A 141,688-nucleotide genomic window follows, 5' to 3' on the forward strand; every position below is an offset into this window, starting at 1 on the left:
TCTGTAGGGGAGCTTGTGTGTGAAAGAACATTGCTGAAATTGTGCACACACTAAACACTCCTTCAAATATTGGTCGAGGTCATGACCCACGTGTGGCCAGTATGCAACCTCTTGCAAGAATTCCAAAGTAGTATGACACCCCTGATGACCGGCTGTGGTCGCGTCATGGGCATGACTTAACATCAGGCTTCGGAATGAGGTAGGCACCAACCAGTGGTCACATCCAGAGATGAATCTCCGTACCAACAAACCGTCTTGGACTCTGAACATTTTGGTAAACTTCATCAGCTCCCGGAGATCCTCTTTGCCGATGTAATCAGTTTCGGTCAGAGGAAAGTTCATGGGGTCTTGGATCCCCTTTTTGTGCCATGATCAAATCAGCATCTGGGGTCTCCTTACTCCACTGGGCAGTTGAGAGTTAATTTTGGGCAAGCTCTTGGGACCTGGTGACAGCAGCGACCTTGATTTCCCCCAACCGGGACTCAATCTCAAGGAGAAGTCCATGGATGTCTCCGGTTTTGGCCAACTGCTCAGCCAGGTCGTTTACAGTTTTGTCTGGTCCCTCTATTCTGGAATGACCCTTGATCTTATTCCAGTAGATGGTCATCTCATTAGAGGTGACCAGATCACCGATGGATTGTATTAGTTTGCCATGCTTGAGAAATGTATCATTTGCACACAGCATGCCTCTGGTTTTCCAATGTATCAGGTGCTCCACAAACCCATTCCTGACATAATTCGAATCAGTGATTATGACCAGTTTGTGGAGTCGGTGTTGCACGGCAGTGATGATGGCCTGATGAACCTCTATCAACTCTGCCACCTGATTACTTGGGGGACTGATCTTGTACCCAGTGGAGGGCTCTGTGGCCTCATTCACCCAGGCATTCCCAACGCCGTCCACCAGTTCCTTTCCCCCATTGTTATCAACATGGTAGGAGCACCCGACCACATAAACTGTGGGCATCCACTGGCACATGTCTTCTTCATAGACTTTGTGTGGGGAAGTCAGGTATGCCTCCATGTTGTTTTGCATTTTTAGACTTTCATCCTTGACACTGTTTTCTCAAGCACATTCATGCAAGGCAGCCAAACCTTGTGCGAGGGGACACTTCTTGTTTTGCCCATATCTGACCTCCACAGGAAAGCCTTGCATGGACAGAATCCAGGAGGTAATTCTGGAAATACTCACATTCCCCGCCCAGATTCTGTCACTTTGGAGGTATTGCAAAGGCTGGTGAGGAGTCTCGATGATGATGTGCTCCCCCTGGATGAATGGCAGTAATTTTTCAATGTCCAAAAAGAAGGAACGGATAGCTTCCTCCCCTGGATGAGCTCACTCGTAAGACCCTATGACACTGACGAGTCAGGAATAAATAAGGATATTTGAGAAAAACCTCACAAGAAATTACAAAATTTGGATTTAGAACCATATCAACTGCATGAAAGCGACTCATTGATTCGAACATTGTTTGAAACCCTGGATAGGGTTTTACTAGTGAGCTCATCCAGGGACGGAAGCTATCCGTTCCTTCTTTTGGATATTGCTATAATCTTGTGCCGAGGCTACAGGGTGAGCTCCCATAACAATTGTGAAATACAAGCGAAATTGTGAATAATTTAAAGATAAAGTGGTGCCACCCTACCCCTTGCTTTAGTAATATTTCAATGCCCACACCGTTGCCAGCAGTGCCTTCTCACAATCGTTGAATTTTTCCTCCACAGACGATAACGTTTTACTCACATGTCATGCTTCTGGTATAATACTGCTGTTAAGCACATATTTTAGAACCCCGTCTCCAAGAAGAACTCCTTGTTTTTGACGGGGTAGGCTAAACAAGGCACTTGTGAGAGGCTTCTCTTCAGTTGTTTCACTGCCTCGGCTTGCTCTGGACCCCACTCCCACTTGACTCAGGCCTTTAGTAAATGGACCAGCAGTCTTCTGACCTCTGCGTAGTCCTCTATGATCTTTCTACTATAATTACTCAGTCCAAGAAGACTTCTTAGTTCACAAAGAGTTGTGGGGTATTTCATTTTTAATAAGGCTTCCACCTTTTTCACCTGGGGACAGAGACCCTCACGGGTGATTTCATGCCCTAAGAAGTTCACGCGGTTCTTACACCACTGCACCTTCTGGAAGGACAGTTTCACTCTGGCTTCCTTCAACTGGGTCAGAATATAGCAGATTTCTCCGATATGTTCCTCCACAGCTGAGCTTTTAATTAGAACATCATCCACTTAGACCAGGTTTCCCATTTTACCCAAGTCGGACATGGCCTTGTGCAGAAAAATGTTAAATTATTTTCCAAAGTTTATATATCCAAAGGGGATTTGTGTCCATGTGTACTGCTGCCCCCCGAAAGTAAAGGCCAGCTTGTACTGGTCTTCCCTACTCACGGGTACTGTCCAGTATCCATTGGTCAGGTCATTGGCGGTAAATACTTTTGACCCTTCGATCTGGACCAGTCCCTGATCAATGCAGGGAAGAGGCCATTGAGATATGTGGACCTGTTTGTTCAACTCCCTAAGGTCTGCGCATGGTCTCCATTGGCCATTGGGTTTTAGTATCCCCAGTACCGGATTATTAAAGGTACTGTGGACTGGAAGAATTATCCTACATGACTCTAAGTTCTTTATGATCTCTGTGAGTGACTCCATAGACACGATAGGCAACTGATATTGCTTCACTAATACGGGAGCCATCCCAGGGTCTGTGGGAATTGATGTAGAATGTATCTCAGTGCGACCACAGTTGTACGAGTCCACAGCAAAGATTTCTTGAAAATCCAGAAACACCTGCTTCAACTTCTGCTTTTGCTCCTCGGTCTCTCAGGCATCAGCGAGGTTGATCCATTCCACAACCATCTGCCTGAAGCCTGGAAAGACCTCGGGTTTTGCAATCTCTGCGGTATCCTCCAGCTGCGTGGAGAGATCTCTGGTTATGGTGTTGGCCTGGACAGGAGGTTTCAGGTAGGAGAGGCAGTAACTGTTGACCTGAAATACCACCTCATCCTTCCTGATGTTGCAGGTCACCTCTTCCCCCCGTACGGCAGGAAGAGTACACCAAGAAATTCCCCCTTTGCCGGGTGAAAATCTTTTCTGGTGGTAAGTCATCGTCACAGTCGTAGCAGTCATTGGGGATCTGTCCCATGATTTCATTCCCTAAATCAATGGGTCAATGGAGAAATGTTGGGCATCAACTGCCATTCCAATAAAAGTGTCTGCGCCCAGAGTGATACACCTAGGGTTGCTGTTATCCACCAATATTGGAATGATGTTGTGCTCTAAGTCAACTAATGGTGTCCATTTCAAATACAACCCCTGCTGTTGGAGATGATGATTTAAATGTACATGACTTCGGGTTTTGGAGTTTCTGTCCTCGCTTAATTTTTAGGGGGATAATGAATTGTCGGCCCACTCCTGGGATGGTGACCTCTTCTCCAGTTTGAACTTCCACTGGATATGGTAGCAATTGACCTGATCGAAATACCTTTTCAGGATTGTCAAAGCCCATGAGGTTACCCCCCAGTCGGGACCAGACCTTGTAATTAATGAGGTTCAAATTAATTGCGACTTGATTGAGAATGTCACTGCCTAAGCAGAAGGCAGAGGGACATCTCGCACAACCCAACAATTATGTTCTATGCTTTTATAACCAATTGACATCTTTAGCATGCACCTGCTAGGCAGGAGATGTTTGGAATTGGGAGTTTCCAGGCCCATTTCCCACTTATCATTCAATTTAAATGTGGGAATGGTCTGATCTTTTGGTGTTTCCTGAATAATACTTTGCTGATGAAGCTTTTTCTATTATTCAGGCATACTCTGGCGAGAACAGGCTCCCCCCTCATTTACCTGAATGGGGAGTAACAACTGTTCACCCTTTTTCTGAATATCACCCAAGCTTTGAGCTGGCTTTTCATCACCTTTTATGATGGAGTTCGGGTTTTCTTCAAATTGTGGATTAGTATAACATTTCAGGGTATTTTCTTCCAGTGTGGAATGCCACTTAAAATGGGGAGGAAGGATGATTTGTTCTCCTACAGCAATTAGAGTTATGTTGGGGACTTGATTCTTCCTAAAGTGGAACTCAACGTTGTCAGACTGCTGCTCAACCATATGCCATGTGCCATTTAAGCTTGCATAATTCGTGCTCTCTTTTAATTTTATTGCCCGGTTAGTCTGTGTCCAGACAACCTTGTTTACACAGTCTAGTAGGGGTGACAACCTCTGAAGGAGGTCATTCCCTAAGAGACAGTATTTTCACTCTGGAGTAACGACTATAACCGGTCTTTTACCTTGTGTTGCCCAATTTTGATCTCCACATCCGCAGTGCCATCGACAGGAATGTCATTTCTGTTGAAGTTCTGGAGTTGTCCAGGAAGAGGTATGAGAGGAATTTGGTGACTCTCCCCCTTCCTGCATTGAGTTGATAAAATGCCCTTGTGGATAGAAGGGTGGCTTGGGATCCTGTATCCACCGGTGCTGAAAATGCACACTGCCCTTGCCCCTCGACAGGGGCATAAAACCTGCCTTATTTGTCCTCCAAGGGACAAAGGAAATGCGCATTTTGGCCCAGATGGGCAGTTCATTTCTTTATTTTGGACTCCGACACTGTGGGATTGTAGGCAGTTTTCTATGTCGGAGTTAGGAATCTGTAAATAAAATGTGGCATTCTGAGATTTGGGGAGTTTGTGAATCCCCCTTTTCCCTTGATTCTGTGCTGTCCCCCTTTTCCTGGAGTCACTTGAACCGGTTTGGGGGGAGGATCCCTCATTTATTCTGACTTCTCGGGATGACATTTCAGGGGGTCAGGTATAGGCGGTTCCAGGTCAGTCCCCATACTTATCAAGTCTAAATTAGGGTCTTTTGGGAAACATTTTTCTTTGGGAGGAATCCCCCTGTCTCTGAAAGAGAAGACTTTCTTCCCCATGTCCTCCAAGGTTTCTTCCCCTTCAAACTGGAGGATGTGCACTTCCTCCACAAAATGGGTCTTCTTGATCACTTGGTTTCTCCTACTTACCCTCTGTTCCCTAGGTTGCAGTTTTTCGAGGGTAGGAGATTTGCGTTCAGGTTCAGAGGTTTCTAGGGGCTTTTTATTGGTGAGGAAGGAAGCTTCCTCTAGGGCTTTGCATCTCCCTTCCTCCCGAGTATACTCTTCTGGAAACTGTTGGTTGTCAGGGTTTTCTCCCTGTCATTATTCCGGGGTGCCAGACCCTTGGATCGAGCTGTTCTGGGCAGCCATGTTGATTTGAGGGCTCTGTTAAGCCCTCAACATGTGACTCAGGTCTTGGGTCTGGCGCTCTAGTTGTGACACCCTCTCTGGCTGATATGGGGGTCTTGAGTCAAATCTTTGGTGCTCTCGGGAAGGATAACTGTCCCTTCTACCAGAGTAGCTTGGGTATTGATGGTTTCCCAGGTAGCCCTCCATTCCTTGTCTCCTTTCCCCCTGATTTGGTGGTCTAGAATCCTGAAAGCAGAGAGAGAGAGAGGGGGATTATTCTGGAACTTGGGATTTGGAGGGTACCTAGGGAAGAAACATAAACTGGAGGGTGGAAGATTACTCCTGAGGGAAGTTCTGTGGGATATTGGGAGGGAGGAACATTTCCTGGAGCCGCGCTTACCTGGTTGGATCCGCCTATTGAGCCGGGGGAGTCCATACGTACCCCAAGATGGGTCTGTTCCCCTTGTCCCTTGGGCTAATGTAGGTGGCAGAGTCAGGAGACACATTTATGGGGTACCCTGCTTGCTACCACCCACTTGGGACTGGTCAGAGGGTCTTCTCTGCCTCTCAGTTGGTTTGTTAGCGGGAGGTATATTTTTAGGCCCCCCCCACCCCCATTTCTAAGTCCAAAAGCATGGTATTTTTTGGGGGGAATTCTTATTTTCCACAGGCTTTTGGACCTCATAGATTTAGGTTGCTTGCTCTATTACCCAGTCCAGGGTCCTTTCTTTGTGGAAGTCCCTAACCAGTTGTGTTATTATGTACTTAGGGAGGGCATGGAAATTGGTGTTAATGAACTCCCTACTCTTTGTGTGCTCCTGTCTAGCGGTTTGGGCAAATGCCCCCTTCAACTCTTGAACAAACTCTCGTGGTGCCTGATCTTCTCCGCACTTAAGGTTGTAGGCCACCTTGTGAGCCCCCTGGGGGTTCCGGTACACAGAGAAGTGCTTCAAGATGGCCGCTTTGTAGGTAGACCATTTTGAATAATTCTGATCCTCCAGCCCAGCAAAGAAGCTGGAGTATTCTTGGCAGAATGTCCACTTGCAAACTCAATAGAATTCTGGTTGTTTTTGATGCCAAATTACATCATTGTCTGCTCATACAGCTACAGATGCTGCCAGACTGAGTTTTTGGCATTTTTATGGTAAAGGGTTATGATGTTTATAATGGCTTTTATTTGTCTAATGGGCTGTTTTACCAAAGTTCTCTTTTTTTTGGCAACCTTCATTTTCTGCTGCACGTGAGTCTATTCTCCCTCAGACTCAGAGCTACTGCTATTTGAGGTCCAGTCCCTATCGTCTAGGCGCTCCCTGATTCTTTGAGACTGGGAGTCTCTCCCAGAATGACAGGGCCAAGTCCCTTCTCCCCGGTTGTATTGTGGGCTCTCTCGTTCACTTTCCTTGGACTCCCTCTTTCACACAGGGGAGTAATCATCTGACCCCTCCCTTCTTCCGGTGTTAGTGGAGAACTCTGCCCACCTCCCTGAACGGGTGGAGGTTTTCAGGATGTTCTTTTGGGGCCTAAACTCAGACTCTTTTTTTTATCTGCAAAGTGGACCTGGTGGTTCCTTTGTAGCTGATGTCTCTGCCATTAAAACTCCCTGATCTTCTCTTCATAGGAGTCCACCTGGTCAGATATATTTGCCAAAATATTTTTAAACCTAAGCAATGAGGCACGTCCATCAATCTCTGATGGGGGCTGGCCTTCCCATCAGTCATGCAAGGCCTGCTTCGGTCCAGCTGCCTCATATTTCCTGGTTCTTGGTGCCTCATAGGTAAGAAGTTATCTGCGCCTGGCGCATGCAAGGTGCAGAGCTGGCTTGAGGTCCCTGGTAAAAGGATTTACACAGACACATTTGTTTTTTTTTTAAAATGGGGATTTGCTAACATACACAGGCAAACAACAGATTCTTCTATGGGGAGATGACCGAACTACACAGGCAACTGGGGTTTTCAATGGGGAAATATTTAATGCATTGCTACAAAAATGAAGGGTTTATGCAATTTAGGACTGGGGTTATTGCTACGAGGTTACCCAAAAAATTGATCAATCATTCCAGAAAAGAGCCAGATTCAAATCTAGAGATGTTCTTCTAAACAGCTGTGGATATATTCCCATTCAACAAGACACCCTAACTTGTCTATCTACTTATTGTCCCAAAACACTGGACATTAAACGAATAGTGAACAAATATTGTCCGTTAGTAAAATTGAAACTTCATGGTGCGCACACCCAGAGGTTTGTGCTAAAAAGGTCCCGAAACATCAAGGATCAGTTAGTTCACCCAAGTAAATGATGTTCTGTATGTACATTTAACAAAAAATGAATAGCTTTTAAAGTTGGCAATAAAGATTGGATGATACAAACTATGGCTATTTGTAAAACTAGCAGTGAAGTATTTTGTATTGCATGTCCTTTGGCCTCATGAATATTGGACACACTTTGAGTGTGGCATAGCCATATATTCTTTGTGTGTCATGGCATTTTTGTACTTTGCACCGAGGGTAAAAGCAAACATAAGTGTGATTAGGTGGTACACTAGCCTATCTTGGCGTATGGATATACTATATTTCTGTGGCTTGACATTTTTGACTGGCTGGCAATCCTTATATGGCAATACTGTTCTACATCGGTGCAGCATGCATGGACATGGATAGGCTCAACGAGCATGCAGATGTTTTATACACTTGCATATTACAGGCCTAGACATCTTGAAAATGTGTTTTAAAGGGTCCTGTGCCATGTTGGTGACTTACATCTATAAGGTTTTTTCATGTCCTACCATACAAAACTGATTGGAAACTGTGTGGCTTTTTATCCAATTTTTCACAGAAAGTGCTTTAAAATCCATCATATTAACCCATTATTTTAAACATTTTCTTTGGCGGAGATCCTCTCCCCTGAATCACCCTTGTTTGGCTCAGGCTCTCTCACTGCACTCGGTCGCTCCCACATAATAGGCGCTTACGTTTACGGCCCTCCAGTTCAAACATTCACCGCAAGCTACTGCATACTGCCCTGTTTTTGTGTATGTATCTTTACCAGAGCATGAGGCCAGCAGCCATGTGTCTGTCTTCTCTGAGCTCACGCCAGGGATTGGAGTAGTCCAGGCGATGGAATCGGAAGCATGCAATGACACCCTGGACATTGTAATCAAACAGAGCTTCCCTTAGAAACAACATAATGGCAGGAATTAGAGGAATAGCATGATGCTTACTCAGAAGTCAACATGATTGAGTAGACAGTGATTTTAATTATAATTTTCCATGCCGATCAGACCTCTATGCCATTCAGAAGTGCAGCAAAAAAGTTTTGGTAATTCCATTACTGCCACATTTTTCGGTGGTACTGGAATTATCACCATTTGTACCACAACAACGAATTCTGAGTTTGGAGGAAAAGTGGAGAATTCACCTTCAGCAAGAATGGAGGTGAATCTTCCTTTTTTCCACCAAAAATCGGTTAGTGGAGTTACCACGGCAGAAATACGGTTTGCAGTAAATCTGCTAAAATCCCCATGGAGTCCTATAGATTCTAGATATGGTAAATTACACTGGCCCCCCACCACTCGTAATCCTGTGGTAGGTCCAGGGGACCAAGTGGCGGTAATAGTAAATTATTTTAGTGGTAATTCTGCAGATTTACCACCAAATTACTGCCATATTCATAATGGGGCAGAATGTCTTTCGTGGCACAAGTAGGGATTATACTTTACCTTTTACTGAGATGTGTAAATATAAACAGTACAAGACAATGGGCTTCATTCTGACTCGGGCGGTAGCCGTGCCGGTAAATACCGGCACGGCTGCCGCCGGAGTCCTGAATTTTGCAGCACCCGGCAATGGGCAATTACCAGGGCATTACAGCCCCGGCGGACCCGGTAATTGCCCATTGCCAGGTGCCGCAAAATTTTACTACACATTCCCATTTGAGTCCCATTGGACTCAATGGGCATGGGAAGGATGGATGCACCGGCACATTCATTAATGAATGGTGCCGGTGCATCCATCTAGATATGCGAGCAGGTGCCTTTCAGTCTGCCAGGTCAGACCTGGTGGGCTGGAAGGCACCCACTCGCATAACTCATAGTTTGCCGGTCCGGTAACAATGTTACCGGCAAGCTTACCGGTACCGTTTTTACCGGACTGGCAAACTTGGAATGAGGCCCAATGATGATATGACTGCATACACACTGTGAAATATAATGAGCACGGAGGCGGTACTGTTTTTAAAAGTAATATTTCCATGTGCCACGGACAGACTAAGGGCCTGACAGACGAGTTTGGCGGTAGTGGTAAAATACCCTGTCATTATGATTACCGGGTGTTTTACCATTCTGCCATACTCTGAGTTTTTTTTACTGAAACTCTTCTGAATGACTTTTGTGTGTGGCGGATTTTACCACCAGACTAAAGCAGGACTGTTTGCAGTAATTACCGGATGTAGAAAATATGTCATGCTGCAATAACGGACCTCATGGGGTCCTATGTGACTCCAAAATGCTTAATAAAGAAAAGGATGCATGTCTTGTAATCATGCAGACCTACAGGACCCCTCTGTAATTACTGCATGCAGTAACAGTAAACAAGATTACTCTGTATCAGGCCCCAAGAATTCAAAGGTGCACAGGCAGATAACCTTCAATTGCAAAGAGCACACTAATATGTCGAGCACAAATATATTTAGAGCACATGCAAGCTATAAATATAATAAGCACAAGGGTGCAATTGATTGTAAGCACAGGTATAATGTGCACTACGTCCAGTTGCAATGCTCATTACCCATGGACAATTTAGATTTCACATTTTCCACAAATGTTGCTGGTAATCTCATACATATATTGCTTTTGCTGTAACTAAGGGCATTGTTACAGGAATTACATACCAGAGAAATGTACACAGAACACTGAATCATTCGGCAGCAGAGAACCATTACTCTCAAGCATAAATAATGTGAATTGATTTTGGGGGCCATGGGCACACTGACCTTTAATGTAAGTGGTCATGTATAGTGCCCTTCTGCCACTATTGGAGGCATTGTTGTGTGTGGTTTTGTAAGAATAAGGGGAGACGCTGTCTCTGTGACACTTACCTATGTTGTACTATCCATTTCTGAATCTGCACAAATAAACAGCCTTACATGGAAGACGAGTTATCTGCACGTGCTGCTTTTCTTTACAACAGTTACCTTCTGCCTTAGTCTTTGAAATCAAGCAACAACTTCCCCAGAGGGTCGGCTCCCAAGGCTGTGGCCAATGAGGACTCCACAAGATTGGATACTCTTCTCTCATTCCCGCAGCGAGCAAAACATTGGAATAATGGGCAAAACCCATGAAGGAGAAAGGAGGACTGCCTGATTGCTCTGGATTTGGGGTTCATGTGTTCAGATATATCTGCAGGTAACTCTGGACTACCACCCTTCTGACTTTCAACAAAGTCCAGACAACTCCATGCCACTAAAATTAGCCACCAAGGTTGTGCCTCCCTAAGGCAGGCTCTGTGCCTTCTGCTGGTAATCTGGGTGGTTCGTTTGCAATGTTTTTTTTTGCCCCACAGTTTCTGGGTGACCCCAGGCACCTAGAGTTTGGTGCAGTGCCCCAATTATGTCTTCTGCACCTGCTGTGCACTTCCAAGCACTGACCAACACGTTGACTCTTCCACGAGCCTTGTGACAGGCTCTGTATCCGTCTGTATACTGCAACTTTAGATCCTGAAGAAAGATATCAAGATAGGATTCACAACCATCCTACGTTTTGCAGGGATAAATTGGGGGGCTGACTTCTCCATCTCTGGTAACAGTTCCAGTGACAAAGCTGCGATGGAATCCTTTTCAGGATAATCGAGTTCCCAGGAAATCCCCTTCCAGTGCAGGTAGGTAGTCCTTCAGGGCCAGCTGATCAAGGCAAACTCTTTCTCATGGGCTAACGCTGATCCTGGCACTGTGAAGGAGATAACCGCATTTCATTTCAAAGATAAGAAAACGCCAAATTAGGTGAGAGGGATGAAAGTGTAATGTGTATGAAATGAATACAGACCAATTTTGTTTTTGGAAGAATAAGACATTGTATGGAAAATAATACAATTAATTTGAACACAACAAGAATAAATCTAAACTGAATTTAGAAACCAAGTTTGAAAGAGTTTTTTTCTGACTTTACTGTGAGCGCACAAGAGGCACCAAACTGACATTAAAACTACATTCCAAAAATGTTACATTCCCCATCAGGCTTAATATATATATATATGATTACGTTAGGGGTAAAGGCACTTAACTATTTACTCTGCCCCCTTTGCTAGTGTCCACCCACCTTTTGACATATTATGGCCTCACTTCTACTTTGAGGTGACAGTGCAGTCCTCACCCATTCCAAGATGTCAGGGGTCTTTAGTTACTGTAAATGCTCCCTTTTGAAGGAGATATCCACCCCTGAGCTTCAAAGGGAAAGTCAAGTGGCTCTTCTGTGCATGAAGACATAACCTTGATTAGGTCTGGCAATCCTAATAGCAAAAGATATCCGCCAGCACCCTGATATTTATTTTTCTGGTCTCATCTACCCCTCCATTGGCTATCTCTGGAGATTAACTTATCTGGCCTAGCATAACAAAGGAGTTAATGACCCAGTAGGCTGCTGCTCTGACCTAATTACAGTTAAGTCAAATGGTGGCTTTATCTGCTGGGCAGCAATTTAAGGCTTTAAAAAAATGGTATGAATCACAGATATGTGACCCTTCTCCCTATGGGGGAGCCCCCCCTCTGGGGCTAGGGAGTTGAGCCCGCTTTGCAAAACTCTCCATAGGGGTCAAGGCAAGAGGGACCTCACTGCGAGAGACTCCCCCTTTTTGAACAAGAACTCCCATTACTGTGAGGAACTTCCTAGACCATACATGGGATTACCTGGTAAGCTGAAGATGTGGCATCCTTATCTTTGGCTGACGGCAATGCAAGACTAAACCCAGTTGCACAGGAAAAGGAAGATGTCTCTTTAAAACAGGATGCATATTTGACTGTGACAAGAAGAAACGAGAGGAGCCTGATGCGCAGGGGAAGCCCCCTGACATCATAACACCAGATGATCATGGAGCCCATGACTTAATGAGAATGAGGGAACGCGAGTTTGAGACGCTGGTGAGCAGGTGTATGCAGACATGAGAAGAAGCTCGGGTCAACCGAGTGAGGTACAAGCAACTCGTGGCATGACCACAAGCTGGATGTGATGAGCAGGATGTCCTAAGAACAACGCTGATATGGCCCATGCGGGAAGTGTGGGTCGCTTCCAATCAGCAGCAACAGTACGAAGCAGGAGTCGGACGCAAACCCGAGAAAATAACGACGAGAAGCAGAGAGAGAGAGACAACCACAACCCGAGCAATAGCCGAGCCCAACCACTGGTCCATACCAAGAAAGAGGTATCTGCAGGTCTGGGAGAAGCGGGAGGCCCACAGGATATTTTTATCAATCAGGGAAAACTCGTTCCAGTCACAAGAACGAGAAACCTGGGCTAAAATGATGTGATGGTAGTTTGAAGCAAATGACAAGTAATCCAGAGAGGGAAGATAGTTATTTTAAGAAGCTGAAAACCCATCCAAGTACGCAGGATGAGTTATCAAATAGGCAAAAAAGTAAGCCAAGAAGTGAAAAGCCTAGAAAAGAGGGGCTGAACCCACACAGCTGTTGTTTAATTAGTAAAAAGAAGAGACAATTTAAGTTTGAGAATTGATGATAATGAGAGTTTAGAAAACGGTGAAGGACAACTCTGCTCAAGCATTCCTGGAGGGGAGACCTGGTAGGAAACTAAAAGTAACAATCTGAGTATCAATAAATATTACCATGCAAGACATTGTAAAAAGGGGGTGTGACGAATCTTAGGATGTTGACCCTTCTCCCCTAGGGGGAGACTTTTCCCCTGGGGCCAGGGTGGTTTGTCCACAGTACAATAGTCCCTCTGGGGGTGGTGCACAGAGGGAGGATCACATGGGGGAGGAAGCCCCTTATGGGTTTGGGGCGAGCACACCCAGAGAATGCAGTATTCCCCAGCGTCAATACACCTACACCCTTCTCCAATGCTAAATCCTCCTTCCCCTTCTTTTGATAGGGCCAATATGTGCTATTGTCAAGTTAGCCAACCTAATATACTTGACCAGTGGGCTGAATATGTCTCTGTTTGGAGCACTGAGAAGAAATAAATGACCAAGAATACAAGGAATACAGGGATACAAGGCTCTATCTTCTCATGGTACAGGATTGGATCAAAGCATTTTCACTATCCAGAGCAGGAGTTTAAACAGAGCTCTGCTGAGACAGAAAGAGAGAGCTGTCCTCCAAGGAGGAATCCAGTGGGCTGTGTATTGGCTGAGCAGACTAGAGCTAGCAAGGCAGAAGCTGTGAGCAGAGGAGGAGAGCGTGAACATAGTCCAGGAAAGAAGGACTGCTTGGGCTTCTGCCGATTAACACCTCCAGGCATGCCAGGCACCGGCAAAGCATCCGAAAGGGAGCACACAGTGCCGGGGAGAAGCAGATATTCGCAGAGCCGCTGCAGACCGCTCTGGAAACCTGAACATGACCAGAGCCTCGAGAGAAGAAACAGCTGCTCAGGAAATTCTGGTACCGGCAAGGAAGAAGCAAACAGGTACACGGGTTACCCTAGAAGTGCTGAAGGTCTGGGGAAGCAAGGGGGTGAAGGCAGAATTGAAAAAAGGGCCAGGGACCCTAGGAATGAAGTGCAAGTTTAGGACCTGCACCCAAAGAAAGACAGTCCAAGAGAGGACATTTCTTGGAAGAAGAGTAAAACAAGCAGTGCTGAAAATGGCGAGTCTGGGCCCGTACCTAAACAGAAACAAGGACATTCAGAATATTGTGAGTCTTGGACCTGCACCCAAAGACAGACAGTCCATGAGAGGGCAAGTGCATGGCAGGAGAGTAAACCAAGTCATTTTGGATGCTGTGAGTCTGGGACCTGCACCCAAATGAGAAGTTAATGAAAGGAGAACTGCTTGGCAGCATATTAAACCAAGCAGTTCTGAATATCGTGAGTCAGAGTCTCACAACCGAAAATGAACAATCCATGAGAGGACAGAGGTTTGGTAGGGGAGTTAACCAAGTCATTTTGGATATTGCGGGTCTGGGACCTGCACTGAAAATGAAAGAATAAGAAGAATGAGTGAAAAGGAATCCCTTGCTTGGTAGAAGGAGTGTGCCAAGTTGTTAAAATGTTAGAAGTCTATGAAGCATATTTTTTTGAACTACCCATTGACATTTACTTAAAAATACAGGCCTGAGAGGCACAGTAGAGAATGTAGTGCAAGAAGGAATCAAGGGGAAAGGATTACGCCCTTAGCCTTGGAGTCCTACATCTTTGAAAATTACTTTATTTTCACCAGTCTTGATTACCAGATAGACTGTGAACTGGTAAGCTTACAGGCACTCTTGTTTCTGGACCGCCACACTTGTAATGAGGCCCACTGTAATGGTAGACTTTATAGTTTGGGACATTCTGACAATTTCCTTAGTTTTCTTTGAGATAAGGCAACCTCTCTTAGTGGTGGAGATAGAGATGCATTGTTCAAACCCATTCTTGAATAATAAAACGTCCTGTCCAAAAACATGCAACCATTGTGTCCAAGCCTTACTTCTGCACCTTCGCAGGGGCCATAGAAAGTATGAGAGAGAAAAGTGTTCTTGAGGAGCTACACAAATTGATCGCACAGACTATTGAATGAAGTGGAGAGGCCAGGCAAAGACAGACTCATTTCTTTGGTCTATTTTTAGTTAGTTAGAATTAGTGGCAGGGCCATATAGTGTAGTTTGGGCAGAGAACATATTTTCTTTTGGACTTCATGACAATGGATGAGCACCTTTTTGTTTCTTTAGATAGTTAACAAATAACTAGTATCTAGTGGTAGGGAAAGTTAGACCTTCTGCTTATAATTTACGGGTTCATCCAAAAAGACCGAATAACAATCACAGAATGCGTGATTTGGCCGAATTTCAGCAGTTCGAAAATTCAGAACGGCCGAAATGTTTGACCAAATCACGCATTCGGTACTGGGAGCTGCGGGGGTGTCCCCCGCACCCTTGCTCACTATATTGTGTCACAGTTTATTACCTGCCACACGCCAGCCAGGGAACTTCCCCTTCAGTGAATGTGGCGCACAATCAAGCGCTTTTTATTTTTAGTATACTATGGATTCGTTTTGAGTAGGCCTCTAACCTGTCTCACACCCAACCGCCACAAACACCACTTGTCACAATGGACCATGAACCAGGCCGGTGTGTATCAATAAGATATTTATTAATGTATTATTTAATGAAAAAGGAAAATCAACCAATCACACAGCCACCAATGCTGTGGCAACACAAAATGCAATAATCCCCCAATTCAGTTAATTCAATTTTTTTATGGTAGAACAGAAAAAGGACAATTTACCACAATGATAGCACAAGGGTTAATCACTCCGCCCTGCAACACTCACCTCCAACCATCAATTTGGACTTGATTCCTTTGAATGGAAGGCAGTGGCAAGGGGTAGCAATATGGAGGGAAAATCATTTTGGGATGAAGCCACCACACAAGATGGGAAGCCAGCAAAGAAAAGGAAAACCCTTTTTTGGAGCAAAATGGAAGAATTCATTTTTTTAAATTATTTTTCACAAATGCTAGGGGACAGAATCAAAGAAAATGTGTACTGCTTCCACTTAGGAGATAGGCAAAGTTTTTAAAGACTACTAATCAGCACACCAGGGAAAATAGGAATGAAGTACAAAAATCGGTTTTTGGGAGAAAGCAAATGCAAAGACAAAATAAAGTGGCAAATGGAAATTCAATTCCACTGAGGCTTACAATGATAGGTAGGCTCTGGGAAAGAGGTAACTTATAATAGGAAAATCGGTTTTCAGTTACAATGACAGAGGTACATAACAGGTAGACTTCTGGGCAAAGGGATTGCTCACACTAATGAAACCAGTTGGGGTTTAAACTGACAGATGCAAATAGGAATTTGTTTGGTAAAGTACACAATACATGGACATATTCAGTTTTCAGCTCACAAGGGGATTAATTATTTTGGGTCAACACTTTAATGACTATGACAATTACAAAAACACTGAGATAAAGACTATTGGTTTCGAATTTCAACAATCCCGATCTGTGAAATTCAATGGGGGAATTGATTGATTTACTTAAAAAAAACACTAATGATTTACAGATATAAATGATTTTTTTTAATTGGGATATGCTAACATAAACAGGCAAACACGAGATTCTTCTATGGGGAGATGACTGAAGTACACCGGCAATTGGGGTTTTCAATGGGGAAATATTGGATGCACTGCTACAAAAATGAAGGGCTTATGCAATTTAGGGCTGGGATTATTGCTACTTACATAGCAAGCCTTTGTTCATGATTCAGGAAAGCCAGCTGGATCTCAGGGCACTTTGGACAGATAGGGCAAGGGGTCTGGTCACTGCACTCACAAAGATGGTAAGTTTCAGCAGCCTTCTCTCTGTCCTCCTTTTTCTGTCTTCCCTGTTTGTTGTGTGTCTCTGTCCCAATACAGTGCGCCTTATATAGCAGAAATGACATCACTAATTTTTCAATCTAGTGGAAGTACCCTGTAATTATCCCTGCCGCTAGGATTGGACAGTTACCATCCCTTTCTCTCTGCCCCCAGTCAGGATTGGTTCAGGGAAGGAGAGCACCATCTGTCTTTTTCCATTTGTCATCATCCTTTGTTGTCCTTACAACATTTTGACAAAAACTAGTTATCATAACTTCATAATTGTACTAGCCACTGCCATATAAAACATATATTCCTTTTGAGCTGATCATGGGGAATTAGATAAGCTGACCACCAAATCGATATGATGTAGCATGGCCAGGTGTCACATTTTTGTCATTTTCATAAAATGTTCAACAGTTATGAATATGTAAGTTAGGAAGCGTGTTCCTAATTTCATTTTCCATCTTTTCATCAACTCTCATAATTGTCACATGTTCATATCAGCCAGAAACCTAATCTAACTGGCCTTTACAGCCAGATGTCTCCCTTGGCTCAGCCAGTAACCAGAGATTTTTATGAGTCCCTTTAAAATTAGTGTGGACTCTCTGAAGTCGGTGCAGCAAGGATTCACACCTTTTAGTCATGCTTCAACCCAGGATGGCTTTCTTTGAAATCCCTGATTTCCTGCTTTGCTGCCAGCCAGTCTGCATAATAGTGAATTTTGATGCCTCCAGCAGCATCACATTTTATAACGGGATTCTTAGCTGGGAAGTGCGACATCCATGGCTGGAAGTGGGTCTTTTCATTGTGAAGGTCTGACCTCTGCCAGAACAGGATTTTCCTGAAGTAAGTATCTCTTCACATGTTAGTGGAGTTTTGTGGGTGAAACATAATATACATTTGCTTTGGTCACCCCACACATCATGTTTAGCTTTCCTGACATTTTACTGTGAGCAGTGATATCTTTTTCCATTGTGGCTTTTTAAAGCTGTTTTTATTTGCAAACACAGGCGCAGGTTGTTTTTGCTTTTAATGTTTCAAAATCCTGTTTTACATGTCACGGGATTCTTTGATTCCTCCTTCTTGGGTGAATTCACTGCTGCTTGTCTATTGATAATGATAGGTAGGCCCCTTTCCACATGGCTCTCAACTTTACATGAAACAAAAGAAAAAGCCAGGCCGTTTTTGGTGCAATTTCTAAATTCCTGTCCTTCATGTGACAGGGAAAGCAAAAGCAGGCCGTTTTTGCTTGCAGTGTTTAAATGGCTGTTATTGATGTAAAAGGGACTTCTGTTTGAGGACTTTAAATGCACCCCACATGCCCCCCTGTTTTTCCATGATGCTTTGTTGGGGAAGAGCAGGGCAGAGTGGAGTTTCCTTAGTCATAATTTACCTTCATCATGGAGTGTGCATTCCAGTATCCCCTTCTGTCTCTGAATCGGGGGTATAGCATGGCACCCCCTTTTATTCCTTCTTTTGGGAGTGGGAACTCCAGCCTCCCCTTCCATCTTTGTGGTGGAGGGTGTAGCACAGGACCCACTTTCTTCCTTCCCTTCCAGGTCTGCAGGGTTCTCATCAGGCTGCGCTCTCCACTCCAGGCTGGAATGTAATGAGGTTAGTTCTCTAATAGAAGATAATAGAATATATATATATATATATATATACATATATATATATATATATATATATATATTACTTGGCCACGGTAGTGGCCATGTAGTTATGGTTAAGTTGGTGTTTCCATAGGAAGAGCACTTTTTGGGCGGCATATAACTTCGCTCCCCCGGACGAATCCACACCAAACTTTGCCAAAAAAAATATGGCCCACTCTGAATTTTTTTGCAAAGTTTGGTGAGGATTCGTCCAGGGGGGAAAAGTTATAGGGGGGGGTCCCAAAATTTCTTTTTTTCCCATAGACTGAATGGGAAAACATTTTTTCTCGCAACTACAGCCCAAACCGCTAGATGGATTTTCAGCAAATTTGGACCAGGAGCAGCGGCTTGGTCCCAAAAGCGTGCTTTTGCAAATTTGGTGAAAATCCGTCTAGTAGTCTTTTTTAAAATGACCAAAAAGTAGGTAAAAAAAATTAGTGATATCTGTGTCCGGTCCGCGGACATACTTCCCTGTTCGCTCCACGGACAGTGTCCTGATTGGCCAATCGGCTTGCCTGATGTCCGTGGACATGGGACGTGTTCGCTGATTGGACGGTGTTAGGCGTGAAGCACGTCAGATTTTCTGTGGCGCCCGCCATCTTGGATTTGCGGGCGACCGCGGACAGCCCGGTGAAAGTTTGTTCAAAATGTGTATTTTGTTTTGGTGTGTAGAAGTGTTTGGGGAGGATGGGAGGGTATGAGATAGGTTAAATGTTGTGCTTTTTTATGTGGTAGACGTTCTTTTTGTGTTCGATTTGTCTGCGGACATCACAGGTGTTCTGAAATATTCTAAATAAACTGAATGGGGGGTGTTCTGAGGACTCACTATGTGTCCGTTTTGTTCGCAAGCAAGCTGAAACTGTTCTAAGAACACTCGCAGTGTCCTGAAATGTTCGCAAATAAACAAATGGGGGTGTTCTGGGGACGCTGTCCGTATTGTTCTGTGGCAAGTTGAATGTGTTCTAAAAACACTCGGGGTGCACTGAAATGTTCGCAAATAAACAAAATGGGGGTGTTTTGGGGACGCTGTCCGTATTGTTCGTTGTCAAGTTGAAAGTGTTCTAAGAACACTCGCGTTGTCCTGAAATGTTCATAGGGGGTGTCCTGAAGACACTGTCCGTATTGTTCGATGGCAAGTTGAAAGTGTTCTAAGAACTGTCTCGTCTCGATGTCCTGAAATGTTTGCAGGGGGTGTCCTGAAGACGCTGTCTGTATTGTTCGATGGCAAGTTGAAAGTGTTCTAAGAACACTCAGGGTGTCCTGAAATGTTCACAAATAAACAAAATGGGGGTGTTTTGAGGACGCTGTCCGTATTGTTCATTGTCAAGTTGAAAGTGTTCTAAGAACTCTCGTTTTGTCCTGAAATGTTCGCACATAAACAAGATCGGGGTGTGTTCTAAGAACACACGCATTGTCCTGAAGTGTTCGCACATAAACAAAACGGGGGTGTGTTCTAAGAACACACGCGTTGTCCTGAAGTGTTCTAAGAACTCTCGTGTTGTCCTGAAACGTTCGTAGGGGGTGTCCTGAAGACGATGTCCGTATTGTTCGATGGCAAGTTGAAAGTGTTCTAAGAACTGTTTCGGTGTCCTGAAATGTTCGTAAATAAACAAAATGGGGGTGTGTTCTAAGAACTCACGCGTTGTCCTGAAATGTTCATGGGGGTTGTCCTGAAGTCGCTGTCCGTATTTTTCGATGGAAAGTTGAAAGTGTTCTAAGAACTCTCGTGGTGTCCTGAAATCTTCACAGGAGGTGTCCTGAAGACGCTGTCCGTATTGTTCGATGGCAAGTTGAAAGTGTTCTTAGAACACTCGGGGTGTCCTGAAATGTTCGCACATAAACAAAATTGGGGTGTTCTGAGGACGCTGTCCGTATTGTTCATTGTCAAGTTGAAAGTGTTCTAAGAACTCTCGCGTTGTTCTGAAATGTTCGCACATAAACAAAATGGGGGTATGTTCTAAGAACACACGCGTTGTCTTGAAATGTTCGTAGGGGGTATCTTGAGGACACTGTCCGTATTGTTCGTTGTCGAGTTGAAAGTGTTCTAAGAACTCTCGCGGTGTCCTGAAATGTTCGTAGGGGGTGTCCTGAAGACGCTGTCCGTATTGTTCGATGGCAAGTTGAAAGTGTTCTACGAACTCTCACGTTGTCCTGAAATGTTCGTAGGGGGTGTTCTGAAGACGCTGTCCATATTCTTCGTTGTCAAATTGAAAGTGTTCTAAGAACTCTTGCGTTGTCCTGAAATGTTCGCACATAAACAAAATGGAGGTGTGTTCTAAGAACACACGCGTTGTCCTGAAGTGTTCTAAGAACTCTCGCGGTGTCCTGAAATGTTCGTAGGGGGTGTCCTGAAGACGCTCTCCGTTTTGTTCGATGGCAAGTTGAAAGTGTTCTAAGAACTGTCTCGGTGTCCATAAATTTTGTAAATAAAGAAAATGGGGTGTGTTCGAAGAACTCACGCGTTGTCCTGAAATGTTCGTAGGGGGTGTCCTGAAGACGCTGTCCGTATTGTTCGATGGCAAGTTTAAAGTATTCTAAGAAATGTCTCGGTGTCCTGAAATGTTCACAAATAAACAAAATGGGGGTATGTTCTAAGAACACACGCGTTGTCCTGAAATGTTCATAGGGGGTGTCCTGAGGACGCTGTCTGTATTGTTCGTTGTCGAGTTGAAAGTGTTCTAAGAACTCTAATGGGGTCCTGAAATGTTCGCAGGGGGTGCCCTGAAGACGCTGTCCGTATTGTTCGATGGCAAGTTGAAAGTGTTCTAAGAACTGTCTCGGTGTCCATAAATTTTGTAAATAAAGAAAATGGGGGTGTGTTCTAAGAACTCACGCGTTGTCCTGAAAAGTTCGTAGGGGGTGTCCTGAAGACGCTGTCCGTATTGTTCGATGGCAAGTTTAAAGTATTCTAAGAAATGTCTCGGTGTCCTGAAATGTTCACAAATAAACAAAATGGGGGTGTGTTCTAAGAACACACGCGTTGTCCTGAAATGTTCGTAGGGGGTGTCCTGAGGACGCTATCCGTATTGTTCGTTGTCGAGTTGAAAGTGTTCTAAGAACTCTAGTGGTGTCCTGAAATGTTCGCAGGGGTGCCCTGAAGACGCTGTCCGTATTGTTCGATGGCAAGTTGAAAGTATTCTAAGAACACTCTGGGTGTCCTGAAATGTTCGCAAATAAACAAAATGGGGGTGTTCTGAGGACGCTGTCCGTATTGTTCGACAGCAAGTTGAAAGTGTTCTAAGAACTCTCGCGTTGTCCTGAAATGTTCGTAGGGGGTATTCTGAAGACGCTGTCCGTATTGGTCGCTGGCAAATTGAAAGTGTTCTAAGAACACTGGTAATGTCCGCGGACATTAAAAGTTTCCATAGGCCATAGTTGAAATGTTTTACTCTATGGGTGTGATATGCTGCGGTGGTTGTGGCCATGGCATAAAGTGCCATTTGACCATGCACCCAACACTCTATGCCTTGGCCACAACCACCGCAGCATATCACATTTATAGCTGCTTATAACTTTGGGTCAAAAATAAATTTATAAGGAACAAAGTTATAAGATACTGTGGGTATGATATTCTGCGATGGTTGTGGCCAAGACATAGAGTGTATAATATACTTACTGTTTGGTTTAGTAACTGGAGTACATGTATTTCTTGTTAATTTCTGTGATAAAAGAAATTAGCATGTTAGTATTAGTATTTTGTAATGACTTTTTACATTGTATAATCAACATTCTTTTTTTGGACTCTCATATTTTGTAGATTACAAACCAGAGTACTGTGCAATTTGCTCAGTTTCTGTGTTTGTTGCTAAAATCGTTGGGTTTGTGGGAGAAAAAAAATCCATGTTGGATTTAATAAAAAACCTTTTTATTTTATGCTACAGTTTATTTGTTTGTTTGTTTTCAGTGTTCATTTGTTGTTTCTGGCTAATGCTTTATACATTGGGTTGTTGCATTTTTTTTGGAGCAGTAGCATATTATTTATTTGTTTGGATATTATCAAATTTTGGATCAGTTAGATACCAGTAGGCGTATTCTAACTGTCTATTTTTTGATATATTTTAGTGGTATTGATTTATCTGTTTGGATATTGTTAAATTTTGGGAAAGTTAGATACCAATTGGCGTATTCTAATTGTCTATTTTTTGCTCTAATTTGTGGTATTCATTTATGTGATTAATTGTTGTAAAATCTTTGGGCAGTTAGATAGCTTTTGGAATATTCTAACAGTTTATATTTTTTACTACAAGTTTACTTGAGGTCTAAGTACAGTTTAGTTATCAAATTTTGGTTTTAAGAACATTAAATAAGCGTTTGTAAGATTTGCTGGTAATCTCTGCTTTAGAGTAATGGTACTATCATTACATTGAAACCATCCACATTTCTTTTTTATATATGCAGTGTAGTGACCTGAATTGGTTGTAGCTCGTGCATGATATATTATACCGATTGTTGTGAAGGTTTTCTTACCAAGTGCGATTTGACCATGTGTGAATACAGTCAGCTTGCAGTTGTTTTTGGTACCATCTGCATTGTAACTTAGAAGCATTAGTAATACATATTTTCTATGTGTTTGTATTACTAACATGGAGCGATTATCTGAATTGCAGGTAGAACATAATCTACCATGGTTTGCATTTTGTACAAGTTGCTGAAATGGAATGGATTCACAATTAGGTATTGATATATATACACGAAGCGTTCATTGGGGATTTCTTCTTGTGTCACATTGTTGCAGAGAGTGCATGTATGTTTCCACATGTATGAAATCTGGAAGATTTCATTTATAGGTATGTTTTTGTTTTCCACCACTCGTAGTAAGTACATTAGAAATTCTTGTGGATCTTCCTGTGAGTTTATAGTGAATTTCACCATTCCAGCCCAGTAGTCCAATTGTTGTCTTATTCCATAAACACTAAACGTGTTGTCAGGATTGTTTGCTGCATTTCTGTGAAGTACTAACATTTGCATACACAATGGGTCTGTACTGTGTAAGTAAATGTTGTCAACAATTGCTGGTAATTGAAATAGAATAGTCATTGCTACATTTGCGTAGCAACTTACACCAACTATATTTGAGAGTTTAAATGGACCAGGTAGTTCTGGATCTGACTACTTTTTTTGGAGTTTGTCTTCCTTCTTTGAAGAAGCACCGGGTTTACTTTCCCTAATTGATTCTTTTCTGCTTGTGGTACTTGATGAAGTATTACTTTCTTTTGCTCTCTTTGGAGGATTTGCAGTGATATCCTGTTGCATTTCTGTTTGATTTATTTTTCTTTTATAATGTTTTACTTTTTGTGGAACAGAATATGTGTTTAGATGGGGAGTGTATAGTGAGCGAAGTCTATTGTATTCTAAAATGCAAGGAATATCAGCGTTTATTTTACTTGCATCAAAGTTGGTTAGAAATAGACCGTCAAGTGTATGTAAGCGTGGTAGTGCTACGTAGCTCATGCCTTCTTTAAAGACTGTGCTACCAATATCTATCATTGCTTTGTCTAGGGTAAGACCTTGTGATTTATGAATCGTGACTGCGTATGCAAGAGTTAGAGAAAATTGTTCTCTGCGTACATACATGTCTTTGAAGAGAAGGAATCGAGCTGTTGAGCATCCTATCCTTTTAACTTCTGAAAGTTTGTCAAAGAGTATATTGACAAACTGAATTGTGTTGTCACGTGGGTATGTTTGAAAGCCAACAACTCTACCCAGTGCTCCATTAACTAGTCCTTGGTCCACGTCAAGGTTACGTTTAAGCATTACTCTGCAATTTAAGGATAATTTTAATATCTTTTCTAAGCCTGCTGTGTTTGAGATTGATTTTTCTAAACTATTTAGTCTTGTTGTGGCTTGGTCACACATAGGTAGTGTCATACCATGTACATCTATGTTGTCTGTGGCGCTAATTTCCATTATTGGTTGCAGTTCTTTACTTAACATTATTTCATTGAATTTGAAACAGCTTGCAAGAGTTGGCATTAAGGCCATACAATTGACATGTTTGTGGGCTAATTGTTCCATAACATCTGTAGCACATGCATTATCGCCATAAAGTGCATTAATTTGCAGGGTTTTCAATATTGTTTCTGCTTCTTTAGAGAGTATACCAACTCTGATACTTTTTAAGATGTTGGCATAAGTGAGATCTGCAGATTGCCGCATGTTTTCTGTTAATTCTCTGTATTGGAAATGTTGCCAAAGGTTGACATTTCCAATGCTGCCAACAGTTTTACGGCAGAGTTTGTGTCCTAATGTTTTAAAAATAGGCTCACCTTTTACTGGTGTCAATTGAAGAAGATCTCCGAAAACAATAATGTGTTTTCCTGCAAAGAGCTCTTCATAGTTTGTTTTCAGTACTCCTTGTAATCTGAGGTGAATCAAAGCCAACATTAGGTTGGAGACCATGCTCACTTCATCTATTAGTAGCATTTTCATTTGTTTCAATACTCTGCGTAGTTCCATTGCAGCTTCTGCAGAAAGTTTGTAATAGTCTAATTTGTTCTGGTGTTCTACTGGCAATAGTAGTAATCGGGGTAAAGTGACACCACCTATGTTGTAGGCAGCTAAACCTGTGGCGGCAGTGACAACAGCTGACAGTTTGTTGTTTGTCAATTGTTGAAGGAATTTTCTGATGTTTTTTGATTAGGAATGTTTTGCCAGAACCAGCTTCACCACTGACGTACAGTAGTATAGGTTTATAATTATGGCAGGAACATTCTTTATTTTCATGTTGTACACCATGTACAATTTGTTTTGTTACTTCTTCAAAAATGCTACGTTGTTTGTTGTTTAGTTTTGATTGTAGTATAGTTAAGTCTTCTTCATCTTCATACTGACACATGGTGTTTTCTACTTCTATCATAGCTAATTCTGCCTCATTTATTATTAGTGGTTCTCCACGTGGTTCTTGGCTTCCTGTTACAAAAGGTTGGCTTCTGTCAGGAGTGTCCTTATCTAGTTGGGCATGCAGTTCTTCTTCATGTTGCTGTTCATTGTGCAACATTGTTTTGTATTGTGTAAAGTTTACATCACTTATAGTGCTTTCATTTGCTTTGAAAGCATCTTCATACGAGTTGTAGTTATCTAGTATTTCTTCTTCTTTTCTCCATGGTTTAAAGAGTTGTAGCAGGGACATGTAATATACTTCTTTATGTTGAGGAGTCTTCAATGACAATTTGATATGATTAATTAAATTGGGTTCAGTGAGTTTAACTAAGCAGCCTTCACAGTTTGTCACTCTGTATTTACCTTTCTTTTCATCAGGTTTTATATTATTTTTGTATGTGTAGTTTTGGGCTATGTGGTATAGACACATGGTTTCCAAAGTATTACTTCTGTTTGGGCAGTATGTGTCCAATAAATTGTTTTTTAAAATGTCTTGGCTGTTGGGATCATGTTTGGCTATTGTTTCTATATCTTTGTATGATTTTAGAACTCTTTTTCTAGATTTAGCTCGACCAAGACTTAGCCATACTATATTTTCAGATTTACCATACAATGCAGTATCAGTTAAACGATCAGCTGCTTCATATGATCCACATTCTCTATGGGAGAGCATTTTTATGCCCAAGCTGTATAATTTCTGAGACACTGTTTTATCTGATGACAGGTCATTCCAGAGGTCTTGGAGCTCTGTCTTTTCTGCTTTGGTTAAGTATGCTGTGACATATCGTGCAACTGCAGTAGAATTGTCTGCAATGTACTGCACATCTATGTTTGCATTCCATAAGTGGGCAATGATTGCATTATAATCATTGATATATTTTTCTTCTTCTTTTCTTTTTATGTAGTATGTATTTTTAGGTGACTTACCTTTAACACTATGTCTAACTGAAGACATGAGGTTGTTCACTCGACCTGTATTTGTAACTGGTCTAGGGAAACCAAATCGGCATTTGGTGTAGTATTTCCCTTTGTTTTTGTTATTTGCGACAACAATATTTGCCACATTTGTGTCTTTGAAATTGTAAAATTTGTGCATGAAGATCACTATTTGTGGATTCTGATGGAATTTCACAAGTGACATATTTTTCAATAAACTGTAAAACAGTGGCATCACTGTCTTGACCAAATTTAGGAGCATCTTTAATCCATAAAAGCATGTGGATATGTGGTGCTCCTCTGGCTTGGTATTCTTTTCTCCAAAAGAAGTGTTGCACTTCTCCAAGGGGAGGAACAGTTTTATTACAAATAAAATGTATCATAGCAATGAAGCGATGGTGAAAATATCTTGAAACATTAACAGGATCTAAAGAACAAAGTTCTCCTGGTGTTAGTATATCTATGTTTAATTTGTTTTTGTTTGATATGCGTAGGAAATCATGTAAATCTTCCCATGCATATTCTGCACAACTTAATGTAACAAACCAAGTGGGTGGGCCAAGGTTTCTGATCATACAACGTACATCTCCATGACGTCGAAACCAGTACTCTTTAGTACCATGCATATTTGCTAATAGATTTGTAATATTTGATTGTTAAACCTCATCCTTTTGTTGCACTTTTTGTAATAATTGTGTAGCTGTCATATTTTGGAAGTGTGATCCTGATTTTAATATGTGTGCAACTCCGTAACATAAAGTTGCTAGTTCACTTTCAAAGAGTAGTTGGAATATGTATTCCACATTTTGTCTAAATCTGGGATCTTCAGAATACATCCGTAATGAGCGGTATTCTGATGCTGATATTTGAATAGGTCTATCATCGTACCTTCCTCCTTTGCCAGTAGGAAAGAGTAGAGGAAAAGCACGTGCTTCTATACTTTTTTCCCATATGCTGATTGGTGATCCTTTTGTTTGACGCATTTGGTACGTTTCCAGTGCATCTTCTATGGTGTCATTAGAGTGCAAAGGATGAATTGTATAATGGTCTAAAGTATTTGATATTGTAGCAGGATCTAGGAGCTCAAATTGACCAGTTTCTTGTGTTTTTTGAATTATTTCAGTTGTATCCTTCAAGTTTTCTTCAATATTAATTTCTTTGTAATATTCATTATTCTCTTTAAGATATTGCAAGGCTTGTCTAACTTTATGTAAATCTACCAGCTGTTGCCATATTTTTTTGTCTTTTGTAGGTACTCCATTTACTAAGATAATTAAAGATTGCTGCATTGGACGTTGCACTCCTAGAGTTGAAGGCGTTTTATTGCTTGAAATGGGTGTACTGTTTGAATTATGATGCTCTCATATAAATTAAGTTGTTGTAGGGGTTTTGGTAGTGGGTATAATTCCAAATTATTTGTGATAGCACGTGAAGGAGTTTGGTTGTTGTCAAATTTTGTAGTGCAGTAACTGCAAAGTATTAAGGGGTCACGTTTTTCGTATTTGTTTTCTGCTACAAGGTAGAGAGCTAATTCAAACCATTTAGAATCTTCATTGTCTTCTATTTTGTATGCTAGCTCTACAGTTTTTGTGTTACTTTTATAAAATGTTTTGCGGCAACATACACATACATGGTTTGGTAATTCAGCTGATGTACTTTTAAATTTGAGTATTTCTTTTTTGTATGTGTTTAGCAAAAAGTTGCCATGTGTAGAATTGTTGCTAATTTGGTTTAAAGCTATTTCATTCTGTAAATGGCTTTCACTTCCAAAATTCTTTTTCTGGATATAGTCAATTTCTTGAAGTAGGTCTTTCGCTGTACCATGTAGAAGAATGTTATTTAAATTTGCAAGTGCTAAAGCAGGACTTTTAGCATAGTACAGTTTATAGACTAGATTTCTTATAGTTGAATGATGTGTTGATATTCTTTTGATATCATGGAAGGTGGTTTTACAAGTAGGTCCTGTAATGCAGGCCAATGAATGTCCTTGTAGTCCTGTGTATTTGCGCACTGGACAGGTATCCATATTTTGCAGTAGTTTAATTTTGATTTTGTCTTTGCTTTTTACATATTGATTGAGGAATTGGCGTAAAGACTTGAAAAATTGTTTGGGAATGTTACATATTGACGTGCATGGCCATTTGTACACTAGACGTTCTGATTCAGTTGAATGGAGGGGTAATTCTAAGTTTTCAGGTCATATTTTTGTAAGGAGTACTTCTTGTTCCATTATGGTATTATTAATTTTTTCATAACCTCGACCACTGCTATGTATGGCAATTGTATTTGTTTGCTTTTGCTTTTGTTTGTATGCTTCTTCATTAAAGTATGGTTCGGTGCTCGTAGTTTGACTCCATTCACCTCCGCAGATAATTAAGAACTTCTTTCTGTTGAGATTTCGTTTATTGAGAAGTCTTTTTTGTAATTTAGTTATTAGTTTTGTTAGTGGTTTCATTTTGTTTAACACTAAAATAAATAACTTTCTTTTGAGAAGAATTCTAAAATTAATTTCCTACGATAGGTTTTAAGCATTGAACCTAATTTCTCTCCTGTTTTTATAAGATTTTGAAGGACTTTGTGACAGAACATTTTGGCTAAAATACTTTTCTTGGTATGCTTACTTTGCACTATATTAAAATTTAAAGAAGTAGTTTTATCTGTAGTGATAGCTGATTTTCTGTTAATTGTTTTTTGGTTTGTTTTACATTTTGATAGAGGAGGCAAAGTTTTTGTACTTGAAACTTCTTGTGTTTCACTAAATGACTGTATTAGCTGTTTTGTTTCAACATTTTTTTTACAAATTCTGCTATAGATGGATTCTTATGTTGGACACTTTTATTTTCATTTGCGCTACTTCTGCGTTGCTTTCTACGGACTTGACTTTTGGTAGGCATTCTTTAGGGTCTGTTGAAAAAAATAAAGAAGGTATGGGTTGGGGTGTTCTGCAATGTATGTGTGCTGTGTGCATGAGTGTTTGAGTAAGATGATGTATGTAATGGTGTCTGATTGTGCATTGGGAAATACAACTAGTAGGGATGTGTATTCTTCAATTAATATGTTACTAAACTCAGGTTCATATGACAGAAAAAAATAAGCTAGTGGTGTGGAGAAGTACAAATAGTAAATCTAATGTATACAATAAAAACAGTTGTTTGTTCTATAATATGACAATTCTAGCGGTTCAGTTGGGTAATTTGTGTGTCCAAAAGTAGGAATTTGTGCGCCATTCTGGCTGTAAATCGCTGTTTAAGACATGGGGATTTTTGGACAGAATGGTGCACAATCTCTATTTTTAGGCACAGACATAGCATGAACTAACTTTATAGTATGTTTGAGTAATAATACAAATATTATGGTGATATTCTACTTACTTTTTTTCTAAAATGAACAGTTTAATTCTTAGTTCTTCTTTGTTCTTGAAATTCAGCTGCTTCTTTTCAGGAGAATGGTCTACACTGCAATTGTAAAAGAAACAAATTAGTAATTTTGTTTATATATAGAATTGTTTTTAATTTAGATATTGTTTTTTTAGTTGAAATCCTCAGCGCCTTCCTTAAAACCATTAAAACTATCTTATTCACATAAGATATGTCGTATCTGTTCAATACATACGATATGTTCTTAATGGACAAATTGTATTGTAATGAGTAACTGTAACAAACAAAATATCTTTAGTATGTCTTGTGAAATTCATAATGTACCACTGAATACCACCATTTCTGTAACTAAGCTGTTCTAGGTAATAGTGCCTTAATGTCATGCTTAAATTAAAGTAATCTAACAAATAAATAAATAAATAAATAAATGTAATTGTATAAGTATTATTTTTTGAGATTTGAACATAGAGTGTGCATGCATGCAATTTTGTTTGAATATATGTAGTCTATAAATTTCATTTCAAAAATGTTAGTTTAACATGATTTGATAGTGTGTGTATAAAGAAAGTAAATAGTATAAAGGTTTATAAGTGATAGTTGATTTTAGGAAATTGGAAAAAAGACAGTAGATTCATTTTACAGATTACACAAGCTAAATGTCAGTTTGAAAATGTGTTCATGTACTGTACAGAAAATATGCATACCTGTAGTTTGTGTTCATGCATATGGATATGCATGGAGCTGCAAGTAGAACTCTTAGAGACTTGTACAGTATTTCTTGTAGATGGTGCTTGCCAATGATATGACACTTGTACTCAGACAGATTCACAGTACATTTGCAGTGCTAATCTATGATGATGCAGTTAGATGTAGAGGTCTTGAATGTGATTGGTGCATGGTCATGTGATTTCTTAGCTACATCCAATGAGGGAATGGCACAGAGAGTGAAGTGGAAATGGTAGAAAGGCTGTTCATGTTACAATATGTACGCGGACATGGCGGAAGTTCGCGGACATCGGGAGTTACATCCAGGGATTTTTGGGTTCAGAAGTCATGCAAATGAGAATGAGCAGTGAAAGGGATTGGTCAGGAAAGTTTAGTGGGTGTGTTGTGCCAGGAGAGAGTTTCTCAGATACTCTTTTTGCTGAGAGAACAACAGATAGCTATGGCTGTTTGTTTCAGAAAACAAATTGTTTGGATTTTGGGAGATTTGTGGTACATTGGTTGAAGGTGCATGCAGAAAGCTGTGGAGTAGCTGTAGATCTTGGTTTTCCACATGTGGAATTACACTGGCATGAAGTACGTGGAATGAAGTGGTTGGACTTGCTACCTCTCTGTGTTACTTTCGAAACAATGCAAAATCCAGACATAATTGTAATTCATTGTGGAGGGAACAGTTTAGGACATGTGTCTGGAATTTCTTTGCAATTTGCTATGAAAGAAGGACTTGGGAAAGTCATGGACATGTTTCCTAATTCTCAAGTAATATTGTCACGGATTGCGCAGAGACAAATGTGGCTTTGTTCTTCTTAATTTGGTCCATAAATGGAAAAAGCAAGGCGCAATGTTAATAAGGCTGTTTGTGCATTTCTAAGAGATTTTGGCATGTCCTCTTTTCACAATGAAAATATTATGTTTCGTAGTACATACATTTTTCGCAGAGATGGAGTCCATTTTACTTATGCTGGCAATCAGATTTTTCTGAGAAATGTACAAAATGCATTGCGACCTTTTTTAGAAATACAGCATCCATTTAGAAGGAGGTGTTAAGTATTTATAATTTTTGACATACAAACACCTCCCAAAGGCTCTTTTCAGAGCCACCATTTCCTCCCAGAGAAAAATGCAATGGTAACAATAGGGTAGCACCCCCATTTTTTTAATGTTTGCAAGCTGTCCACAGACTTTTAAGAAATACAAAGGGCCCTGCTTTATTTATCTTCACTTCTATTTTTTAACTGTAAAAAGGCGGCTCTGAAAGAGACTTATTTTTTTTGATTTTTGTAATTTTGTATTTTTTGTTTTTTTTTAGACACGACACACTAGGAGAGGAGGGGAAAGGAGGGTAAAGGGGGGGACACCAATCACAGGGATAAGCAAGGGCGAGCTGAGAGAGGAAGATGTACAGTGGGTTTTATTTGGGTAGTGAGCAGGTCTTTTCGTGCTCTGAGACGATAGTCTCAAAAACACTCCGAAGTCGCTCCCCCCTGCAGAGTACTGTGTCACAGTATATACATACAACTGTGACCCTCGAAAGGTAAGGGTCATCAGAATTCTGTATGGCCTGTGAGGCAGCTTGAGGAAGACGCTGTCCCACAGAGGTGGTCCTTGTGGTGACAGGATCAGAAACAACCTTGCGAATAGCCCCAGAGTGAAATGACCTCAGGTGTCGCTTCATGGTTGCGGTCCCAAAGCTGTACGAACCGTGCTTCCCGTGACTGAGTATCATTTTGCACTCATTGCAGATAACACGGTTCGCACGAGCCTTAGGACCATTCCCATAAATGTAAAATCACCGCCACACCGAAGACTCATGTCTAGTGCGGGTAGTAGGGATTTCCTCTACCTCATTCTCATCATCCTCTTCTTCCTCCTCTGCATCCTCACTCCTGTTCCCCTCTTCAGGCCCTTGGGAAGGTGGTGGTGGTGGAGGGGGTGGGGGTGGTGCTGAAGCAGGTGCAGCACCAGGTGGCAGTTCTGCAGCCAGGGATGCCATCTCGATTTTGTAATCAGCAAGTTGCTGGAGAAATAGCTGTGCTCTGAAGAATAGGCAGAAACACAATGAGAATAAGCTCTAGGGTGTGGTCTTTTATAGGGGTGCTTGTATGCGGTTCGCGGACATGCGCGCTGTCCGCGGACAGATCGAACACAAAAAAGGGTTCAAAAAGTTTCAAAAGATATGTAGAAACTCAGGATTACTATGTGGGACTTGTGAGTTTTTATGAAAAATATTGTGGATTACTCAAAAATGTACTTTTTTTTTTTTTTGATGTCTTAGTTTAGTGGTAAACTTTTGCATCATTGTGAATCTTGTACAAGAGCGAAGAGGATGTAAGAAGGGCTTTACAATTTTCTTTGCTTGAGGTCAAGAATGTTAGTCAGAAAAAGGACAACTGTGAATATGTATTTATTGTTAGTTCCGCTGAGGATAGTATTCCATCTTTCATCTGTGTTCATTTCTTGTGAAGCCAGATCGAAATGGGAACCAAATTGCATGCGTTGAGCTGTCAACGCCGGACACTCCATGACTAGGTGGAAAATGGTCTCTGGTATGTTTTCAATTTCGCAGAAACGGCAATAGTTCTTTGCTTTAGGGATCCGGTTTGTTATGGCTGAGTAGCAGTTTGTCGGCAGGATATTCAATCTAATTCTCAGAAATATTGATCTAATCACTGGATCGGGAAATAATCGCAGGTATGGTTGTGGTTCATTTAGTTTTCTGTTATCCTTGGTGCAGTGTAGAGTCCGCTTGTAGGAGTTTTTCTGTTCAATGGTTTTGATCCAGTCATTTTGTAAAAGTTTGACTTTGGCATATTGTGGGCGCTTCGTTAAAAGTTCTTGAGATATTTCTTCTTGTTCCATTTCCTTAGTGATAGATTTTTTCCATTTTGATAGAACTGTGATATTTAAGGACGCCGTTTTAGTTTTGAAAATTTGGATTGCCGACGTCTTATCGTCGGACAGAAGTTTGCGATAGATATCCAGACGTTTCCATCGTACCAGGGAGCCGATAGATTGGGTTGCAAGTTCGTACCTTATTCGTGGCATGGGGTACGATTTCGGTAGAGATAGAATCTTACGCCAGAATATGGACTCAAATTTCATCCAGTTTACTTCTTGTGCATTCAACATTGTTTCAGAGCCATAAGTTATTATTGGAATGTATTTTTGTCTGTAATATGCAATTATCGGTTTAAATGAAAACTTTCCAAATTTTCTGTGTAGGATGCAGCCTTGGCGTGCCAATGCTTGCGCCTTCTGTTCAATTTTGTCAAGCCATTCTGCTTCTGTAATTGATTGGTTAATCGTGATACCAAGATACTTGAATGTTGTCACGTGTTCCAACTTCTTTCCATTGATATTGAAGTTGGGTTGATGCTTTGCTTTAGGTTGAGATTTCGTCAATTGCATAGATTTTGTTTTAATGATATTGATTGTTAGATCATTTTGGGTCATGTAGTTGCTCAGGGCTGTGAGTGAAAGTTGTAGGCCAGATGGAGTTTTGTCCATTAAGACAATGTCGTCTGCATATGCCATTATGGAGACAGGGGTTGAATTGATTTTTGGGGGGTTTACTTTATTGTTTTCCAGATGTTGTTCAATATCTGATGTATAGAGGTTGTAAAGAGTCGCTGCTAGAGGACATCCTTGCTTTAGTCCGTTAGATGTTGGTATTGCTTCAGTAGTCATTCCTTGTTTTGTGAGCCTGACTTTTATTGAGGTGTCTGAATAAAGTAATTTGATGGGCTCAAGAATGTTCGGAGGGCAGTTCCATGCCTTCAGCTTCGCCCATAGTTTTTGCCGAGATATCGTGTCGAAGGCCATCTTTAAGTCGATGAACGCGGCGTATATCCTGGTCTTGCTATTGATCGCTTCATGTTTAATGAGATGGAGTAGAAGGAGATTGATGTTCGTTCCAAGAGTAGGAGTGAATCCGGTTTGCCGTGTTGAGAATCTGCCGGTCGAGTTGGCCCAGGCAGTGAGTTGTTTTAGGAGGACTGATGCAAAAAGTTTCCCTAAAGGGTCCAGTAAGGCAATGGGGCGGAAGTATTGTGGATTGTCACGCGAGCCTTGCTTGTGTATAGGGACTATTGTTGCCGTTTTCCAGGTAGTAGGAATTTGATTATGTGAGTTAATAATGTCAATTATCTTGTGCAGAAAGCTTGCCCATGCCGAGGGGTCTTGTTTAAGCATTGCGTTCGAAAGTCCGTCAGGGCCCGGAGCTCTTGAGGTGTTTAGTCGGTTGATCATGGATAGAAGATCCTCATATGAAATGAGTACTGACCATTTTGTGTTATTTTTACTTTCCTCTTGTTCAGCTAGATCAGGTAGAGCTGCATACATATTTGAAAAATGACTGACCCATGTCTCCTTTGGTACATTGGCTGTTAGCTTTTGTTGTTTTTGATGGTTTTCATTCAAGAGATTCCAGAGTTCTTTGGTATTATTCGTCCGGTATGTTCTCATTATTGTTTCTGCATCTGTTTGTAGTAATATTGCCTTTTGAGATTTTTTCCAGTTGTTGTAGGCTTGTTTTAGTTTGGCAATCTGAATGATGTTTTCGGGTTGTCTATTTTTCTTGAGCTGTCTTATCCGTTTTGCTAGCTCCTTTTTTTTGCTGCTATTTCCTCGTTGTAGCTGTGCAGATGAATTTTTTGTGAGCGATTTTTGACTGTTTGGTGGAACGGGAGCAGAATCCATTCATAGTTCAATTTTTCCAGGTCTGATTTTTTAGAGGTTAATAGTTTCTTTGGAAGCAATGGCAGTGCTGTTTGTGGAATGCGAAGTCTTGATGATGTACCGTCCAGTTCAAGTAAGGGTTGTACTAGAGATGCCTCTTGTTGTCTGGTAGAGTATGACTGAACTGTTATCTTGTTGTGATCGCTGTTGTCGCAAACTATGGTTTGAGCAATGTCGACCGAATCTTGCAGGGTTTGAGAGAGAAAAATGTGATCGATAATTGCTGCAGAGGAAGCTCTACTCCATGTTGGCATAAAGGGCGAAGAATTGTTTTTCGCATGGTTTAGCAGGCTGAGATCTCGGATATGAATTTCTTTCATCCATCTTGACGCTTTAGCCGATAGGTGTTCAGATGGTCGTGGGGCACCGGTTTGTGTGACGAGATTGATGTTTAGATCTCCGCAAAGTATTAGTTCCAAGTTTCTGTGGGTGTCAACTAGGTTGTCGACTGTGATGAATACAGCGTCGATTAATTCATTAGTTGTGATGGCTGCAGGATTCCAGTAAAGATTCAATATAGCGATTTTTGTTTCAACATTTTCTTTTTGGTCTTGATTGGTTTTTGTTGTTATTATGGTCATCTGAATCCAAGGGTTTATATTTTCGGTAGTCAGTACCCTCCAATAGGGATTTATTTTGATTAGGGTAAGGAGACCTGATGCTGGCCTTCCTTGTTTTTTTTTTATGGCAGGATTTAGGAAAACAAGGAAGCCGTCGCATGCTGGTGTATCAGTGATCCAGGTCTCTTGTAGACATATAATTTGAAAATTCTCAAGATCAGTTGATGGCTGAGTATATAAGTGAAGATTCCCTCTTGTGTTCCATGAACAAAGTGACCATGTAAAATTTGTGTTGTTTAATTGTTATGAATATGAGTAAACTGAATTTCTCGAGGAGATGGTTTCTGTAGTTGAAAGCTCTAGATCGTATATCCTTTTAAAGGGTCGATCATGACTGTTCCATTGTTCTGCTCTTTTATCTCTGATCGTTATTTCGTTGTTGGCGTGATAATCATCTGTGCGAGCGGGCCTATGATTTCTCGCCGGGTGTTTCCTTGTTGTTGTAGTGGCCCAGCACTTGAACCCAAGGTTGAGCAGTTGAGCGCCTTTTGATGCAATCAGTTCTCGATCATCCTGATTCGAGATTTCAGTGACAATTTTGTCTAGGTACTTATGATCTTTAAACCTAATTAAGTCAATCTCGGTTGTTGTTATGTGTTGTAGTTGAGGTATTGCTCCAAGCAGGCGGAGAGTATTTGTTCTGTTCAGTATAAGGGGTTCTTTTCTATTGATTCGATTTTCAATATGGATTTCATAGATTTGACTTTGTTGCAGTGGGTTTATAAACGTAGGCAAAATGCAGTCAGATGTGGATGTTGTGTGTAAGATGAAAGAATTATCCGTGACTTGATCATAGTGTTCTGCTGATAAAGAGCCATCACTGACAGGTGATATGATTGGATTTTCCTGTAGTGAACTTTCTGAGATATCTTCATATGGCAGTCTTGACTGCAAGTCTCGGGTACTGTTATATTCGTCCATTATTATGTAACTTGGGGATGTTGCAGATTGTATGTCTGGTGGCGTATCGTTTGGTTCTTGGTCTTCGTAAATTGTGCAGTTTAGTAGGTCATCCTCTTGCGAAGCGGAATCTGATATGAATTGAGGATGTAAAGGTGGTGTTCCGTTCTGTAACTGCTTAGCAGTGATGTTGCTCGTGCCCGCTGATTTCTTCTCAGCAGTTCTTGAATGGGTTTTTTCCAACAAGTCCACTGTTCTTGGTTGTGGGATTAGTTCAGTGGGTCTTATTGCTCTGAGGAACGCTCTAGAGCCTGTTTGTCGTTTTTTGATAGCTTTAGGCTGAGTTGATTTTGCGGTATTGGTTGCTTTTTCTTTCGAGAAGATCTTGTATTGTTCTGTTTTATTCTCTTTTAAAAGGCCGTCGCCTTGTACCTCTAGGTGTAGAGTTGAAACAGCCGCGGTTCTCTGTTGAATGGTGTTTACGCCAGGTGTTTGTAGTTGCGCCATTGTACTTTGTATAGGGTTTTCATTTGTTTGTGGAACTAGTGTTTGGTTGTTTCTTATATCCACCGGTTGGTTTTGTTGTTGTTCACGCTGTGCTTTAAGAAGGGTTAGTAGTTCAAAGTTTAAGTTTGTTTTTTCCTGTCGATCGCTTCTAGTCATTTCTGCTAGGCGTTGTTGCCAGCGATTTGATTGCTCCGCTTCTGAGTTCAGTCGTGCTTCTATTGTATTGATGAAATTCTCGATGTAGATCTGTTTAGAATGTATCATGGCTAACAGAGTCGCTTGATCCTTGATGTTATCCTTCATTGATTCTTGGATCTTAATGAAAGGTATCATTGTTTGCGAGAGCACTGCAATCAACGTGTTTTGCAGGTCGAGCATCGTAGTTGGAATCCTGGGGTTGGTGTTTTCATCCTGTTCGTTATGCTCAGGTGGTGGGATTGGAGGTTTGGTTTCTGAAGCATATGCTGCCTGATTTGACTGCTCAGTTTTGTTAAAGATGTCAGGCGTGTAAAATGATTCATCTGTGTCATAGTTAAAGTGGTTGGGAATCTTGTGGTTTCCTGGTTGGATCTTCTTGTGTTCTTTTTTGATTGTTCTGTTTCCAAGTTCTTGTAAAAGACAAGGCGTTGAGGTCAACTGCGAGTTAGGGATTCCTAGTGTTGTACCAAATATTTCTTTTCGTTTGTCGAGATTTAGCATGATAGATTCGATTTCTGTTATGTCCATTGATAATCTTTTTGCCTTGGTTATATTTTGTTTGTTGATGTTTTCAGACGCTTGTGGATATTTGCTTGAGTTGTGAGTTTGCAGCCATGCCAGCTTTGCAAGTCTTGCTTTCTCCTTTTTCGCTTGTTGAATTACATTTATTTGTGAGTTGCGTGATGTTGTGGAAATCCGTTGTTCTTCTAGTTGTAATTTGAGCGGTTCGTGGGGCCCACTTCCGTTGAGAGGTTCATGCGGTCCGATTCCAATGGGGGTTAGGTCTGTATGATCTGTGTTAATAGCCTGTGCATCAGCTGTTATTGGATTGGGCTCTCCTGTAAATTCATTTCCTTGAAGCGTTTGTTGAGTGGCTTTCTTTGCTTGTTGTCCTTTTGTTATGGAACTTGGAGCCTCATGGCTTTTCTTTTCCTTGTCGGGAGCTTGCGTGAATTCTATGATGGGCTGATGGTTTGAAGCAGCATTCGTGCTATGTGTTTGTGGTTCTTTATTGTGCGTTTGCCGTTGAGGAAACGTAGACAGTTCTTGGTGTCGGTCCGCAGTTGATGCTTGAGGTGGTTTGTTTAGTTCCTCAGATTGGCCTCTCCTTGAGCTCATGTTTAAAGGATCTTGTGTTTCGTTTAGCTGCTCGTCGCAGTTTTTTTTTAGTTCTTTTCCATCGAAATAATCTTCATCGGTTTGTTTAATTGTTTCTATGGGCCGGATGGTGTTCATTATTAGCGCTTTTTTGCCAAGTTTTGCACTGTCAGGCGTATTTTTTCCAGGCACTATGTTTTCAATTACTGGAGTTTCAGGCGTAGTTGGTGAGCCTGGATAGTGTGATGTATTAGGGATGGGCTCTGACAGGGCTGGTTCATCATAAATTTTAGGTTCAATTAAGTAGTTTTCCTTTGGGAGTTTGAGTGGGACGATTTCTGCTTGAGCCACGCTTGACATTTCCTCATAATTATTGTCAGAGTCATGAGTAAGCAAATGTTCAGCTGTCAGCGCACTGTGATGAAGATGTGCTTTTGTGTTGGTTTGAGCTTGAGGGCTTGGGTAAATGTTTGTTTGAGTTGTTGTGGCAGGTTCTGCTTCGAACAGGTCATCTTCAATAAGGTGAACTTCAGTGTCGTGAGTGGCGTTCTGTATGTGATGGTTCCGTGTGAGTTTTGCTGACAGGGAAATTAAATTGTTCGGGGACACGAACAGTGTCCGCATTCAGAACACGCAATCAGCATGGGCGCGGTCACATGATCCCTTCGCGAACAGGTCCACGAAGGAAGCTGCTGTCCGCAGGACACCAAATGCACGGACATTGGTTTGCGCATGCGCGTTGAAGTTCTACGGACAGTGTTCGGGTCCTGAATTAATTAAAAGTGCGTCACACATCAAACAAACATTTCTGGACATCGCGTGTGTTCTAGAACAGTTTAAACTTGCTAGCCAACACTACAGACAGATATAGTGTTCTTTAGGACACTTCCATTTTCGTTTGATTACAAACTTTTCAGGACCTCAATCGTGTTCTTAGAACAGTTTAACTTCCTAGCGAACATTATGGACAGGTATAGTGTTCTTTAGGACACCTCCATTTTCATTTAATTACGAACATTTCAGGACACCAATTGGGTTCTTAGAACAGTTTGAACTTGCTAGCAAACAGTACGGACAAGTTGTCAAGTTGAAAGTGTTCTAAGAACTCTCGCGGTGTTCTGAAATGTTCGTACGGGGTGTCCTGAAGACGCTGTCCGTATTGTTCGATGGCAAGTTGAATGTGTTCTAAGAACTCTCGCGGTGTCCTGAAATGTTTGCAAATAAACAAAATGGGGGTGTTCTGAGAACGCTGTCCGTATTGTTTGTTGTCAAGTTGAAAGTGTTGTAAGAACTCTTGCGGTGTCCTGAAATGTTCGTAGGGGGTGTGTTCGAAGAACTCACTTGGTGTCCTCAAATGTTCGTAGGGGGTGTCCTGAAGACGCTGTCCGTATTGTTCTGTGGCAAGATGAATGTGTTCTAACAACCCTTGTGGTGTCCTGAAATGTTCACAAAAACAAAATGGGCGTGTTCTGAGAACGCTGTCTGTATTGTTCGTTGTCAAGTTGAAAGTGTTGTAAGAACTCTCGTGGTGTCCTGAAATGTTCGTAGAGGGTGTCCTGAAGACGCTGTCTGTATTGTTCGTTGTCAAGTTGAAAGTGTTGTAAGAACTCTCGTGGTGTTCTGAAATGTTCGTAGGGGGTGTCCTAAAGACGCTGTCTGTATTGTTCGATGGCAAGTTGAATGTGTTCTAAGAACTCTCGCGGTGTCCTGAAATGTTCGCAAATAAACAAAATGGGGGTGTTCTGAGAACGCTGTCCGTATTGTTTGTTGTCAAGTTGAAAGTGTTGTAAGAACTCTCGCGGTGTCCTGAAATGTTCGTAGAGGGTGTCCTGAAGACGCTGTCTGTATTGTTCTGTGGCAAGCTGAAAGTCTTCTAAGAACTCACGCGGTGTCCTGAAATGTTCGTAGGGGGTGTCCTGAAGACACTGTCCGTATTCTTCTGTGGCAAGCTGAATGTGTTCTAAGAAGTCTTGCGGTGTCCTGAAATGTTTGCAAATAAACAAAATGAGGGTGTGTTCTAAGAACTCTCGTGGTGTCCTGAAATGTTCGCAAAAACAAAATGGGGGTGTTCTGAGTACGCTGTCCGTATTGTTCGTTGTCAAGTTGAAAGTGTTCTAAGAATTCTCACGGTGTTCTGAAATGTTCGTAGGGGGTGTTCTGAAGACGCTGTCTGTATTGTTCTGTGGCAAGCTGAAAGTGTTCTAATAACTCACGCGGTGTCCTGAAATGTTCGTAGGGGGTGTCCTGAAGACGTTGTCCGTATTGTTCTGTGGCAAGCTGAATGTGTTCTAAGAAGTCTCGCAGTGTCCTGAAATGTTGACAAATAAACAAAATGGGGGTGTTCTCAGGACGCTGTCCGTATTGTTCGTTGTCAAGTTGAAAGTGTTCTAAGAACTCTTGCGGTGTCCTGAAATGTTCGTAGGGGGTGTCCTGAAGACGCTGTCCGTATTGTTCTCTCTCAAGTTGAAAGTGTTCTAAGAACTCACGCGGTGTCCTGAAATGTTCGTAGGGGGTGTCCTGAAGACGCTGTCCGTATTGTTCTGTGGCAAGCTGAATGTGTTCTAAGAACTCTTGCGGTGTCCTGAAATGTTCGTAGGGGGTGTCCTGAAGACGCTGTCCGTATTCTTCTGTGGCAAGCTGAATGTGTTCTAAGAAGTCTCGCGGTGTCCTGAAATGTTTGCAAATAAACAAAATGAGGGTTTGTTCTAAGAACTCTCGCGGTGTCCTGAAATGTTCGTAGGGGGTGTTCTGAAGACGCTGTCTGTATTGTTCTGTGGCAAGCTGAAAGTGTTCTAAGAACTCACGCGGTGTCCTGAAATGTTCGTAGGGGGTGTCCTGAAGACGCTGTCCGTATTGTTCGTTGTCAAGTTGAAAGTTTTCTAAGAACTCTCGCGGTGTCCTGAAATGTTCGTAGGGTTGTCCTGAAGACGCTGTCCCTATTGTTCTCTCTCAAGTTGAAAGTGTTCTAAGAACTCACGCGGTGTCCTGAAATGTTTGTAGGGGGTGTCCTGAAGACGCTGTCCGTATTGTTCTGTGGCAAGCTGAATGTGTTCTAAGAACTCTTGCGGTGTCCTGAAATGTTTGCAAATAAACAAAATGGGGGTGTGTTCTAAGAACTCACGCGGTGTCTCAAATGTTCGTAAGGGGTGTCCTGAAGACGCTGTCCGTATTGTTCTGTGGCAAGCTGAATGTGTTCTAAGAACACTGGCGGTGTCCTGAAATGTTCGTAAAAACAAAATGGGGGTGTTCTGAGGACTCTGTCTGTATTGTTCATTGTCAAGTTGAAAGTGTTGTAAGAACTCTCGTGGTGTCCTGAAATGTTCACAAATAAACAAAATGGGGGTGTTCTCAGGACGCTGTCCGTATTGTTCGTTGTCAAGTTGAAAGTGTTCTAAGAACTCTCGCGGTGTCCTGAAATGTTCATAGGGGGTGTCCTGAAGACACTGTCTGTATTGTTCTCTGGCAAGTTGAAAGTGTCCTAAGAACTCACGCGTGTCCTGAAATGTTCGTAGGGGGTGTCCTGAAGACGCTGTACGTATTGTTCTGTGGCAAGCTGAATGTGTTCTAAGAACTCTTGTGGTGTCCTGAAATGTTTGCAAATAAACAAAATGGGGGTGTGTTCGAAGAACTCACTTGGTGTCCTCAAATGTTCGTAGGGGGTGTCCTGAAGACGCTGTCCGTATTGTTCTGTGGCAAGATGAATGTGTTCTAACAACCCTTGTGGTGTCCTGAAATGTTCACAAAAACAAAATGGGCGTGTTCTGAGAACGCTGTCTGTATTGTTCGTTGTCAAGTTGAAAGTGTTGTAAGAACTCTCGTGGTGTCCTGAAATGTTCGTAGAGGGTGTCCTGAAGACGCTGTCTGTATTGTTCGTTGTCAAGTTGAAAGTGTTGTAAGAACTCTCGTGGTGTCCTGAAATGTTCGTAGAGGGTGTCCTGAAGACGCTGTCTGTATTGTTCTGTGGCAAGCTGAAAGTGTCCTAAGAACTCACGCGTGTCCTGAAATGTTCGTAGGGGGTGTCCTGAAGACGCTGTCCGTATTGTTCTGTGGCAAGCTGAATGTGTTCTAAGAACTCTTGCGGTGTTCTGAAATGTTCGTAGCGGGTGTTCTGAAGACGCTGTACGTATTGTTCGTTGTCAAGTTGAAAGTGTTGTAAGAACTCTCGTGGTGTCCTGAAATGTTCGTAGAGGGTGTCCTGAAGACGCTGTCTGTATTGTTCTGTGGCAAGCTGAAAGTCTTCTAAGAACTCACGCGGTGTACTGAAATGTTCGTAGGGGGTATCCTGAAGAAGCTGTCCGTATTGTTCTGTGGCAAGCTGAATGTGTTCTAAGAAGTCTCGCAGTGTCCTGAAATGTTGACAAATAAACAAAATGGGGGTGTTCTCAGGACGCTGTCCGTATTGTTCGTTGTCAAGTTGAAAGTGTTCTAAGAACTCTCGCGGTGTCCTGAAATGTTCGTAGGGGGTGTCCTGAAGACGCTGTCCGTATTGTTCTGTGGCAAGTTGAATGTGTTCTAAGAACTCTCGTGGTGTCCTGAAATGTTCGCAAAAACAAAATGGGGGTGTTCTGAGGACGCCGTCCGTATTGTTCGTTGTCAAGTTGAAAGTTTTCTAAGAACTCTCACGGTGTTCTGAAATGTTCGTAGGGGGTGTTCTGAAGACGCTGTCCGTATTGTTCTGTGGCAAGCTGAAAGTGTTCTAAGAACTCACGCGGTGTCCTGAAATGTTCGTAGGGGGTGTCCTGAAGACGCTGTCCGTATTGTTCTGTGGCAAGTTGAATGTGTTCTAAGAACTCTCGCGGTGTCCTGAAATGTTCGTAGGGGGTGTCCTGAAGACGCTGTCCATATTGTTCTCTCTCAAGTTGAAAGTGTTCTAGGAACTCACGTGGTGTCCTGAAATGTTCGTAGGGGGTGTCCTGACGACACTGTCCGTATTGTTCTGTGGCAAGCTGAATGTGTTCTAAGAACTCTTGCGGTGTCCTGAAATGTTTGCAAATAAACAAAATGGGGGTGTGTTCTAAGAACTCACGCGGTGTCTCAAATGTTCGTAGGGGGTGTCCTGAAGACGCTGTCCGTATTGTTCTGTGGCAAGCTGAATGTGTTCTAAGAACACTTGCGGTGTCCTGAAATGTTCGTAGGGGGTGTCCTGAAGACGCTGTCCGTATTGTTCTGTGGCAAGCTGAATGTGTTCTAAGAACTCTTGCGGTGTCCTGAAATGTTTGCAAGTAAACAAAATGGGGGTGTGTTCTAAGAACTCACGCGGTGTCTCAAATGTTCGTAGGGGGTGTCCTGAAGACGCTGTCCGTATTGTTCTGTGGCAAGCTGAATGTGTTCTAAGAACACTCGCGGTGTCCTGAAATGTTCGTAAAAACAAAATGGGGGTGTTCTGAGGACTCTGTCTGTATTGTTCATTGTCAAGTTGAAAGTGTACTAAGAACTCTTGTGGTGTCCTGAAATGTTCACAAATAAACAAAATGGGGGTGTTTTCAGGACGCTGTCCGTATTGTTCGTTGTCAAGTTGAAGGTTTTCTAAGAACTCTCGCGGTGTCCTGAAATGTTCATAGGGGGTGTCCTGAAGACACTGTCCGTATTGTTCTCTGGAAAGTTGAAAGTGTCCTAAGAACTCACGCGTGTCCTGAAATGTTCGTAGGGGGTGTCCTGAAGACGCTGTCCGTATTGTTCTGTGGCAAGCTGAATGTGTTCTAAGAACTCTTGCGGTTTCCTGAAATGTTTGCAAATAAACAAAATGGGGGTGTGTTCGAAGAACTCACTTGGTGTCCTCAAATGTTCGTAGGGGGTGTTCTGAAGACGCTGTCCGTATTGTTCTGTGGCAAGCTGAATGTGTTCTAACAACCCTTGTGGTGTCCTGAAATGTTTGCAAATGAACAAAATGGGGGTGTGTTCGAAGAACTCACTTGGTGTCCTCAAATGTTCGTAGGGGGTGTCCTGAAGACACTGTCCGTATTGTTCTCTGGAAAGTTAAAAGTGTCCTAAGAACTCACGCGTGTCCTGAAATGTTCGTAGGGGGTGTCCTGAAGACGCTGTCCGTATTGTTCTGTGGCAAGCTGAATGTGTTCTAAGAACTCTTGTGGTGTCCTGAAATGTTTGCAAATAAACAAAATGGGGGTGTGTTCGAAGAACTCACTTGGTGTCCTCAAATGTTCGTAGGGGGTGTCCTGAAGACGCTGTCCGTATTGTTCTGTGGCAAGCTGAATGTGTTCTAACAACCCTTGTGGTGTCCTGAAATGTTCACAAAAACAAAATGGGGGTGTTCTGAGGACGCTGTCTGTATTGTTCGTTGTCAAGTTGAAAGTGTTGTAAGAACTCTCGTGGTGTCCTGAAATGTTCGTAGAGGGTGTCCTGAAGACGCTGTCTGTATTGTTCGTTGTCAAGTTGAAAGTGTTGTAAGAACTCTCGTGGTGTCCTGAAATGTTCGTAGAGGGTGTCCTGAAGACGCTGTCTGTATTGGTCTGTGGAAAGCTGAAAGTGTCCTAAGAACTCACGCGTGTCCTGAAATGTTCGTAGGGGGTGTCCTGAAGACGCTGTCCGTATTGTTCTGTGGCAAGCTGAATGTGTTCTAAGAACTCTTGCAGTGTTCTGAAATGTTCGTAGCGGGTGTTCTGAAGACGCTGTACGTATTGTTCGTTCTCAAGTTGAAAGTATTGTAAGAACTCTCGTGGTGTCCTGAAATGTTCGTAGAGGGTGTCCTGAAGACGCTGTCTGTATTGTTCTGTGGCAAGCTGAAAGTCTTCTAAGAACTCACGCAGTGTCCTGAAATGTTCGTAGGGGGTGTCCTGAAGACGCTGTCCGTATTGTTCTGTGGCAAGCTGAAAGTGTTCTAAGAACTCAAGCGGTGTCCTGAAATGTTCGTAGGGGGTGTCCTGAAGACGCTGTCCGTATTGTTCTGTGGCAAGCTGAATGTGTTCTAAGAAGTCTCGCAGTGTCCTGAAATGTTGACAAATAAACAAAATGGGGTTGTTCTCAGGACGCTGTCCGTATTGTTCGTTGTCAAGTTGAAAGTGTTCTAAGAACTCTCGCGGTGTCCTGAAATGTTCGTAGGGGGTGTCCCGAAGACGCTGTCCGTATTGTTCTGTGGCAAGTTGAATGTGTTCTAAGAACTCTCGCGGTGTCCTGAAATGTTCGTAGGGGGTGTCCTGAAGACGCTGTCCGTATTGTTCTCTCTCAAGTTGAAAGTGTTCTAAGAACTCACGCGGTGTCCTGAAATGTTCGTAGGGGGTGTCCTGACGACACTGTCCGTATTGTTCTGTGGCAAGCTGAATGTGTTCTAAGAACTCTTGCGGTGTCCTGAAATGTTTGCAAATAAACAAAATGGGGGTGTGTTCTAAGAACTCACGCGGTGTCTCAAATGTTCGTAGGGGGTGTCCTGAAGATGCTGTCCGTATTGTTCTGTGGCAAGCTGAATGTGTTCTAATAACACTCGCGGTGTCTCAAATGTTCGTAGGGGGTGTCCTGAAGACGCTGTCCGTATTGTTCATTGTCAAGTTGAAAGTGACTAAGAACTCTTGCGGTGTCCTGAAATGTTCACAAAAACAAAATGGGGTTGTTCTGAGGACGCTGTCCGTATTGTTCGTTGTCAAGTTGAAAGTGTTCTAAGAACTCTTGCGGTGTTCTGAAATGTTCATAGGGGGTGTTCTGAAGACGCTGTCCGTATTGTTCATTGTCAAGTTGAAAGTGTTCTAAGAACTCTCACGGTGTTCTGAAATGTTCGTAGGGGGTGTCCTGAAGACACTGTCCGTATTGTTCGATGGCAAGTTGAATGTGTTCTAAGAACTCTTGCGGTGTCCTGAAATGTTCACAAATAAACAAAATGGGGGTGTTCTCAGGACGCTGCCCGTATTATTCGTTGTCAAGTTGAAAGTGTTCTAAGAACTCTCGCGGTGTCCTGAAATGTTCATAGGGGGTGTCCTGAAGACACTGTCCGTATTGTTCTGTGGCAAGCTGAATGTGTTCTAAGAACTCTTGCGGTGTCCTGAAATGTTTGCAAATAAACAAAATGGGGGTGTGTTCGAAGAACTCACTTGGTGTCCTCAAATGTTCGTAGGGGGTGTCCTGAAGACGCTGTCCGTATTGTTCTGTGGCAAGCTGAATGTGTTCTAACAACCCTTGTGGTGTCCTGAAATGTTTGCAAATAAACAAAATGGGGGTGTGTTCGAAGAACTCACTTGGTGTCCTCAAATGTTCGTAGGGGGTGTCCTGACGACACTGTCCGTATTGTTCTGTGGCAAGCTGAATGTGTTCTAAGAACTCTTGCGGTGTCCTGAAATGTTTGCAAATAAACAAAATGGGGGTGTGTTCTAAGAACTCACGCGGTGTCTCAAATGTTCGTAGGGGGTGTCCTGAAGACGCTGTCCGTATTGTTCTGTGGCAAGCTGAATGTGTTCTAATAACACTCGCGGTGTCCTGAAATGTTCGTAGGGGGTGTCCTGAAGACGCTGTCCGTATTGTTCTGTGGCAAGCTGAATGTGTTCTAAGAACTCTTGCGGTGTCCTGAAATGTTTGTAAGTAAACAAAATGGGGGTGTGTTCTAAGAACTCACGCGGTGTCTCAAATGTTCGTAGGGGGTGTCCTGAAGACGCTGTCCGTATTGTTCTGTGGCAAGCTGAATGTGTTCTAAGAACACTCGCGGTGTCCTGAAATGTTCGTAAAAACAAAATGGGGGTGTTCTGAGGACTCTGTATTGTTCATTGTCAAGTTGAAAGTGTACTAAGAACTCTTGCGGTGTCCTGAAATGTTCACAAATAAACAAAATGGGGGTGTTCTCAGGACGCTGTCCGTATTGTTCGTTGTCAAGTTGAAAGTGTTCTAAGAACTCTCGCGGTGTCCTGAAATGTTCATAGGGGGTGTCCTGAAGACACTGTCCGTATTGTTCTCTGGAAAGTTGAAAGTGTCCTAAGAACTCACGCGTGTCCTGAAATGTTCGTAGGTGGTGTCCTGAAGACGCTGTCCGTATTGTTCTGTGGCAAGCTGAATGTGTTCTAAGAACTCTTGTGGTGTCCTGAAATGTTTGCAAATAAACAAAATGGGGGTGTGTTCGAAGAACTCACTTGGTGTCCTCAAATGTTCGTAGGGGGTGTCCTGAAGACGCTGTCCGTATTGTTCTGTGGCAAGCTGAATGTGTTCTAACAACCCTTGTGGTGTCCTGAAATGTTCACAAAAACAAAATGGGGGTGTTCTGAGGACGCTGTCTGTATTGTTCGTTGTCAAGTTGAAAGTGTTGTAAGAACTCTCGTGGTGTCCTGAAATGTTCGTAGAGGGTGTCCTGAAGACGCTGTCTGTATTGTTCGTTGTCAAGTTGAAAGTGTTGTAAGAACTCTCATGGTGTCCTGAAATGTTCGTGGAGGGTGTCCTGAAGACGCTGTCTGTATTGTTCTGTGGCAAGCTGAAAGTGTCCTAAGAACTCACGCGTGTCCTGAAATGTTCATAGGGGGTGTCCTGAAGACGCTGTCCGTATTGTTCTGTGGCAAGCTGAATGTGTTCTAAGAACTATTGCGGTGTTCTGAAATGTTCGTAGCGGGTGTTCTGAAGACGCTGTACGTATTGTTCGTTGTCAAGTTGAAAGTGTTGTAAGAACTCTCGTGGTGTCCTGAAATGTTCGTAGAGGGTGTCCTGAAGACGCTGTCTGTATTGTTCTGTGGCAAGCTGAAAGTCTTCTAAGAACTCACGCAGTGTCCTGAAATGTTCGTAGGGGGTGTCCTGAAGAAGCTGTCCGTATTGTTCTGTGGCAAGCTGAATGTGTTCTAAGAAGTCTCGCAGTGTCCTGAAATGTTGACAAATAAACAAAATGGGGGTGTTCTCAGGACGCTGTCCGTATTGTTCGTTGTCAAGTTGAAAGTGTTCTAAGAACTCTCGCGGTGTCCTGAAATGTTCGTAGGGGGTGTCCTAAAGACGCTGTCTGTATTGTTCTGTGGCAAGTTGAATGTGTTCTAAGAACTCTCGTGGTGTCCTGAAATGTTCGCAAAAACAAAATGGGGGTGTTCTGACGACGCTGTCCGTATTGTTCGTTGTCAAGTTGAAAGTGTTCTAAGAACTCTCACGGTGTTCTGAAATGTTCGTAGGGGGTGTTCTGAAGACGCTGTCCGTATTGTTCTGTGGCAAGCTGAAAGTGTTCTAAGAACTCACGCGGTGTCCTGAAATGTTCGTAGGGGGTGTCCTGAAGACGCTGTCCGTATTGTTCTGTGGCAAGCTGAATGTGTTCTAAGAAGTCTCGCAGTGTCCTGAAATGTTGACAAATAAACAAAATGGGGGTGTTCTCAGGACGCTGTCCGTATTGTTCGTTGTCAAGTTGAAAGTGTTCTAAGAACTCTCGCGGTGTCCTGAAATGTTCGTAGGGGGTGTCCTGAAGACGCTGTCCGTATTGTTCTCTCTCAAGTTGAAAGTGTTGTAAGAACTCTCGTGGTGTCCTGAAATGTTCTTAGAGGGTGTCCTGAAGACGCTGTCTGTATTGTTCTGTGGCAAGCTGAAAGTGTCCTAAGAACTCACGCGTGTCCTGAAATGTTCGTAGGGGGTGTCCTGAAGACGCTGTCCGTATTGTTCTGTGGCAAGCTGAATGTGTTCTAAGAACTCTTGCGGTGTTCTGAAATGTTCGTAGCGGGTGTTCTGAAGACGCTGTACGTATTGTTCGTTGTCAAGTTGAAAGTGTTGTAAGAACTCTCGTGGTGTCCTGAAATGTTCGTAGAGGGTGTCCTGAAGACGCTGTCTGTATTGTTCTGTGGCAAGCTGAAAGTCTTCTAAGAACTCACGCGGTGTACTGAAATGTTCGTAGGGGGTGTCCTGAAGAAGCTGTCCGTATTGTTCTGTGGCAAGCTGAATGTGTTCTAAGAAGTCTCGCAGTGTCCTGAAATGTTGACAAATAAACAAAATGGGGGTGTTCTCAGGACGCTGTCCGTATTGTTCGTTGTCAAGTTGAAAGTGTTCTAAGAACTCTCGCGGTGTCCTGAAATGTTCGTAGGGGGTGTCCTGAAGACGCTGTCCGTATTGTTCTCTCTCAAGTTGAAAGTGTTGTAAGAACTCTCGTGGTGTCCTGAAATGTTCGTAGAGGGTGTCCTGAAGACGATGTCTGTATTGTTCTGTGGCAAGCTGAAAGTGTCCAAAGAACTCACGCGTGTCCTGAAATGTTCGTAGGGGGTGTCCTGAAGACGCTGTCCGTATTGTTCTGTGGCAAGCTGAATGTGTTCTAAGAACTCTTGCGGTGTTCTGAAATGTTCGTAGCGGGTGTTCTGAAGACGCTGTACGTATTGTTCGTTGTCAAGTTGAAAGTGTTGTAAGAACTCTCGTGGTGTCCTGAAATGTTCGTAGAGGGTGTCCTGAAGACGCTGTCTGTATTGTTCTGTGGCAAGCTGAAAGTCTTCTAAGAACTCACGCGGTGTACTGAAATGTTCGTAGGGGGTGTCCTGAAGAAGCTGTCTGTATTGTTCTGTGGCAAGCTGAATGTGTTCTAAGAAGTCTCGCAGTGTCCTGAAATGTTGACAAATAAACAAAATGGGGGTGTTCTCAGGACGCTGTCCGTATTTATCGTTGTCAAGTTGAAAGTGTTCTAAGAACTCTCGCGGTGTCCTGAAATGTTCGTAGGGGGTGTCCTGAAGACGCTGTCCGTATTGTTCTGTGGCCAGATGAATGTGTTCTAAGAACTCTCGTGGTGTCCTGAAATGTTCGCAAAAACAAAATGGGGGTGTTCTGAGGACGCCGTCCGTATTGTTCGTTGTCAAGTTGAAAGTGTTCTAAGAACTCTCACGGTGTTCTGAAATGTTCGTAGGGGGTGTTCTGAAGACGCTGTCCGGATTGTTCTGTGGCAAGCTGAAAGTGTTCTAAGAAATCTCCCGGTGTCCTGAAATGTTCGTAGGGGGTGTCCTGAAGACGCTGTCCGTATTGTTCTCTCTCAAGTTGAAAGTGTTCTAAGAACTCACGCGGTGTCCTGAAATGTTCGTAGGGGGTGTCCTGACGACACTGTCCGTATTGTTCTGTGGCAAGCTGAATGTGTTCTAAGAACTCTTCCGGTGTCCTGAAATGTTTGCAAATAAACAAAATGGGGGTGTGTTCTAAGAACTCACGCGGTGTCTCAAATGTTCGTAGGGGGTGTCCTGAAGACGCTGTCGGTATTGTTCTGTGGCAAGCTGAATGTGTTCTAATAACACTCGCGGTGTCTCAAATGTTCGTAGGGGGTGTCCTGAAGACGCTGTCCGTATTGTTCTGTGGCAAGCTGAATGTGTTCTAAGAACACTCGCGGTGTCCTGAAATGTTCATAAAAACAAAATGGGGGTGTTCTGAGGACTCTGTCTGTATTTTTCATTGTCAAGTTGAAAGTGACTAAGAACTCTTGCGGTGTCCTGAAATGTTCACAAAAACAAAATGGGGTTGTTCTGAGGACGCTGTCCGTATTGTTCGTTGTCAAGTTGAAAGTGTTCTAAGAACTCTTGCGGTGTTCTGAAATGTTCATAGGGGGTGTTCTGAAGACGCTGTCCGTATTGTTCATTGTCAAGTTGAAAGTGTTCTAAGAACTCTCACGGTGTTCTGAAATGTTCGTAGGGGGTGTCCTGAAGACACTGTCCGTATTGTTCGATGGCAAGTTGAATGTGTTCTAAGAACTCTTGCGGTGTCCTGAAATGTTCACAAATAAACAAAATGGGGGTGTTCTCAGGACGCTGCCCGTATTATTCGTTGTCAAGTTGAAAGTGTTCTAAGAACTCTCGCGGTGTCCTGAAATGTTCATAGGGGGTGTCCTGAAGACACTGTCCGTATTGTTCTCTGGAAAGTTGAAAGTGTCCTAAGAACTCACGCGTGTCCTGAAATGTTCGTAGGGGGTGTCCTGAAGACGCTGTCGGTATTGTTCTGTGGCAAGCTGAATGTGTTCTAAGAACTCTTGCGGTGTCCTGAAATGTTTGCAAATAAACAAAATGGGGGTGTGTTCGAAGAACTCACTTGGTGTCCTCAAATGTTCTTAGGGGGTGTCCTGAAGACGCTGTCCGTATTGTTCTGTGGCAAGCTGAATGTGTTCTAACAACCCTTGTGGTGTCCTGAAATGTTTGCAAATAAACAAAATGGGGGTGTGTTCGAAGAACTCACTTGGTGTCCTCAAATGTTCGTAGGGGGTGTCCTGACGATACTGTCCGTATTGTTCTGTGGCAAGCTGAATGTGTTCTAAGAACTCTTGCGGTGTCCTGAAATGTTTGCAAATAAACAAAATGGGGGTGTGTTCTAAGAACTCACGCGGTGTCTCAAATGTTCGTAGGGGGTGTCCTGAAGACGCTGTCCGTATTGTTCTGTGGCAAGCTGAATGTGTTCTAAGAACACTCGCGGTGTCCTGAAATGTTCGTAGGGGGTGTCCTGAAGACGCTGTCCGTATTGTTCTGTGGCAAGCTGAATGTGTTCTAAGAACTCTTGCGGTGTCCTGAAACGCTTGCAAGTAAACAAAATGGGGGTGTGTTCTAAGAACTCACGCGGTGTCTCAAATGTTCGTAGGGGGTGTCCTGAAGACGCTGTCCGTATTGTTCTGTGGCAAGCTGAATGTGTTCTAAGAACACTCGCGGTGTCCTGAAATGTTCGTAAAAACAAAATGGGGGTGTTCTGAGGACTCTGTCTGTATTGTTCATTGTCAAGTTGAAAGTGTACTAAGAACTCTTGCGGTGTCCTGAAATGTTCACAAATAAACAAAATGGGGGTGTTCTCAGGACGCTGTCCGTATTGTTCGTTGTCAAGTTGAAAGTGTTCTAAGAACTCTCGCGGTGTCCTGAAATGTTCATAGGGGGTGTCCTGAAGACACTGTCCGTATTGTTCTCTGGAAAGTTGAAAGTGTCCTAAGAACTCACGCGTGTCCTGAAATGTTCGTAGGTGGTGTCCTGAAGACGCTGTCCGTATTGTTCTGTGGCAAGCTGAATGTGTTCTAAGAACTCTTGTGGTGTCCTGAAATGTTTGCAAATAAACAAAATGGGGGTGTGTTCGAAGAACTCACTTGGTGTCCTCAAATGTTCGTAGGGGGTGTCCTGAAGACGCTGTCCGTATTGTTCTGTGGCAAGCTGAATGTGTTCTAACAACGCTTGTGGTGTCCTGAAATGTTCACAAAAACAAAATGGGGGTGTTCTGAGGACGCTGTCTGTATTGTTCGTTGTCAAGTTGAAAGTGTTGTAAGAACTCTCGTGGTGTCCTGAAATGTTCGTAGAGGGTGTCCTGAAGACGCTGTCTGTATTGTTCGTTGTCAAGTTGAAAGTGTTGTAAGAACTCTCATGGTGTCCTGAAATGTTCGTAGAGGGTGTCCTGAAGACGCTGTCTGTATTGTTCTGTGGCAAGCTGAAAGTGTCCTAAGAACTCACGCGTGTCCTGAAATGTTCGTAGGGGGTGTCCTGAAGACGCTGTCCGTATTGTTCTGTGGCAAGCTGAATGTGTTCTAAGAACTATTGCGGTGTTCTGAAATGTTCGTAGCGGGTGTTCTGAAGACGCTGTACGTATTGTTCGTTGTCAAGTTGAAAGTGTTGTAAGAACTCTCGTGGTGTCCTGAAATGTTCGTAGAGGGTGTCCTGAAGACGCTGTCTGTATTGTTCTGTGGCAAGCTGAAAGTCTTCTAAGAACTCACGCAGTGTCCTGAAATGTTCGTAGGGGGTGTCCTGAAGAAACTGTCCGTATTGTTCTGTGGCAAGCTGAATGTGTTCTAAGAAGTCTCGCAGTGTCCTGAAATGTTGACAAATAAACAAAATGGGGGTGTTCTCAGGACGCTGTCCGTATTGTTCGTTGTCAAGTTGAAAGTGTTCTAAGAACTCTCGCGGTGTCCTGAAATGTTCGTAGGGGGTGTCCTGAAGACGCTGTCCGTATTGTTCTGTGGCAAGTTGAATGTGTTCTAAGAACTCTCGTGGTGTCCTGAAATGTTCGCAAAAACAAAATGGGGGTGTTCTGAGGACGCTGTCCGTATTGTTCGTTGTCAAGTTGAAAGTGTTCTAAGAACTCTCACGGTGTTCTGAAATGTTCGTAGGGGGTGTTCTGAAGACGCTGTCCGTATTGTTCTCTGGCAAGCTGAAAGTGTTCTAAGAACTCACGCGGTGTCCTGAAATGTTCGTAGGGGGTGTCCTGAAGACGCTGTCCGTATTGTTCTGTGGCAAGCTGAATGTGTTCTAAGAAGTCTCGCAGTGTCCTGAAATGTTGACAAATAAACAAAATGGGGGTGTTCTCAGGACGCTGTCCGTATTGTTCGTTGTCAAGTTGAAAGTGTTCTAAGAACTCTCGCGGTGTCCTGAAATGTTCGTGGGGGGTGTCCTGAAGACGCTGTCCATATTGTTCTCTCTCAAGTTGAAAGTGTTCTAAGAACTCACGCGGTGTCCTGAAATGTTCGTAGGGGGTGTCCTGACGATACTGTCCGTATTGTTCTGTGGCAAGCTGAATGTGTTCTAAGAACTCTTGCGGTGTCCTGAAATGTTTGCAAATAAACAAAATGGGGGTGTGTTCTAAGAACTCACGCGGTGTCTCAAATGTTCGTAGGGGGTGTCCTGAAGACGCTGTCCGTATTGTTCTGTGGCAAGCTGAATGTGTTCTAAGAACACTCGCGGTGTCCTGAAATGTTCGTAGGGGGTGTCCTGAAGACGCTGTCCGTATTGTTCTGTGGCAAGCTGAATGTGTTCTAAGAACTCTTGCGGTGTCCTGAAACGCTTGCAAGTAAACAAAATGGGGGTGTGTTCTAAGAACTCACGCGGTGTCTCAAATGTTCGTAGGGGGTGTCCTGAAGACGCTGTCCGTATTGTTCTGTGGCAAGCTGAATGTGTTCTAAGAACACTCGCGGTGTCCTGAAATGTTCGTAAAAACAAAATGGGGGTGTTCTGAGGACTCTGTCTGTATTGTTCATTGTCAAGTTGAAAGTGTACTAAGAACTCTTGCGGTGTCCTGAAATGTTCACAAATAAACAAAATGGGGGTGTTCTCAGGACGCTGTCCGTATTGTTCGTTGTCAAGTTGAAAGTGTTCTAAGAACTCTTGCGGTGTCCTGAAATGTTCATAGGGGGTGTCCTGAAGACACTGTCCGTATTGTTCTCTGGAAAGTTGAAAGTGTCCTAAGAACTCACGCGTGTCCTGAAATGTTCGTAGGGGGTGTCCTGAAGACGCTGTCCGTATTGTTCTGTGGCAAGCTGAATGTGTTCTAAGAACACTCGCGGTGTCCTGAAATGTTCGTAAAAACAAAATGGGGGTGTTCTGAGGACACTGTCCGTATTGTTCATTGTCAAGTTGAAAGTGTCCTAAGAACTCACGCGTGTCCTGAAATGTTCGTAGGGCGTGTCCTGAAGACGCTGTCCGTATTGTTCTGTGGCAAGCTGAATGTGTTCTAAGAACTCTTGCGGTGTCCTGAAATGTTTGCAAATAAACAAAATGGGGGTGTGTTCGAAGAACTCACTTGGTGTCCTCAAATGTTCGTAGGGGGTGTCCTGAAAACACTGTCCGTATTGTTCTGTGGCAAGCTGAATGTGTTCTAACAACCCTTGTGGTGTCATGAAATGTTCACAAAAACAAAATGGGGGTGTTCTGAGGACGCTGTCTGTATTGTTCGTTGTCAAGTTGAAAGTGTTGTAAGAACTCTCGTGGTGTCCTGAAATGTTCGTAGAGGGTGTCCTGAAGACGCTGTCTGTATTGTTCGTTGTCAAGTTGAAAGTGTTGTAAGAACTCTCGTGGTGTCCTGAAATGTTCGTAGAGGGTGTCCTGAAGACGCTGTCTGTATTGTTCTGTGGCAAGCTCAAAGTGTCCTAAGAGCTCACGCGTGTCCTGAAATGTTCGTAGGGGGTGTCCTGAAGACGCTGTCCGTATTGTTCTGTGGTAAGGTGAATGTGTTCTAAGAACTCTTGCGGTGTTCTGAAATGTTCGTAGCGGGTGTTCTGAAGACGCTGTACGTATTGTTCGTTGTCAAGTTGAAAGTATTGTAAGAACTCTCGTGGTGTCCTGAAATGTTCGTAGAGGGTGTCCTGAAGACGCTGTCTGTATTGTTCTGTGGCAAGCTGAAAGTCTTCTAAGAACTCACGCAGTGTCCTGAAATGTTCGTAGGGGGTGTCCTGAAGAAGCTGTCCGTATTGTTCTGTGGCAAGCTGAATGTGTTCTAAGAAGTCTCGCAGTGTCCTGAAATGTTGACAAATAAACAAAATGGGGGTGTTCTCAAGACGCTGTCCGTATTGTTTGTTGTCAAGTTGAAAGTGTTCTAAGAACTCTCGCGGTGTCCTGAAATGTTCGTAGGGGGTGTCCTGAAGACGCTGTCCGTATTGTTCTGTGGCAAGTTGAATGTGTTCTAAGAACTCTCGTGGTGTCCTGAAATGTTCGCAAAAACAAAATGGGGGTGTTCTGAGGACGCTGTCCGTATTGTTCGTTGTCAAGTTGAAAGTGTTCTAAGAACTCTCACGGTGTTCTGAAATGTTCGTAGGGGGTGTTCTGAAGACGCTGTCCGTATTGTTCTGTGGCAAGCTGAAAGTGTTCTAAGAACTCACGCGGTGTCCTGAAATGTTCGTAGGGGGTGTCCTGAAGACGCTGTCCGTATTGTTCTGTGGCAAGCTGAATGTGTTCTAAGAAGTCTCGCAGTGTCCTGAAATGTTGACAAATAAACAAAATGGGGGTGTTCTCAGGACGCTGTCCGTATTGTTCGTTGTCAAGTTGAAAGTGTTCTAAGAACTCTCGCGGTGTCCTGAAATGTTCGTAGGGGGTGTCCTGAAGACGCTGTCCGTATTGTTCTCTCTCAAGTTGAAAGTGTTCTAAGAACTCACGCGGTGTCCTGAAATGTTCGTAGGGGGTGTCCTGACGACACTGTCCGTATTGTTCTGTGGCAAGCTGAATGTGTTCTAAGAACTCTTGCGGTGTCCTGAAATGTTTGCAAATAAACAAAATGGGGGTGTGTTCAAGAACTCACGCGGTGTCTCAAATGTTCGTAGGGGGTGTCCTGAAGACGCTGTCCGTATTGTTCTGTGGCAAGCTGAATGTGTTCTAAGAACACTCGCGGTGTCCTGAAATGTTCGTAGGGGGTGTCCTGAAGACGCTGTCCGTATTGTTCTGTGGCAACCTGAACGTGTTCTAAGAACTCTTGCGGTGTCCTGAAATGTTTGCAAGTAAACAAAATGGGGGTGTGTTCTAAGAACTCACGCGGTGTCTCAAATGTTCGTAGGGGGTGTCCTGAAGACGCTGTCCGTATTGTTCTGTGGCAAGCTGAATGTGTTCTAAGAACACTCGCGGTGTCCTGAAATGTTCGTGAAAACAAAATGGGGGTGTTCTGAGGACTCTGTCTGTATTGTTCATTGTCAAGTTGAAAGTGTACTAAGAACTCTTGCGGTGTCCTGAAATGTTCACAAATAAACAAAATGGGGGTGTTCTCAGGACGCTGTCCGTATTGTTCGTTGTCAAGTTGAAAGTGTTCTAAGAACTCACGCGTGTCCTGAAATGTTCGTAGGGGGTGTCCTGAAGACGCTGTCCGTATTGTTCTGTGGCAAGCTGAATGTGTTCTAAGAACTCTTGCGGTGTCCTGAAATGTTTGCAAATAAACAAAATGGGGGTGTGTTCGAAGAACTCACTTGGTGTCCTCAAATGTTCGTAGGGGGTGTCCTGAAGACGCTGTCCGTATTGTTCTGTGGCAAGCTGAATGTGTTCTAACAACCCTTGTGGTGTCCTGAAATGTTCACAAAAACAAAATGGGGGTGTTCTGAGGACTCTGTCTGTATTGTTCGTTGTCAAGTTGAAAGTGTTCTAAGAACTCTCGCAGTGTTCTGAAATGTTCGTAGGGGGTGTTCTGAAGACGCTGTTCGTATTGTTCGTTGTCAAGTTGAAAGTGTTGTAAGAACTCTCGTGGTGTCCTGAAATGTTCGTAGAGGGTGTCCTGAAGACGCTGTCTGTATTGTTCTGTGGCAAGCTGAAAGTCTTCTAAGAACTCACGCGGTGTCCTGAAATGTTCGTAGGGGGTGTCCTGAAGACACTGTCCGTATTCTTCTGTGGCAAGCTGAATGTGTTCTAAGAAGTCTCGCGGTGTCCTGAAATGTTTGCAAATAAACAAAATGAGGGTGTGTTCTAAGAACTCTCGTGGTGTCCTGAAATGTTCGCAAAAACAAAATGGGTGTGTTCTGAGGACGCTGTCCGTATTGTTCGTTGTCAAGTTGAAAGTGTTCTAAGAACTCTCACAGTGTTCAGAAATGTTCGTAGGGGGTGTTCTGAAGACGCTGTCCGTATTGTTCTGTGGCAAGCTGAAAGTGTTCTAAGAACTCAAGCGGTGTCCTGAAATGTTCGTAGGGGGTGTCCTGAAGACGCTGTCCGTATTGTTCTGTGGCAAGCTGAATGTGTTCTAAGAAGTCTCGCAGTGTCCTGAAATGTTGACAAATAAACAAAATGAGGGTGTTCTCAGGACGCTGTCCGTATTGTTTGTTGTCAAGTTGAAAGTGTTCTAAGAACTCTCGCGGTGTCCTCAAATGTTCGTAGGGGGTGTCCTGAAGACGCTGTCCGTATTGTTCTGTGGCAAGCTGAATGTGTTCTAAGAACACTCGCGGTGTCCTGAAATGTTCGCAAAAACAAAATGGGGGTGTTCTCAGGACGCTGTCCGTATTGTTCATTGTCAAGTTGAAAGTGTTCTAAGAACTCTTGCGGTGTCCTGAAATGTTCACAAATAATCAAAATGGGGGTGTTCTCAGGACGCTGTCCGTATTGTTCGTTGTCAAGTTGAAAGTGTTCTAAGAACTCTTGCGGTGTCCTGAAATGTTCATAGGGGGTGTCCTGAAGACACTGTCCGTATTGTTCTCTGGCAAGTTGAAAGTGTCCTAAGAACTCAGGCGTGTCCTGAAATGTTCGTAGTGGGTGTCCTGAAGACGCTGTCCGTATTGTTCTGTGGCAAGCTGAATGTGTTCTAAGAACTCTCGTGGTGTCCTGAAATGTTCACAAAAACAAAATGGGGGTGTTCTGAGGACGCTGTCTGTATTGTTCATTGTCAAGTTGAAAGTGTTCTAAGAACTCTCGCGGTGTTCTGAAATGTTCATAGAGGGTGTCCTGAAGACGCTGTCTGTATTGTTCGTTGTCAAGTTGAAAGTGTTGTAAGAACTCTCATGGTGTCCTGAAATGTTCGTAGAGGGTGTCCTGAAGACGCTGTCTGTATTGTTCTGTGGCAAGCTGAAAGTGTCCTAAGAACTCACGCGTGTCCTGAAATGTTCGTAGGGGGTGTCCTGAAGACGCTGTCCGTATTGTTCTGTGGCAAGCTGAATGTGTTCTAAGAACTATTGCGGTGTTCTGAAATGTTCGTAGCGGGTGTTCTGAAGACGCTGTACGTATTGTTCGTTGTCAAGTTGAAAGTGTTGTAAGAACTCTCGTGGTGTCCTGAAATGTTCGTAGAGGGTGTCCTGAAGACGCTGTCTGTATTGTTCTGTGGCAAGCTGAAAGTCTTCTAAGAACTCACGCAGTGTCCTGAAATGTTCGTAGGGGGTGTCCTGAAGAAGCTGTCCGTATTGTTCTGTGGCAAGCTGAATGTGTTCTAAGAAGTCTCGCAGTGTCCTGAAATGTTGACAAATAAACAAAATGGGGGTGTTCTCAGGACGCTGTCCGTATTGTTCGTTGTCAAGTTGAAAGTGTTCTAAGAACTCTCGCGGTGTCCTGAAATGTTCGTAGGGGGTGTCCTGAAGACGCTGTCCGTATTGTTCTGTGGCAAGTTGAATGTGTTCTAAGAACTCTCGTGGTGTCCTGAAATGTTCGCAAAAACAAAATGGGGGTGTTCTGAGGACGCTCTCCGTATTGTTCATTGTCAAGTTGAAAGTGTTCTAAGAACTCTCACGGTGTTCTGAAATGTTCGTAGGGGGTGTTCTGAAGACGCTGTCCGTATTGTTCTCTGGCAAGCTGAAAGTGTTCTAAGAACTCACGCGGTGTCCTGAAATGTTCGTAGGGGGTGTCCTGAAGACGCTGTCCGTATTGTTCTGTGGCAAGCTGAATGTGTTCTAAGAAGTCTCGCAGTGTCCTGAAATGTTGACAAATAAACAAAATGGGGGTGTTCTCAGGACGCTGTCCGTATTGTTCGTTGTCAAGTTGAAAGTGTTCTAAGAACTCTCGCGGTGTCCTGAAATGTTCGTGGGGGGTGTCCTGAAGACGCTGTCCGTATTGTTCTCTCTCAAGTTGAAAGTGTTCTAAGAACTCACGCGGTGTCCTGAAATGTTCGTAGGGGGTGTCCTGACGATACTGTCCGTATTGTTCTGTGGCAAGCTGAATGTGTTCTAAGAACTCTTGCGGTGTCCTGAAATGTTTGCAAATAAACAAAATGGGGGTGTGTTCTAAGAACTCACGCGGTGTCTCAAATGTTCGTAGGGGGTGTCCTGAAGACGCTGTCCGTATTGTTCTGTGGCAAGCTGAATGTGTTCTAAGAACACTCGCGGTGTCCTGAAATGTTCGTAGGGGGTGTCCTGAAGACGCTGTCCGTATTGTTCTGTGGCAAGCTGAATGTGTTCTAAGAACTCTTGCGGTGTCCTGAAACGCTTGCAAGTAAACAAAATGGGGGTGTGTTCTAAGAACTCATGCGGTGTCTCAAATGTTCGTAGGGGGTGTCCTGAAGACGCTGTCCGTATTGTTCTGTGGCAAGCTGAATGTGTTCTAAGAACACTCGCGGTGTCCTGAAATGTTCGTAAAAACAAAATGGGGGTGTTCTGAGGACTCTGTCTGTATTGTTCATTGTCAAGTTGAAAGTGTACTAAGAACTCTTGCGGTGTCCTGAAATGTTCACAAATAAACAAAATGGGGGTGTTCTCAGGACGCTGTCCGTATTGTTCGTTGTCAAGTTGAAAGTGTTCTAAGAACTCTCGCGGTGTCCTGAAATGTTCATAGGGGGTGTCCTGAAGACACTGTCCGTATTGTTCTCTGGAAAGTTGAAAGTGTCCTAAGAACTCACGCGTGTCCTGAAATGTTCGTAGGTGGTGTCCTGAAGACGCTGTCCGTATTGTTCTGTGGCAAGCTGAATGTGTTCTAAGAACTCTTGTGGTGTCCTGAAATGTTTGCAAATAAACAAAATGGGGGTGTGTTCGAAGAACTCACTTGGTGTCCTCAAATGTTCGTAGGGGGTGTCCTGAAGACGCTGTCCGTATTGTTCTGTGGCAAGCTGAATGTGTTCTAACAACGCTTGTGGTGTCCTGAAATGTTCACAAAAACAAAATGGGGGTGTTCTGAGGACGCTGTCTGTATTGTTCGTTGTCAAGTTGAAAGTGTTGTAAGAACTCTCGTGGTGTCCTGAAATGTTCGTAGAGGGTGTCCTGAAGACGCTGTCTGTATTGTTCGTTGTCAAGTTGAAAGTGTTGTAAGAACTCTCATGGTGTCCTGAAATGTTCGTAGAGGGTGTCCTGAAGACGCTGTCTGTATTGTTCTGTGGCAAGCTGAAAGTGTCCTAAGAACTCACGCGTGTCCTGAAATGTTCGTAGGGGGTGTCCTGAAGACGCTGTCCGTATTGTTCTGTGGCAAGCTGAATGTGTTCTAAGAACTATTGCGGTGTTCTGAAATGTTCGTAGCGGGTGTTCTGAAGACGCTGTACGTATTGTTCGTTGTCAAGTTGAAAGTGTTGTAAGAACTCTCGTGGTGTCCTGAAATGTTCGTAGAGGGTGTCCTGAAGACGCTGTCTGTATTGTTCTGTGGCAAGCTGAAAGTCTTCTAAGAACTCACGCAGTGTCCTGAAATGTTCGTAGGGGGTGTCCTGAAGAAGCTGTCCGTATTGTTCTGTGGCAAGCTGAATGTGTTCTAAGAAGTCTCGCAGTGTCCTGAAATGTTGACAAATAAACAAAATGGGGGTGTTCTCAGGACGCTGTCCGTATTGTTCGTTGTCAAGTTGAAAGTGTTCTAAGAACTCTCGCGGTGTCCTGAAATGTTCGTAGGGGGTGTCCTGAAGACGCTGTCCGTATTGTTCTGTGGCAAGTTGAATGTGTTCTAAGAACTCTCGTGGTGTCCTGAAATGTTCGCAAAAACAAAATGGGGGTGTTCTGAGGACGCTGTCCGTATTGTTCGTTGTCAAGTTGAAAGTGTTCTAAGAACTCTCACGGTGTTCTGAAATGTTCGTAGGGGGTGTTCTGAAGACGCTGTCCGTATTGTTCTCTGGCAAGCTGAAAGTGTTCTAAGAACTCACGCGGTGTCCTGAAATGTTCGTAGGGGGTGTCCTGAAGACGCTGTCCGTATTGTTCTGTGGCAAGCTGAATGTGTTCTAAGAAGTCTCGCAGTGTCCTGAAATGTTGACAAATAAACAAAATGGGGGTGTTCTCAGGACGCTGTCCGTATTGTTCGTTGTCAAGTTGAAAGTGTTCTAAGAACTCTCGCGGTGTCCTGAAATGTTCGTGGGGGGTGTCCTGAAGACGCTGTCCATATTGTTCTCTCTCAAGTTGAAAGTGTTCTAAGAACTCACGCGGTGTCCTGAAATGTTCGTAGGGGGTGTCCTGACGATACTGTCCGTATTGTTCTGTGGCAAGCTGAATGTGTTCTAAGAACTCTTGCGGTGTCCTGAAATGTTTGCAAATAAACAAAATGGGGGTGTGTTCTAAGAACTCACGCGGTGTCTCAAATGTTCGTAGGGGGTGTCCTGAAGACGCTGTCCGTATTGTTCTGTGGCAAGCTGAATGTGTTCTAAGAACACTCGCGGTGTCCTGAAATGTTCGTAGGGGGTGTCCTGAAGACGCTGTCCGTATTGTTCTGTGGCAAGCTGAATGTGTTCTAAGAACTCTTGCGGTGTCCTGAAACGCTTGCAAGTAAACAAAATGGGGGTGTGTTCTAAGAACTCACGCGGTGTCTCAAATGTTCGTAGGGGGTGTCCTGAAGACGCTGTCCGTATTGTTCTGTGGCAAGCTGAATGTGTTCTAAGAACACTCGCGGTGTCCTGAAATGTTCGTAAAAACAAAATGGGGGTGTTCTGAGGACTCTGTCTGTATTGTTCATTGTCAAGTTGAAAGTGTACTAAGAACTCTTGCGGTGTCCTGAAATGTTCACAAATAAACAAAATGGGGGTGTTCTCAGGACGCTGTCCGTATTGTTCGTTGTCAAGTTGAAAGTGTTCTAAGAACTCTTGCGGTGTCCTGAAATGTTCATAGGGGGTGTCCTGAAGACACTGTCCGTATTGTTCTCTGGAAAGTTGAAAGTGTCCTAAGAACTCACGCGTGTCCTGAAATGTTCGTAGGGGGTGTCCTGAAGACGCTGTCCGTATTGTTCTGTGGCAAGCTGAATGTGTTCTAAGAACACTCGCGGTGTCCTGAAATGTTCGTAAAAACAAAATGGGGGTGTTCTGAGGACACTGTCCGTATTGTTCATTGTCAAGTTGAAAGTGTCCTAAGAACTCACGCGTGTCCTGAAATGTTCGTAGGGCGTGTCCTGAAGACGCTGTCCGTATTGTTCTGTGGCAAGCTGAATGTGTTCTAAGAACTCTTGCGGTGTCCTGAAATGTTTGCAAATAAACAAAATGGGGGTGTGTTCGAAGAACTCACTTGGTGTCCTCAAATGTTCGTAGGGGGTGTCCTGAAAACACTGTCCGTATTGTTCTGTGGCAAGCTGAATGTGTTCTAACAACCCTTGTGGTGTCATGAAATGTTCACAAAAACAAAATGGGGGTGTTCTGAGGACGCTGTCTGTATTGTTCGTTGTCAAGTTGAAAGTGTTGTAAGAACTCTCGTGGTGTCCTGAAATGTTCGTAGAGGGTGTCCTGAAGACGCTGTCTGTATTGTTCGTTGTCAAGTTGAAAGTGTTGTAAGAACTCTCGTGGTGTCCTGAAATGTTCGTAGAGGGTGTCCTGAAGACGCTGTCTGTATTGTTCTGTGGCAAGCTCAAAGTGTCCTAAGAGCTCACGCGTGTCCTGAAATGTTCGTAGGGGGTGTCCTGAAGACGCTGTCCGTATTGTTCTGTGGTAAGGTGAATGTGTTCTAAGAACTCTTGCGGTGTTCTGAAATGTTCGTAGCGGGTGTTCTGAAGACGCTGTACGTATTGTTCGTTGTCAAGTTGAAAGTATTGTAAGAACTCTCGTGGTGTCCTGAAATGTTCGTAGAGGGTGTCCTGAAGACGCTGTCTGTATTGTTCTGTGGCAAGCTGAAAGTCTTCTAAGAACTCACGCAGTGTCCTGAAATGTTCGTAGGGGGTGTCCTGAAGAAGCTGTCCGTATTGTTCTGTGGCAAGCTGAATGTGTTCTAAGAAGTCTCGCAGTGTCCTGAAATGTTGACAAATAAACAAAATGGGGGTGTTCTCAAGACGCTGTCCGTATTGTTTGTTGTCAAGTTGAAAGTGTTCTAAGAACTCTCGCGGTGTCCTGAAATGTTCGTAGGGGGTGTCCTGAAGACGCTGTCCGTATTGTTCTGTGGCAAGTTGAATGTGTTCTAAGAACTCTCGTGGTGTCCTGAAATGTTCGCAAAAACAAAATGGGGGTGTTCTGAGGACGCTGTCCGTATTGTTCGTTGTCAAGTTGAAAGTGTTCTAAGAACTCTCACGGTGTTCTGAAATGTTCGTAGGGGGTGTTCTGAAGACGCTGTCCGTATTGTTCTGTGGCAAGCTGAAAGTGTTCTAAGAACTCACGCGGTGTCCTGAAATGTTCGTAGGGGGTGTCCTGAAGACGCTGTCCGTATTGTTCTGTGGCAAGCTGAATGTGTTCTAAGAAGTCTCGCAGTGTCCTGAAATGTTGACAAATAAACAAAATGGGGGTGTTCTCAGGACGCTGTCCGTATTGTTCGTTGTCAAGTTGAAAGTGTTCTAAGAACTCTCGCGGTGTCCTGAAATGTTCGTAGGGGGTGTCCTGAAGACGCTGTCCGTATTGTTCTCTCTCAAGTTGAAAGTGTTCTAAGAACTCACGCGGTGTCCTGAAATGTTCGTAGGGGGTGTCCTGACGACACTGTCCGTATTGTTCTGTGGCAAGCTGAATGTGTTCTAAGAACTCTTGCGGTGTCCTGAAATGTTTGCAAATAAACAAAATGGGGGTGTGTTCAAGAACTCACGCGGTGTCTCAAATGTTCGTAGGGGGTGTCCTGAAGACGCTGTCCGTATTGTTCTGTGGCAAGCTGAATGTGTTCTAAGAACACTCGCGGTGTCCTGAAATGTTCGTAGGGGGTGTCCTGAAGACGCTGTCCGTATTGTTCTGTGGCAACCTGAACGTGTTCTAAGAACTCTTGCGGTGTCCTGAAATGTTTGCAAGTAAACAAAATGGGGGTGTGTTCTAAGAACTCACGCGGTGTCTCAAATGTTCGTAGGGGGTGTCCTGAAGACGCTGTCCGTATTGTTCTGTGGCAAGCTGAATGTGTTCTAAGAACACTCGCGGTGTCCTGAAATGTTCGTGAAAACAAAATGGGGGTGTTCTGAGGACTCTGTCTGTATTGTTCATTGTCAAGTTGAAAGTGTACTAAGAACTCTTGCGGTGTCCTGAAATGTTCACAAATAAACAAAATGGGGGTGTTCTCAGGACGCTGTCCGTATTGTTCGTTGTCAAGTTGAAAGTGTTCTAAGAACTCACGCGTGTCCTGAAATGTTCGTAGGGGGTGTCCTGAAGACGCTGTCCGTATTGTTCTGTGGCAAGCTGAATGTGTTCTAAGAACTCTTGCGGTGTCCTGAAATGTTTGCAAATAAACAAAATGGGGGTGTGTTCGAAGAACTCACTTGGTGTCCTCAAATGTTCGTAGGGGGTGTCCTGAAGACGCTGTCCGTATTGTTCTGTGGCAAGCTGAATGTGTTCTAACAACCCTTGTGGTGTCCTGAAATGTTCACAAAAACAAAATGGGGGTGTTCTGAGGACTCTGTCTGTATTGTTCGTTGTCAAGTTGAAAGTGTTCTAAGAACTCTCGCAGTGTTCTGAAATGTTCGTAGGGGGTGTTCTGAAGACGCTGTTCGTATTGTTCGTTGTCAAGTTGAAAGTGTTGTAAGAACTCTCGTGGTGTCCTGAAATGTTCGTAGAGGGTGTCCTGAAGACGCTGTCTGTATTGTTCTGTGGCAAGCTGAAAGTCTTCTAAGAACTCACGCGGTGTCCTGAAATGTTCGTAGGGGGTGTCCTGAAGACACTGTCCGTATTCTTCTGTGGCAAGCTGAATGTGTTCTAAGAAGTCTCGCGGTGTCCTGAAATGTTTGCAAATAAACAAAATGAGGGTGTGTTCTAAGAACTCTCGTGGTGTCCTGAAATGTTCGCAAAAACAAAATGGGTGTGTTCTGAGGACGCTGTCCGTATTGTTCGTTGTCAAGTTGAAAGTGTTCTAAGAACTCTCACAGTGTTCAGAAATGTTCGTAGGGGGTGTTCTGAAGACGCTGTCCGTATTGTTCTGTGGCAAGCTGAAAGTGTTCTAAGAACTCAAGCGGTGTCCTGAAATGTTCGTAGGGGGTGTCCTGAAGACGCTGTCCGTATTGTTCTGTGGCAAGCTGAATGTGTTCTAAGAAGTCTCGCAGTGTCCTGAAATGTTGACAAATAAACAAAATGAGGGTGTTCTCAGGACGCTGTCCGTATTGTTTGTTGTCAAGTTGAAAGTGTTCTAAGAACTCTCGCGGTGTCCTCAAATGTTCGTAGGGGGTGTCCTGAAGACGCTGTCCGTATTGTTCTGTGGCAAGCTGAATGTGTTCTAAGAACACTCGCGGTGTCCTGAAATGTTCGCAAAAACAAAATGGGGGTGTTCTCAGGACGCTGTCCGTATTGTTCATTGTCAAGTTGAAAGTGTTCTAAGAACTCTTGCGGTGTCCTGAAATGTTCACAAATAATCAAAATGGGGGTGTTCTCAGGACGCTGTCCGTATTGTTCGTTGTCAAGTTGAAAGTGTTCTAAGAACTCTTGCGGTGTCCTGAAATGTTCATAGGGGGTGTCCTGAAGACACTGTCCGTATTGTTCTCTGGCAAGTTGAAAGTGTCCTAAGAACTCAGGCGTGTCCTGAAATGTTCGTAGTGGGTGTCCTGAAGACGCTGTCCGTATTGTTCTGTGGCAAGCTGAATGTGTTCTAAGAACTCTCGTGGTGTCCTGAAATGTTCACAAAAACAAAATGGGGGTGTTCTGAGGACGCTGTCTGTATTGTTCATTGTCAAGTTGAAAGTGTTCTAAGAACTCTCGCGGTGTTCTGAAATGTTCGTAGGGGGTGTTCTGAAGACGCTGTCCGTATTGTTCGTTGTCAAGTTGAAAGTGTTCTAAGAACTCTCGCGGTGTTCTGAAATGTTCGTAGGGGGTGTCCTGAAGACGCTGTCCGTATTGTTCGATGGCAAGTTGAATGTGTTCTAAGAACTCTCGCGGTGTCCTCAAATTTTCACAAATAAACAAAATGGGGGTGTTCTGAGGACGCTGTCCATATTGTTTGTTGTCAAGTTGAAAGTGTTCTAAGAACTCTCGCGGTGTCCTGAAATGTTCACAAATAAACAAAATGGGGGTGTTCTGAGAACGCTGTCCGTATTGTTTGTTGTCAAGTTGAAAGTGTTGTAAGAACTCTCGCAGTGTCCTGAAATGTTCGTAGGGGATGTCCTGAAGACGCTGTCCGTATTGTTCTGTGGCAAGCTGAAAGTGTTCTAAGAACTCAGGCGGTGTCCTGAAATGTTCGTAGGGGGTGTCCTGAAGACGCTGTCCATATTGTTCTGTGGCAAGCTGAATGTGTTCTAAGAACTCTCGCGGTGTCCTGAAATGTTTGCAAATAAACAAAATTGGGGTGTGTTCTAAGAACTCATGCGGTGTCCTCATGTTCGTAGGGGGTGTCCTGAAGACGCTGTCCATATTGTTCTGTGGCAAGCTGAATGTGTTCTATGAACTCTCGCGGTGTCCTGAAATGTTCGTAGGGGGTGTCCTGAAGACGCTGTCCGTATTGTTCGATGGCAAGTTGAATGTGTCCTAAGAACTCTCGCGGTGTCCCGAAATGTTCACAAATAAACAAAATGGGGGTGTTCTGAGAACGCTGTCCGTATTGTTCGTTGTCAAGTTGAAAGTGTTCTAAGAACTCACGCGGTGTCCTGAAATGTTCTTAGGGGGTGTCCTGAAGACGCTGTCCGTATTGTTCTGTGGCAAGCTGAATGTGTTCTAAGAACTCTTGCGGTGTCCTGAAATGTTTGCAAATAAACAAAATGGGGGTGTGTTCTAAGAACTCACGCGGTGTCTCAAATGTTCGTAGGGGTTGTCCTGAAGACGCTGTCCGTATTGTTCTGTGGCAAGCTGAATGTGTTCTAAGAACACTCGCGGTGTCCTGAAATGTTCGCAAAAACAAAATGGGGGTGTTCTGAGGACGCTGTCTGTATTGTTCATTGTCAAGTTGAAAGTGTACTAAGAACTCTTGCGGTGTCCTGAAATGTTCACAAATAAACAAAATGGGGGTGTTCTCAGGACGCTGTCCGTATTGTTCGTTGTCAAGTTGAAAGTGTTCTAAGAACTCTCGCGGTGTCCTGAAATGTTCGTAGGGGGTGTCCTGAAGACGCTGTCCGTATTGTTCTGTGGCAAGCTGCATGTGTTCTAACAACTCTTGCGGTGTCCTGAAATGTTTGCAAATAAACAAAATGGGGGTGTGTTCGAAGAACTCACTCGGTGTCCTCAAATGTTCGTAGGGGGTGTCTTGAAGACGCTGTCCGTATTGTTCTGTGGCAAGCTGAATGTGTTCTAACAACCCTTGTGGTGTCCTGAAATGTTCACAAAACCAAAATGGGGGTGTTCTGAGGACGCTGTCTGTATTGTTCATTGTCAAGTTGAAAGTGTTCTAAGAACTCTCGCGGTGTTCTGAAATGTTCGTAGGGGGTGTTCTGAAGACGCTGTCCGTATTGTACGTTGTCAAGTTGAAAGTGTTCTAAGAACTCTCGCGGTGTTCTGAAATGTTCGTAGGGGGTGTCCTGAAGACGCTGTCCGTATTGTTCGATGGCAAGTTGAATGTGTCCTAAGAACTCTCGCGGTGTCCCGAAATGTTCACAAATAAACAAAATGGGGGTGTTCTGAGAACGCTGTCCGTATTGTTCGTTGTCAAGTTGAAAGTGTTCTAAGAACTCACGCGGTGTCCTGAAATGTTCTTAGGGGGTGTCCTGAAGACGCTGTCCGTATTGTTCTGTGGCAAGCTGAATGTGTTCTAAGAACTCTTGCGGTGTCCTGAAATGTTTGCAAATAAACAAAATGGGGGTGTGTTCTAAGAACTCACGCGGTGTCTCAAATGTTCGTAGGGGTTGTCCTGAAGACGCTGTCCGTATTGTTCTGTGGCAAGCTGAATGTGTTCTAAGAACACTCGCGGTGTCCTGAAATGTTCGCAAAAACAAAATGGGGGTGTTCTGAGGACGCTGTCTGTATTGTTCATTGTCAAGTTGAAAGTGTACTAAGAACTCTTGCGGTGTCCTGAAATGTTCACAAATAAACAAAATGGCGGTGTTCTCAGGACGCTGTCCGTATTGTTCGTTGTCAAGTTGAAAGTGTTCTAAGAACTCTCGCGGTGTCCTGAAATGTTCGTAGGGGGTGTCCTGAAGACGCTGTCCGTATTGTTCTGTGGCAAGCTGCATGTGTTCTAACAACTCTTGCGGTGTCCTGAAATGTTTGCAAATAAACAAAATGGGGGTGTGTTCGAAGAACTCACTCGGTGTCCTCAAATGTTCGTAGGGGGTGTCTTGAAGACGCTGTCCGTATTGTTCTGTGGCAAGCTGAATGTGTTCTAACAACCCTCGTGGTGTCCTGAAATGTTCACAAAACCAAAATGGGGGTGTTCTGAGGACGCTGTCTGTATTGTTCATTGTCAAGTTGAAAGTGTTCTAAGAACTCTCGCGGTGTTCTGAAATGTTCGTAGGGGGTGTTCTGAAGACGCTGTCCGTATTGTACGTTGTCAAGTTGAAAGTGTTCTAAGAACTCTCGCGGTGTTCTGAAATGTTCGTAGGGGGTGTCCTGAAGACGCTGTCCGTATTTTTCGATGGCAAGTTGAATGTGTTCTAAGAACTCTCGCGGTGTCCTGAAATGTTCGCAAATAAACAAAATGGGGGTGTTCTGAGAACGCTGTCCGTATTGTTTGTTGTCAAGTTGAAAGTGTTGTAAGAACTCTCGCAGTGTCCTGAAATGTTCGTAGGGGATGTCCAGAAGACGCTGTTCGTATTGTTCTGTGGCAAGCTGAAAGTGTTCTAAGAACTCACGCGGTGTCCTGAAATGTTCGTAGGGGGTGTCCTGAAGACGCTGTCCATATTGTTCTGTGGCAAGCTGAATGTGTTCTAAGAACTCTTGCGGTGTCCTGAAATGTTTGCAAATAAACAAAATGGGGGTGTGTTCTAAGAAATCATGCGGTGTCCTCATGTTCGTAGGGGGTGTCCTGAAGACGCTGTCATATTGTTCTGTGGCAAGCTGAATGTGTTCTAAGAACTCTTGCGGTGTCCTGAAATGTTCACAAAAACAAAATGGGGGTGTTCTGAGGACGCTGTCCGTATTGTTCGTTGTCAAGTTGAAAGTGTTCTAAGAACTCTTGCGGTGTTCTGAAATGTTCATAGGGGGTGTCCTGAAGACGCTGTCCATATTGTTCTGTGGCAAGCTGAATGTGTTCTAAGAACTCTCGCGGTGTCCTGAAATGTTTGCAAATAAACAAAATGGGGGTGTGTTCTAAGAACTCATGCAGTGTCCTCATGTTCGTAGGGGGTGTCCTGAAGACGCTGTCCATATTGTTCTGTGGCAAGCTGAATGTGTTCTATGAACTCTCGCGGTGTCCTGAAATGTTCACAAAAACAAAATGGGGGTGTTCTGAGGACGCTGTCCGTATTGTTCAATATCAAGTTGAAAGTGTTCTAAGAACTCTTGCGGTGTTCTGAAATGTTGGTAGGGGGTGTCCTGAAGACGCTGTCCGTATTGTTCGATGGCAAGTTGAATGTGTTCTAAGAACTCTCGCGGTGTCCTGAAATGTTCACAAATAAACAAAATGGGGGTGTTCTCAGGACGCTGTCCGTATTGTTCGTTGTCAAGTTCAAAGTGTTCTAAGAACTCACGCGGTGTCCTGAAATGTTCGTAGGGGGTGTCCTGAAGACGCTGTCCATATTGTTCTGTGGCAAGCTGAAAGTGTTCTAAGAACTCACGCGGTGGCTTGAAATGTTCGTAGGGGGTGTCCTGAAGACGCTGTCCGTATTGTTCTGTGGCAAGCTGAATGTGTTCTAAGAAGTCTCGCAGTGTCCTGAAATGTTGACAAATAAACAAAATGGGGGTGTTCTCAGGACGCTGTCTGTATTGTTCGTTGTCAAGTTGAAAGTGTTCTAAGAACTCTTGCGGTGTCCTGAAATGTTCGTTGGGGGTGTCCTGAAGACGCTGTCCGTATTGTTCTCTCTCAAGTTGAAAGTGTTCTAAGAACTCTCGCGGTGTCCTGAAATGTTCTTAGGGGGTGTCCTGAAGACGCTGTCCGTATTGTTCTGTGGCAAGCTGAATGTGTTCTAAGAACTCTTGCGGTGTCCTGAAATGTTTGCAAATAAACAAAATGGGGGTGTGTTCTAAGAACTCACGCGGTGTCTCAAATGTTCGTAGGGGGTGTCCTGAAGACGCTGTCCGTATTGTTCTGTGGCAAGCTGAATGTGTTCTAAGAACACTCGCGGTGTCCTGAAATGTTCGCAAAAACAAAATGGGGGTGTTCTGAGGACGCTGTCTGTATTGTTCATTGTCAAGTTGAAAGTGTACTAAGAACTCTTGCGGTGTCCTGAAATGTTCACAAATAAACAAAATGGGGGTGTTCTCAGGACGCTGTCCGTATTGTTCGTTGTCAAGTTGAAAGTGTTCTAAGAACTCTCGCGGTGTCCTGAAATGTTCATAGGGGGTGTCCTGAAGACACTGTCCGTATTGTTCTCTGGCAAGTTGAAAGTGTCCTAAGAACTCACGCGTGTCCTGAAATGTTCGTAGGGGGTGTCCTGAAGACGCTGTCCGTATTGTTCTGTGGCAAGCTGAATGTGTTCTAACAACTCTTGCGGTGTCCTGAAATGTTTGCAAATAAACAAAATGGGGGTGTGTTCGAAGAACTCACTCGGTGTCCTCAAATGTTCGTAGGGGGTGTCCTGAAGACGCTGTCCGTATTGTTCTGTGGCAAGCTGAATGTGTTCTAACAACCCTCGTGGTGTCCTGAAATGTTCACAAAACCAAAATGGGGGTGTTCTGAGGACGCTGTCTGTATTGTTCATTGTCAAGTTGAAAGTGTTCTAAGAACTCTCGCGGTGTCCTGAAATGTTCATGGGGGTGTCCTGAAGACACTGTCCGTATTGTTCTCTGGCAAGTTGAAAGTGTCCTAAGAACTCACGCGTGTCCTGAAATGTTCGTAGGGGTGTCCTGAAGACACTGTCCGTATTGTTCTGTGGCAAGCTGAATGTGTTCTAAGAACTCTCGCGGTGTCCTGAAATGTTTGCAAATAAACAAAATGGGGGTGTGTTCGAAGAACTCACTCGGTGTCCTCAAATGTTCGTAGGGAGTGTCCCGAAGACGCTGTCCGTATTGTTCTGTGGCAAGCTGAATGTGTTCTAACAACCCTCGTGGTGTCCTGAAATGTTCACAAAAACAAAATGGGGGTGTTCTGAGGACGCTGTCTGTATTGTTCATTGTCAAGTTGAAAGTGTTCTAAGAACTCTCGCGGTGTTCTGAAATGTTCGTAGGGGGTGTTCTGAAGACGCTGTCCGTATTGTTCGTTGTCAAGTAGAAAGTGTTCTAAGAACTCTCGCGGTGTTCTGAAATGTTCGTAGGGGGTGTCCTGAAGACGCTGTCCGTATTGTTCGATGGCAAGTTGAATGTGTTCTAAGAACTCTCGCGGTGTCCTGAAATGTTCACAAATAAACAAAATGGGGGTGTTCTGAGGACGCTGTCCATATTGTTCGTTGTCAAGTTGAAAGTGTTCTAAGAACTCTCGCGGTGTCCTGAAATGTTCACAAATAAACAAAATGGGGGTGTTCTGAGAAAGCTGTCCGTATTGTTTGTTGTCAAGTTGAAAGTGTTGTAAGAACTCTCGCAGTGTCCTGAAATGTTCGTAGGGGATGTCCTGAAGACGCTGTCCGTATTGTTCTGTGGCAAGCTGAAAGTGTTCTAAGAACTCACGCGGTGTCCTGAAATGTTCGTAGGGGGTGTCCTGAAGACGCTGTCCATATTGTTCTGTGGCAAGCTGAATGTGTTCTAAGAACTCTCGCGGTGTCCTGAAATGTTTGCAAATAAACAAAATGGGGGAGTGTTCTAAGAACTCATGCAGTGTCCTCATGTTCATAGGCGGTGTCCTGAAGACGCTGTCCATATTGTTCTGTGGAAAGCTGAATGTGTTCTATGAACTCTCGCGGTGTCCTGAAATGTTCACAAAAACAAAATGGGGGTGTTCTGAGGACGCTGTCCGTATTGTTGAATGTCAAGTTGAAAGTGTTCTAAGAACTCTTGCGGTGTTCTGAAATGTTCGTAGGGGGTGTCCTGAAGACGCTGTCCGTATTGTTCGATGGCAAGTTGAATGTGTTCTAAGAACTCTCGCGGTGTCCTGAAATGTTCAGAAATAAACAAAATGGGGGTGTTCTCAGGACGCTGTCCGTATTGTTCGTTGTCAAGTTGAAAGTGTTCTAAGAATTCACGCGGTGTCCTGAAATGTTCGTAGGGGGTGTCCAGAAGACGCTGTCCGTATTGTTCTGTGGCAAGCTGAAAGTGTTCTAAGAACTCACGCAGTGGCTTGAAATGTTCGTAGGGGGTGTCCTGAAGACGCTGTCCGTATTGTTCTGTGGCAAGCTGAATGTGTTCTAAGAAGTCTCGCAGTGTCCTGAAATGTTGACAAATAAACAAAATGGGGGTGTTCTCAGGACGCTGTCCGTATTGTTCGTTGTCAAGTTGAAAGTGTTCTAAGAACTCTTGCGGTGTCCTGAAATGTTCGTTGGGGGTGTCCTGAAGACACTGTCCGTATTGTTCTGTGGCAAGCTGAATGTGTTCTAAGAACTCTTGCGGTGTCCTGAAATGTTTGCAAATAAACAAAATGGGGGTGTGTTCTAAGAACTCACGCGGTGTCTCAAATGTTCGTAGGGGGTGTCCTGAAGACGCTGTCCGTATTGTTCTGTGGCAAGCTGAATGTGTTCTAAGAACACTCGCGGTGTCCTGAAATGTTCGCAAAAACAAAATGGGGGTGTTCTGAGGACGCGGTCTGTATTGTTCATTGTCAAGTTGAAAGTGTACTAAGAACTCTTGCGGTGTCCTGAAATGTTCACAAATAAACAAAATGGGGGTGTTCTCAGGACGCTGTCCGTATTGTTCGTTGTCAAGTTGAAAGTGTTCTAAGAACTCTCGCGGTGTCCTGAAATGTTCATAGGGGGTGTCCTGAAGACACTGTCCGTATTGTTCTCTGGTAAGTTGAAAGTGTCCTAAGAACTCACGCGTGTCCTGAAATGTTCGTAGGGGGTGTCCTGAAGACGCTGTCCGTATTGTTCTGTGGCAAGCTGCATGTGTTCTAACAACTCTTGCGGTGTCCTGAAATGTTTGCAAATAAACAAAATGGGGGTGTGTTCGAAGAACTCACTCGGTGTCCTCAAATGTTCGTAGGGGGTGTCTTGAAGACGCTGTCCGTATTGTTCTGTGGCAAGCTGAATGTGTTCTAACAACCCTCGTGGTGTCCTGAAATGTTCACAAAACCAAAATGGGGGTGTTCTGAGGACGCTGTCTGTATTGTTCATTGTCAAGTTGAAAGTGTTCTAAAAACTCTTGCGGTGTTCTGAAATGTTCGTAGGGGGTGTCCTGAAGACGCTGTCCGTATTTTTCGATGGCAAGTTGAATGTGTTCTAAGAACTCTCGCGGTGTCCTGAAATGTTCACAAAACCAAAATGGGGGTGTTCTGAGGACGCTGTCTGTATTGTTCATTGTCAAGTTGAAAGTGTTCTAAGAACTCTCGCGGTGTTCTGAAATGTTCGTAGGGGGTGTTCTGAAGACGCTGTCCGTATTGTTCGTTGTCAAGTTGAAAGTGTTGTAAGAACTCTCGCGGTGTTCTGAAATGTTCGTAGGGGGTGTTCTGAAGACGCTGTCCGTATTGTTCGTTGTCAAGTTGAAAGTGTTCTAAAAACTCTTGCGGTGTTCTGAAATGTTCGTAGGGGGTGTCCTGAAGACGCTGTCCGTATTTTTCGATGGCAAGTTGAATGTGTTCTAAGAACTCTCGCGGTGTCCTGAAATGTTCACAAAACCAAAATGGGGGTGTTCTGAGGACGCTGTCTGTATTGTTCATTGTCAAGTTGAAAGTGTTCTAAGAACTCTCGCGGTGTTCTGAAATGTTCGTAGGGGGTGTTCTGAAGACGCTGTCCGTATTGTTCGTTGTCAAGTTGAAAGTGTTGTAAGAACTCTCGCAGTGTCCTGAAATGTTCGTAGGGGATGTCCTGAAGACGCTGTCCGTATTGTTCTGTGGCAAGCTGAAAGTGTTCTAAGAACTCACGCGGTGTCCTGAAATGTTCGTAGGGGGTGTCCTGAAGACGCTGTCCATATTGTTCTGTGGCAAGCTGAATGTGTTCTAAGAACTCTTGCCGTGTCCTGAAATGTTTGCAAATAAACAAAAAGGGGGTGTGTTCTAAGAAATCATGCGGTGTCCTCATGTTCGTAGGGGGTGTCCTGAAGACGCTGTCATATTGTTCTGTGGCAAGCTGAATGTGTTCTAAGAACTCTTGCGGTGTCCTGAAATGTTCACAAAAACAAAATGGGGGTGTTCTGAGGACGCTGTCCGTATTGTTCGTTGTCAAGTTGAAAGTGTTCTAAGAACTCTTGCGGTGTTCTGAAATGTTCATAGGGGGTGTCCTGAAGACGCTGTCCGTATTGTTCGATGGCAAGTTGAATGTGTTCTAAGAACTCTCGCGGTGTCCTGAAATGTTCACAAATAAACAAAATGGGGGTGTTCTCAGGACGCTGTCCGTATTGTTCGTTGTCAAGTTGAAAGTGTTCTAAGAACTCACGCGGTGTCCTGAAATGTTCGTAGGGGGTGTCCTGAAGACGCTGTCCATATTGTTCTGTGGCAAGCTGAATGTGTTATAACAACTCTCGTGGTGTCCTGAAATGTTTGCAAATAAACAAAATGGGGGTGTGTTCTAGGAACTCACGCGGTGTCCTCAAATGTTCGTAGGGGGTGTCCTGAAGACGTTGTCCATATTGTTCTGTGGCAAGCTGAATGTGTTCTAACGACTCTCGTGGTGTCCTGAAATGTTTGCAAAAACAAAATGGGGTGTTCTGAGGATGCTGTCCGTATTGTTCGTTGTCAAGTTGAAAGTGTTCTAAGAACTCTCGCGGTGTTCTGAAATGTTCGTAGGGGTGTTCTGAAGACGCTGTCCGTATTGTTCGATGGCAAGTTGAATGTGTTTTAAGAACTCTCGCGGTGTCCAGAAATGTTTGCAAATAAACAAAATGGGGGTGTTCTGAGGACGCTGTCCATATTGTTCGTTGTCAAGTTGAATGTGTTTTAAGAACTCTCGCGGTGTCCAGAAATGTTTGCAAATAAACAAAATGGGGGTGTTCTGAGAACGCTGTCCGTATTGTTTGTTGTCAAGTTAAAAGTGTTGTAAGAACTCTCGCGGTGTCCTGAAATGTTCGTAGGGGGTGTCCTGAAGACGCTGTCCGTATTGTTCTGTGGCAAGCTGAAAGTGTTCTAAGAACACACGTGGTGTCCTCATGTTCGTAGGGGGTGTCCTGAAGACGCTGTCCATATTGTTCTGTGGCAAGCTGAATGTGTTCTAAGAACTCTTGCGGTGTCCTGAAATGTTTGCAAATAAACAAAATGGGGTGTGTTCTAAGAAATCATGCGGTGTCCTCATGTTCGTAGGGGGTGTCCTGAAGACGCTGTCATATTGTTCTGTGGCAAGCTGAATGTGTTCTAAGAACTCTTGCGGTGTCCTGAAATGTTCACAAAAACAAAATGGGGGTGTTCTGAGGACGCTGTCCGTATTGTTCGTTGTCAAGTTGAAAGTGTTCTAAGAACTCTTGCGGTGTTCTGAAATGTTCATAGGGGGTGTCCTGAAGACGCTGTCCGTATTGTTCGATGGCAAGTTGAATGTGTTCTAAGAACTCTCGCGGTGTCCTGAAATGTTCACAAATAAACAAAATGGGGGTGTTCTCAGGACGCTGTCCGTATTGTTCGTTGTCAAGTTGAAAGTGTTCTAAGAACTCACGCGGTGTCCTGAAATGTTCGTAGGGGGTGTCCTGAAGACGCTGTCCATATTGTTCTGTGGCAAGCTGAATGTGTTCTAAGAAGTCTTGCGGTGTCCTGAAATGTTCACAAATAAACAAAATGGGGGTGTTCTCAGGACGCTGTCCGTATTGTTCGTTGTCAAGTTGAAAGTGTTCTAAGAACTCTTGCGGTGTTCTGAAATGTTCATAGGGGGTGTTCTGAAGACGCTGTCCGTATTGTTCATTGTCAAGTTGAAAGTGTTCTAAGAACTCTCACGGTGTTCTGAAATGTTCGTAGGGGGTGTCCTGAAGACGCTGTCCGTATTGTTCGATGGCAAGTTGAATGTGTTCTAAGAACTCTTGCGGTGTCCTGAAATGTTCACAAATAAACAAAATGGGGGTGTTCTCAGGACGCTGCCCGTATTATTCGTTGTCAAGTTGAAAGTGTTCTAAGAACTCTCGCGATGTCCTGAAATGTTCGTAGGGGGTGTCCTGAAGACGCTGTACGTATTGTTCTCTGGCAAGTTGAAAGTGTTCTAAGAACTCACGCGGTGTCCTGAAATGTTCGTAGGGGGTGTCCTGAAGACGCTGTCTGTATTGTTCTGTGGCAAGCTGAATGTGTTCTAAGAACTCTCGCGGTGTCCTGAAATGTTTGCAAATAAACAAAATGGGGGTGTGTTCGAAGAACTCACTCGGTGTCCTCAAATGTTCGGAGGGGGTGTCCTGAAGACGCTGTCCGTATTGTTCTGTGGCAAGCTGAATGTGTTCTAACAAGCCTCGTGGTGTCCTGAAATGTTCACAAAAACAAAATGGGGGTGTTCTGAGGACGCTGTCTGTATTGTTCATTGTCAAGTTGAAAGTGTTCTAAGAACTCTCGCGGTGTTCTGAAATGTTCGTAGGGGGTGTTCTGAAGACGCTGTCCGTATTGTTCGTTGTCAAGTAGAAAGTGTTCTAAGAACTCTCGCGGTGTTCTGAAATGTTCGTAGGGGGTGTCCTGAAGACGCTGTCCGTATTGTTCGATGGCAAGTTGAATGTGTTCTAAGAACTCTCGCGGTGTCCTGAAATGTTCACAAATAAACAAAATGGGGGTGTTCTGAGGACGCTGTCCATATTGTTCGTTGTCAAGTTGAAAGTGTTCTAAGAACTCTCGCGGTGTCCTGAAATGTTCACAAATAAACAAAATGGGGGTGTTCTGAGAAAGCTGTCCGTATTGTTTTTGTCAAGTTGAAAGTGTTGTAAGAACTCTCGCAGTGTCCCGAAATGTTAGCATGGGATTTCCTGAAGACGCTGTCCGTATTGTTCTGTGGCAAGCTGAAAGTGTTCTAAGAACTCACGCGGTGTCCTGAAATGTTTGCAAATAAACAAAATGGGGGAGTGTTCTAAGAACTCATGCGGTGTCCTCATGTTCATAGGCGGTGTCCTGAAGACGCTGTCCATATTGTTCTGTGGCAAGCTGAATGTGTTCTATGAACTCTCGCGGTGTCCTGAAATGTTCACAAAAACAAAATGGGGGTGTTCTGAGGACGCTGTCCGTATTGTTGAATGTCAAGTTGAAAGTGTTCTAAGAACTCTTGCGGTGTTCTGAAATTTTCGTAGGGGGTGTACTGAAGACGCTGTCCGTATTGTTCGATGGCAAGTTGAATGTGTTCTAAGAACTCTCGCGGTGTCCTGAAATGTTCAGAAATAAACAAAATGGGGGTGTTCTCAGGACGCTGTCCGTATTGTTCGTTGTCAAGTTGAAAGTGTTCTAAGAACTCACGCGGTGTCCTGAAATGTTCGTAGGGGGTGTCCTGAAGACGCTGTCCGTATTGTTCTGTGGCAAGCTGAAAGTGTTCTAAGAACTCACGCAGTGGCTTGAAATGTTCGTAAGGGGTGTCCTGAAGACGCTGTCCGTATTGTTCTGTGGCAAGCTGAATGTGTTCTAAGAAGTCTCGCAGTGTCCTGAAATGTTGACAAATAAACAAAATGGGGGTGTTCTCAGGACGCTGTCCGTATTGTTCGTTGTCAAGTTGAAAGTGTTCTAAGACCTCTCGCGGTGTCCTGAAATGTTCATTGGGGGTCTCCTGAAGACGCTGTCCGTATTGTTCTCTCTCAAGTTGAAAGTGTTCTAAGAACTCACGCGGTGTCCTGAAATGTTCTTAGGGGGTGTCCTGAAGACGCTGTCCGTATTGTTCTGTGGCAAGCTGAATGTGTTCTAAGAACTCTTGCGGTGTCCTGAAATGTTTGCAAATAAACAAAATGGGGGTGTGTTCTAAGAACTCACGCGGTGTCTCAAATGTTCGTAGGGGGTGTCCTGAAGACGCTGTCCGTATTGTTCTGTGGCAAGCTGAATGTGTTCTAAGAACACTCGCGGTGTCCTGAAATGTTCGCAAAAACAAAATGGGGGTGTTCTGAGGACGCTGTCTGTATTGTTCATTGTCAAGTTGAAAGTGTACTAAGAACTATTGCGGTGTCCTGAAATGTTCACAAATAAACAAAATGGGGGTGTTCTCAGGACGCTGTCCGTATTGTTCGTTGTCAAGTTGAAAGTGTTCTAAGAACTCTCGCGGTGTCCTGAAATGTTCATAGGGGGTGTCCTGAAGACACTGTCCGTATTGTTCTCTGGCAAATTGAAAGTGTCCTAAGAACTCACGCGTGTCCTGAAATGTTCGTAGGGGGTGTCCTGAAGACGCTGTCCGTATTGTTCTGTGGCAAGCTGCATGTGTTCTAACAACTCTTGCGGTGTCCTGAAATGTTTGCAAATAAACAAAATGGGGGTGTGTTCGAAGAACTCACTCGGTGTCCTCAAATGTTCGTAGGGGGTGTCTTGAAGACGCTGTCCGTATTGTTCTGTGGCAAGCTGAATGTGTTCTAACAACCCTCGTGGTGTCCTGAAATGTTCACAAAACCAAAATGGGGGTGTTCTGAGGACGCTGTCTGTATTGTTCATTGTCAAGTTGAAAGTGTTCTAAGAACTCTCGCGGTGTTCTGAAATGTTCGTAGGGGGTGTTCTGAAGACGCTGTCCGTATTGTTCGTTGTCAAGTTGAAAGTGTTCTAAAAACTCTCGCGGTGTTCTGAAATGTTCGTAGGGGGTGTCCTGAAGACGCTGTCCGTATTTTTCGATGGCAAGTTGAATGTGTTCTAAGAACTCTCGCGGTGTCCTGAAATGTTCACAAAACCAAAATGGGGGTGTTCTGAGGACGCTGTCTGTATTGTTCATTGTCAAGTTGAAAGTGTTCTAAGAACTCTCGCAGTGTTCTGAAATGTTCGTAGGGGGTGTTCTGAAGACGCTGTCCGTATTGTTCGTTGTCAAGTTGAAAGTGTTGTAAGAACTCTCGCAGTGTCCTGAAATGTTCGTAGGGGATGTCTTGAAGACGCTGTCCGTATTGTTCTGTGGCAAGCTGAAAGTGTTCTAAGAACTCACGCGGTGTCCTGAAATGTTCGCAGGGGGTGTCCTGAAGACGCTGTCCATATTGTTCTGTGGCAAGCTGAATGTGTTCTAAGAACTCTTGCGGTGTCCTGAAATGTTTGCAAATAAACAAAATGGGGGTGTGTTCTAAGAAATCATGCGGTGTCCTCATGTTCGTAGGGGGTGTCCTGAAGACGCTGTCATATTGTTCTGTGGCAAGCTGAATGTGTTCTAAGAACTCTTGCGGTGACCTGAAATGTTCACAAAAACAAAATGGGGGTGTTCTGAGGACGCTGTCCGTATTGTTCGTTGTCAAGTTGAAAGTGTTCTAAGAACTCTTGCGGTGTTCTGAAATGTTCATAGGGGGTGTCCTGAAGACGCTGTCCGTATTGTTCGATGGCAAGTTGAATGTGTTCTAAGAACTCTCGCGGTGTCCTGAAATGTTCACAAATAAACAAAATGGGGGTGTTCTCAGGACGCTGTCCGTATTGTTCGTTGTCAAGTTGAAAGTGTTCTAAGAACTCACGCGGTGTCCTGAAATGTTCGTAGGGGGTGTCCTGAAGACGCTGTCCATATTGTTCTGTGGCAAGCTGAATGTGTTCTAACAACTCTCGTGGTGTCCTGAAATGTTTGCAAATAAACAAAATGGGGGTGTGTTCTAGGAACTCACGCGGTGTCCTCAAATGTTCGTAGGGGGTGTCCTGAAGACGTTGTCCATATTGTTCTGTGGCAAGCTGAATGTGTTCTAACAACTCTCGTGGTGTCCTGAAATGTTTGCAAAAACAAAATGGGGTGTTCTGAGGACGCTGTCCGTATTGTTCGTTGTCAAGTTGAAAGTGTTCTAAGAACTCTCGCGGTGTTCTGAAATGTTCGTAGGGGTGTTCTGAAGACGCTGTCCGTATTGTTCGATGGCAAGTTGAATGTGTTTTAAGAACTCTCGCGGTGTCCAGAAATGTTTGCAAATAAACAAAATGGGGGTGTTCTGAGGACGCTGTCCATATTGTTCGTTGTCAAGTTGAAAGTGTTCTAAGAACTCTCGCGGTGTCCTGAAATGTTCGCAAAAAAACAAAATAGGGGTGTTCTGAGAACGCTGTCCGTATTGTTTGTAGTCAAGTTAAAAGTGTTGTAAGAACTCTCGCGGTGTCCTGAAATGTTCGTAGGGGGTGTCCTGAAGACGCTGTCCGTATTGTTCTGTGGCAAGCTGAAAGTGTTCTAAGAACACACGCGGTGTCCTCATGTTCGTAGGGGGTGTCCTGAAGACGCTGTCCATATTGTTCTGTGGCAAGCTGAATGTGTTCTAAGAACTCTCGCGGTGTCCTGAAATGTTCACAAAAACAAAATGGGGGTGTTCTGAGGACGCTGTCCGTATTGTTCGTTGTCAAGTTGAAAGTGTTCTAAGAACTCTTGCGGTGTTCTGAAATGTTCATAGGGGGTGTTCTGAAGACGCTGTCCGTATTGTTCATTGTCAAGTTGAAAGTGTTCTAAGAACTCTCACAGTGTTCTGAAATGTTCGTAGGGGGTGTCCTGAAGACGCTGTCCATATTGTTCTGTGGCAAGCTGAATGTGTTCTAAGAACTCTTGCGGTGTCCTGAAATGTTTGCAAATAAACAAAATGGGGGTGTGTTCTAAGAAATCATGCGGTGTCCTCATGTTCGTAGGGGGTGTCCTGAAGACGCTGTCATATTGTTCTGTGGCAAGCTGAATGTGTTCTAAGAACTCTTGCGGTGTCCTGAAATGTTCACAAAAACAAAATGGGGGTGTTCTGAGGACGCTGTCCGTATTGTTCGTTGTCAAGTTGAAAGTGTTCTAAGAACTCTTGCGGTGTTCTGAAATGTTCATAGGGGGTGTCCTGAAGACGCTGTCCGTATTGTTCGATGGCAAGTTGAATGTGTTCTAATAACTCTCGCGGTGTCCTGAAATGTTCACAAATAAACAAAATGGGGGTGTTCTCAGGACGCTGTCCGTATTGTTCGTTGTCAAGTTGAAAGTGTTCTAAGAACTCACGCGGTGTCCTGAAATGTTCGTAGGGGGTGTCCTGAAGACGCTGTCCATATTGTTCTGTGGCAAGCTGAATGTGTTCTAAGAACTCTTGCGGTGTCCTGAAATGTTCACAAATAAACAAAATGGGGGTGTTCTCAGGACGCTGTCCGTATTGTTCGTTGTCAAGTTGAAAGTGTTCTAAGAACTCTTGCGGTGTTCTGAAATGTTCATAGGGGGTGTTCTGAAGACGCTGTCCGTATTGTTCATTGTCAAGTTGAAAGTGTTCTAAGAACTCTCACGGTGTTCTGAAATGTTCGTAGGGGGTGTCCTGAAGACGTTGTCCGTATTGTTCGATGGCAAGTTGAATGTGTTCTAAGAACTCTTGCGGTGTCCTGAAATGTTCACAAATAAACAAAATGGGGGTGTTCTCAGCACGCTGCCCGTATTATTCGTTGTCAAGTTGAAAGTGTTCTAAGAACTCTCGCGATGTCCTGAAATGTTCGTAGGGGGTGTCCTGAAGACGCTGTACGTATTGTTCTCTGGCAAGTTGAAAGTGTTCTAAGAACTCACGCGGTGTCCTGAAATGTTCGTAGGGGGTGTCCTGAAGACGCTGTCTGTATTGTTCTGTGGCAAGCTGAATGTGTTCTAAGAAATCTCGCGGTGTCCTGAAATGTTTGCAAATAAACAAAATGGGGGTGTGTTCTAAGAACTCACGCGGTGTCCTCAAATGTTCGTAGGGGGTGTCCTGAAGACGCTGTCCGTATTGTTCTGTGGAAAGCTGAATGTGTTTTAACAACTCTCGTGGTGTCCTGAAATGTTCGCAAAAACAAAATGGGGCTGTTCTGAGGACGCTGTCCGTATTGTTCGTTGTCAAGTTCAAAGTGTTCTAAGAACTCTCACGGTGTTCTGAAATGTTCGTAGGGGGTGTTCTGAAGACGCTGTCCGTATTGTTCTCTGGCAAGCTGAAAGTATTCTAAGAACTCACGCGGTGTCCTGAAATGTTCGTAGGGGGTGTCCTGAAGACGCTGTCCGTATTGTTCTGTGGCAAGCTGAATGTGTTCTAAGAAGTCTTGCAGTGTCCTGAAATGTTCACAAATAAACAAAATGGGGGTGTTCTCAGGACGCTGTCCGTATTGTTCGTTGTCAAGTTGAAAGTGTTCTAAGAACTCTCGCGGTGTCCTGAAATGTTCGTAGGGGGTGTCCTGAAGACGCTGCCCGTATTGTTCTCTCTCAAGTTGAAAGTGTTCTAAGAACTCTTGCGGTGTTCTGAAATGTTCGTAGGGGGGTGTTCTGAAGACGCTGTCCGTATTGTTCGTTGTCAAGTTGAAAGTGTTCTAAGAACTCTCGAGGTGTTCTGAAATGTTCGTAGGGGGTGTCCTGAAGACGCTGTCCGTATTTTGCGATGGCAAGTTGAATGTGTTCTAAGAACTCTCGCGGTGTCCTGAAATGTTCGCAAATAAACAAAATGGGGGTGTTCTGAGAACGCTGTCTGTATTGTTTGTTGTCAAGTTGAAAGTGTTGTAAGAACTCTCGCAGTGTCCTGAAATGTTCGTAGGGGATGTCCTGAAGACGCTGTCCGTATTGTTCTGTGGCAAGCTGAAAGTGTTCTAAGAACTCACGCGGTGTCCTGAAATGTTCGTAGGGGGTGTCCTGAAGACGCTGTCCGTATTGTTCTGTGGCAAGCTGAATGTGTTCTAAGAACTCTTGCGGTGTCCTGAAATGTTTGCAAATAAACAAAATGGGGGTGTGTTCTAAGAACTCACGCGGTGTCCTCAAATGTTCGTAGGGGGTGTCCTGAAGACGCTGTCCGTATTGTTCTGTGGCAAGCTGAATGTGTTCTGACAACTCTCGTGGTGTCCTGAAATGTTCGCAAAAACAAAATGGGGGTGTTCTGAGGATGCTGTCCGTATTGTTCGTTGTCAAGTTGAAAGTGTTCTAAGAACTCTTGCGGTGTTCTGAAATGTTCATAGGGGGTGTCCTGAAGACGCTGTCCATATTGTTCTGTGGCAAGCTGAATGTGTTCTAAGAACTCTCGCGGTGTCCTGAAATGTTTGCAAATAAACAAAATGGGGGTGTGTTCTAAGAACTCATGCGGTGTCCTCATGTTCGTAGGGGGTGTCCTGAAGACGCTGTCCATATTGTTCTGTGGCAAGCTGAATGTGTTCTATGAACTCTCGCGGTGTCCTGAAATGTTCACAAAAACAAAATGGGGGTGTTCTGAGGACGCTGTCCGTATTGTTCAATGTCAAGTTGAAAGTGTTCTAAGAACTCTTGCGGTGTTCTGAAATGTTCATAGGGGGTGTTCTGAAGACGCTGTCCGTATTGTTCATTGTCAAGTTGAAAGTGTTCTAAGAACTCTCACGGTGTTCTGAAATGTTCGTAGGGGGTGTCCTGAAGACGCTGTCCGTATTGTTCGATGGCAAGTTGAATGTGTTCTAAGAACTCTTGCGGTGTCCTGAAATGTTCACAAATAAACAAAATGGGGGTGTTCTCAGGACGCTGCCCGTATTATTCGTTGTCAAGTTGAAAGTGTTCTAAGAACTCTCGCGATGTCCTGAAATGTTCGTAGGGGGTGTCCTGAAGACGCTGTACGTATTGTTCTCTGGCAAGTTGAAAGTGTTCTAAGAACTCACGCGGTGTCCTGAAATGTTCGTAGGGGGTGTCCTGAAGACGCTGTCTGTATTGTTCTGTGGCAAGCTGAATGTGTTCTAAGAACTCTCGCGGTGTCCTGAAATGTTTGCAAATAAACAAAATGGGGGTGTGTTCGAAGAACTCACTCGGTGTCCTCAAATGTTCGGAGGGGGTGTCCTGAAGACGCTGTCCGTATTGTTCTGTGGCAAGCTGAATGTGTTCTAACAAGCCTCGTGGTGTCCTGAAATGTTCACAAAAACAAAATGGGGGTGTTCTGAGGACGCTGTCTGTATTGTTCATTGTCAAGTTGAAAGTGTTCTAAGAACTCTCGCGGTGTTCTGAAATGTTCGTAGGGGGTGTTCTGAAGACGCTGTCCGTATTGTTCGTTGTCAAGTAGAAAGTGTTCTAAGAACTCTCGCGGTGTTCTGAAATGTTCGTAGGGGGTGTCCTGAAGACGCTGTCCGTATTGTTCGATGGCAAGTTGAATGTGTTCTAAGAACTCTCGCGGTGTCCTGAAATGTTCACAAATAAACAAAATGGGGGTGTTCTGAGGACGCTGTCCATATTGTTCGTTGTCAAGTTGAAAGTGTTCTAAGAACTCTCGCGGTGTCCTGAAATGTTCACAAATAAACAAAATGGGGGTGTTCTGAGAAAGCTGTCCGTATTGTTTTTGTCAAGTTGAAAGTGTTGTAAGAACTCTCGCAGTGTCCCGAAATGTTAGCATGGGATTTCCTGAAGACGCTGTCCGTATTGTTCTGTGGCAAGCTGAAAGTGTTCTAAGAACTCACGCGGTGTCCTGAAATGTTCGTAGGGGGTGTCCTGAAGACGCTGTCCATATTGTTCTGTGGCAAGCTGAATGTGTTCTAAGAACTCTCGCGGTGTCCTGAAATGTTTGCAAATAAACAAAATGGGGGAGTGTTCTAAGAACTCATGCGGTGTCCTCATGTTCATAGGCGGTGTCCTGAAGACGCTGTCCATATTGTTCTGTGGCAAGCTGAATGTGTTCTATGAACTCTCGCGGTGTCCTGAAATGTTCACAAAAACAAAATGGGGGTGTTCTGAGGACGCTGTCCGTATTGTTGAATGTCAAGTTGAAAGTGTTCTAAGAACTCTTGCGGTGTTCTGAAATTTTCGTAGGGGGTGTACTGAAGACGCTGTCCGTATTGTTCGATGGCAAGTTGAATGTGTTCTAAGAACTCTCGCGGTGTCCTGAAATGTTCAGAAATAAACAAAATGGGGGTGTTCTCAGGACGCTGTCCGTATTGTTCGTTGTCAAGTTGAAAGTGTTCTAAGAACTCACGCGGTGTCCTGGAATGTTCGTAGGGGGTGTCCTGAAGACGCTGTCCGTATTGTTCTGTGGCAAGCTGAAAGTGTTCTAAGAACTCACGCAGTGGCTTGAAATGTTCGTAAGGGGTGTCCTGAAGACGCTGTCCGTATTGTTCTGTGGCAAGCTGAATGTGTTCTAAGAAGTCTCGCAGTGTCCTGAAATGTTGACAAATAAACAAAATGGGGGTGTTCTCAGGACGCTGTCCGTATTGTTCGTTGTCAAGTTGAAAGTGTTCTAAGACCTCTCGCGGTGTCCTGAAATGTTCATTGGGGGTCTCCTGAAGACGCTGTCCGTATTGTTCTCTCTCAAGTTGAAAGTGTTCTAAGAACTCACGCGGTGTCCTGAAATGTTCTTAGGGGGTGTCCTGAAGACGCTGTCCGTATTGTTCTGTGGCAAGCTGAATGTGTTCTAAGAACTCTTGCGGTGTCCTGAAATGTTTGCAAATAAACAAAATGGGGGTGTGTTCTAAGAACTCACGCGGTGTCTCAAATGTTCGTAGGGGGTGTCCTGAAGACGCTGTCCGTATTGTTCTGTGGCAAGCTGAATGTGTTCTAAGAACACTCGCGGTGTCCTGAAATGTTCGCAAAAACAAAATGGGGGTGTTCTGAGGACGCTGTCTGTATTGTTCATTGTCAAGTTGAAAGTGTACTAAGAACTCTTGCGGTGTCCTGAAATGTTCACAAATAAACAAAATGGGGGTGTTCTCAGGACGCTGTCCGTATTGTTCGTTGTCAAGTTGAAAGTGTTCTAAGAACTCTCGCGGTGTCCTGAAATGTTCATAGGGGGTGTCCTGAAGACACTGTCCGTATTGTTCTCTGGCAAATTGAAAGTGTCCTAAGAACTCACGCGTGTCCTGAAATGTTCGTAGGGGGTGTCCTGAAGACGCTGTCCATATTGTTCTGTGGCAAGCTGAATGTGTTCTAAGAACTCTCGCGGTGTCCTGAAATGTTTGCAAATAAACAAAATGGGGGTGTGTTCTAAGAACTCATGCGGTGTCCTCATGTTCGTAGGGGGTGTCCTGAAGACGCTGTCCATATTGTTCTGTGGCAAGCTGAATGTGTTCTATGAACTCTCGCGGTGTCCTGAAATGTTCACAAAAACAAAATGGGGGTGTTCTGAGGACGCTGTCCGTATTGTTCAATGTCAAGTTGAAAGTGTTCTAAGAACTCTTGCGGTGTTCTGAAATGTTCATAGGGGGTGTTCTGAAGACGCTGTCCGTATTGTTCATTGTCAAGTTGAAAGTGTTCTAAGAACTCTCACGGTGTTCTGAAATGTTCGTAGGGGGTGTCCTGAAGACGCTGTCCGTATTGTTCGATGGCAAGTTGAATGTGTTCTAAGAACTCTTGCGGTGTCCTGAAATGTTCACAAATAAACAAAATGGGGGTGTTCTCAGGACGCTGCCCGTATTATTCGTTGTCAAGTTGAAAGTGTTCTAAGAACTCTCGCGATGTCCTGAAATGTTCGTAGGGGGTGTCCTGAAGACGCTGTACGTATTGTTCTCTGGCAAGTTGAAAGTGTTCTAAGAACTCACGCGGTGTCCTGAAATGTTCGTAGGGGGTGTCCTGAAGACGCTGTCTGTATTGTTCTGTGGCAAGCTGAATGTGTTCTAAGAACTCTCGCGGTGTCCTGAAATGTTTGCAAATAAACAAAATGGGGGTGTGTTCGAAGAACTCACTCGGTGTCCTCAAATGTTCGGAGGGGGTGTCCTGAAGACGCTGTCCGTATTGTTCTGTGGCAAGCTGAATGTGTTCTAACAAGCCTCGTGGTGTCCTGAAATGTTCACAAAAACAAAATGGGGGTGTTCTGAGGACGCTGTCTGTATTGTTCATTGTCAAGTTGAAAGTGTTCTAAGAACTCTCGCGGTGTTCTGAAATGTTCGTAGGGGGTGTTCTGAAGACGCTGTCCGTATTGTTCGTTGTCAAGTAGAAAGTGTTCTAAGAACTCTCGCGGTGTTCTGAAATGTTCGTAGGGGGTGTCCTGAAGACGCTGTCCGTATTGTTCTCTGGCAAATTGAAAGTGTCCTAAGAACTCACGCGTGTCCTGAAATGTTCGTAGGGGGTGTCCTGAAGACGCTGTCCATATTGTTCTGTGGCAAGCTGAATGTGTTCTAAGAACTCTCGCGGTGTCCTGAAATGTTTGCAAATAAACAAAATGGGGGTGTGTTCTAAGAACTCATGCGGTGTCCTCATGTTCGTAGGGGGTGTCCTGAAGACGCTGTCCATATTGTTCTGTGGCAAGCTGAATGTGTTCTATGAACTCTCGCGGTGTCCTGAAATGTTCACAAAAACAAAATGGGGGTGTTCTGAGGACGCTGTCCGTATTGTTCAATGTCAAGTTGAAAGTGTTCTAAGAACTCTTGCGGTGTTCTGAAATGTTCATAGGGGGTGTTCTGAAGACGCTGTCCGTATTGTTCATTGTCAAGTTGAAAGTGTTCTAAGAACTCTCACGGTGTTCTGAAATGTTCGTAGGGGGTGTCCTGAAGACGCTGTCCGTATTGTTCGATGGCAAGTTGAATGTGTTCTAAGAACTCTTGCGGTGTCCTGAAATGTTCACAAATAAACAAAATGGGGGTGTTCTCAGGACGCTGCCCGTATTATTCGTTGTCAAGTTGAAAGTGTTCTAAGAACTCTCGCGATGTCCTGAAATGTTCGTAGGGGGTGTCCTGAAGACGCTGTACGTATTGTTCTCTGGCAAGTTGAAAGTGTTCTAAGAACTCACGCGGTGTCCTGAAATGTTCGTAGGGGGTGTCCTGAAGACGCTGTCTGTATTGTTCTGTGGCAAGCTGAATGTGTTCTAAGAACTCTCGCGGTGTCCTGAAATGTTTGCAAATAAACAAAATGGGGGTGTGTTCGAAGAACTCACTCGGTGTCCTCAAATGTTCGGAGGGGGTGTCCTGAAGACGCTGTCCGTATTGTTCTGTGGCAAGCTGAATGTGTTCTAACAAGCCTCGTGGTGTCCTGAAATGTTCACAAAAACAAAATGGGGGTGTTCTGAGGACGCTGTCTGTATTGTTCATTGTCAAGTTGAAAGTGTTCTAAGAACTCTCGCGGTGTTCTGAAATGTTCGTAGGGGGTGTTCTGAAGACGCTGTCCGTATTGTTCGTTGTCAAGTAGAAAGTGTTCTAAGAACTCTCGCGGTGTTCTGAAATGTTCGTAGGGGGTGTCCTGAAGACGCTGTCCTTATTGTTCGATGGCAAGTTGAATGTGTTCTAAGAACTCTCGCGGTGTCCTGAAATGTTCACAAATAAACAAAATGGGGGTGTTCTGAGGACGCTGTCCATATTGTTCGTTGTCAAGTTGAAAGTGTTCTAAGAACTCTCGCGGTGTCCTGAAATGTTCACAAATAAACAAAATGGGGGTGTTCTGAGAAAGCTGTCCGTATTGTTTTTGTCAAGTTGAAAGTGTTGTAAGAACTCTCGCAGTGTCCCGAAATGTTAGCATGGGATTTCCTGAAGACGCTGTCCGTATTGTTCTGTGGCAAGCTGAAAGTGTTCTAAGAACTCACGCGGTGTCCTGAAATGTTCGTAGGGGGTGTCCTGAAGACGCTGTCCATATTGTTCTGTGGCAAGCTGAATGTGTTCTAAGAACTCTCGCGGTGTCCTGAAATGTTTGCAAATAAACAAAATGGGGGAGTGTTCTAAGAACTCATGCGGTGTCCTCATGTTCATAGGCGGTGTCCTGAAGACGCTGTCCATATTGTTCTGTGGCAAGCTGAATGTGTTCTATGAACTCTCGCGGTGTCCTGAAATGTTCACAAAAACAAAATGGGGGTGTTCTGAGGACGCTGTCCGTATTGTTGAATGTCAAGTTGAAAGTGTTCTAAGAACTCTTGCGGTGTTCTGAAATTTTCGTAGGGGGTGTACTGAAGACGCTGTCCGTATTGTTCGATGGCAAGTTGAATGTGTTCTAAGAACTCTCGCGGTGTCCTGAAATGTTCAGAAATAAACAAAATGGGGGTGTTCTCAGGACGCTGTCCGTATTGTTCGTTGTCAAGTTGAAAGTGTTCTAAGAACTCACGCGGTGTCCTGAAATGTTCGTAGGGGGTGTCCTGAAGACGCTGTCCGTATTGTTCTGTGGCAAGCTGAAAGTGTTCTAAGAACTCACGCAGTGGCTTGAAATGTTCGTAAGGGGTGTCCTGAAGACGCTGTCCGTATTGTTCTGTGGCAAGCTGAATGTGTTCTAAGAAGTCTCGCAGTGTCCTGAAATGTTGACAAATAAACAAAATGGGGGTGTTCTCAGGACGCTGTCCGTATTGTTCGTTGTCAAGTTGAAAGTGTTCTAAGACCTCTCGCGGTGTCCTGAAATGTTCATTGGGGGTCTCCTGAAGACGCTGTCCGTATTGTTCTCTCTCAAGTTGAAAGTGTTCTAAGAACTCACGCGGTGTCCTGAAATGTTCTTAGGGGGTGTCCTGAAGACGCTGTCCGTATTGTTCTGTGGCAAGCTGAATGTGTTCTAAGAACTCTTGCGGTGTCCTGAAATGTTTGCAAATAAACAAAATGGGGGTGTGTTCTAAGAACTCACGCGGTGTCTCAAATGTTCGTAGGGGGTGTCCTGAAGACGCTGTCCGTATTGTTCTGTGGCAAGCTGAATGTGTTCTAAGAACACTCGCGGTGTCCTGAAATGTTCGCAAAAACAAAATGGGGGTGTTCTGAGGACGCTGTCTGTATTGTTCATTGTCAAGTTGAAAGTGTACTAAGAACTCTTGCGGTGTCCTGAAATGTTCACAAATAAACAAAATGGGGGTGTTCTCAGGACGCTGTCCGTATTGTTCGTTGTCAAGTTGAAAGTGTTCTAAGAACTCTCGCGGTGTCCTGAAATGTTCATAGGGGGTGTCCTGAAGACACTGTCCGTATTGTTCTCTGGCAAATTGAAAGTGTCCTAAGAACTCACGCGTGTCCTGAAATGTTCGTAGGGGGTGTCCTGAAGACGCTGTCCGTATTGTTCTGTGGCAAGCTGCATGTGTTCTAACAACTCTTGCGGTGTCCTGAAATGTTTGCAAATAAACAAAATGGGGGTGTGTTCGAAGAACTCACTCGGTGTCCTCAAATGTTCGTAGGGGGTGTCTTGAAGACGCTGTCCGTATTGTTCTGTGGCAAGCTGAATGTGTTCTAACAACCCTCGTGGTGTCCTGAAATGTTCACAAAACCAAAATGGGGGTGTTCTGAGGACGCTGTCTGTATTGTTCATTGTCAAGTTGAAAGTGTTCTAAGAACTCTCGCGGTGTTCTGAAATGTTCGTAGGGGGTGTTCTGAAGACGCTGTCCGTATTGTTCGTTGTCAAGTTGAAAGTGTTCTAAAAACTCTCGCGGTGTTCTGAAATGTTCGTAGGGGGTGTCCTGAAGACGCTGTCCGTATTTTTCGATGGCAAGTTGAATGTGTTCTAAGAACTCTCGCGGTGTCCTGAAATGTTCACAAAACCAAAATGGGGGTGTTCTGAGGACGCTGTCTGTATTGTTCATTGTCAAGTTGAAAGTGTTCTAAGAACTCTCGCAGTGTTCTGAAATGTTCGTAGGGGGTGTTCTGAAGACGCTGTCCGTATTGTTCGTTGTCAAGTTGAAAGTGTTGTAAGAACTCTCGCAGTGTCCTGAAATGTTCGTAGGGGATGTCCTGAAGACGCTGTCCGTATTGTTCTGTGGCAAGCTGAAAGTGTTCTAAGAACTCACGCGGTGTCCTGAAATGTTCGCAGGGGGTGTCCTGAAGACGCTGTCCATATTGTTCTGTGGCAAGCTGAATGTGTTCTAAGAACTCTTGCGGTGTCCTGAAATGTTTGCAAATAAACAAAATGGGGGTGTGTTCTAAGAAATCATGCGGTGTCCTCATGTTCGTAGGGGGTGTCCTGAAGACGCTGTCATATTGTTCTGTGGCAAGCTGAATGTGTTCTAAGAACTCTTGCGGTGACCTGAAATGTTCACAAAAACAAAATGGGGGTGTTCTGAGGACGCTGTCCGTATTGTTCGTTGTCAAGTTGAAAGTGTTCTAAGAACTCTTGCGGTGTTCTGAAATGTTCATAGGGGGTGTCCTGAAGACGCTGTCCGTATTGTTCGATGGCAAGTTGAATGTGTTCTAAGAACTCTCGCGGTGTCCTGAAATGTTCACAAATAAACAAAATGGGGGTGTTCTCAGGACGCTGTCCGTATTGTTCGTTGTCAAGTTGAAAGTGTTCTAAGAACTCACGCGGTGTCCTGAAATGTTCGTAGGGGGTGTCCTGAAGACGCTGTCCATATTGTTCTGTGGCAAGCTGAATGTGTTCTAACAACTCTCGTGGTGTCCTGAAATGTTTGCAAATAAACAAAATGGGGGTGTGTTCTAGGAACTCACGCGGTGTCCTCAAATGTTCGTAGGGGGTGTCCTGAAGACGTTGTCCATATTGTTCTGTGGCAAGCTGAATGTGTTCTAACAACTCTCGTGGTGTCCTGAAATGTTTGCAAAAACAAAATGGGGTGTTCTGAGGACGCTGTCCGTATTGTTCGTTGTCAAGTTGAAAGTGTTCTAAGAACTCTCGCGGTGTTCTGAAATGTTCGTAGGGGTGTTCTGAAGACGCTGTCCGTATTGTTCGATGGCAAGTTGAATGTGTTTTAAGAACTCTCGCGGTGTCCAGAAATGTTTGCAAATAAACAAAATGGGGGTGTTCTGAGGACGCTGTCCATATTGTTCGTTGTCAAGTTGAAAGTGTTCTAAGAACTCTCGCGGTGTCCTGAAATGTTCGCAAAAAAACAAAATAGGGTTGTTCTGAGAACGCTGTCCGTATTGTTTGTAGTCAAGTTAAAAGTGTTGTAAGAACTCTCGCGGTGTCCTGAAATGTTCGTAGGGGGTGTCCTGAAGACGCTGTCCGTATTGTTCTGTGGCAAGCTGAAAGTGTTCTAAGAACACACGCGGTGTCCTCATGTTCGTAGGGGGTGTCCTGAAGACGCTGTCCATATTGTTCTGTGGCAAGCTGAATGTGTTCTAAGAACTCTCGCGGTGTCCTGAAATGTTCACAAAAACAAAATGGGGGTGTTCTGAGGACGCTGTCCGTATTGTTCGTTGTCAAGTTGAAAGTGTTCTAAGAACTCTTGCGGTGTTCTGAAATGTTCATAGGGGGTGTTCTGAAGACGCTGTCCGTATTGTTCATTGTCAAGTTGAAAGTGTTCTAAGAACTCTCACGGTGTTCTGAAATGTTCGTAGGGGGTGTCCTGAAGACGCTGTCCATATTGTTCTGTGGCAAGCTGAATGTGTTCTAAGAACTCTTGCGGTGTCCTGAAATGTTTGCAAATAAACAAAATGGGGGTGTGTTCTAAGAAATCATGCGGTGTCCTCATGTTCGTAGGGGGTGTCCTGAAGACGCTGTCATATTGTTCTGTGGCAAGCTGAATGTGTTCTAAGAACTCTTGCGGTGTCCTGAAATGTTCACAAAAACAAAATGGGGGTGTTCTGAGGACGCTGTCCGTATTGTTCGTTGTCAAGTTGAAAGTGTTCTAAGAACTCTTGCGGTGTTCTGAAATGTTCATAGGGGGTGTCCTGAAGACGCTGTCCGTATTGTTCGATGGCAAGTTGAATGTGTTCTAATAACTCTCGCGGTGTCCTGAAATGTTCACAAATAAACAAAATGGGGGTGTTCTCAGGACGCTGTCCGTATTGTTCGTTGTCAAGTTGAAAGTGTTCTAAGAACTCACGCGGTGTCCTGAAATGTTCGTAGGGGGTGTCCTGAAGACGCTGTCCATATTGTTCTGTGGCAAGCTGAATGTGTTCTAAGAACTCTTGCGGTGTCCTGAAATGTTCACAAATAAACAAAATGGGGGTGTTCTCAGGACGCTGTCCGTATTGTTCGTTGTCAAGTTGAAAGTGTTCTAAGAACTCTTGCGGTGTTCTGAAATGTTCATAGGGGGTGTTCTGAAGACGCTGTCCGTATTGTTCATTGTCAAGTTGAAAGTGTTCTAAGAACTCTCACGGTGTTCTGAAATGTTCGTAGGGGGTGTCCTGAAGACGTTGTCCGTATTGTTCGATGGCAAGTTGAATGTGTTCTAAGAACTCTTGCGGTGTCCTGAAATGTTCACAAATAAACAAAATGGGGGTGTTCTCAGCACGCTGCCCGTATTATTCGTTGTCAAGTTGAAAGTGTTCTAAGAACTCTCGCGATGTCCTGAAATGTTCGTAGGGGGTGTCCTGAAGACGCTGTACGTATTGTTCTCTGGCAAGTTGAAAGTGTTCTAAGAACTCACGCGGTGTCCTGAAATGTTCGTAGGGGGTGTCCTGAAGACGCTGTCTGTATTGTTCTGTGGCAAGCTGAATGTGTTCTAAGAAATCTCGCGGTGTCCTGAAATGTTTGCAAATAAACAAAATGGGGGTGTGTTCTAAGAACTCACGCGGTGTCCTCAAATGTTCGTAGGGGGTGTCCTGAAGACGCTGTCCGTATTGTTCTGTGGAAAGCTGAATGTGTTTTAACAACTCTCGTGGTGTCCTGAAATGTTCGCAAAAACAAAATGGGGCTGTTCTGAGGACGCTGTCCGTATTGTTCGTTGTCAAGTTCAAAGTGTTCTAAGAACTCTCACGGTGTTCTGAAATGTTCGTAGGGGGTGTTCTGAAGACGCTGTCCGTATTGTTCTCTGGCAAGCTGAAAGTATTCTAAGAACTCACGCGGTGTCCTGAAATGTTCGTAGGGGGTGTCCTGAAGACGCTGTCCGTATTGTTCTGTGGCAAGCTGAATGTGTTCTAAGAAGTCTTGCAGTGTCCTGAAATGTTCACAAATAAACAAAATGGGGGTGTTCTCAGGACGCTGTCCGTATTGTTCGTTGTCAAGTTGAAAGTGTTCTAAGAACTCTCGCGGTGTCCTGAAATGTTCGTAGGGGGTGTCCTGAAGACGCTGCCCGTATTGTTCTCTCTCAAGTTGAAAGTGTTCTAAGAACTCTTGCGGTGTTCTGAAATGTTCGTAGGGGGGTGTTCTGAAGACGCTGTCCGTATTGTTCGTTGTCAAGTTGAAAGTGTTCTAAGAACTCTCGAGGTGTTCTGAAATGTTCGTAGGGGGTGTCCTGAAGACGCTGTCCGTATTTTGCGATGGCAAGTTGAATGTGTTCTAAGAAATCTCGCGGTGTCCTGAAATGTTCGCAAATAAACAAAATGGGGGTGTTCTGAGAACGCTGTCTGTATTGTTTGTTGTCAAGTTGAAAGTGTTGTAAGAACTCTCGCAGTGTCCTGAAATGTTCGTAGGGGATGTCCTGAAGACGCTGTCCGTATTGTTCTGTGGCAAGCTGAAAGTGTTCTAAGAACTCACGCGGTGTCCTGAAATGTTCGTAGGGGGTGTCCTGAAGACGCTGTCCGTATTGTTCTGTGGCAAGCTGAATGTGTTCTAAGAACTCTTGCGGTGTCCTGAAATGTTTGCAAATAAACAAAATGGGGGTGTGTTCTAAGAACTCACGCGGTGTCCTCAAATGTTCGTAGGGGGTGTCCTGAAGACGCTGTCCGTATTGTTCTGTGGCAAGCTGAATGTGTTCTGACAACTCTCGTGGTGTCCTGAAATGTTCGCAAAAACAAAATGGGGGTGTTCTGAGGATGCTGTCCGTATTGTTCGTTGTCAAGTTGAAAGTGTTCTAAGAACTCTTGCGGTGTTCTGAAATGTTCATAGGGGGTGTCCTGAAGACGCTGTCCATATTGTTCTGTGGCAAGCTGAATGTGTTCTAAGAACTCTCGCGGTGTCCTGAAATGTTTGCAAATAAACAAAATGGGGGTGTGTTCTAAGAACTCATGCGGTGTCCTCATGTTCGTAGGGGGTGTCCTGAAGACGCTGTCCATATTGTTCTGTGGCAAGCTGAATGTGTTCTATGAACTCTCGCGGTGTCCTGAAATGTTCACAAAAACAAAATGGGGGTGTTCTGAGGACGCTGTCCGTATTGTTCAATGTCAAGTTGAAAGTGTTCTAAGAACTCTTGCGGTGTTCTGAAATGTTCGTAGGGGGTGTTCTGAAGACGCTGTCCGTATTGTTCTCTGGCAAGCTGAAAGTATTCTAAGAACTCACTAGGTGTCCTGAAATGTTCGTAGGGGGTGTCCTGAAGACGCTGTCCGTATTGTTCTGTGGCAAGCTGAATGTGTTCTAAGAAGTCTTGCAGTGTCCTGAAATGTTCACAAATAAACAAAATGGGGGTGTTCTCAGGACGCTGTCCGTATTGTTCGTTGTCAAGTTGAAAGTGTTCTAAGAACTCTCGCGGTGTCCTGAAATGTTCGTAGGGGGTGTCCTGAAGACGCTGCCCGTATTGTTCTCTCTCAAGTTGAAAGTGTTCTAAGAACTCTTGCGGTGTTCTGAAATGTTCGTAGGGGGGTGTTCTGAAGACGCTGTCCGTATTGTTCGTTGTCAAGTTGAAAGTGTTCTAAGAACTCTCGAGGTGTTCTGAAATGTTCGTAGGGGGTGTCCTGAAGACGCTGTCCGTATTTTTCGATGGCAAGTTGAATGTGTTCTAAAAACTCTCGCGGTGTCCTGAAATGTTCGCAAATAAACAAAATGGGGGTGTTCTGAGAACGCTGTCCGTATTGTTTGTTGTCAAGTTGAAAGTGTTCTAAGAACTCTCGCGGTGTCCTGAAATGTTCGTAGGGGGTGTCCTGAAGACGCTGTCCGTATTTTTCTGTGGCAAGCTGAATGTGTTCTAAGAAGTCTTGCGGTGTCCTGAAATGTTTGCAAATAAACAAAATGGGGGTGTGTTCTAAGAACTCACGCGGTCTACTCATGTTCGTAGGGGGTGTCCTGAAGATGCTGTCCGTATTGTTCTGTGGCAAGCTGAATGTGTTCTAAGAACTCTCGCGGTGTCCTGAAATGTTCGCAAATAAACAAAATGGGGGTGTTCTGAGAACGCTGTCCGTATTGTTTGTTGTCAAGTTGAAAGTGTTGTAAGAACTCTCGCGGTGTCCTGAAATGATCGTAGAGGGTGTCCTGAAGACGCTGTCTGTATTGTTCTGTGGCAAGCTGAAAGTCTTCTAAGAACTCACGCGGTGTCCTGAAATGTTCGCAGGGGGTGTCCTGAAGACGCTGTCCGTATTCTTATGTGGCAAGCTGAATGTGTTCTAAGAACTCTTGCGGTCTCCTGAAATGTTTGCAAATAAACAAAATGGGGGTGTGTTCTAAGAACTCACGCGGTGTCCTCAAATGTTCGTAGGGGCTGTCCTGAAGACGCTGTCCGTATTGTTCTGTGGCAAGCTGAATGTGTTCTAACAACTCTCGTGGTGTCCTGAAATGTTCGCAAAAACAAAATGGGGGTGTTCTGAGGACGCTGTCCGTATTGTTCGTTGTCAAGTTGAAAGTTATCTAAGAACTCTCACGGTGTTCTGAAATGTTCGTAGGGGGTGTTCTGAGTATGCTGTCCGTATTGTTCTGTGGCAAGCTGAATGTGTTCTAAGAAGTCTCGCAGTGTCCTGAAATGTTCACAAATAAACAAAATGGGGGTGTTCTCAGGACAGTGTCCGTATTGTTCGTTGTCAAGTTGAAAGTGTTCTAAGAACTCTCGCGGTGTCCTGAAATGTTCGTAGGGGGTGTCCTGAAGACGCTGTCCGTATTGTTCTCTCTCAAGTTGAAAGTGTTCTAAGAACTCAGGCGGTGTCCTGAAATGTTCATAGGGGGTGTCCTGAAGACGCTGTCCGTATTGTTCGTTGTCAAGTTGAAAGTGTTCTAAGAACTCTCGCGGTGTTCTGAAATGTTCGTAGGGGGTGTCCTGAAGACGCTGTCTTTATTATTCGATGGCAAGTTGAATGTGTTCTAAGAACTCTTGCGGTGTTCTGAAATGTTCATAGGGGGTGTTCTGAAAACGCTGTCCGTATTGTTCGTTGTCAAGTTGAAAGTGTTCTAAGAACTCTCGCGGTGTTCTGAAATGTTCGTATGGGGTGTCCTGAAGACGCTGTCCGTATTGTTCGATGGCAAGTTGAATGTGTTCTAAGAACTCTCGCGGTGTCCTGAAATGTTTGCAAATAAACAAAATGGGGGTGTTCTGAGAACGCTGTCTGTATTGTTTGTTGTCAAGTTGAAAGTGTTGTAAGAACTCTCGCGGTGTCCTGAAATGTTCGTAGGGGGTGTCCTGAAGACGCTGTCCGTATTTTTCTGTGGCAAGCTGAATGTGTTCTAAGAAGTCTTGCGGTGTCCTGAAATGTTTGCAAATAAACAAAATGGGGGTGTGTTCTAATAACTCACGCGGTCTACTCATGTTCGTAGGGGGTGTCCTGAAGATGCTGTCCGTATTGTTCTGTGGAAAGCTGAATGTGTTCTAATAACTCTCGCGGTGTCCTGAAATGTTTGCAAAAACAAAATGGGGGTGTTCTGAGGACGCTGTCCGTAATGTTCGTTGTCAAGTTGAAAGTGTTCTAAGAACTCTCACGGTGTTCTGAAATGTTCGTAGGGGGTGTTCTGAAGACGCTGTCCGTATTGTTCTGTGGCAAGCTGAATGTGTTCTAAGAAGTCCTGCAGTGTCCTGAAATGTTCACAAATAAACAAAATGGAGGTGTTCTCAGGACGCTGTCCGTATTGTTCGTTGTCAAGTTGAAAGTGTTCTAAGAACTCTCGCGGTGTCCTGAAATGTTCGTAGGGGGTGTCCTGAAGATGCTGTCCGTATTGTTCTCTCTCAAGTTGAAAGTGTTCTAAGAACTCACGCGGTGTCCTGAAATGTTCATAGGGGGTGTCCTGAAGACGCTGTCCGTATTGTTCGTTGTCAAGTTGAAAGTGTTCTAAGAACTCACGCGGTGTCCTGAAATGTTCGTAGGGGGTGTCCTGAAGACGCTGTCTTTATTGTTCGATGGCAAGTTGAATGTGTTCTAAGAACTCTCGCGGTGTTCTGAAATGTTCATAGGGGGTGTTCTGAAGACGCTGTCCGTATTGTTCGTTGTCAAGTTGAAAGTGTTCTAAGAACTCTCGCAGTGTTCTGAAATGTTCGTAGGGGGTGTCCTGAAGACGCTGTCTGTATTGTTCGATGGCAAGTTGAATGTGTTCTAAGAACTCTTGCGGTGTCCTGAAATGTTCGCAAATAAACAAAATGGGGGTGTTCTGAGAACGCTGTCCGTATTGTTTGTTGTCAAGTTGAAAGTGTTCTAAGAACTCTCGCGGTGTTCTGAAATGTTCATAGGGGGTGTTCTGAAGACGCTGTCCGTATTGCTCGTTGTCAAGTTGAAAGTGTTCTAAGAACTCTCACGGTGTTCTGAAATGTTCGTAGTGGGTGTCCTGAAGATGCTGTCTGTATTGTTCGATGGCAAGTTGAATGTGTTCTAAGAACTCTCGCGGTGTCCTGAAATGTTCGCAAATAAACAAAATGGGGGTGTTCTGAGAACGCTGTCCGTATTGTTTGTTGTCAAGTTGAAAGTGTTGTAAGAACTCTCGCGGTGTCCTGAAATGATCGTAGAGGGTGTCCTGAAGACGCTGTCTGTATTGTTCTGTGGCAAGCTGAAAGTCTTCTAAGAACTCACGCGGTGTCCTGAAATGTTCGTAGGGGGTGTCCTGAAGACGCTGTCCGTATTCTTCTGTGGCAAGCTGAATGTGTTCTAAGAAGTCTCGCGGTGTCCTGAAATGTTTGCAAATAAACAAAATGAGGGTGTGTTCTAAGAACTCTCGTGGTGTCCGGAAATGTTCGCAAAAACAAAATGGGGGTGTTCTGAGGACACTGTCCGTATTGTTCGTTGTCAAGTTGAAAGTGTTCTAAGAACTCTCACGGTGTTCTGAAATGTTCATAGGGGGTGTTCTGAAGACGCTGTCCGTATTGTTCTGCGGCAAGCTGAAAGTGTTCTAAGAACTCACGCGGTGTCCTGAAATGTTCGTAGGGGGTGTCCTGAAGACGCTGTCCGTATTGTTCTGTGGCAAGCTGAATGTGTTCTAAGAAGTCTCGCAGTGTCCTGAAATGTTGACAAATAAACAAAATGGGGGTGTTCTCAGGACGCTGTCCGTATTGTTCGTTGTCAAGTTGAAAGTGTTCTAAGAACTCTCGCGGTGTCCAGAAATGTTCGTAGGGGGTGTCCTGAAGACGCTGTCCGTATTGTTCTCTCTCAAGTTGAAAGTGTTCTAAGAACTCACGCGGTGTCCTGAAATGTTCATAGGGGGTGTCCTGAAGACGCTGTCCGTATTGTTCTGTGGCAAGCTGAATGTGTTCTAAGAACTCTTGAGGTGTCCTGAAATGTTTGCAAATTAACAAAATGGAGGTGTGTTCTAAGAACTCACGCGGTGTCCTCAAATGTTCGTAGGGGGTGTCCTGAAGACGCTGTCCGTATTGTTCTGTGGCAAGCTGAATGTGTTCTAAGAACACTCGCGGTGTCCTGAAATGTTCGCAAAAACAAAATGGGGGTGTTCTGAGGACGCTGTCTGTATTGTTCATTGTCAAGTTGAAAGTGTACTAAGAACTCTTGCGGTGTCCTGAAATGTTCACAAATAAACAAAATGGGGGTGTTCTCAGGACGCTGTCCGTATTGTTCGTTGTCAAGTTGAAAGTGTCCTAATAACTCACGCGTGTCCTGAAATGTTCGTAGGGGGTGTCCTGAAGACGCTGTCCGTATTGTTCTGTGGCAAGCTGAATGTGTTCTAAGAACACTCGCGGTGTCCTGAAATGTTTGTAAATAAACAAAATGGGGGTGTGTTCTAAGAACTCACTCGGTGTCCTCAAATGTTCGTAGGGGGTGTCCTGAAGACGCTGTCCGTATTGTTCTGTGGCAAGCTGAATGTGTTCTAACAACCCTCGTGGTGTCCTGAAATGTTCACAAAAACAAAATGGGGGTGTTCTGAGGACGCTGTCTGTATTGTTCGTTGTCAAGTTCAAAGTGTGTTAAGAACTCTCGCGGTGTTCTGAAATGTTCGTAGGGGGTGTTCTGAAGACGCTGTCCGTATTGTTCGTTGTCAAGTTGAAAGTGTTCTAAGAACTCTCGCGGTGTTCTGAAATGTTTGTAGGGGGTGTCCTGAAGACGCTGTCCGTATTGTTCGATGGCAAGTTGAATGTGTTCTAAGAACTCTCGCGGTGTCCTGAAATGTTCGCAAATAAACAAAATGGGGGTGTTCTGAGGACGCTGTCCATATTGTTCATTGTCAAGTTGAAAGTGTTCTAAGAACTCTCGCGGTGTCCTGAAATGTTCGCAAATAAACAAAATGGGGGTGTTCTGAGAACGCTGTCCGTATTGTTTGTTGTCAAGTTGAAAGTGTTGTAAGAACTCTCGCAGTGTCCTGAAATGTTCGTAGGGGGTGTCCTGAAGACGCTGTCCATATTGTTCTGTGGCAAGCTGAAAGTGTTCTAAGAACTCACGCGGTGTCCTGAAATGTTCGTAGGGGGTGTCCTGAAGACGCTGTCCGTATTGTTCTGTGGCAAGCTGAATGTGTTCTAAGAACTCTCGCGGTGTCCTGAAATGTTTGCAAACAAACAAAATGGGGGTGTGTTCTAAAAACTCATGCGGTGTCCTCATGTTCGTAGGGGGTGTCCTGAAGACGCTGTCCATATTGTTCTGTGGCAAGCTGAATGTGTTCTAAGAACTCTAGCGGTGTCCTGAAATGTTCACAAAAACAAAATGGGGGTGTTCTGAGGACGCTGTCCGCATTGTTCGTTGTCAAGTTGAAAGTGTTCTAAGAACTCTCGCGGTGTTCTGTAATGTTCATAGGGGGTGTTCTGAAGACGCTGTCCGTATTGTTCATTGTCAAGTTGAAAGTGTTCTAAGAACTCTCGCAGTGTTCTGAAATGTTCGTAGGGGGTGTCCTGAAGACGCTGTCCGTATTGTTCGATGGCAAGTTGAATGTGTTCTAAGAACTCTCGCGGTGTCCTGAAATGTTCACAAATAAACAAAATGGGGGTGTTCTCAGGACGCTGTCCGTATTGTTCGTTGTCACGTTGAAAGTGTTCTAAGAACTCACGTGGTGTCCTGAAATGTTCGTAGGGGGTGTCCTGAAGACGCTGTCCGTATTGTTCTGTGGTAAGCTGAATGTGTTCTAAGAACTCTTGCGGTGTCCTGAAATGTTTGCAAATAAACAAAATGGGGTGTGTTCTAAGAACTCACGCGGTGTCCTCAAATGTTCGTAGGGGGTGTCCTGAAGACGCTGTCCATATTGTTCTGTGGCAAGCTGAATGTGTTCTAACAACTCTCGTGGTGTCCTGAAATGTTCGCAAAAACAAAATGGGGTGTTCTGAGGACGCTGTCCGTATTGTTCGTTGTCAAGTTGAAAGTCTTCTAAGAACTCTTGCGGTGTTCTGAAATGTTCGTAGGGGTGTCCTGAAGAGGCTGTCCGTATTGTTCTGTGGCAAGCTGAATGTGTTCTAAGAACTCTCGAGGTGTCCTGAAATGTTTGCAAATAAACAAAATGGGGGTGTGTTCTAAGAACTCACGCGGTGTCCTCATGTTCGTAGGGGGTGTCCTGAAGACGCTGTCCATATTGTTCTGTGGCAAGCTCAATGTGTTCTAAGAACTCTTGCGGTGTCCTGAAATGTTCACAAAAACAAAAGGGGGGTGTTCTGAGGACGCTGTCCGTATTGTTCGTTGTCAAGTTGAAAGTGTTCTAAGAACTCTCGCGGTGTTCTGAAATGTTCATAGGGGGTGTTCTGAAGACGCTGTCCGTATTGTTCATTGTCAAGTTGAAAGTGTTCTAAGAACTCTCACGGTGTTCTGAAATTTTTGTAGGGGGTGTCCTGAAGACGCTGTCCGTATTGTTCGATGGCAAGTTGAATGTGTTCTAAGAACTCTCGCGGTGTCCTGAAATGTTCACAAATAAACAAAATGGGGGTGTTCTCAGGACGCTGCCCGTATTATTCGTTGTCAAGTTGAAAGTGTTCTAAGAACTCTCGTGATGTCCTGAAATGTTTGTAGGGGGTGTCCTGAAGCCGCTGTCCGTATTGTTATATGGCAAGTTGAAAGTGTTCTAAGAACTCACGCGGTGTCCTGAAATGTTCGTAGGGGGCGTCCTGAAGACGCTGTCCATATTGTTCTGTGGCAAGCTGAATGTGTTCTAAGAACACTCGCGGTGTCCTGAAATGTTTATAAATAAACAAAATGGGGGTGTGTTCTAAGAACTCACTCGGTGTCCTCAAATGTTCGTAGGGGGTGTCCTGAAGACGCTGTCCGTATTGTTCTGTGGCAAGCTGAATGTGTTCTAACAACCCTCGTGGTGTCCTGAAATGTTCACAAAAACAAAATGGGGGTGTTCTGAGGACGCTGTCTGTATTGTTCGTTGTCAAGTTCAAAGTGTGTTAAGAACTCTCGTGGTGTTCTGAAATGTTCGTAGGGGGTGTCCTGAAGACGCTGTCCGTATTGTTCGATGGCAAGTTGAATGTGTTCTAAGAACTCTCGCGGTGTCCTGAAATGTTCGCAAATAAACAAAATGGGGGTGTTCTGAGGACGCTGTCCATATTGTTCATTGTCAAGTTGAAAGTGTTCTAAGAACTCTCGCGGTGTCCTGAAATGTTCGCAAATAAACAAAATGGGGGTGTTCTGAGAACGCTGTCCGTATTGTTTGTTGTCAAGTTGAAAGTGTTGTAAGAACTCTCGCAGTGTCCTGAAATGTTCGTAGGGGGTGTCCTGAAGACGTTGTCCATATTGTTCTGTGGCAAGCTGAAAGTGTTCTAAGAACTCACGCGGTGTCCTGAAATGTTCGTAGGGGGTGTCCTGAAGATGCTGTCCGTATTGTTGTGTGGCAAGCTGAATGTGTTCTAAGAACACTCGCGGTGTCCTGAAATGTTTGTAAATAAACAAAATGGGGGTGTGTTCTAAGAACTCACTCGGTGTCCTCAAATGTTCGTAGGGGGTGTCCTGAAGACGCTGTCCGTATTGTTCTGTGGCAAGCTGAATGTGTTCTAACAACCCTCGTGGTGTCCTGAAATGTTCACAAAAACAAAATGGGGGTGTTCTGAGGACGCTGTCTGTGTTGTTCGTTGTCAAGTTCAAAGTGTGTTAAGAACTCTCACGGTGTTCTGAAATGTTCATAGGGGGTGTTCTGAAGACGCTGTCCGTATTGTTCGTTGTCAAGTTGAAAGTGTTCTAAGAACTCTCGCGGTGTTCTGAAATGTTCGTAGGGGGTGTCCTGAAGACGCTGTCCGTATTGTTCGATGGCAAGTTGAATGTGTTCTAAGAACTCTCGCGGTGTCCTGAAATGTTCGCAAATAAACAAAATGGGGGTGTTCTGAGGACGCTGTCCATATTGTTCATTGTCAAGTTGAAAGTGTTCTAAGAACTCTCGCGGTGTCCTGAAATGTTCGCAAATAAACAAAATGGGGGTGTTCTGAGAACGCTGTCCGTATTGTTTGTTGTCAAGTTGAAAGTGTTGTAAGAACTCTCGCAGTGTCCTGAAATGTTCGTAGGGGGTGTCCTGAAGACGCTGTCCATATTGTTCTGTGGCAAGCTGAAAGTGTTCTAAGAACTCACGCGGTGTCCTGAAATGTTCGTAGGGGGTGTCCTGAAGACGCTGTCCGTATTGTTCTGTGGCAAGCTGAATGTGTTCTAAGAACTCTCGCGGTGTCCTGAAATGTTTGCAAACAAACAAAATGGGGGTGTGTTCTAAAAACTCATGCGGTGTCCTCATGTTCGTAGGGGGTGTCCTGAAGACGCTGTCCATATTGTTCTGTGGCAAGCTGAATGTGTTCTAAGAACTCTTGCGGTGTCCTGAAATTTTCACAAAAACAAAATGGGGGTGTTCTGAGGACGCTGTCCGTATTGTTCGTTGTCAAGTTGAAAGTGTTCTAAGAACTCTTGCGGTGTTCTGTAATGTTCGTAGGGGGTGTTCTGAAGACGCTGTCCGTATTGTTCATTGTCAAGTTGAAAGTGTTCTAAGAACTCTCGCAGTGTTCTGAAATGTTCGTAGGGGGTGTCCTGAAGACGCTGTCCGTATTGTTCGATGGCAAGTTGAATGTGTTCTAAGAACTCTCGCGGTGTCCTGAAATGTTCACAAATAAACAAAATGGGGGTGTTCTCAGGACGCTGTCCGTATTGTTCGTTGTCAAGTTGAAAGTGTTCTAAGAACTCACGTGGTGTCCTGAAATGTTCGTAGGGGGTGTCCTGAAGACGCTGTCCGTATTGTTCTGTGGCAAGCTGAATGTGTTCTAAGAACTCTCGCGGTGTCCTGAAATGTTTGCAAATAAACAAAATGGGGTGTGTTCTAAGAACTCACGCGGTGTCCTCAAATGTTCGTAGGGGGTGTCCTGAAGACGCTGTCCATATTGTTCTGTGGCAAGCTGAATGTGTTCTAACAACTCTCATGGTGTCCTGAAATGTTCGCAAAAACAAAATGGGGTGTTCTGAGGACGCTGTCCGTATTGTTTGTTGTCAAGTTGAAAGTGTTCTAAGAACTCTTGCGGTGTTCTGAAATGTTCGTAGGGGTGTCCTGAAGACGCTGTCCGTATTGTTCGATGGCAAGTTGAATGTGTTCTAAGAACTCTCGCGGTGTCCAGAAATGTTCACAAATAAACAAAATGGGGGTGTTCTGAGGACGCTGTCCATATTGTTCGTTGTCAAGTTGAAAGTGTTCTAAGAACTCTCGCGGTGTCCTGAAATGTTTGCAAATAAACAAAATGGGGGTGTTCTGAGGACGCTGTCCGTATTGTTCGTTGTCAAGTTGAAAGTGTTCTAAGAACTCTTGCGGTGTTCTGAAATGTTCATAGGGGGTGTTCTGAAGACGCTGTCCGTATTGTTCATTGTCAAGTTGAAAGTGTTCTAAGAACTCTCACGGTGTTTTGAAATTTTTGTAGGGGGTGTCCTGAAGACGCTGTCCGTATTGTTCGATGGCAAGTTTAATGTGTTCTAAGAACTCTCGCGGTGTCCTGAAATGTTCACAAATAAACAAAATGGGGGTGTTCTCAGGACGCTGCCCGTATTATTCGTTGTCAAGTTGAAAGTGTTCTAAGAACTCTCGTGATGTCCTCAAATGTTTGTAGGGGGTGTCCTGAAGCCGCTGTCCGTATTGTTCTATGGCAAGTTGAAAGTGTTCTAAGAACTCACGCGGTGTCCTGAAATGTTCGTAGGGGGTGTCCTGAAGACGCTGTCTGTATTGTTCTGTGGCAAGCTGAATGTGTTCTAAGAACTCTTGCGGTGTCCTGAAATGTTTGCAAATAAACAAAATGGGGGTGTGTTCTAAGAACTCACGTGGTGTCCTCAAATGTTCGTAGGGGGTGTCCTGAAGACGCTGTCCGTATTGTTCTGTGACAAGCTGAATGTGTTCTAACAACTCGCGTGGTGTCCTGAAATGTTCGCAAAAACAAAATGGGGGTGTTCTGAGGACGCTGTCCGTATTGTTCATTGTCAAGTTGAAAGTGTTCTAAGAACTCTCACGGTGTCCTGAAATGTTCGTAGGGGGTGTCCTGAAGACGCTGTCCGTATTGTTCTGTGGCAAGCTGAATGTGTTCTAAGAACTCTCGAGGTGTCCTGAAATGTTTGCAAATAAACAAAATGGGGGTGTGTTCTAAGAACTCACGCGGTGTCCTCATGTTCGTAGGGGGTGTCCTGAAGACGCTGTCCATATTGTTCTGTGGCAAGCTCAATGTGTTCTAAGAACTCTTGCGGTGTCCTGAAATGTTCAGAAAAACAAAAGGGGGGTGTTCTGAGGACGCTGTCCGTATTGTTCGTTGTCAAGTTGAAAGTGTTCTAAGAACTCTCGCGGTGTTCTGAAATGTTCATAGGGGGTGTTCTGAAGACGCTGTCCGTATTGTTCATTGTCAAGTTGAAAGTGTTCTAAGAACTCTCACGGTGTTCTGAAATTTTTGTAGGGGGTGTCCTGAAGACGCTGTCCGTATTGTTCGATGGCAAGTTGAATGTGTTCTAAGAACTCTCGCGGTGTCCTGAAATGTTCACAAATAAACAAAATGGGGGTGTTCTCAGGACGCTGCCCGTATTATTCGTTGTCAAGTTGAAAGTGTTCTAAGAATTCTCGTGATGTCCTGAAATGTTTGTAGGGGGTGTCCTGAAGCCGCTGTCCGTATTGTTCTATGGCAAGTTGAATGTGTTCTAAGAACTCTCGAGGTGTCCTGAAATGTTTGCAAATAAACAAAATGGGGGTGTGTTCTAAGAACTCACGCGGTGTCCTCATGTTCGTAGGGGGTGTCCTGAAGACGCTGTCCATATTGTTCTGTGGCAAGCTCAATGTGTTCTAAGAACTCTTGCGGTGTCCTGAAATGTTCAGAAAAACAAAAGGGGGGTGTTCTGAGGACGCTGTCCGTATTGTTCGTTGTCAAGTTGAAAGTGTTCTAAGAACTCTCGCGGCGTTCTGAAATGTTCATAGGGGGTGTTCTGAAGACGCTGTCCGTATTGTTCATTGTCAAGTTTAAAGTGTTCTAAGAACTCTCACGGTGTTCTGAAATTTTTGTAGGGGGTGTCCTGAAGACGCTGTCCGTATTGTTCGATGGCAAGTTGAATGTGTTCTAAGAACTCTCGCGGTGTCCTGAAATGTTCACAAATAAACAAAATGGGGGTGTTCTCAGGACGCTGCCCGTATTATTCGTTGTCAAGTTGAAAGTGTTCTAAGAATTCTCGTGATGTCCTGAAATGTTTGTAGGGGGTGTCCTGAAGCCGCTGTCCGTATTGTTCTATGGCAAGTTGAAAGTGTTCTAAGAACTCACGCGGTGTCCTGAAATGTTCGTAGGGGGTGTCCTGAAGACGCTGTCTGTATTGTTCTGTGGCAAGCTGAATGTGTTCTAAGAACTCTTGCGGTGTCCTGAAATGTTTGCAAATAAACAAAATGGGGGTGTGTTCTAAGAACTCACGTGGTGTCTCCTCAAATGTTCGTAGGGGGTGTCCTCAAGACGCTGTCCGTATTGTTCGTTGTCAAGTTGAAAGTGTTCTAAGAACTCTCGCGGTGTCCTGAAATGTTCGTAGGGGGTGTCCTCAAGACGCTGTCCGTATTGTTCGTTGTCAAGTTGAAAGTGTTCTAAGAACTCTCGCGGTGTCCTGAAATGTTCGTAGGGGGTGTCCTGAAGACGCTGTCCGTATTGTTCTGTGGCAAGCTGAATGTGTTCTAACAACTCTCGTGGTGTCCTGAAATGTTCGGAAAAACAAAATGGGGGTGTTCTGAGGACGCTGTCCGTATTGTTCATTGTCAAGTTGAAAGTGTTCTAAGAACTCTCACGGTGTTCTGAAATGTTCGTAGGGGGTGTTCTGAAGACGCTGTCCGTATTGTTCTGTGGCAAGCTGAAAGTGTTCTAAGAAGTCTCGCAGTGTCCTGAAATGTTCACAAATAAACAAAATGGGGGTGTTCTCAGGACGCTGTCCGTATTGTTCGTTGTCAAGTTGAAAGTGTTCTAAGAACTCTCGCGGTGTCCTGAAATGTTCGTAGGGGGTGTCCTCAAGACGCTGTCCGTATTGTTCTCTCTCAAGTTGAAAGTGTTCTAAGAACTCACGCGGTGTCCTGAAATGTTCGTAGGGGGTGTCCTGAAGACGCTGTCTGTATTGTTCTGTTACAAGCTGAATGTGTTCTAAGAACTCTTGCGGTGTCCTGAAATGTTTGCAAATAAACAAAATGGGGGTGTGTTCTAAGAACTCACGCGGTGTCCTGAAATGTTCGTAGGGGGTGTCCTGAAGACGCTGTCCATATTGTTCTGTGGCAAGCAGAATGTGTTCTAACAACTCTCGTGGTGTCCTGAAATGTTCGCAAAAACAAAATGGGGGTGTTCTGAGGACGCTGTCCGTATTGTTCGTTGTCAAGTTGAAAGTGTTCTAAGAACTCTCGCGGTGTTCTGAAATGTTCGTACGGGGTGTCCTGAAGACGCTGTCCGTATTGTTCGATGGCAAGTTGAATGTGTTCTAAGAACTCTCGCGGTGTCCTGAAATGTTTGCAAATAAACAAAATGGGGGTGTTCTGAGAACGCTGTCCGTATTGTTTGTTGTCAAGTTGAAAGTGTTGTAAGAACTCTCGCGGTGTCCTGAAATGTTCGTAGGGGGTGTCCTGAAGACGCTGTCCGTATTTTTCTGTGGCAAGCTGAATGTGTTCTAAGAAGTCTTGCGGTGTCCTGAAATGTTTGCAAATAAACAAAATGGGGGTGTGTTCTAAGAACTCACGCGGTCTACTTATGTTCGTAGGGGGTGTCCTGAAGATGCTGTCCGTATTGTTCTGTGGCAAGTTGAAAGTGTTCTAAGAACTCACGTGGTGTCCTCAAATGTTCGTAGGGGGTGTCCTGAAGACGCTGTCCGTATTGTTCTGTGGCAAGCTGAATGTGTTCTAAGAACTCTCGCGGTGTCCTGAAATGTTCACAAAAACAAAATGGGGGTGTTCTGAGGACGCTGTCCGTATGGTTAGTTGTCAAGTTGAAAGTGTTCTAAGAATTCACGCGGTGTCCTGAAATGTTCGTAGGGCGTGTCCTGAAGACGCTGTTCGTATTGTTCTGTGGCAAGCTGAATGTGTTCTAAGAACTCACGTGGTGTCCTCAAATGTTCGTAGGGGGTGTCCTGAAGACGCTGTCCGTATTGTTCTGTGGCAAGCTGAATGTGTTCTAAGAACTCTCGCGGTGTCCTGAAATGTTCACAAAAACAAAATGGGGGTGTTCTGAGGACGCTGTCCGTATGGTTAGTTGTCAAGTTGAAAGTGTTCTAAGAACTCACGCGGTGTCCTGAAATGTTCGTAGGGGGTGTCCTGAAGACGCTGTCTGTATTGTTCTGTTACAAGCTGAATGTGTTCTAAGAACTCTTGCGGTGTCCTGAAATGTTTGCAAATAAACAAAATGGGGGTGTGTTCTAAGAACTCACGCGGTGTCCTGAAATGTTCGTAGGGGGTGTCCTGAAGACGCTGTCCATATTGTTCTGTGGCAAGCAGAATGTGTTCTAACAACTCTCGTGGTGTCCTGAAATGTTCGCAAAAACAAAATGGGGGTGTTCTGAGGACGCTGTCCGTATTGTTCGTTGTCAAGTTGAAAGTGTTCTAAGAACTCTCGCGGTGTTCTGAAATGTTCGTACGGGGTGTCCTGAAGACGCTGTCCGTATTGTTCGATGGCAAGTTGAATGTGTTCTAAGAACTCTCGCGGTGTCCTGAAATGTTTGCAAATAAACAAAATGGGGGTGTTCTGAGAACGCTGTCCGTATTGTTTGTTGTCAAGTTGAAAGTGTTGTAAGAACTCTCGCGGTGTCCTGAAATGTTCGTAGGGGGTGTCCTGAAGACGCTGTCCGTATTTTTCTGTGGCAAGCTGAATGTGTTCTAAGAAGTCTTGCGGTGTCCTGAAATGTTTGCAAATAAACAAAATGGGGGTGTGTTCTAAGAACTCACGCGGTCTACTTATGTTCGTAGGGGGTGTCCTGAAGATGCTGTCCGTATTGTTCTGTGGCAAGTTGAAAGTGTTCTAAGAACTCACGTGGTGTCCTCAAATGTTCGTAGGGGGTGTCCTGAAGACGCTGTCCGTATTGTTCTGTGGCAAGCTGAATGTGTTCTAAGAACTCTTGCGGTGTCCTGAAATGTTCACAAAAACAAAATGGGGGTGTTCTGAGGACGCTGTCCGTATGGTTAGTTGTCAAGTTGAAAGTGTTCTAAGAATTCACGCGGTGTCCTGAAATGTTCGTAGGGCGTGTCCTGAAGACGCTGTTCTTATTGTTCTGTGGCAAGCTGAATGTGTTCTAAGAACTCTTGCGGTGTCCTGAAATGTTTGCAAATAAACAAAATGGGGGTGTTCTCAGGACGCTGTCCCTCTTGTTCGTTGTCAAGTTGAAAGTGTTCTAAGAACTCTCGCGGTGTCCTGAAATGTTCGTAGGGGGTGTCCTGAAGACGCTGTCTGTATTGTTCTGTGGCAAGCTGAATGTGTTCTAAGAACTCTTGCGGTGTCCTGAAATGTTTGCAAATAAACAAAATGGGGGTGTGTTCTGAGAACTCACGCGGTGTCCTCAAATGTTCGTAGGGGGTGTCCTGAAGACGCTGTCCGTATTGTTCTGTGGCAAGCTGAATGTGTTCTAAGAACTCTCACGGTGTCCTGAAATGTTCACAAAAACAAAATGGGGGTGTTCTGAGGACGCTGTCCGTATTGTTAGTTATCAAGTTGAAAGTGTTCTAAGAACTCACGCGGTGTCCTGAAATGTTCGTAGGGCGTGTCCTGAAGACGCTGTCCGTATTGTTCTGTGGCAAGCTGAATGTGTTCTAAGAACTCTCGCGGTGTCCTGAAATGTTTGCAAATAAACAAAATGGGGGTGTGTTCTAAGAACTCACGCGGTGTTCTCAATTGTTCGTAGGGGGTGTCCTGAAGACTCTGTCCGTATTGTTCTGTGGCAAGCTGAATGTGTTCTAACAACTCTCGTGGAGTCCTGAAATGTTTGCAAAAACAAAATGGGGTGTTCTGAGGACGCTGTCCGTATTGTTCGTTGTCAAGTTGAAAGTGTTCTAAGAACTCTCGCGGTGTTCTGAAATGTTCGTAGGGGGTGTCCTGAAGACGCTGTCTGTATTGTTCGATGGCAAGTTGAATGTGTTCTAAGAACTCTCGCGGTGTCCTGAAATGTTCGCAAAAAAACAAAATGGGGGTGTTCTGAGAACTCACACGGTGTTCTCAAATGTTCGTAGCGGGTGTCCTGAAGTAGCTGTCCGTATTGTTCTGTGGCAAGCTGAATGTGTTCTAACAACTCTTGTGGAGTCCTGAAATGTTTGCAAAAACAAAATGGGGTGTTCTGAGAACGCTGTCCGTATTCTTCGTTGTCAAGTTGAAAGTGTTCTTAGAACTCTCGCGGTGTTCTGAAATGTTCATAGGGGGTGTTCTGAAGACGCTGTCCGTATTGTTCGTTGTCAAGTTGAAAGTGTTCTAAGAACTCTCGCGGTGTTCTGAAATGTTCGTAGGGGGTGTCCTGAAGACGCTGTCCGTATTGTTTGTTGTCAAGTTGAAAGTGTTGTAAGAACTCTCGCGGTGTCCTGAAATGTTCGTAGAGGGTGTCCTGAAGACGCTGTCTGTATTGTTCTGTGGCAAGCTGAAAGTCTTTTAAGAACTCACGCGGTGTCCTGAAATGTTCGTAGGGGGTGTCCTGAAGACGCTGTCCGTATTCTTCTGTGGCCAGCTGAATGTGTTCTAAGAAGTCTTGCGGTGTCCTGAAATTTTTGCAAATAAACAAAATGGGGTGTGTTCTAAGAACTCTCGCGGTGTCCTGAAATGTTCACAAATAAACAAAATGGGGGTGTTCTCAGGACGCTGTCCGTATTGTTCGTTGTCAAGTTGAAAGTGTTCTAAGAACTCACGTGGTGTCCTGAAATGTTCGTAGGGGGTGTCCTGAAGACGCTGTCCGTATTGTTCTGTGGTAAGCTGAATGTGTTCTAAGAACTCTTGCGGTGTCCTGAAATGTTTGCAAATAAACAAAATGGGGTGTGTTCTAAGAACTCACGCGGTGTCCTCAAATGTTCGTAGGGGGTGTCCTGAAGACGCTGTCCATATTGTTCTGTGGCAAGCTGAATGTGTTCTAACAACTCTCGTGGTGTCCTGAAATGTTCGCAAAAACAAAATGGGGTGTTCTGAGGACGCTGTCCGTATTGTTCGTTGTCAAGTTGAAAGTCTTCTAAGAACTCTTGCGGTGTTCTGAAATGTTCGTAGGGGGTGTCCTGAAGACGCTGTCTGTATTGTTCGATGGCAAGTTGAATGTGTTCTAAGAACTCTCGCGGTGTCCTGAAATGTTCGCAAAAAAACAAAATGGGGGTGTTCTGAGAACTCACACGGTGTTCTCAAATGTTCGTAGCGGGTGTCCTGAAGTAGCTGTCCGTATTGTTCTGTGGCAAGCTGAATGTGTTCTAACAACTCTTGTGGAGTCCTGAAATGTTTGCAAAAACAAAATGGGGTGTTCTGAGAACGCTGTCCGTATTCTTCGTTGTCAAGTTGAAAGTGTTCTTAGAACTCTCGCGGTGTTCTGAAATGTTCATAGGGGGTGTTCTGAAGACGCTGTCCGTATTGTTCGTTGTCAAGTTGAAAGTGTTCTAAGAACTCTCGCGGTGTTCTGAAATGTTCGTAGGGGGTGTCCTGAAGACGCTGTCCGTATTGTTTGTTGTCAAGTTGAAAGTGTTGTAAGAACTCTCGCGGTGTCCTGAAATGTTCGTAGAGGGTGTCCTGAAGACGCTGTCTGTATTTTTCTGTGGCAAGCTGAAAGTCTTTTAAGAACTCACGCGGTGTCCTGAAATGTTCGTAGGGGGTGTCCTGAAGACGCTGTCCGTATTCTTCTGTGGCCAGCTGAATGTGTTCTAAGAAGTCTTGCGGTGTCCTGAAATTTTTGCAAATAAACAAAATGGGGTGTGTTCTAAGAACTCTCGCGGTGTCCTGAAATGTTCACAAATAAACAAAATGGGGGTGTTCTCAGGACGCTGTCCGTATTGTTCGTTGTCAAGTTGAAAGTGTTCTAAGAACTCACGTGGTGTCCTGAAATGTTCGTAGGGGGTGTCCTGAAGACGCTGTCCGTATTGTTCTGTGGTAAGCTGAATGTGTTCTAAGAACTCTTGCGGTGTCCTGAAATGTTTGCAAATAAACAAAATGGGGTGTGTTCTAAGAACTCACGCGGTGTCCTCAAATGTTCGTAGGGGGTGTCCTGAAGACGCTGTCCATATTGTTCTGTGGCAAGCTGAATGTGTTCTAACAACTCTCGTGGTGTCCTGAAATGTTCGCAAAAACAAAATGGGGTGTTCTGAGGACGCTGTCCGTATTGTTCGTTGTCAAGTTGAAAGTCTTCTAAGAACTCTTGCGGTGTTCTGAAATGTTCGTAGGGGTGTCCTGAAGAGGCTGTCCGTATTGTTCTGTGGCAAGCTGAATGTGTTCTAAGAACTCTCGAGGTGTCCTGAAATGTTTGCAAATAAACAAAATGGGGGTGTGTTCTAAGAACTCACGCGGTGTCCTCATGTTCGTAGGGGGTGTCCTGAAGACGCTGTCCATATTGTTCTGTGGCAAGCTCAATGTGTTCTAAGAACTCTTGCGGTGTCCTGAAATGTTCACAAAAACAAAAGGGGGGTGTTCTGAGGACGCTGTCCGTATTGTTCGTTGTCAAGTTGAAAGTGTTCTAAGAACTCTCGCGGTGTTCTGAAATGTTCATAGGGGGTGTTCTGAAGACGCTGTCCGTATTGTTCATTGTCAAGTTGAAAGTGTTCTAAGAACTCTCACGGTGTTCTGAAATTTTTGTAGGGGGTGTCCTGAAGACGCTGTCCGTATTGTTCGATGGCAAGTTGAATGTGTTCTAAGAACTCTCGCGGTGTCCTGAAATGTTCACAAATAAACAAAATGGGGGTGTTCTCAGGACGCTGCCCGTATTATTCGTTGTCAAGTTGAAAGTGTTCTAAGAACTCTCGTGATGTCCTGAAATGTTTGTAGGGGGTGTCCTGAAGCCGCTGTCCGTATTGTTCTATGGCAAGTTGAAAGTGTTCTAAGAACTCACGCGGTGTCCTGAAATGTTCGTAGGGGGCGTCCTGAAGACGCTGTCCATATTGTTCTGTGGCAAGCTGAATGTGTTCTAAGAACACTCGCGGTGTCCTGAAATGTTTGTAAATAAACAAAATGGGGGTGTGTTCTAAGAACTCACTCGGTGTCCTCAAATGTTCGTAGGGGGTGTCCTGAAGACGCTGTCCGTATTGTTCTGTGGCAAGCTGAATGTGTTCTAACAACCCTCGTGGTGTCCTGAAATGTTCACAAAAACAAAATGGGGGTGTTCTGAGGACGCTGTCTGTATTGTTCGTTGTCAAGTTCAAAGTGTGTTAAGAACTCTCGTGGTGTTCTGAAATGTTCGTAGGGGGTGTCCTGAAGACGCTGTCCGTATTGTTCGATGGCAAGTTGAATGTGTTCTAAGAACTCTCGCGGTGTCCTGAAATGTTCGCAAATAAACAAAATGGGGGTGTTCTGAGGACGCTGTCCATATTGTTCATTGTCAAGTTGAAAGTGTTCTAAGAACTCTCGCAGTGTCCTGAAATGTTCGCAAATAAACAAAATGGGGGTGTTCTGAGAACGCTGTCCGTATTGTTTGTTGTCAAGTTGAAAGTGTTGTAAGAACTCTCGCAGTGTCCTGAAATGTTCGTAGGGGGTGTCCTGAAGACGTTGTCCATATTGTTCTGTGGCAAGCTGAAAGTGTTCTAAGAACTCACGCGGTGTCCTGAAATGTTCGTAGGGGGTGTCCTGAAGATGCTGTCCGTATTGTTCTGTGGCAAGCTGAATGTGTTCTAAGAACACTCGCGGTGTCCTGAAATGTTTGTAAATAAACAAAATGGGGGTGTGTTCTAAGAACTCACTCGGTGTCCTCAAATGTTCGTAGGGGGTGTCCTGAAGACGCTGTCCGTATTGTTCTGTGGCAAGCTGAATGTGTTCTAACAACCCTCGTGGTGTCCTGAAATGTTCACAAAAACAAAATGGGGGTGTTCTGAGGACGCTGTCTGTGTTGTTCGTTGTCAAGTTCAAAGTGTGTTAAGAACTCTCACGGTGTTCTGAAATGTTCGTAGGGGGTGTTCTGAAGACGCTGTCCGTATTGTTCGTTGTCAAGTTGAAAGTGTTCTAAGAACTCTCGCGGTGTTCTGAAATGTTCGTAGGGGGTGTCCTGAAGACGCTGTCCGTATTGTTCGATGGCAAGTTGAATGTGTTCTAAGAACTCTCGCGGTGTCCTGAAATGTTCGCAAATAAACAAAATGGGGGTGTTCTGAGGACGCTGTCCATATTGTTCATTGTCAAGTTGAAAGTGTTCTAAGAACTCTCGCGGTGTCCTGAAATGTTCGCAAATAAACAAAATGGGGGTGTTCTGAGAACGCTGTCCGTATTGTTTGTTGTCAAGTTGAAAGTGTTGTAAGAACTCTCGCAGTGTCCTGAAATGTTCGTAGGGGGTGTCCTGAAGACGCTGTCCATATTGTTCTGTGGCAAGCTGAAAGTGTTCTAAGAACTCACGCGGTGTCCTGAAATGTTCGTAGGGGGTGTCCTGAAGACGCTCTCCGTATTGTTCTGTGGCAAGTTGAAAGTGTTCTAAGAACTCTCGCGGTGTCCTGAAATGTTTGCAAATAAACAAAATGGGGTGTGTTCTAAGAACTCACGCGGTGTCCTCAAATGTTCGTAGGGGGTGTCCTGAAGACGCTGTCCATATTGTTCTGTGGCAAGCTGAATGTGTTCTAACAACTCTCATGGTGTCCTGAAATGTTCGCAAAAACAAAATGGGGTGTTCTGAGGACGCTGTCCGTATTGTTTGTTGTCAAGTTGAAAGTGTTCTAAGAACTCTTGCGGTGTTCTGAAATGTTCGTAGGGGTGTCCTGAAGACGCTGTCCGTATTGTTCGATGGCAAGTTGAATGTGTTCTAAGAACTCTCGCGGTGTCCAGAAATGTTCACAAATAAACAAAATGGGGGTGTTCTGAGGACGCTGTCCATATTGTTCGTTGTCAAGTTGAAAGTGTTCTAAGAACTCTCGCGGTGTCCTGAAATGTTTGCAAATAAACAAAATGGGGGTGTTCTGAGGACGCTGTCCGTATTGTTCGTTGTCAAGTTGAAAGTGTTCTAAGAACTCTTGCGGTGTTCTGAAATGTTCATAGGGGGTGTTCTGAAGACGCTGTCCGTATTGTTCATTGTCAAGTTGAAAGTGTTCTAAGAACTCTCACGGTGTTTTGAAATTTTCGTAGGGGGTGTCCTGAAGACGCTGTCCGTATTGTTCGATGGCAAGTTTAATGTGTTCTAAGAACTCTCGCGGTGTCCTGAAATGTTCACAAATAAACAAAATGGGGGTGTTCTCAGGACGCTGCCCGTATTATTCGTTGTCAAGTTGAAAGTGTTCTAAGAACTCTCGTGATGTCCTCAAATGTTTGTAGGGGGTGTCCTGAAGCCGCTGTCCGTATTGTTCTATGGCAAGTTGAAAGTGTTCTAAGAACTCACGCGGTGTCCTGAAATGTTCGTAGGGGGTGTCCTGAAGACGCTGTCTGTATTGTTCTGTGGCAAGCTGAATGTGTTCTAAGAACTCTTGCGGTGTCCTGAAATGTTTGCAAATAAACAAAATGGGGGTGTGTTCTAAGAACTCACGTGGTGTCCTCAAATGTTCGTAGGGGGTGTCCTGAAGACGCTGTCCGTATTGTTCTGTGACAAGCTGAATGTGTTCTAACAACTCTCGTGGTGTCCTGAAATGTTCGCAAAAACAAAATGGGGGTGTTCTGAGGACGCTGTCCTTATTGTTCATTGTCAACTTGAAAGTGTTCTAAGAACTCTCACGGTGTCCTGAAATGTTCGTAGGGGGTGTCCTGAAGACGCTGTCCGTATTGTTCTGTGGCAAGCTGAATGTGTTCTAAGAACTCTCGAGGTGTCCTGAAATGTTTGCAAATAAACAAAATGGGGGTGTGTTCTAAGAACTCACGCGGTGTCCTCATGTTCGTAGGGGGTGTCCTGAAGACGCTGTCCATATTGTTCTGTGGCAAGCTCAATGTGTTCTAAGAACTCTTGCGGTGTCCTGAAATGTTCAGAAAAACAAAAGGGGGGTGTTCTGAGGACGCTGTCCGTATTGTTCGTTGTCAAGTTGAAAGTGTTCTAAGAACTCTCGCGGTGTTCTGAAATGTTCATAGGGGGTGTTCTGAAGACGCTGTCCGTATTGTTCATTGTCAAGTTGAAAGTGTTCTAAGAACTCTCACGGTGTTCTGAAATTTTTGTAGGGGGTGTCCTGAAGACGCTGTCCGTATTGTTCGATGGCAAGTTGAATGTGTTCTAAGAACTCTCGCGGTGTCCTGAAATGTTCACAAATAAACAAAATGGGGGTGTTCTCAGGACGCTGCCCGTATTATTCGTTGTCAAGTTGAAAGTGTTCTAAGAATTCTCGTGATGTCCTGAAATGTTTGTAGGGGGTGTCCTGAAGCCGCTGTCCGTATTGTTCTATGGCAAGTTGAATGTGTTCTAAGAACTCTCGAGGTGTCCTGAAATGTTTGCAAATAAACAAAATGGGGGTGTGTTCTAAGAACTCACGCGGTGTCCTCATGTTCGTAGGGGGTGTCCTGAAGACGCTGTCCATATTGTTCTGTGGCAAGCTCAATGTGTTCTAAGAACTCTTGCGGTGTCCTGAAATGTTCAGAAAAACAAAAGGGGGGTGTTCTGAGGACGCTGTCCGTATTGTTCTTTGTCAAGTTGAAAGTGTTCTAAGAACTCTCGCGGCGTTCTGAAATGTTCATAGGGGGTGTTCTGAAGACGCTGTCCGTATTGTTCATTGTCAAGTTTAAAGTGTTCTAAGAACTCTCACGGTGTTCTGAAATTTTTGTAGGGGGTGTTCTGAAGACGCTGTCCGTATTGTTCGATGGCAAGTTGAATGTGTTCTAAGAACTCTCGCGGTGTCCTGAAATGTTCACAAATAAACAAAATGGGGGTGTTCTCAGGACGCTGCCCGTATTATTCGTTGTCAAGTTGAAAGTGTTCTAAGAATTCTCGTGATGTCCTGAAATGTTTGTAGGGGGTGTCCTGAAGCCGCTGTCCGTATTGTTCTATGGCAAGTTGAAAGTGTTCTAAGAACTCACGCGGTGTCCTGAAATGTTCGTAGGGGGTGTCCTGAAGACGCTGTCTGTATTGTTCTGTGGCAAGCTGAATGTGTTCTAAGAACTCTTGCGGTGTCCTGAAATGTTTGCAAATAAACAAAATGGGGGTGTGTTCTAAGAACTCACGTGGTGTCTCCTCAAATGTTCGTAGGGGGTGTCCTCAAGACGCTGTCCGTATTGTTCGTTGTCAAGTTGAAAGTGTTCTAAGAACTCTCGCGGTGTCCTGAAATGTTCGTAGGGGGTGTCCTCAAGACGCTGTCCGTATTGTTCGTTGTCAAGTTGAAAGTGTTCTAAGAACTCTCGCGGTGTCCTGAAATGTTCGTAGGGGGTGTCCTGAAGACGCTGTCCGTATTGTTCTGTGGCAAGCTGAATGTGTTCTAACAACTCTCGTGGTGTCCTGAAATGTTCGGAAAAACAAAATGGGGGTGTTCTGAGGACGCTGTCCGTATTGTTCATTGTCAAGTTGAAAGTGTTCTAAGAACTCTCACGGTGTTCTGAAATGTTCGTAGGGGGTGTTCTGAAGACGCTGTCCGTATTGTTCTGTGGCAAGCTTAAAGTGTTCTAAGAAGTCTCGCAGTGTCCTGAAATGTTCACAAATAAACAAAATGGGGGTGTTCTCAGGACGCTGTCCGTATTGTTCGTTGTCAAGTTGAAAGTGTTCTAAGAACTCTCGCGGTGTCCTGAAATGTTCGTAGGGGGTGTCCTCAAGACGCTGTCCGTATTGTTCTCTCTCAAGTTGAAAGTGTTCTAAGAACTCACGCGGTGTCCTGAAATGTTCGTAGGGGGTGTCCTGAAGACGCTGTCTGTATTGTTCTGTTACAAGCTGAATGTGTTCTAAGAACTCTTGCGGTGTCCTGAAATGTTTGCAAATAAACAAAATGGGGGTGTGTTCTAAGAACTCACGCGGTGTCCTGAAATGTTCGTAGGGGGTGTCCTGAAGACGCTGTCCATATTGTTCTGTGGCAAGCAGAATGTGTTCTAACAACTCTCGTGGTGTCCTGAAATGTTCGCAAAAACAAAATGGGGGTGTTCTGAGGACGCTGTCCGTATTGTTCGTTGTCAAGTTGAAAGTGTTCTAAGAACTCTCGCGGTGTTCTGAAATGTTCGTACGGGGTGTCCTGAAGACGCTGTCCGTATTGTTCGATGGCAAGTTGAATGTGTTCTAAGAACTCTCGCGGTGTCCTGAAATGTTTGCAAATAAACAAAATGGGGGTGTTCTGAGAACGCTGTCCGTATTGTTTGTTGTCAAGTTGAAAGTGTTGTAAGAACTCTCGCGGTGTCCGGAAATGTTCGTAGGGGGTGTCCTGAAGACGCTGTCCGTATTTTTCTGTGGCAAGCTGAATGTGTTCTAAGAAGTCTTGCGGTGTCCTGAAATGTTTGCAAATAAACAAAATGGGGGTGTGTTCTAAGAACTCACGCGGTCTACTTATGTTCGTAGGGGGTGTCCTGAAGATGCTGTCCGTATTGTTCTGTGGCAAGTTGAAAGTGTTCTAAGAACTCACGTGGTGTCCTCAAATGTTCGTAGGGGGTGTCCTGAAGACGCTGTCCGTATTGTTCTGTGGCAAGCTGAATGTGTTCTAAGAACTCTCGCGGTGTCCTGAAATGTTCACAAAAACAAAATGGGGGTGTTCTGAGGACGCTGTCCGTATGGTTAGTTGTCAAGTTGAAAGTGTTCTAAGAATTCACGCGGTGTCCTGAAATGTTCGTAGGGCGTGTCCTGAAGACGCTGTTCGTATTGTTCTGTGGCAAGCTGAATGTGTTCTAAGAACTCACGTGGTGTCCTCAAATGTTCGTAGGGGGTGTCCTGAAGACGCTGTCCGTATTGTTCTGTGGCAAGCTGAATGTGTTCTAAGAACTCTCGCGGTGTCCTGAAATGTTCACAAAAACAAAATGGGGGTGTTCTGAGGACGCTGTCCGTATGGTTAGTTGTCAAGTTGAAAGTGTTCTAAGAACTCACGCGGTGTCCTGAAATGTTCGTAGGGGGTGTCCTGAAGACGCTGTCTGTATTGTTCTGTTACAAGCTGAATGTGTTCTAAGAACTCTTGCGGTGTCCTGAAATGTTTGCAAATAAACAAAATGGGGGTGTGTTCTAAGAACTCACGCGGTGTCCTGAAATGTTCGTAGGGGGTGTCCTGAAGACGCTGTCCATATTGTTCTGTGGCAAGCAGAATGTGTTCTAACAACTCTCGTGGTGTCCTGAAATGTTCGCAAAAACAAAATGGGGGTGTTCTGAGGACGCTGTCCGTATTGTTCGTTGTCAAGTTGAAAGTGTTCTAAGAACTCTCGCGGTGTTCTGAAATGTTCGTACGGGGTGTCCTGAAGACGCTGTCCGTATTGTTCGATGGCAAGTTGAATGTGTTCTAAGAACTCTCGCGGTGTCCTGAAATGTTTGCAAATAAACAAAATGGGGGTGTTCTGAGAACGCTGTCCGTATTGTTTGTTGTCAAGTTGAAAGTGTTGTAAGAACTCTCGCGGTGTCCTGAAATGTTCGTAGGGGGTGTCCTGAAGACGCTGTCCGTATTTTTCTGTGGCAAGCTGAATGTGTTCTAAGAAGTCTTGCGGTGTCCTGAAATGTTTGCAAATAAACAAAATGGGGGTGTGTTCTAAGAACTCACGCGGTCTACTTATGTTCGTAGGGGGTGTCCTGAAGATGCTGTCCGTATTGTTCTGTGGCAAGTTGAAAGTGTTCTAAGAACTCACGTGGTGTCCTCAAATGTTCGTAGGGGGTGTCCTGAAGACCCTGTCCGTATTGTTCTGTGGCAAGCTGAATGTGTTCTAAGAACTCTCGCGGTGTCCTGAAATGTTCACAAAAACAAAATGGGGGTGTTCTGAGGACGCTGTCCGTATGGTTAGTTGTCAAGTTGAAAGTGTTCTAAGAATTCACGCGGTGTCCTGAAATGTTCGTAGGGCGTGTCCTGAAGACGCTGTTCTTATTGTTCTGTGGCAAGCTGAATGTGTTCTAAGAACTCTTGCGGTGTCCTGAAATGTTTGCAAATAAACAAAATGGGGGTGTTCTCAGGACGCTGTCCCTCTTGTTCGTTGTCAAGTTGAAAGTGTTCTAAGAACTCTCGCGGTGTCCTGAAATGTTCGTAGGGGGTGTCCTGAAGACGCTGTCTGTATTGTTCTGTGGCAAGCTGAATGTGTTCTAAGAACTCTTGCGGTGTCCTGAAATGTTTGCAAATAAACAAAATGGGGGTGTGTTCTGAGAACTCACGCGGTGTCCTCAAATGTTCGTAGGGGGTGTCCTGAAGAGGCTGTCCGTATTGTTCTGTGGCAAGCTGAATGTGTTCTAAGAACTCTCGCGGTGTCCTGAAATGTTCACAAAAACAAAATGGGGGTGTTCTGAGGACGCTGTCCGTATTGTTAGTTATCAAGTTGAAAGTGTTCTAAGAACTCACGCGGTGTCCTGAAATGTTCGTAGGGCGTGTCCTGAAGACGCTGTCCGTATTGTTCTGTGGCAAGCTGAATGTGTTCTAAGAACTCTCGCGGTGTCCTGAAATGTTTGCAAATAAACAAAATGGGGGTGTGTTCTAAGAACTCACGCGGTGTTCTCAATTGTTCGTAGGGGGTGTCCTGAAGACTCTGTCCGTATTGTTCTGTGGCAAGCTGAATGTGTTCTAACAACTCTCGTGGAGTCCTGAAATGTTTGCAAAAACAAAATGGGGTGTTCTGAGGACGCTGTCCGTATTGTTCGTTGTCAAGTTGAAAGTGTTCTAAGAACTCTCGCGGTGTTCTGAAATGTTCGTAGGGGGTGTCCTGAAGACGCTGTCTGTATTGTTCGATGGCAAGTTGAATGTGTTCTAAGAACTCTCGCGGTGTCCTGAAAGGTTCGCAAAAAAACAAAATGGGGGTGTTCTGAGAACTCACACGGTGTTCTCAAATGTTCGTAGCGGGTGTCCTGAAGTAGCTGTCCGTATTGTTCTGTGGCAAGCTGAATGTGTTCTAACAACTCTTGTGGAGTCCTGAAATGTTTGCAAAAACAAAATGGGGTGTTCTGAGAACGCTGTCCGTATTCTTCGTTGTCAAGTTGAAAGTGTTCTTAGAACTCTCGCGGTGTTCTGAAATGTTCATAGGGGGTGTTCTGAAGACGCTGTCCGTATTGTTCGTTGTCAAGTTGAAAGTGTTCTAAGAACTCTCGCGGTGTTCTGAAATGTTCGTAGGGGGTGTCCTGAAGACGCTGTCCGTATTGTTTGTTGTCAAGTTGAAAGTGTTGTAAGAACTCTCGCGGTGTCCTGAAATGTTCGTAGAGGGTGTCCTGAAGACGCTGTCTGTATTGTTCTGTGGCAAGCTGAAAGTCTTTTAAGAACTCACGCGGTGTCCTGAAATGTTCGTAGGGGGTGTCCTGAAGACGCTGTCCGTATTCTTCTGTGGCCAGCTGAATGTGTTCTAAGAAGTCTTGCGGTGTCCTGAAATTTTTGCAAATAAACAAAATGAGGGTGTGTTCTAAGAACTCTCGTGGTGTCCTGAAATGTTCGCAAAAACAAAATGGGGGTGTTCTGAGGACGCTGTCCGTATTGTTCGTTGTCAAGTTGAAAGTGTTCTAAGAACTCTCACGGTGTTCTGAAATGTTCGTAGGGGGTGTTCTGAAGACGCTGTCCGTATTGTTCTGTGGCAAGCTGAAAGTGTTCTAAGAACTCACGCGGTGTCCTGAAATGTTCGTAGGGGGCGTCCTGAAGACGCTGTCCATATTGTTCTGTGGCAAGCTGAATGTGTTCTAAGAAGTCTCGCAGTGTCCTGAAATGTTCACAAATAAACAAAATGGGGGTGTTCTCAGGACGCTGTCCGTATTGTTCGTTGTCAAGTTGAAAGTGTTCTAAGAACTCTCGCGGTGTCCTGAAATGTTCATAGGGGGTGTCCTGAAGACGCTGTCCGTATTGTTCTCTCTCAAGTTGAAAGTGTTCTAAGAACTCACGCTGTGTCCTGAAATGTTCATAGGGGGTGTCCTGAAGACGCTGTCCATATTGTTCTGTGGCAAGCTGAATGTGTTCTAAGAAGTCTCGCAGTGTCCTGAAATGTTCACAAATAAACAAAATGGGGGTGTTCTCAGGACGCTGTCCGTATTGTTCGTTGTCAAGTTGAAAGTGTTCTAAGAACTCTCACGGTGTTCTGAAATGTTCGTAGGGGGTGTTCTGAAGACGCTGTCCGTATTGTTCTGTGGCAAGCTGAAAGTGTTCTAAGAACTCACGCAGTGTCCTGAAACGTTCGTAGGGGGTGTCCTGAAGACGCTGTCCATATTGTTCTGTGGCAAGCTGAATGTGTTCTAAGAAGTCTCGCGGTGTCCTGAAATGTTTACAAATAAACAAAATGGGGGTGTTCTGAGAACGCTGTCCGTATTGTTTGTTGTCAAGTTGAAAGTGTTGTAAGAACTCTCGCGGTGTCCTGAAATGTTCATAGGGGGTGTCCTGAAGACGCTGTCCGTATTTTTCTGTGGCAAGCTGAATGTGTTCTAAGAAGTCTTGCGGTGTCCTGAAATGTTTGCAAATAAACAAAATGGGGGTGTGTTCTAAGAACTCACGCGGTCTACTCATGTTCGTAGGGGGTGTCCTGAAGACGCTGTCCGTATTGTTCTGTGGCAAGCTGAATGTGTTCTAAGAACTCTCGCGGTGTCCTGAAATGTTCACAAAAACAAAATGGGGGTGTTCTGAGGACGCTGTCCGTATTGTTAGTTATCAAGTTGAAAGTGTTCTAAGAACTCACGCGGTGTCCTGAAATGTTCGTAGGGCGTGTCCTGAAGACGCTGTCCGTATTGTTCTGTGGCAAGCTGAATGTGTTCTAAGAACTCTCGCGGTGTCCTGAAATGTTTGCAAATAAACAAAATGGGGGTGTGTTCTAAGAACTCACGCGGTGTTCTCAATTGTTCGTAGGGGTGTCCTGAAGACGCTGTCCGTATTGTTCTGTGGCAAGCTGAATGTGTTCTAACAACTCTCGTGGAGTCCTGAAATGTTTGCAAAAACGAAATGGGGTGTTCTGAGGACGCTGTCCGTATTGTTCGTTGTCAAGTTGAAAGTGTTCTAAGAACTCTCGCGGTGTTCTGAAATGTTCATAGGCGGTGTTCTGAAGACGCTGTCCGTATTGTTCGTTGTCAAGTTGAAAGTGTTCTAAGAACTCTTGCGGTGTTCTGAAATGTTCGTAGGGGGTGTCCTGAAGACGCTGTCTGTATTGTTCGATGGCAAGCTGAATGTGTTCTAAGAACTCTCGCGGTGTCCTGAAATGTTCACAAATAAACAAAATGGGGGTGTTCTGAGGACGCTGTCCGTATTGTTAGTTATCAAGTTGAAAGTGTTCTAAGAACTCACGCGGTGTCCTGAAATGTTCGTAGGGGGTGTCCTGAAGACGCTGTCTGTATTGTTCTGTTACAAGCTGAATGTGTTCTAAGAACTCTTGCGGTGTCCTGAAATGTTTGCAAATAAACAAAATGGGGGTGTGTTCTAAGAACTCACGCGGTGTCCTCAAATGTTCGTAGGGGGTGTCCTGAAGACGCTGTCCATATTGTTCTGTGGCAAGCAGAATGTGTTCTAACAACTCTCGTGGTGTCCTGAAATGTTCGCAAAAACAAAATGGGGGTGTTCTGAGGACGCTGTCCGTATTGTTCGTTGTCAAGTTGAAAGTGTTCTAAGAACTCTCGCGGTGTTCTGAAATGTTCGTACGGGGTGTCCTGAAGACGCTGTCCGTATTGTTCGATGGCAAGTTGAATGTGTTCTAAGAACTCTCGCGGTGTCCTGAAATGTTCGTAGGGGGTGTCCTGAAGACGCTGTCTGTATTGTTCTGTGGCAAGCTGAATGTGTTCTAAGAACTCTTGCGGTGTCCTGAAATGTTCGTACGGGGTGTTCTCAGGACGCTGTCCGTATTGTTCGTTGTCAAGTTGAAAGTGTTCTAAGAACTCTCGCGGTGTTCTGAAATGTTCGTACGGGGTGTTCTCAGGACGCTGTCCGTCTTGTTCGTTGTCAAGTTGAAAGTGTTCTAAGAGCTCTCGCGGTGTCCTGAAATGTTCGTAGGGGGTGTCCTGAAGACGCTGTCCGTATTGTTCTCTCTCAAGTTGAAAGTGTTCTAAGAACTCACGCGGTGTCCTGAAATGTTCGTAGGGGGTGTCCTGAAGACGCTGTCTGTATTGTTCTGTGGCAAGCTGAATGTGTTCTAAGAACTCTTGCGGTGTCCTGAAATGTTTGCAAATAAACAAAATGGGGGTGTGTTCTGAGAACTCACGCGGTGTCCTCAAATGTTCGTAGGGGGTGTCCTGAAGACGCTGTCCATATTGTTCTGTGGCAAGCTGAATGTGTTCTAACAACTCTCGTGGTGTCCTGAAATGTTCGCAAAAACAAAATGGGGGTGTTCTGAGGACGCTGTCCGTATTGTTCGTTGTCAAGTTGAAAGTGTTCTAAGAACTCTCGCGGTGTTCTGAAATGTTCGTAGGGGGTGTCCTGAAGACGCTGTCTGTATTGTTCGATGGCAAGTTGAATGTGTTCTAAGAACTCTCGCGGTGTCCTGAAATGTTCGCAAAAAAACAAAATGGGGGTGTTCTGAGAACTCACACGGTGTTCTCAAATGTTCGTAGCGGGTGTCCTGAAGTAGCTGTCCGTATTGTTCTGTGGCAAGCTGAATGTGTTCTAACAACTCTTGTGGAGTCCTGAAATGTTTGCAAAAACAAAATGGGGTGTTCTGAGAACGCTGTCCGTATTCTTCGTTGTCAAGTTGAAAGTGTTCTTAGAACTCTCGCGGTGTTCTCAAATGTTCATAGGGGGTGTTCTGAAGACGCTGTCCGTATTGTTCGTTGTCAAGTTGAAAGTGTTCTAAGAACTCTCGCGGTGTTCTGAAATGTTCGTAGGGGGTGTCCTGAAGACGCTGTCCGTATTGTTTGTTGTCAAGTTGAAAGTGTTGTAAGAACTCTCGCGGTGTCCTGAAATGTTCGTAGAGGGTGTCCTGAAGACGCTGTCTGTATTGTTCTGTGGCAAGCTGAAAGTCTTTTAAGAACTCACGCGGTGTCCTGAAATGTTCGTAGGGGGTGTCCTGAAGACGCTGTCCGTATTCTTCTGTGGCCATCTGAATGTGTTCTAAGAAGTCTTGCGGTGTCCTGAAATTTTTGCAAATAAACAAAATGAGGGTGTGTTCTAAGAACTCTCGTGGTGTCCTGAAATGTTCGCAAAAACAAAATGGGGGTGTTCTGAGGACGCTGTCCGTATTGTTCGTTGTCAAGTTGAAAGTGTTCTAAGAACTCTCACGGTGTTCTGAAATGTTCGTAGGGGGTGTTCTGAAGACGCTGTCCGTATTGTTCTGTGGCAAGCTGAAAGTGTTCTAAGAACTCACGCGGTGTCCTGAAATGTTCGTAGGGGGCGTCCTGAAGACGCTGTCCATATTGTTCTGTGGCAAGCTGAATGTGTTCTAAGAAGTCTCGCAGTGTCCTGAAATGTTCACAAATAAACAAAATGGGGGTGTTCTCAGGACGCTGTCCGTATTGTTCGTTGTCAAGTTGAAAGTGTTCTAAGAACTCTCGCGGTGTCCTGAAATGTTCATAGGGGGTGTCCTGAAGACGCTGTCCGTATTGTTCTCTCTCAAGTTGAAAGTGTTCTAAGAACTCACGCTGTGTCCTGAAATGTTCATAGGGGGTGTCCTGAAGACGCTGTCCATATTGTTCTGTGGCAAGCTGAATGTGTTCTAAGAAGTCTCGCAGTGTCCTGAAATGTTCACAAATAAACAAAATGGGGGTGTTCTCAGGACGCTGTCCGTATTGTTCGTTGTCAAGTTGAAAGTGTTCTAAGAACTCTCACGGTGTTCTGAAATGTTCGTAGGGGGTGTTCTGAAGACGCTGTCCGTATTGTTCTGTGGCAAGCTGAAAGTGTTCTAAGAACTCACGCAGTGTCCTGAAACGTTCGTAGGGGGTGTCCTGAAGACGCTGTCCATATTGTTCTGTGGCAAGCTGAATGTGTTCTAAGAAGTCTCGCGGTGTCCTGAAATGTTTACAAATAAACAAAATGGGGGTGTTCTGAGAACGCTGTCCGTATTGTTTGTTGTCAAGTTGAAAGTGTTGTAAGAACTCTCGCGGTGTCCTGAAATGTTCATAGGGGGTGTCCTGAAGACGCTGTCCGTATTTTTCTGTGGCAAGCTGAATGTGTTCTAAGAAGTCTTGCGGTGTCCTGAAATGTTTGCAAATAAACAAAATGGGGGTGTGTTCTAAGAACTCACGCGGTCTACTCATGTTCGTAGGGGGTGTCCTGAAGACGCTGTCCGTATTGTTCTGTGGCAAGCTGAATGTGTTCTAAGAACTCTCGCGGTGTCCTGAAATGTTCACAAAAACAAAATGGGGGTGTTCTGAGGACGCTGTCCGTATTGTTAGTTATCAAGTTGAAAGTGTTCTAAGAACTCACGCGGTGTCCTGAAATGTTCGTAGGGCGTGTCCTGAAGACGCTGTCCGTATTGTTCTGTGGCAAGCTGAATGTGTTCTAAGAACTCTCGCGGTGTCCTGAAATGTTTGCAAATAAACAAAATGGGGGTGTGTTCTAAGAACTCACGCGGTGTTCTCAATTGTTCGTAGGGGTGTCCTGAAGACGCTGTCCGTATTGTTCTGTGGCAAGCTGAATGTGTTCTAACAACTCTCGTGGAGTCCTGAAATGTTTGCAAAAACGAAATGGGGTGTTCTGAGGACGCTGTCCGTATTGTTCGTTGTCAAGTTGAAAGTGTTCTAAGAACTCTCGCGGTGTTCTGAAATGTTCATAGGCGGTGTTCTGAAGACGCTGTCCGTATTGTTCGTTGTCAAGTTGAAAGTGTTCTAAGAACTCTTGCGGTGTTCTGAAATGTTCGTAGGGGGTGTCCTGAAGACGCTGTCTGTATTGTTCGATGGCAAGCTGAATGTGTTCTAAGAACTCTCGCGGTGTCCTGAAATGTTCACAAATAAACAAAATGGGGGTGTTCTGAGGACGCTGTCCGTATTGTTAGTTATCAAGTTGAAAGTGTTCTAAGAACTCACGCGGTGTCCTGAAATGTTCGTAGGGGGTGTCCTGAAGACGCTGTCTGTATTGTTCTGTTACAAGCTGAATGTGTTCTAAGAACTCTTGCGGTGTCCTGAAATGTTTGCAAATAAACAAAATGGGGGTGTGTTCTAAGAACTCACGCGGTGTCCTCAAATGTTCGTAGGGGGTGTCCTGAAGACGCTGTCCATATTGTTCTGTGGCAAGCAGAATGTGTTCTAACAACTCTCGTGGTGTCCTGAAATGTTCGCAAAAACAAAATGGGGGTGTTCTGAGGACGCTGTCCGTATTGTTCGTTGTCAAGTTGAAAGTGTTCTAAGAACTCTCGCGGTGTTCTGAAATGTTCGTACGGGGTGTCCTGAAGACGCTGTCCGTATTGTTCGATGGCAAGTTGAATGTGTTCTAAGAACTCTCGCGGTGTCCTGAAATGTTCGTAGGGGGTGTCCTGAAGACGCTGTCTGTATTGTTCTGTGGCAAGCTGAATGTGTTCTAAGAACTCTTGCGGTGTCCTGAAATGTTCGTACGGGGTGTTCTCAGGACGCTGTCCGTATTGTTCGTTGTCAAGTTGAAAGTGTTCTAAGAACTCTCGCGGTGTTCTGAAATGTTCGTACAGGGTGTTCTCAGGACGCTGTCCGTCTTGTTCGTTGTCAAGTTGAAAGTGTTCTAAGAACTCTCGCGGTGTCCTGAAATGTTCGTAGGGGGTGTCCTGAAGACGCTGTCCGTATTGTTCTCTCTCAAGTTGAAAGTGTTCTAAGAACTCACGCGGTGTCCTGAAATGTTCGTAGGGGGTGTCCTGAAGACGCTGTCTGTATTGTTCTGTGGCAAGCTGAATGTGTTCTAAGAACTCTTGCGGTGTCCTGAAATGTTTGCAAATAAACAAAATGGGGGTGTGTTCTGAGAACTCACGCGGTGTCCTCAAATGTTCGTAGGGGGTGTCCTGAAGACGCTGTCCATATTGTTCTGTGGCAAGCTGAATGTGTTCTAACAACTCTCGTGGTGTCCTGAAATGTTCGCAAAAACAAAATGGGGGTGTTCTGAGGACGCTGTCCGTATTGTTCGTTGTCAAGTTGAAAGTGTTCTAAGAACTCACGCGGTGTCCTGAAATTTTCGTAGGGGGTGTCCTGAAGACGCTGTCCGTATTGTTCTGTGGCAAGCTGAATGTGTTCTAAGAACTCTTGCGGTGTCCTGAAATGTTTGCAAATAAACTGTTAGGGAGAATTCTCTGTTTAGGCTGAATTTCCTAACCTAGTGAGTCCCCCAGCAGCTTTGCTGGATTTCTGGAGTTTGTTTTTTCCATCCTGCCAAGAGTGTGACCCTTTTCCTCTCACTCTTGGACATGTATGTGTGTAATTCCTTTGAGATGTCAATGTGTTCGATGGGCTATGGGGTCTTTTACTCCATAGGGTCTCATAAGTTTTTCTATGTGTGTCACTCTGCACCCTACGTGTCGTGACACGGGGGCGCCCTAGCAGGTCCCCCACCATAGACTCCATACCCGGGGACTGACTACTGTCTCCCCGGGCATGTAAAGTCACCATTGGCTTTACTAGACCTAAATTTGCTAACAGAACTAGTACCAACCATCTTATTGTGGACGTGCTAGTAGGGGTAATTCGATTACTCCTGGATCTGTTACTCGAGGGGGCACTGTCCCGTCCCTCCTCGTCGAGTTTTGGCTGGTGGCAGTGGAAACTACTTGTTATGTTCGACCCCGAGCATAACCCTATGGGATCCGTCCCATTGTTGAAGATTGATACTGTTTTTTGTTAATCTCCAACGTACCACCGATCTACTTATCTTAAATAGGTTTATCGAGTGGTATTTTCTGCCAGAACTCGGGTTGTAAAATTGCGTCTGTGTTTTTCTCTGTGACTCCTAAACCAAAGGTTGAGCCCTTTGTTCCACTTTTGGCGGGCCTCTGGACAGAGACCCTCCAAAGTGGCGCCATTCTGTCTGGGTTACCTCAGGGGTGTGGGAGGGGGTTTAGGCACCCTGGACCGAGTTGCCTTGCCAACTCAGGTCGCACTCTGGAGTGATTGGCCCCGGTGGTGAGCCTTCTCGCTCACCACTTAGCATGTGTTGATTGACAAGCTAGCCTGAATGAATGGGGGACGTCTGCATAAAAGCAGGGCTTTTGGGACTGGATCTTCGGAAGTCGCCACTGGACCTAAAGAATCCGACGAGGGTAACGCTGAGCCGACCTGCACGACGACACCTCCGGTGGAGCCCTGCGGAATCGTCTCACAATCTCCCGACGACAGAAGAGATCTCCCTGCCGGAGAGTCTCTTTCCCTGGCTGGTGGGAACAACCAGTCTTCTTCTTTGTGCTTTTTGTTCGCCCAGGACGCAGTGGTCGAATTGCCCGTGCAGAGCACCCGGCAACCGGATAGCCACTACTCCTGCACCGTGATCGAAAGGTGGTGCCTTGTGACGGAGCACTCCGCGGCTGGTTTCTTCCCTGGTGGTGCACCGGACCTCTTCTCTTCGACGACGAGAGCATCTCTTCTCTTGGCCAAGACCCGTCGTGCATCCACCACCAGGAACAACTGCCCCCGCTGGAGCTGCCCTCCACAACAAGGTACCGTAACCGCCTGGCTTCCCTTTTCGATCGGTTCGTGTGAGGTATCTGATTCCTCTCCGTTCCGTTGAGTTGCCTCCAAGCTTTATTCACTCTTTGTTCTGAACTGGTTCAACCTGTCGCTAAACAATTTGCTAACCAAGACTTGAATGCATCATCAGTAGAGACTTTCTAGGACATCGTGCCTTGCCTCTCACCGAGTGGGCCTGGCCGCCGAACTTTGTGATCTAGTGTGATTAATGCCTTCCTGCCTTGCATTTTTACCCGCTTCAGTACGAACCGTGTTGACTTCATTACCTGCCTATCTCTTCTCTCCCTTCCTCACTAAATATTCGAGTGTCATCTGGGTTGAGGTATACACCTCTGTCTGAAAATAAGTGGTGCCGTAGAACCTAGAGTTGTCGATATTGTGTTTCGGGGGATTGAGCTTTATTCCATTCTGCAGAGTAATTGTATTTTGATTTGTTTGCCGTGATTCGCTTTAGTATTTTTCATAGACGTTCTGTTATCAATAAATAACTTACTATCGTTATACTAAAGCCTGGTTGCGTGCTTACTTGTTTTGCTGCGAAGAATTGCCCTATCTTGTATACTCCCTATACTGACCAACTTTTCTTGAGAGAAGTCTGACTGCTCAGCCACAGCTACCAATTGAATCTGTGTGGTACAGACTGCTACCAAGTGGGTTCATCGCAACACCTGTAGTCCTAAATCTTTTGCAGTGGTCCCAGAGGGAACTGCACAGGTTTCCGCCTAACACTGGTGTACAGCGGTGGGATTAGTATCCAGTATTCAGTTTAGAGTGTTTTTCGACGCTGTAGGACGACTAACCACAAAACTTTACAAAAGCAACTTTCAAAAAACATGTCTACGATGGAAATTTACAGCCAAGAGTCTTTGTCAGATAAAAATACTGAGAGTCTGCGAGCTCTCTGTAGACAAGAGAATCTTCCCGTAAAAGGCAAGAAGTTAGAACTGATAGAGAGATTGCTGGCGAACCAAAGTCTGGGTACTGGTTCAGAGGAACCAAACTCTCCAGCAACTGTAGATAACAGTAATGGTGTTGATCTGAATCGTAATTCTGATGATAGCGATGAAGAGGCTGACGAGGACGGCGAGGCTAACGAAACTGTCTCCCCCGCTCCTCTACCTGCCTTACCAACTGTGCCTACGGGGCCCATACCAGGTCCCACAAGTAATCCTGCTTATTTTGAACTTGAAAAAATGAAGCTCGAATTAGAATATAAACGGTTCTTGGCTCAATCTGAACGAAACCAAGAGCTCGAGTTCAGACGAATGAATGCCCAGGCTGAGCAGAAACAAGCTGAGTTAAGACTCAGAGAAATAGAGCTTAATCATGAGTTAGAAATGAAAAAGTTGTCTATGGAAAATGCTTCTCTCTCCTCTGGTTCCTCTAGGAGCTCCAGTCCGAAAAGACCCCGGATGCCGAAGGAATTAGTGGGTATGTACGAACCGAGATTGGATGTGTTGGATTGGTTGAAACTGTTTGAATACAATCATGGGCTCCAGGACATCACCGGGAACGCGTTGCTTCCCTGGTTGTTCTCTAGGCTTCCTCCTGTTGCGACTGTTGTGGTAATGGAATTGGGGGAGGTGGATAAGACGGATTACGAAAGTGTGAAACTAGCTTTGATAGCTAGATTCGGGAAGACGCCTTCCCAGTATCTTAAGAGGTTTAGAACCCTCAAAAAGCATGATGGTACCCCTTGGGCTACCTGGGTGAGTGAAGGGTTGAAAAACTTAGAGGGATGGATTAAGGGTTACAAACTTGACACTTACGAGGGTATGCAAAATCTTTTTATGTTGGAGTCGATTTATGATGCCTGTTCTCCTGAGCTCAGACAGCAATTGGCTGATTCGAAGGAATTAGATTCCAGGGCTCTAGCTAAGGCTGCTGACTTGTGGGTTGCCAACAGGGCTACTCACAAGGATTCTGGGGCAACTCAGAAAAAGGACGAGGGAAAACAGCCTAAAAAAGACTCAAAGGAGAATTCGAATAACTCACATTCCAAAGAGGGCCCCAAACAAAACCAGAAGGCTAAGCCACCGGGAAAACCACAGCAGAATAGTGTGTCTTCTGGTGCCAAACCGGAAGGAGGTCAGAACAAGCCACCATTCCAGAAAGCATTCGGGAAATGCTTTGTTTGCGGCTCGACTGATCACGTGAAAGGAGATCCCAGATGTAAGGGTAAACCTTCAGGGGTCCAGCTTGTCTCCTTAGCCTTCGCTCCAGAGGAGGAAGTCCAAATGGCAAGTGGAAACTTTCTACTGCTAGCTGACGAACCCATTGGAGTCTCAGCCAGCGTTTCTTTAGTATCTCTGGGGTTGTGGGAACAACAGAATTTAGATGTCTATAATTCTATCCCCGATAATACTAAAGAGTATTATAAGGACAGTGTCCAGGTGAATGGTCAGGAGACGCCTGCCATTAGGGACACTGGGGCCAGCATAACTGTGGTGGATAAATCGTTTTTTCAGGCTGAGGATGTTGCTAAGGCACCCAAACGCCTCACCAAGTTAGCTGGAGGGCCTGTGCAGATGCTTCCCCAATTACCAGTTCTCATCCAGTGTAATGACATGACTGTAAAGATACCTGTCAGCATACAGAGTGAGGTACCAGGACGCGTACTGTTGGGTAACGATTTGAAAACTCTCGGAGTTGTATCGCATACTCCCAGACCTCCTAGTAAACGGTTACAGGAGCTAACCAGACCTGCAAGAGAGAGGACCCTGCGCGGTACTCTCGGGGAGATGATGAAGAAAGAAATCACTCCTGCTCCATTGGAAATGGCGGCCGCTGTCTCTAGGAACACAGAAGTAAAAGGGAAACCTAAAACTTCTAAACCGAAACCAACAGCCCACATTCCGATGCAGCCGACACGGACTTCCCTGCGGTTGTCCAACGTCACACCCGTAACTCCACCTCCAGCTGAGGCTGAGGGGGAAATACAACCCTGTATGGTAGAATTAGACTCTGAAGAAGAGCTAATGGAAGGCCAGGAACTCATTGGAGATCTGGATCCTGTTGACCATCCTGAGCTGCAGTCGTTACTGGCAGAAGGTGGACCCAGCAGGGCAGACTTCAGTAAGGGACAGAGAGAATGTCCAACTCTGGAAGGTCTTCGCCATCAGGCAGAAACTCAGGCTGAAGGGCAAGAGCCTGGGAAACATAGGTTGCACTGGGAAGATGGCCTCTTCTATAGTGAACCGACCGAGTCTGCACCTGGAGACTACAAACGCCTTGTAGTACCCCAAGAGAACAGACCACAGTTCTTGCAGTTAGCCCACGAGATTCCTTTGGCTGGTCACTTGAGTTTCAAGAAGACTAAGGAAAGGCTCTCACTCTACTTCTATTGGCCAAAGATGGGGGCCGAAGTAGAAAAACACTGCAGAAGCTGCCATACCTGCCAGATCTCTGGTAAGGTTGGGTCCAAGAATGTGGCACCGTTAGTGCCTCTTCCCGTTGTGGGAGTCCCATTTGAGAGAGTAGGGATTGATATCGTTGGTCCCCTTGATCCTCCAACCTCCTCAGGCAACAGGTTTATACTTGTTGTAGTAGACCATGCTACTAGGTATCCTGAGGCAAATCCTATGAGGACTGTTACACCTCCGGCTGTGGCTAAGGCCCTCCTTGGTATTTTTACTAGGGTCGGATTTCCTAAGGAAGTAATCTCTGACAGGGGGTCAAATTTTATGTCCCACTACATGAAAGCCATGTGGAAAACCTGCGGGGAAACTTACAAGTTCTCAACGGCTTACCACCCACAGACCAATGGGTTGGTAGAACGGTTCAACCGAACCATGAAGAGCATGATAGGTGCTCTAGAAGAACCCCTTAAGCGTAAGTGGGACCTTCTATTGCCATGCCTTCTTTTTGCTTATAGAGAAGTCCCTCAGGAGGGAGTAGGCTACTCTCCCTTCGAACTGCTCTATGGTCATCCCGACAGAGGTCCATTGGCCCTGATTAAGGAGGGGTTGGAGAGTGCTCCTTCCCCCAAGCCAGTCAGAGTGACTGACTACGTGATAGGTCTCCGGAGGAGAATGTCGCACCTGATGACAGAAGCAAGCGATAACTTGAAAGCTGGACAAGCATTGGTCAAGCACTGGCACGATCAAAAGGCTAACATGGTTGAGTTCGCTCAAAACCAGCTTGTTCTTGTTATGATCCCCACAAGGCAGAGGGCCTTGCAAGATAAATGGATGGGACCCTACCGAGTAGTGGGTAAGCTCGGTGAGGTTAACTATCTGGTGGACTTGGGCAACCCCAAGGAGGCTCCGACAGTCTTTCACACCAACCGACTTAAAGCGTATGTCTCACGACCTGATGTAGGAGCGTTGCTTCTAGCATCGGCCGAGGAAGAAGAAGAGAGTGAAGCTCTTCCGGATCTCCTCAGAGGCTTACCTTTAGATGAAAAAATTGAAGGAGTAAATCTCTCCTCCAATCTGACACCCGAGCAACAAGAAGAGTGCAAGTCTATGTTGAATCAGTTTGCCTCTCTGTTCTCGCTCTCACCAGGCTTGACCCCTTGGGGCCAGCACGAGATACTCACTGGTGACTGTCTGCCTGTCAAAAGCAGAGGATATCGCATGTCAGAAAACGTACGAACCCACATCAAAGGTGAGGTCAGCAAGATGCTTGATCTCGGGGTAATAGAGCCCTCTACTAGTCCATGGTCTAGCCCAGTTGTGTTAGTACCAAAGGCCGGATCTAAAGAACTTAGATTCTGCATGGATTATAGAGCTCTTAACGCAGTCACCACGACTGATACCCACCCTTTGCCAAGAACAGATGAGTTGGTGGATAAACTTGGCGCCGCCAAGTTCCTCAGCACATTTGACTTGACGTCAGGCTATTGGCAAATAGCCCTGACCGACCATGCCAATGAGAAAACTGCATTTTCTACCCCCGTTGGTTTATACCAGTTTACGGTAATGCCTTTCGGACTAAAAAATGCACCTGCTACGTTTCAACGGATGGTAAACCAGGTTCTAACCGGGATGGAGGACTTCTGCATGGCATACTTGGATGACATAGCAGTGTTCAGCAATTCCTGGGACGAACATGTAACCCACCTGAGAGATGTTTTGCAGGCTCTTGGACGAGCCAATCTGACCATAAAGGCGAGTAAATGCCAAATTGGACAGAGTAAGGTAGTCTACCTTGGGCATGAGGTAGGCGGTGGAGAAATAAGGCCTTTGCTCAGTAAGATTGAAGCTGTGCAAAATTGGACAACACCGACTACTCAGACTCAGGTGAGAGCCTTCCTAGGCCTCACCGGGTATTACAGGAATTTCATAGAGAACTATGGGACTATAGCTTCTCCACTGAATGTCATCTCCTCGCCCAAATTCCCTAAAAGGGTTAAATGGAGCGAGGAGTGCAATCAGGCTTTTGAAAACCTGAAAAAGGCTCTTTGCCAAGCCCCAGTACTCAGAGCTCCTGATTACCGCCAACACTTCATTGTGCAGACAGACGCTTCCAATGTAGGGATAGGTGCCGTACTCAGTCAACTGGATGGGAAAGGTAGGGAGCACCCCGTTTGCTACATCAGCCGCAAGCTGAAGGATCCTGAAACAAGGTGGGCAACAATCGAAAGAGAGTGCTTTGCTATCGTGTGGGCTCTGAAGAAGTTTAGGCCGTACTTGTATGGTTCTACTTTTGTTATTCAGACTGACCACCAACCCTTGAGATGGTTAATGCAAATGAAAGGGGAAAACCCGAAACTACTGAGATGGTCGATCTGCCTGCAAGGGTTCGATTTCACCATTGAGCACAGGTCAGGATGTCACCACCAAAATGCTGATGGTCTCTCTAGGATGTATATCATCGACTAGAGGTATGAGATTCCTCCAGGAGTGGATTAAATCCTCCTGTCCCTTAGTCTGGGGGGGGCGAGTGTTAGGGAGAATTCTCTGTTTAGGCTGAATTTCCTAACCTAGTGAGTCCCCCAGCAGCTTTGCTGGATTTCTGGAGTTTGTTTTTTCCATCCTGCCAAGAGTGTGACCCTTTTCCTCTCACTCTTGGACATGTATGTGTGTAATTCCTTTGGGATGTCAATGTGTTCGATGGGCTATGGGGTCTTTTACTCCATAGGGTCTCATAAGTTTTTCTATGTGTGTCACTCTGCACCCTACGTGTCGTGACACGGGGGCGCCCTAGCAGGTCCCCTACCATAGACTCCATACCCGGGGACTGACTACTGTCTCCCCGGGCATGTAAAGTCACCATTGGCTTTACTAGACCTAAATTTGCTAACAGAACTAGTACCAACCATCTTATTGTGGACGTGCTAGTAGGGGTAATTCGATTACTCCTGGATCTGTTACTCGAGGGGGCACTGTCCCGTCCCTCCTCGTCGAGTTTTGGCTGGTGGCAGTGGAAACTACTTGTTATGTTCGACCCCGAGCATAACCCTATGGGATCCGTCCCATTGTTGAAGATTGATACTGTTTTTCGTTAATCTCCAACGTACCACCGATCTACTTATCTTAAATAGGTTTATCGAGTGGTATTTTCTGCCAGAACTCGGGTTGTAAAATGGTGTCTGTGTTTTTCTCTGTGACTCCTAAACCAACGGTTGAGCCCTTTGTTCCACTTTTGGCGGGCCTCTGGACAGAGACCCTCCAAAGTGGCGCCATTCTGTCTGGGTTACCTCAGGGGTGTGGGAGGGGGTTTAGGCACCCTGGACCGAGTTGCCTTGCCAACTCAGGTCGCACTCTGGAGTGATTGGCCCCGGTGGTGAGCCTTCCCGCTCACCACTTAGCATGTGTTGATTGACAAGCTAGGCTGAAGGAATGGGGGACGTCTGCATAAAAGCAGGGCTTTTGGGACTGGATCTTCGGAAGTCGCCACTGGACCTAAAGAATCCGACGAGGGTAACGCTGAGCCGACCTGCACGACGACACCTCCGGTGGAGCCCTGCGGAATCGTCTCACAATCTCCCGACGACAGAAGAGATCTCCCTGCCGGAGAGTCTCTTTCCCTGGCTGGTGGGAACAACCAGTCTTCTTCTTTGTGCTTTTTGTTCGCCCAGGACGCAGTGGTCGAATTGCCCGTGCAGAGCACCCGGCAACCGGATAGCCACTACTCCTGCACCGTGATCGAAAGGTGGTGCCTTGTGACGGAGCACTCTGCGGCTGGTTTCTTCCCTGGTGGTGCACCGGACCTCTTCTCTTCGACGACGAGAGCATCTCTTCTCTTGGCCAAGACCCGTCGTGCATCCACAACCAGGAACAACTGCCCCCGCCGGAGCTGCCCTCCACAACAAGGTACCGTAACCGCCTGGCTTCCCTTTTCGATCGGTTCGTGTGAGGTATCTGATTCCTCTCCGTTCCGTTGGGTTGCCTCCAAGCTTTATTCACTCTTTGTTCTGAACTGGTTCAACCTGTCGCTAAACAATTTGCTAACCAAGACTTGAATGCATCATCAGTAGAGACTTTCTAGGACATCGTGCCTTGCCTCTCACCGAGTGGGCCTGGCCGCCGAACTTTGTGATCTAGTGTGATTAATGCCTTCCTGCCTTGCATTTTTACCCGCTTCAGTACGAACCGTGTTGACTTCATTACCTGCCTATCTCTTCTCTCCCTTCCTCACTAAATATTCGAGTGTCATCTGGGTTGAGGTATACACCTCTGTCTGAAAATAAGTGGTGCCGTAGAACCTAGAGTTGTCGATATTGTGTTTCGGGGGATTGAGCTTTATTCCATTCTGCAGAGTAATTGTATTTTGATTTGTTTGCCGTGATTCGCTTTAGTATTTTTCATAGACGTTCTGTTATCAATAAATAACTTACTATCGTTATACTAAAGCCTGGTTGCGTGCTTACTTGTTTTGCTGCGAAGAATTGCCCTATCTTGTATACTCCCTATACTGACCAACTTTTCTTGAGAGAAGTCTGACTGCTCAGCCACAGCTACCAATTGAATCTGTGTGGTACAGACTGCTACCAAGTGGGTTCATCGCAACACCTGTAGTCCTAAATCTTTTGCAGTGGTCCCAGAGGGAACTGCACAGGTTTCCACCTAACATAAACAAAATGGGGGTGTGTTCTAAGAACTCACGCGGTGTCCTCAAATGTTCGTAGGGGGTGTCCTGAAGACGCTGTCCGTATTTTTCTGTGGAAAGCTGAATGTGTTCGAAGAACACTCGGGGTGTCCTGAAATGTTCGCAAAAACAAAATGGGGGTGTTCTGAGGACGCTGTCTGTATTGTTCATTGTCAAGTTGAAAGTGTACTAAGAACTCTTGCGGTGTCCTGAAATGTTCACAAATAAACAAAATGGGGGTGTTCTCAGGTCGCTGTCCGTATTGTTCGTTGTCAAGTTGAAAGTGTTCTAAGAACTCTCGCGGTGTCCTGAAATGTTCATATGGGGTGTCCTGAAGACACTGTCCATATTGTTCTCTGGCAAGTTGAAAGTGTCCTAAGAACTCACGCGTGTACTGAAATGTTCGTAGGGGGTGTCCTGAAGACGCTGTCCGTATTGTTCTGTGGCAAGCTGAATGTGTTCTAAGAACACTCGCGGTGTCCTGAAATGTTTGCAAATAAACAAAATGGGGGTGTGTTCTAAGAACTCACTCGGTGTCCTCAAATGTTCGTAGGGGATGTCCTGAAGACGCTGTCCGTATTGTTCTGTGGCAAGCTGAATGTGTTCTAACAACCCTCGTGGTGTCCTGAAATGTTCACAAAAACAAAATGGGGGTGTTCTGAGGACACTGTCTGTATTGTTCGTTGTCAAGTTAAAAGTGTTCTAAGAACTCTCGCGGTGTTCTGAAATGTTCGTAGGGGGTGTTCTGAAAACGCTGTCCGTATTGTTCGTTGTCAAGTTGAAAGTGTTCTAAGAACTCTCGCGGTGTCCTGAAATGTTCGTAGGGGGTGTCCTGAAGACTCTGTCCATATTGTTCTGTGGCAAGCTGAAAGTGTTCTAAGAACTCACGCGGTGTCCTGAAATGTTCGTAGGGGGTGTCCTGAAGACGCTGTCCGTATTGTTCTGTGGCAAGCTGAATGTGTTCTAAGAACTCTCGCGGTGTCCTGAAATGTTTGCAAATAAACAAAATGGGGGTGTTCTGAGAAAGCTGTCCGTATTGTTTGTTGTCAAGTTGAAAGTGTTGTAAGAACTCTCGCAGAGTCCTGAAATGTTCGTAGGGGGTGTCCTGAAGACTCTGTCCATATTGTTCTGTGGCAAGCTGAAAGTGTTCTAAGAACTCACGCGGTGTCCTGAAATGTTCGTAGGGGGTGTCCTGAAGACGCTGTCCGTATTGTTCTGTGGCAAGCTGAATGTGTTCTAAGAACTCTCGCGGTGTCCTGAAATGTTTGCAAATAAACAAAATGGGGGTGTGTTCTAAAAACTCATGCGGTGTCCTCATGTTCGTAGGAGGTGTCCTGAAGACGCTGTCCATATTGTTCTGTGGCAAGCTGAATGTGTTCTAAGAACTCTCGCGGTGTCCTGAAATGTTCACAAAAACAAAATGGGGGTGTTCTGAGGACGCTGTCCGTATTGTTCGTTGTCAAGTTGAAAGTGTTCTAAGAACTCTCGCGGTGTTCTGAAATGTTCATAGGGGGTGTTCTGAAGACGCTGTCCGTATTGTTCATTGTCAAGTTGAAAGTGTTCTAAGAACTCTCGCGGTGTTCTGAAATGTTTGTAGGGGGTGTCCTGAAGACGCTGTCCGTATTGTTAGATGGCAAGTTGAATGTGTTCTAAGAACTCTCGCGGTGTCCTGAAATGTTCACAAATAAACAAAATGGGGGTGTTCTCAGGACGCTGTCCGTATTGTTCGTTGTCAAGTTGAAAGTGTTCTAAGAACTCACGCGGTGTCCTGAAATGTTCGTAGGGGGTGTCCTGAAGACGCTGTCCGTATTGTTCTGTGGCAAGCTGAATGTGTTCTAAGAACTCTCGCGGTGTCCTGAAATGTTTGCAAATAAACAAAATGGGGGTGTGTTCTAAGAACTCACGCGGTGTCCTCAAATGTTCGTAGGGGGTGTCCTGAAGACGCTGTCCATATTGTTCTGTGGCAAGCTGAATGTGTTCTAACAACTCTCGTGGTGTCCTGAAATGTTCGCAAAAACAAAATGGGGTGTTCTGAGGACCCTGTCCGTATTGTTCGTTGTCAAGTTGAAAGTGTTCTAAGAACTCTTGCGGTGTTCTGAAATGTTCGTAGGGGTGTCCTGAAGACGCTGTCCGTATTGTTCGATGGCAAGTTGAATGTGTTCTAAGAACTCTCACGGTGTCCAGAAAGGTTCACAAATAAACAAAATGGGGGTGTTCTGAGGACGCTGTCCATATTGTTCGTTGTCAAGTTGAAAGTGTTCTAAGAACTCTCGCAGTGTCCTGAAATGTTCACAAATAAACAAAATGGGGGTGTTCTCAGGACGCTGTCCGTATTGTTCGTTGTCAAGTTGAAAGTGTTCTAAGAACTCTTGCGGTGTCCTGAAATGTTCATAGGGGGTGTCCTGAAGACGCTGTCCGTATTGTTCTCTCTCAAGTTGAAAGTGTTCTAAGAACTCACGCGGTGTCCTGAAATGTTCGTAGGGGGTGTCCTGAAGACGCTGTCTGTATTGTTCTGTGGCAAGCTGAATGTGTTCTAAGAACTCTTGCGGTGTCCTGAAATGTTTGCAAATAAACAAAATCGGGGTGTGTTCTAAGAACTCACGCGGTGTCCTCAAATGTTCGTAGGGGGTGTCCTGAAGACGCTGTCCATATTGTTCTGTGGCAAGCTGAATGTGTTCTAACAACTCTCGTGGTGTCCTGAAATGTTCGCAAAAACAAAATGGGGGTGTTCTGAGGACACTGTCTGTATTGTTCGTTGTCAAGTTGAAAGTGTTCTAAGAACTCTCGCGGTGTTCTGAAATGTTCGTACGGGGTGTCCTGAAGATGCTGTCCGTATTGTTCGATGGCAAGTTGAATGTGTTCTAAGAACTCTCGCGGTGTCCTGAAATGTTTGCAAATAAACAAAATGGGGGTGTTCTGAGGACGCTGTCCGTATTGTTAGTTGTCAAGTTGAAAGTGTTCTAAGAACTCACACGGTGTCCTGAAATGTTCGTAGGGCGTGTCCTGAAGACGCTGTCCATATTGTTCTGTGGCAAGCTGAATGTGTTCTAAGAACCATCGTGGTGTCCTGAAATGTTTGCAAATAAACAAAATGGGGGTGTGTTCTAAGAACTCACGCGGTGTCC

The sequence above is a fragment of the Ambystoma mexicanum genome, chromosome 6q, assembly GCF_040938575.1.
Source record: "Ambystoma mexicanum isolate Mex_15411 chromosome 6q, UKY_AmexF1_1, whole genome shotgun sequence".
Taxonomy (NCBI): Eukaryota; Metazoa; Chordata; class Amphibia; order Caudata; family Ambystomatidae; genus Ambystoma; species Ambystoma mexicanum.